Below are 139,597 nucleotides of genomic sequence, written 5' to 3'. Positions count from 1 at the left end.
ATAACCAGACTTAATTTTTGCCAATCTCATTGTGAGTTTGATTTATATTTCTGTGATTGCTAATGAAATTGAGCATCTTTTCATGCATTTATTGGCCATGTGGGTTTTCTCTCAGGTAAAATTGGCTTTTTTTGTCTCTTGTCCATTTTTATATTGATTGTTTTAACGTAAGATTTCCCCAAAGTAGGCCCCCTGGAACACTGACCTTGGCAGTTAACACATATAGACCGTTTACACATCCAATTAAATGAGAAAATGAAGCATTCTCTCTTATGGAGAATCACAAGGCGTGCTCACATATAGAGGCTTCAAGAAGTTTTGTAGTAAGGAAACTTGTTTAACTTTGTTTAACCCAGCATTTCCCAAATCTACTTGTCCAGAGAACCTTTTGTACTTCATACTGTTAAATTTGGGAAAGATAATTTGAGAAAGGCTATTCTATTTTATTATTACTATTTTTAAAATCCTTGTCAGATAATCTGAACATCTGATTCACCTCAGTGTTCACATCTGTTGACTGTATTTTCTAATTAAGCTCCAATTATCCTGGTTCTTGGTATGAAGGATTTTTTTAAAAAAATTTATTTACTTTTGAGAGAGAGAGAGAGAGTGGAAGCAGGGAGGGGCAGCAAGAGGGATACACAGAATCCGAAACAAGCTCCAGGCTCTGAGCTGTCAGCACAGAGCCTGACATGGGGCTTCAACCCACGAACCATGAGATCATGACCTGAGCTTAAGTTGGACACTTTAACCGACTGAGCCACCTAGGTGCTCCTGGGAAAGGCTATTTTAAATAAAACATATGGTATTATTCAAAGATGAAGGGCTCAGGGGCCAGAGAGAGGCAGAACTTGAACTCAGGTCTATCACTTGCTCTGTGACCCTGGGTAAGTCACTCTAAATTCTTGGGATCTCTGTTATCTCATTAACAGAATAATTCCCAGTTTATCGTGTTGCTGCGACAATTAAATGAGATAAAGTATGTAAAGATCTTAGTGCTACGTGGTGTCTCATAGGTATTCAGTAAATGTGAATTCTATTCTTTTCCTCCCTCTTTTGCTGCCTACTGTTTGGTCACTCTCCTGTTCAACAAATAAGATGGAACAGAGAAAATGGAGAAAGCAGAGAATCCTGAACAGAGCCTGGTCAATAGTTAAGGTTGGCCTGATTTTGGCTTTTACAGTTATCTGTTTTCAAATGCTCTGAAAATACATTCTAGGATCATTTACAGTTATTGTGGCTTCTTGACACTGTGGTCTTCTTTTTTTTAATGTTTTATTTACTTCTGAGAGAGAGAGAGGCAGCGTGAGCAGGGGAGGGTCAGAGAGAGAGGGAGATATAGAATACGAAGCAGGCTCCAGGCTCTGAGCTAGCAGTCAGCACAGAGCCTGACGCAGGGCTCGAACCCCACGAACCGTGAGATAATGACCTGAGCCGAAGTCGGATGCTTAACTGACTGAGCCACCCAGGTGCCCCGACACTGTGGTCTTCAGAATAATCCCAAGATACTGGTTACTGTATCCTGAGTGCCTCAGCCAGGTGAGAGATACACAACCATGGTACAAAACGTAGTAATTTGAGTAAAAAGTCCAAACCAGGAGCTCTGAAATGGTAACCCACCATTTGTTTAGAATTTACTAGCTGCAAGCTAAATTAGTCTTGAGACCCACCTTAACTTTACACCTCTCACCTCCTGTGCGTAATCTAGTTCTGCAGATCCTGTTTTCTCAAGTATCAATCTACTCCTCAATAAAATCAGTGTCATCAGTTAACACAAAACCCAGGGGGTGGCTTTCAGACCCAAAGTCCCTACTCGGATCTGTGAGTATCCACATGATTCAGCCCCTGCCTACTTCTAATGACTTCATCCCTTACCACATCCCCTTGATTTGCTACACTTGACCCATAGGAACAGGTACACTTCAGTCTCACACCAGCAGTCCCTTGGTTTGGTACATTCTTGCCCTACTCCTTCTCGCCCTTGCTATTTTCTCATAGCTACTTCTTCCTTATCATTGAGCTTTCAACTTAAATGTCATCTATGCATTGAGGACTCTGAGCAGAAAGTAAAGTAGGCTCTCAGTCACTTTATTATGTCATCTTGTTTTACTTTCCTCACAGTAGTTATGATTGTGTTCATTGATCTGTTGCTTGTCTCCTCTATTAGAATGTAAGCTCCATGAGGGTCCAGATCCTGTCTGTCTTGCCAATTTGGTATTCCCAATGCCTACAGTGATGCTGGCACATAAGATCATTTTAAGCAAGTTTGAACTGAGAAGGTTTCTTGTCCGTGACCTTGTTGACATTGCCATGAGCTCAAGAGGACAGTAAGGTACATGTACCAGCCAGTTCCACTGGAGACAGAATTCAACATAATGACCTATATTGGAAAAACCAGCCCTCAATGCAACACATTACTGGATCGCCTGCTCCTAGGGGCACTTTACAGATCAGAATCTGGGACCTGGATGTGAGAAAGTACTACACTTTTTAATAGGCAGAATCTAGAACCACTATATATTTGAAGGTCTTCCCTCCTCTGATCTCCAGGCAAACTCTGTAATGTTTCTCTAATTTGAAAAAGGGGCTATGAAGGACAGTTGGAGTTGTGAGTTAAAGTGCTTATTAAATGCATTTTAAATAACTCTCTTGGGAGAAACTACTGATACTTTTTTATTACCTACAACCCTCCTCCTTGCTAGGAGTGCATATAAGACATGTTGTCTAGTAGGCTACACACTAAAGACACATACTTGTTGAGCCTAGGTACGAAATGATGCGTTAAACTACTGATATGATTAGTATTACTCTAAAGTATTAGTTTTAGGAAGTAAAATTCCTTAGGTAATGGGGAATATGTGTTCTTAGCAATCTGGAATTGCAGGAGATGAACTTGTCTCTTGGTTACTGTCCCTATCTCACTGGGAACACTCCCAAAATGGGCGGTTTCTACATTGCGGATGTTCTAGAAGTCTGAACTCAGAGAGAAACCGATCTTTATTTAGGAAAACAAAGACAATGTTTGGAAAGAAGAGGTCTGGTGTGCTATCGCCACGAGACAGGCAGGTTAGTTCAATAGACTGTTTCAGAGTTAGAAAAGGCCAAAATTCAGATGAAAAGGATGAAATGTTTAGTCCAGTCTCTTTAAACACAGCAAGGCATAGCTTTATTAGTGTGATGTATAATCTCAAATTGTCCAGAGAAACTAATTCTAGTAAAGTTTCTTCTTAGTCTTCCCCCATCAAGAAAAGCATTGTTGTTCATTTGGAAGCATTTGAAAAATACACAAGCTATAGATATCCAGAAAACACCATAAAATAACTTTGTTTAAAGAATTTAAAACAAAATACAAGAGAGCACACAAAGACCATATTTGTGAAATGCTACAACCAACCCCCCACAGGTTTCACACAGGATAAGTCGTGGCATAACACTGGCAGCTGTGAAAATATAAAACTTAAGATAAAATGGGCATTCTCTTCTGGAAAAAATATTTAACTGATCGTATAGGGAATGTTTTTAGTCTCCTGACTGGAAACTATTTGGATGTGATAGAGAGGTACTCCTGACTACAGCGCAGCTAAAGCTTCACTCAAAGAGAAATTCCTAGTCAGCGTCACTACCCTTCTGCTGTTGGGGCTGTCTGCCAAAGGTGCAGATGTCTGTCATCTGAAAAGAAGAAGTTTATTTAGAAAAGGGTTCTTATCCTCTCTCTTTAGAAGACACTGATTCACATTATCAAAAATAGCTTAGTACACTGTGCACATCTGTGCATATGTGGTGTTATTTACTTTGGTAAAATAAATAAAAGAGTAGGAAGCAGCGCAAGAGTCTTCCAATTTTTGCCAATTAAAAAAAACCCACTTTCTGTTTTGTACTTTTTAATATGGGGTTTTGATTTTAAGGCAGGAGATGTGATGTACTGCCTATAGTCTAGGGAGAGTTCTGAATTATTATCTCTGTGGACTGAAATCGATCAGCAACAGACCAAGGATGAAAAATGTAGTACCGCTAGCCACTAAAAGACAACTACATCTTAGATTGTTGAAACTATCCTTTTTTTTTTTTTTTTTTTTGGATGGGGCGCTGGGCAGTTGGATTGGTAGGGCTGGGAAGGGGAGGAGATCTTAATCCCCAAGAGAGAGGTAAAAAGTGCCTGAGACTTTTTCAGCTTTTAAAGTACAGGTTGAAATCTTTCCAGGGTGAAACCTGAATTTCCACAAGTAAAAGAATTACACTACAAATAAAACTCAATGAGATAAGCAAAAACATTAAATTATAAGCCAACAAAAAACCCCCACAGATTTCCACAAGAAGTCATCCCCATGCAACAGCCATAGAGCTCAAGCCTAGAAAGTCACTTACTTTTCTCCGAGTGTCACCCGGAGGCTGCTCTGGAGTAGAGAAATTGATTGTTGGCATTTTGTATTTAGCAGAAGACACATCCACATTCAGAAAAGCAATTATTACACTTAGGACTACATTTATTAATAGAAACCACTTAAGAGTCATTTTAGTAAAAAGTGTCTGCAGTGCTATATATAAACACATACATGTAGCACACATACACACACACAAAGAGAGACACAGTAAAAACACAAGACAGAGAAGGGGTTTTCAACATGAATCTGTGGCTCCTGAAAACATGGCAAGACTACTATACTATGGGTATTCTTCCGAATATAACTCAACTGCTATAATCCCAGTCTTACATTTACTTTCCATCAGCACACAATGTTACTTTCAGCACACAATGTCACACAAGACTCTGACTGGTTTCAGAGTCTTAGACTGTGAACAAAAAATTCATTATAAAGTTATAGAGATGGGTGGCTATTTCCCAGAGAGTACAGAGGCTAGAAAACAAGCTTTAAAAAAAAGGCAAAAAAGGTTTTAGCATCAACTTGCACCTGTGAGACCATAACCCAATTAGATTCACCAGTCACATACATTCTATTCTGACTACAAATAAAACAAGGGCTTTCTGGGCCTCTGCTACTCTTTGAAGAAAATAAAGCAAATGGCAACTGAAATAACTTTATGCTCTTAAATCAGACAAATTCTGTATCTGTGCTTTTTATTTTCTTCACGTATAAAAGTGAGAAAAATTATCAAAGTAGATTTTTAACTGGAAAGTATTGGAATGATTGCACATCTCCAAATATCTTAAATTAGAAATCAGAGCATCCAACTGTATTGTTAAAGGAGATTGGCTGCATAGTAAATTAGCCTCGATTTTTTCCAAATAACAAATTTTTTTTGGTTTTCTGGTATATACGTGGCAGATACAGTTGTTTAAGACAGTTTGTTAAAGGTAAGAAGCCAAGTGAATAGATTAAAAGAAATCAAGCCCGATCTAGCAGAGCAGAAAGCAAATTCCAAGTTGTATGATAATATATATATACTTCATCAAGCTGTAAGCAATATATAGCATAATCTCTTCACTCTCCTCAGATCAGAGATGAGGCAACTGTCAAAAGACCACCAGAGATCCCACATTCAAGACACTGAAACCAAAATCCCTTCATTTAGTTCACATATCCTGGAATATTTTTAACTAATTAATTGTAAACTGGACTTGCAACTCAATTTTCATCAGTGCCAATGTTTACTTTTAAATACGGTATCCCTGTTAATGATGAGAAGAAAATGAGAACAGGACCAGAATGTCCTAGTTTTGTTCAATTAGCTTTTTTTTTCCTTTACTGTGCAGCTAATTTTTATTCTTCAGAACAAAAAGACAACTCATCTTTTTCTAAACTTTTTCTAAACTCTCATTTGTCTAAAACATAACGCTTTGATAGAGGTCGCAAATAATACTCCTCTGGAAGTTCTTTGAATGGCATTAGGGAAAATAAATGAACAGGTACCATCCAGTAACTACAAAGTTTGTGTTTTCAATGACTTGAGCCTACCTCAGGGTATTCTGTTTGGATCAGTCAACCAATACGCTCAATCTGATTACCTGTTTCTTTAACTACAGGAGCTGAAGAGCGTGTCTTTGGTATTCAGACACAAAGAATGGGGCTCTACTCTTATCTATACAGAAAAGAATTTTCTTTGCCTTAATTTAAGATTGCAGTTCTCAAAGAGGCTCAATTGGAAAATAGCCAAAGGCAAATGCCTGGTCCTGTTAAACCTCAAAGTTGCAAGGCTACTTCCGAAATCAACATGTGGATTTTACAACAGGAAGTTAATATTTTTGTCCTGACAGATTTTTTTCCTTAGTTCTCTTAAGTCTCATAATTTCTACCACAAAAAGATGAGTCAACTAGACTGATTAGTAAAACCAGAATTTTTATATCATTGCTACCATTGTCCTGACTATAGTTTTATTTTTAAGATTTTCAAGGTTAGAAGCTTTTAAGCACTTAATTTTTTTCCTTTAAGAATATGTATTTCAACTGAACAAATACTTAGAAGAAATATATATGTCTTTAAGTAAATACTGACTTTCTAACAATGAAGACAGGCCAAGGTCAACTGCCAGATTAGTCCTCAATCTTTGGGAAACCATGGATTCAAAATGGGGCCAAACAAATGTAACACTTGCCCTTAGAATTGCTAATTTCTATAAACTGATTTAGTCAACAAGAGTAGTGACATTTTTCCTGAAGTGATGGCTAAATGCCATACTGTACTTACCTCCAAATAGTTCCAAATCTCTTAAGCCCTCAACAATGAACTTTTCCGAGACCCACCGCTAAAGAGGAAAACCCCAAAGAGAATTAGTATTTCTTCCAAGCTACAAGAAATTAGCTATCAACCATTAGAGAAACAAATAAACTACAAAACCAGAATCATGCAATACAGTTAAGAGGCATTTCTATAGAAAAGTTGTAAAAAAAATCTTGGATTTAAATCGACTGAAAACAATAGGTTAATTCCTTTCTCTATTCTTCTTTGCCTAATTTGATAAATAGTCCTTAAATCTCACAGACAGATGAGAAACACGTAGGACTGGCCCTAAAAATGAAGAATGCTTTGTCCTTCCTATATATACAACCACCTTCTAGTTCCAGTTTACTCATTCGATGGCTATTACAGATGCTTTGGATCATGAATGCCAATGTAAAAAATACTACTGAAATTCATTAACAGAGAAAACAGAGATGAAGCAGTTTTTCACAAGCCTCTATTAGTTTGTAAAAGAATACAGTAAGCTGCATGTTCTTTCATCCACTAGGATTTCTGAAACATCATCACCACATTTACATTTTCTATCAAGTTTACAAGGACCAAACTAGGATCACCAATCTGTGGTTCACTTTACTATCCTATTTCCAATGAGTACTGGATTTCCTTAATACTGATCAGTGGTCTGGTTTCACATGAACCAGGCTAGGTTGAAATAGAAAAGAGGCTCACATGTAAAAGTAATGGACTCGAGATTGTATTTCACTTAAGGACTGGTTAAAGTTTGGCTTGGGGGTATTCTTTCCACCTGGCAGAGTTCAGGCGAAGGAGAGATTCTACTTTTTCCTCTTAATTAACACTGAAGTTTACTCTTTCCAGTACAAATTATTCTTATATACACAAACAAAAGAAAAAAGATTAACACTCAGAAATAAGTTTCATAATATAGTTCATGAATTGGAACTTCAACATCATTCTCTGTCCTTCTCTATATCAATTTTTTTCTAAATTAAAAAAAAAAGGAACCCCCCCAAAGTAAAAACTTGGTATAAAAAACTCATATGTACTATATCACAAAATATAATGTATACTTTAATATTTAGAGAAAGTGGTATATTCACGTGTCACAGCATTTATACCTTGTTACAAAATTTCAAAATAACGACTGCATTTAGAAATTAAATACTTGATAATAAATAAAATACAATACTCTTTTATGAAATCACGGAAGCTATTATAAAGAAGCTAACTCCAGTGTTTGTTGGGGTCATTTTAGCTGGTGAGGTTTTCATGTTCAAAGAGTCTCCAATTAAAACTTATGATTATACTTAGAAAACATGTTTCAATAATTACAATTTGATACTGATTTTTAAAACACACAAACTCATTGAAAATACAGAGGAAATGGGCAGCTTATTAGTGATTGCACAGCTCCAGTGAAAAGGGCCACAGATTCATTTAATTTTGTCTGACCGATATTCATAAAATAAGCCACCTGTTTCTTTATCAGACAAGCTGGTGGGTGTATCTGGTGTGTCTCTGGTCAGCCTCTGTGCCTGCAAGCTCTTTCCCCAGGAGTGGAGGCCACAATATCTGCTTTAGTTCCTATATCCCTCACTTCTGTAGGATTCTGAGCATCATATAAAAACACCATCTACAATATCTGCCAAAACACATTGCTTTACAGAAAATAAAAATAGTAAAGACAGAAGAATAGAAACACTCACCCTAATTCGCTCTGGTTTACTTACAAGAAAAGACATGAGTTCCTAATGTGTAGACCTACTTCAATTTCAAAAACTTAAACCTAAAAGGAAAATATAAACAGGTTGGATTAGTCAAGTCTCCTTTTATAGAAATGCTTTTTGATTAACAAAAACTTACTATGAGTCTACCATTCAAAGCGCTGTACTAGACCTACACATTTCTAGATTGCAACGATTTGTTTAGAGAAAGTTTTGGTGACAGTAAAACTTGATGTACTGGCCAAACACATTCTGAAATACTGCAATCTCTGTAAGAAAAGACAGGTTTGTTATTATATGATTTCTTCTTTAATTTTTAAATTTCTCTTGACCCAATTCTCCACTAATTCTTTCCTAGAAGCAATTACCTTCAGTTCTTTTGGCTGTTTCTGTTTATCCTGCTTTTATTATCATTCTTAAATAATGTTTTATGGCCATGATTTATCGACTTGAGACAGTTATCTATTAACTTCACTACTGTGGCAGATGATGACCAAGCTCTCTTATATCACCTTCCTGCCTTCATTCTCCCAATATAATTCTAGCATCATATTGATTAAATCAGTCCATATTTACATTGCTATGACTGTGGAAACATGGTTCAGAACTGAGGCAAACAGAGATGACCATGTCTTTCTTGTATGCCATTTGTTTTCCTAGAGTTAATAATGGTTTTATATATTTTTTTCACTTGCTTGGTTTCCCATATAGCTATGGTTAACTTTTTCTGAGTACTTCAACATCTCTGCTGTATGTTTTATCAATATATTTTATCATACATTCAAACTCATCCATTCCAGTTTTTCCCTGGAGACTGTCTTTCCAAGGTCCTCCATTCCCCTGCTGCTGTGGGGTTTAAACTCACAACCCCAAGATCAAGAGTCGAATGCTCTCCCGACGGAGCCTGCCAAGCACCCCTGCACTTAGCCTTTTTAGTGTGGAAATCTGGATCTTCCAATTCTGAGAAATATTTTTGTATTATTTCTTTGATAATTTTGTCTCCTTCACTTTCTCTGTTTTCATGTTACAGAATTCCTAATCGTTAAAGACATACTTCTAGAATTACCTAGAATTAATTTATGCTTGTTTCACTTCCATTTTACAACTCTACTTTCCAAGAGAATTCTTCAGCTTTATTTTCTAACCCTTCTACTAATTTTTAAATTTTGGCTACACATTTCCAAGAGTTTTTGCCATTTCTTGAATGTATCTTTTTCCATATCATCTTGATTTTAAGTTTGCTTAATTTATAGTTAAAAATTATATATAGAATGGCTAAAAGCATAATACATCATGATCATATGGGGTTTATCTCAGAAATGAAAGACTGTTTTAACATTAACAAATGAATCAATGTATACAAACTGTCCTTATCCAAAGTTGTTTGCAAATAAAAAACAACCAATTTAAAGGAATTTTTTAAAAATGAATCAATGAAGGGCACTTGGCTGGTTCAGTTGATAGAGCATGCGACTCTTGATTTCGTTGGCGGGGGGGGTGAGTTCAAGCTCCATGTTGGGCATAGAGCTTACTTAAAAAAATCAATGTAATTTTACTTGATTAAACAAAGCAAAAAAAATACAATCATCTCAATAAATGGAGAAAAAGCATCTGAAAAAATTCAACATCAATTCATGATTTAAAAGAAACTCTCAACTACAAATAGTCAAATAGGAACAAGATAGAAATAGAATTTACCAAGTCAACTTGGTAAAAAATAGTACAAAAAATGTATTGCTAACATCATACTTTTTAAAAAAGAATTAATGAGTTCCCTCTAAGAACAGAAGCAAAACAAGAATATCTGTTCTCATCATTTCTGTTTATTATTGTACTGGTGGTCTTGGCAAAAAGGAAAAAAGAAACAAAAGGCATACAAATTGGAAAAGAAGGTATAAAACCTTTTATTCATAGACAAGATGATTGTATACACAGAAAATTATAAATATTTTACCAAAAAACCCATTAGACCTAAAAACACGAATTTAGAAAGAAGGTCAGTTACAAAACACAATTATACTTCTATGTATTAGCAATGAATTATTAGAAAATGAATTTTAAAAAAGGAAACTTTATAGTACCAACAAAAACAAAATAATTAGGAATATTTGTTTAAATTATGAATAAGATCTATGTTTAAAATTATAAAACTTTGCTAAGAGGTATTAAAGATAAGCTAAATAAAAGATATGCTATGTTCATAGATTGGAAGGCTCAATATTGTGAAGATGTCAATTCCCTCTATAGATTCAGTGCAATCCCAATCAAAATCCCAGCAGACTTTTAAAAAGAAATTGATAAGCTGATTCAAAAATTTATATGGAAATACAAGGGATCTAAACTAACCAAAATAATTTTGAAAAAGAACAAAGTTAGAAGACTTATGTTACCTGATCAGATTTACTTTAATGCTATAGTAATCAAGACAGTGTACTTTGGTCTAAGAATAGATAAATGAATCAATGAAGCAGAGTAGAGAATCCAGAAATAGATCCATGAATGTATGGTCAATTAATTTTCCAGAGAGAGGACAAAGTAATTCCACAGAGAAAAATAATCTAATAGAACTTTCTTTTTTTTTTTTTTTAATGTTATTTATTTATTTATTTTTAGGAGAGAGAGAGACAGCGCGAGCAGGGGAGGGTCAGAGAGAGAGGGAGACAGACTCTGAAGCAGGCTCCAGGCTCTGAGCTGGCAGTCAGCACAGAGCCCGACGCGGGGCTCGAACCCACGAACCGCGAGATCATGACCTAAGCGAAAGTCGGACGCTTAACCGACTAAGCCACCCAGGCGCCCCTCTAATAGAACTTTCTATCTATTTAGGAAAAAATGAACTTTGATCCTTAACTTACACCATACACAAAAATTAACTTGACATGGATCATAGAAGTAGAGAAAAAGTTAAAACTAAATAAAACAGAAAAGAAAATCTTCATGATGTTGGGATAAGTAAAAATTTAAAAAAAAGATATCAAGAGCATGAAAGGAAAAAGAAAAATGACAAATTTATGAAAATTAAAAACCTCTGCCTTTGAAAGATACCACTAAGAAAATGAACAAGTTCACAGAAAACAGTGTATGTGTGTGTGGCTGGGTGGGTAGGTGTGTGTGTCTACAAAACATTTTATATACAGAATATGTAGAGAACTTCTACAACTCAATAAAACAACTCAATTTAAAAAATAGGCAAAAGATTTGTACAGAAGATATAGGAATGGTCACTAAGCATGTGAAATGATGCTCAACATCGCTTGTCATCAGGAAAATGCATATAAAGCCACACTGAGACACTACTATATACCTACCAATATGGCTAAAAATAAAGACTGACAATACCAAGTACTGACAAGGATAGTTACCAACAGGAACTCTCATACATTAATGGAGATGTATGGGGATAGGGATACAATGTAGTATAGCCACTTGGGAAAATAATTTAGTAGCTTCCTCTACCAAAAATTCCACTTCTAGGTAGTCTATTCAAAAGAAATGAAAACATATGTTCACATAGACATGTACATGAATGTTCATAACAGCATTATTCTCAATGGCCCCAAATTGGAAACAATGCAAATATCTATCAACTGGTAAATGAATAAACAAAATATATATAGCAGCGGAATACTACTCAGCAGCAAAAAGGTACAAACTACTGATACATAAAATAATATCACATTAAGTGAAAGTCAAATATAAGTCTACATATTGTTTCCATATACATGAAGTTTTAGAAAAAGTAAAAATATTATGTCAGAAAGCAGGTCATTGGTTGCCAAGGGTAAGATGAGGGATCAACTTCAAAGAGACCCATGAGAACTTTCTGGATGATGAAAATGTTCTATATTTTGATTACATGGCAGTTACCTAAGTATATCTGTCAAAACTCAACAATACCATTAACTTAATGCAGGTGTATTTTATTGTAGGTAAATTACATCTCAACAAAAATGATTTTTAAAATCAAATGACTAGGGGCACCTGGGTGGCTCAGTCAGTTAAGTGTCTGCCTTTGGCTCAGGTCGTGATCTGATGGTTTGTGGGTTCAAGCCCTGCGCTGGGCTATGTGCTGACCACAGAGCCTGGTGCCTGCTTTGGATTCTGTGTCTCCCTCTCTCTCTCTGCCCCTACCCCACTCACGCTCGGTCTCTCTTTTTCAAAAATAAATATTTAAAAAAATTTTAATTATAAAGTCAAATGACTAAAATAATCAGAAATGCTTTTGAATAATCTAGAAAAAAAAAACCTACCACATTCCTCCTTTTTTTTGAGGTGGGTTGGGGTTTTGAGGGATTGTGGTAGTGTATTGTGTAGCAATGGGAATGGCACTTAATCAGATACACAGAGTTCTAGGAATCCTTAGAAATGCTTCAGAGAAATCAAAGAAATAGTTTTCAATCCAGGGGAGAGGAGGCCTTTCAAAGTCATCTATAGTTTTTTTGTTTGCTTTTATTTTTTTTATTTTTTTAAATCAAATTGTATTTATCCTTACCCCTATCCTAACCTTCCTATAGAAGGTCATCACCATGTTGAGAATCATTTATCCTGGCATGAAATAGTAAACATATTGACTGAATTTAAAAAAGATTATTGGAATGCATATTATTTAATAACATTAAACATAAAGCATCATGCAAAAGAAATTTAAGAGGAAACAAGGTCCACATCCATATGTAGTCTACAACAGAAAGAAAACAGAATATTAATGTAGATGAAAAGGTGATTTTTATCTGAAGGAACTGTCTATGCTCTGGAAAAATATTAGAAATAAAGTCAATCCCAAAACACTGTATAAAGAACTGGTCCTAGAGCACCACACCAACAGCTTCATTAATTATCTGAACCACTGGTTCTCAAACTGGGATGTGTTTCAAATTAACTTGGTGGTTATAAAAACCTATGGATGCTCAAAGTCCCACCTTCTAAAACTTTAAACCAGGGATGCCTGGGTGGCTCAGTCGGTTAAGCGTCCAACTTCAGCTCAGGTCATGATCTCACGGTTCATGTGTTCAAGCCCCGCATCGGGCTCTGTGCTGACAGCTAGCTCAGAACCTGGAGCCTGTTTCAGATTCTGTGTCTCCCTCACTCTCTCACCCTCCCCTGCTCATTTTCTCTCTCTTAGAAATAAATAAAACAATAAAAAAATTTTTTTAATTAAAAAAAATTTTAATTCAGCAAGTTTGGGGAATGCGCAAGTAGAAATGGGCAATTCCTTATGGTGTTCAGCAAAGGGAAAAGACAGTTACTATAAGCTGGGATGGACATGGATAGTTTTATGGAAGGGGTGAGGCTTGAATGTCAAATACGACTTAAAGAAAACAGCAATTCCAAGCATGAAATAGTATTAGTCTAGTGCATACTTTGTTCTGTCCACACTGGTATCTCCCAGTCTCTAGAATACTGCCTATCACATGGTAGGCACTCAGTAATATTGAATGACCAACCAAATATACTGACAAGTGTGTTAGCACTTTGCATATTCTCTCCTCTTAATGTGAGGCCACTTACAGGAGCACAACTCCACGTCTATGACAATGAAGAGGCCTTATGTGCTTGCTAGAGTATGGATTTTCTTCACCAGGCAGCAGGAAGCCACTGTAGGTTTTGAAAAGAAAAGTGACAAACACAAAACAGCGGTCTAAAATAGTGTCTCTCAAACTTTATTGTGCATTCAAATGATTTGAGGATATTGCTAAAATTGCAGATTTTGATTTAGAGGTCTGGAGTGGGGCCTGGTAGTTCTAAAAATCTTCCAGATGATGGTAATGCTGCTGATGTGTGGACTATCGTACTGACTAATGTTTGAGAAGCCTTGTTGGAAGGAACATTCTAAGGAATGTTCTGCAAAGGGATGGGAGGAAGGGGAGGTGAAAAAAACCCTGAGAAAGGAATGCCAGTTAGAACACAATTACAGTGGACCATATTTGGAGTGATAAGAGCCTGTAGCAGCGGGAATAGTAAGAAACAGATGGATAGAGGAGAAGGAAAATAAAGAAATTATATTTAATTAGAAAGGACACCATAAGTCATCTAGCCCATCCTCCACTCTTCAAAGGAACAGTTTTTACAAACTGTAAGGTTATTTAGCCTCTGCTTGAAAACTTCCCCCGCTAGAGACTCACTATTTTATCAGGGAACCCATTCTACTTGTGGACAACTCAGATGACTCCTGATTTTTTTGTGCCCAAAGAACTGGGAAAGGGTAGTGTGTCGGTGACAAAACAGGAAACTCAGAGGTGGAAGTGGTTTTAGTGGAAAGATGAGTTCGAGTTTTTCAATCATAACAAGGTTGAGAAAGTAGTTATACATCCCAAATGGGAAGATGTAGTAGTCAGTTAGAAAAGTAAGACTGATACTTAAGAGAGACATTAGAGATGGCTATGTGGACTTGGGAGTTAGCAGCTAAAGCTCTACAAGTGACAAATTCACCGAAGGAGAAAATGGGGAGAGAAAAGCAGAAGGCTGGGAAGCAAGCCTTGGGATAGGTTCATACTTAGGACATGGTGCTTGAAGACAGGTAGGAAATGGAGCCCAAAGGAAAATATATAAAGATTCTGCTTCCCCTCCTGGACCAGTTTTGCTCCCCCAACCTGGTTAACTTTGACCTGTCACCCCTTAGTATTCATCGCAGGTTACAGAAGCTCTCCCTGACCGCCACTACCCCCCCCCCCACTATGTTAGGTGTTCAGCCTGTATTCAACTTCACACAATGTTAACTGCCAATGTGTCTTGTTCACTATTGCATTACTCTCCCCAACACGTAATATGGGCACTCCCGTATCTGTTAAATTATTAATAGTAAAAATAATAAAAGCAGCAAGCATTTATGGTGAACTTACTATGTGCAAGGATCTGTGCTAAATGCTTCAGAGAGATCAGCTCACAATAAGTACTATCATCCTCGTTTCACAGATCAGGAACTTAAAGCTCAAAGAGGTTAAATGCCCAAAATTCCACAGGCAAGTGGTAGAGGACTTGTTAGATCTGTTCCAGAACCTGTGCTCTAGAAACCAGAGTGATAACACAGAAGCCTAGGGAGAAGTGTCAAGACTGAGTGTGCAAAGATACAAAGATGACTGAGAAGACATGGCCTGATCTGACAATGCTGCTGACCAGATGCCAAACAGTATAGAAAGAATTCATTTACCTTGATTTATTTATTTTCCCCCTTTCTCTATTTTTGTCACTGTTTTTCTGAAATTCTTCTATGTCTGGGGTTACAACTATAAACACTGCATTTGAGTCACAATATTCTAAGAAACCTGAGCAAAGGGTTGGGGGAACAGACTTAACCATTTCAGCACTGTAACTAACGGCTGAATAGGATCCTGGCCTAAGGCAGTAACTGGGTGAGACTTGGTTTCTTTAATTCTCAAGGACCAGAAAGTCTTGGGTGTCTTTAGACAGTTTCAATCAGTCAGTGAAGAACTGTCTTAATGCCTCAAATTGGAACATATTGGAAGAAGGTCCTACTTCAACAGGTACTATACAGTAAGAAAAGGACCAATTCGAATCCCCTCTTTGGGGGAATCGAGTTAGAATATGCTAGTATATCTTAAAAGAAAGCTGGGCAGATAAAGTCTCCATTTTCTGGAAACTTGAACAATTTTATTTAACCACTCCCCTTCCCTCGCGCTCAATTCCCTACCCCCCACCCCCGCCCATCTCCACCCCAAATCTACTGTGGGCGCTGAAACATTCTTGGAAAACAATAAGACAATTAGCAGCTCTTTGTTTTTGCTGATTCAGGGAGTCGCCTAAATCTCTCTCCTTAAGGGGGTTTGCCGGTCCAGCCTGGGATAAATGGGAATTGGGGTTGTGGGATTCGGGGGGGGGGTTGAGGGAGGGAGGAAGAGGTCAACACAGGATCGGCTACCTCTTTGAGCAGGACAAACTGACACCTGGGCCCCAGGTTCCCCACCTGTTAGTCGGGGGCGGGGGGGCGGAGGGTAATATGCAGGCGCTCTCTTCCCTCTCCCGGCAATTCCGCTCCGGTGTCTCCCGGGCAGGCCCAAGCCTATTCTGCTCTCAGACTGCAGCCCCCCATTGCGCGAACCGAGGAAGACTGGGTGAAAAGGGGCCCGTGGAGGGTGAGTGGGGGGGGGGGGGTGCCGCGATGGCCGATCTGGCGAAGGCCCGCCCCTGAGGAGATGGAATCGGCGTCAGGGCGAGAAGGGACTGGTCCTGGAGCGCACCAGGCGGCCCCGCCAGCCCGGTACCTGGTCCTGAAGTTAGCAAGCAGTCCCGACCCCGTCTCAGCTCCGCCTCCTGAGTTTAGGGCTGCGCCGCCAGGCCGGTTGGTGGGGGGAGGTACGCAACGTGCCATGCGCAGTAGCGGGACCCGGCGAGGGTGGTGGAGCCCGCGCCCGCTCAGCCCGCGCGAGCCCTGAAGCTCCGCCCCCCCCCCGGTCCAGGCGGGTAAGGGAGCTCCGCCGCACCCCAGCGGCCCGGAGCGGGTGGGGCAGCTCCCCAGCCGTTCGTGCGTCGTCTCGGGGGCGCCCCGCCCTAGCGGAGGGCCTTCGGTGGTGCCCGCGCGGAACGCGCTTCTTCGCTTCAGAGTTAGCTCGGTCCGCGAAGCGCGTTCCTGACGGAGGGCGTACGGTCTCTAACACAAGGGATTTTTCGCCCCATGTGTGTGGAAGCCGAAGGCATTAGCTCGTCCTCGGTGGGGCCTGCAGGGTTCGAGAAAGGCTCCCGGGAGCCTCTGCGCCCCTGCAGCAGGAAGTAAGATAATTTCAATAATGAAGAATCAGGGGGACTAGAGTAAGGCAAATAGACCAACCCTAGCTGATGACTTGGCTACTTAAAATACGATTTTTTTTTTCATTTTGTGTAGTAGGACTTCAGTGGAAAAAGCTGTTTCGCACCCTTTGAAGACCTCTCAAACGCCCTGCCAGCACCAGATGAGCTGTAAAGGGGAAACCCACTCTCTGTGCCTCAGATTCCTTATTTTAAAAGGAGGAAAAATAGCTCAACTAACGCGAACTTTCTTCCCCCTTCTGGATTATTTTTGTCTCTGGATCCTTCCCCGTGCACATCTCTGAGAGACAACGTTTCGCAGAAACCCGTCCGGTTTGCCTTGAGCAGGAAGCAGGCCTAAATTGAGCGGTGAGGACGCAATCAAGCGAGGCGTCAGTGAGCCTGCGCATCTTACCCTCGGGGGTGGGGTGTGTGTCCAAAATTAGGTAGCCCATCAAGTGCTGAACACTGGCTCTTCGCAACTCTGACCCTTGACACAGATCTGTACTGGTCTAACTTCCAAGATGGGGGAGAAGTTGAGCTACATCCAAACTGATGGAAATATAATGCTGAAACTCAACGTGAACGTTGCCAGTGACTGATACACACCTCAGGGTCTTACTCAGTTTTACATACACGACTTTGATCTTACCTAGCGGTTTAACATTTCAAAGCACGGCCCTATTCTCTCTCTTTTTTATAGGCTTCATGCCCAGTGGAGGCCAACATGGGACATGAACTCACAACCCAGAGATCAAGACCTGATCTGAGATCAACAGATGCTTAACTGAGCCACCCAGGTGCCCCTATTTTCTCATTTTCAAAACAGGATGGTGCTCTCTGCAGCCAACGGTAAACTGGCAAAGCAAGATGGTAGAAAATGAAGTAACATTCTTGGTGATATTCTTTAGAAAAGACCTTCACATGTCGTCTTTGGAATTGAGGGTGCTAGAAGGGTCAGTGCCTGAAAAGATGCCATGGAGCCATCACAATGGGGAATTTAAATACGGAGGCTCTTCCCACCACATGTGGCCAAGCAGCTGTCATTTTCTAACAGGATATTAATCAGGTAAGGAGGCTCAAAGTTCTCACCATCTTATGATTGCCCACAAAAGCTAATTAGAGAAATTTTGGCCCAGACTTTGTGACTGTTGCAGGGAGCAAATTTCCATTCACTTTAGTTTTCCCTGCAAAAGCACCTCCTGAATCCAGATAGTGTAGAAAACCAATGTAATGGAAAGTCAACTTTCAGAGTTTACAGTCTTCCTGCTTTGCTTTTGACTTGTTATGAGCAAATTTTGCTTTGAACTCTAGGCATCCAGTTTAAAATAAGCGAACTGGTCTTTTCAAGATAAATGGTCAGAAAGGTAAGGTAAAACCAACTGCCTAGAATACTCAAGTGAGAGAAATGCTTATATTTGGTTTAGTAAATTGGGCAGGATTATTTAACTTGCAGAACACTTTATATATCAGAACACATTATACATGTTTGTTATGTCCTCTGAAGAGCCATTTCAGAAGAAGGAAGAGTGGATAATGCCCACTTATAGAGGAGGAAACAGACTTTTTCAAGCACTAAGATAACACACCAGGGTCCCTGCATACAAACACAGGGCTTTTTCCTGAAGCGGAAAACTGGCTTCCAGCTTCGCTACAAACTTTCTAAGTCATACAGTTACATGCAAAAAAAGATGCAGAAGAAAGCTATTTAAGCACTTAAGTTCAAAATGTGGTAAGAAAGCAGGTAAGAGTTCTCCTTCAAGCAAAACTGATACAATAACCAAGGCAGATGAAGTATCTGATTTCCAAATGTAACTCCCACAGAACTAATTACTTTAAAAGGCTTGGGTGTCTTTTAAATAAATAAAAGTTATACTATTTGGATAAGACCAAATATGAAATTAAAGAAGGCAGTTAATTTTATTTATTTTTTAAATGTTTTGTTTATTTCTAGGAGAGAGAGAGAGAGAGACAGTGTGAGCAGGGGAGGGTCAGAGAGAGAGGGAGTCACAGACTGAAACAGGCTCCAGTCTCTGAGCTGGCAGTCAGCACAGAGCCCGACGCGGGGCTCGAACCCACGAACCGCGAGATCATGACCTAAGCGAAAGTCGGATGCTTAACCGACTAAGCCACCCAGGCGCCCCAGAAGGCAGTTAATTTTAAAAGATGAAAATAAAAATACACTATCCATTAAAAATGGTAGATGCAAGTTTCTGCCTTTCAGGAAAAAAAGTCTGCTTTCTTCTAAAATCAGTATTACTTCTCAGTTAATAGAGCTGAGAAGATGGCATTTAGCTTGTTCAAAGATTAAAACATTACACTTTCTTCCAAATGCAAATAAATCTTTTGCTGGTCACCAAACTCCAGAAACTGAGAGAAGTAATACTTTTCACTATTGTTTTAGCAATCTGTAGTAGAAGCCACTCCTGTTGGGTAGAACTGCTTCCTCCCTTTGACATCCTTTCAAATCCTTCAAGATAAGTAGAAATAGGAACAGTAAGGAGAGAATCTGGGATAATAAAGTACAGTATTTTACTCATTCCACAAAAACCAATAAATCCATTGTACAACACTGCTCTAAATAATTTTCACGTGTCTATTCCCGTTGGGCGGGTGGAATGAAATACCAATCTGTCTTTCTTTGGTCTATGTCCCATTTAAAGAAATGAGTTTTTCACATCTAGTGCATGACAGGGAAAGGTTCTATTACTATGGAAACAGAGAGGTATACCCCCCCACCCTTCATTCCAAAATACCCTGTCAGATTTTGCAGCTACAGTTAGAGGACTCTGAGAGGATCTGCTTGGTTTCCATTGGGAGAAAGGAAAGCAAAAGAGGGTAAAACAAAGATTTACCACTTGGAGAACAGTCCTCGAGGATACCTTACATTTTTAAAGTGCTGTAGTTTAGAAGAGAATTTGACACGTTCTATCTTGGTGTTGACCTACCTTTGGGGGTAGGGAAGAAAATAATTACTGTCCTTACTCTGTAGGAAGAATAGAACAAGGACTCAAAGAGGTTAGTGACTTGCCCAAAGTCAAGGGCTTAGTATGGATTTTGCTGGCACTAAAGCCAGGTCTTTATATTCTAGGCCATGCCTGTTTTTCCAAGTGATCAGGCAATGAAGAAAAGGAGGATTTAGTGGTTTCCAATGTGTGACAGTCAACAATATTCTCTCATTTGTAGGAGAGGGAGATAATGGTGTCTTAACTAAAGAGGGGGACTTTGAGGAAGAGCCTATTAATAATATATATGGCTCTAAACATAGAAAACATTCTAAAAGTAACTGGTAACTAAGGGATTATTATCACGGCCAACTCTTTTGAAGGAAAAGCATTTTAGTGCTGACTTCTGTGGAACAGAAAGAACATTCCTGTGGGCTTATGCTCTTGTAGCGCAACCCCAGAAAAGTAAAGACAGCACTCTGAGATTTTTGTCAATTAGTTTAATGTATGTCCATAGGTAGTTCATATGAATGCTAAAATTACAAAATTAGCTGCCATGGTCCAAATGTGTGGGACTTTAAGAAAGCTTTTATTAATCAAAAGATAGCTAAGCATATCAACTTTGATTTCTAAAACCTATTTTAAACTTTGTAAAACAAGGCTAATTCTAGAATTATATAGCATTAAAGTAATTAAATCTTATGTTATTTGTTATTTTAATAACTTAATTTCATGAACTGTTAAAAAAAATATTACATTTGCATCTCCCAGTTTACACATTTCTGCATTAACTTAGAGAAAAACCCATGTGGAAAGTTTCCATGCAGTTAAGAAGGCAGCAGCACATACTGTTTTCACAGCAACTTGTTATTGCCTAAGAACACACCTGCACATAAAGCATCAACAAAAAAATATCCACCCACCCCTCTCCCACCAAAAAACCCAACCTTTTCCCATCCCCAGCAAAAATTACCTGGTACAAGCAGTGACTTAAAAAATGCTTTCTTAGTAGGAAGCATTTATAAAATGCAGAAATCTGAACAAGCTAAATGCTCGTGCAGATAGATGGGCCTCTCCTCCAAGAGTTCCTTCCTCAAGAGGCAGAAAGAACTCTCAATAGTTTAGGAAAGCTCATTTTTAAAAGTGTATTATGCATATTCATGGCTATTTCTTTGACAGAATATACCCAGCCTCAACTGTGGAAGAAATAAACGCAGGAGAAGCAAAGGGACACAGCCATAACACAGAGAATAGAGCTTCTCTATGAACATCCAATAGTTTGCAACAACCAAGAAGGAAAAACGTGTAACTTCACATAGACCACTGATCTGATCTAGGTGAGGCAGTTAATTTTCATGCATTTGTTACTCAAGGAAATCATACACCCACTTAAATACAGCATTCACATTGTCATTAGCTCGTGGTATCAGGTAAGGAAAAAACTGTGCTCCTGTACTACCATGTACATGTAAGTATCCTAAATCCTATAGATATAACACTGTCATCAGCACCTCCCACCTACAAAACATACATTGAGCTACATTATGTTTTGAGTCCCTGAAATTGCACTACCACATATAGTGTTCTAAATTTTACTTTTTTACAAGGTTAATGTACACACAGAAGAAAACACCAGGCAATGTTTATTGTGCAGTTCCAGTAGTTATTTGTGGAATCTTGGTTTAGAGTCAGTCTTCATAGCCTTTGCAACTACCCAGATTAAACAAAAAGCAACAATCTAATTATATGTCTATAAACTTCATGATATTTCTTCAAACATCAAAGCACTAAAAGCAGTGATGATTTGTGTTATAATTTTAAAAATATTTTAAAACTACATAGATCTCATATATTCCTTTTATAAAGTAATCAAAGTAATTTGGTTATCTGGAAGAGAATTACAGAAACAGAGTCCTTCCCTTGCATCTATATAACCTCTGTAAAACTCCAAAAACAGAACAGGTGATGAAATAAGGATTTCTTAGTTGCTTGGGAGTGTTTGGACTTTAAGATGAGAAAGGGACTGGTATTTTTTTATGTTTTCTGTGAATTCAGAGCTTACAGGTGGCATCAGCACTCAGATCTCTAGGATGACTTTACATGGCTTTCACTTTGATTTGTTTCATTTTCATTTGCTTCTTCTCTAATTTCTTTTGCTCACGCCTCAAGGCAGCTTCCTAGAAAATAAAAAAAAAGGGGGGAATCCAAAGTTCTAAGCACACACAAAAAATCAAAACTAAAATACTGACTATATTATTATTTAAAAACGTAGGCTTGTCCCATAAATAACATTTGAAAATATAGTTATAAAAATTCCTTATATCTATGTTGGTTAATGGAAATTAGCTTGAAATGAAGGTAACTCAAATCTCAAATTAGAAAGAAATTAAACACTACATTTAGGCAGCCTGTTATTCTGATTTTTCCCGTACTAGGGAAACACCAACCTAACTTTTATCATAACACTGTTGTGTATCTGCCAAGGATTTGTACTGCAGTTCAGAAAATCTTAAGATCTTGTTCGTTCAGGTTATTAATTGTGCATCTCTTATTAGCATAGATGTTAAACCAGAGCACAGTATTTCAGTGTGTAATGTTTATTTAGTGTGAATTTTTATTTTTAAAAATTCAGTGTGAATTTTTATCAAATTTTTATTCAGGAATTAGGAGGTTATGTAGAAGAGAAAAAGAAGCTCCAAACATTATTTTAGTGGTAAAAATCATTGGTTATTATTACCTGTATGGAGGGAAACCTTAGAGGCCAAATCAAGGCCTCTTCACTGTTGGTTACTAGGGGTCACATCTGATTAAAGATGATTTCAGATGTAATCTCAAACATTTTTTTTTAGAGGTTTGGGGTAGAAATGTCCTGAGAAATATACTCCCCTACTGGTAATGGATTGAGAAGATGTGGAATAGGGAAAACAGAAGCATGCAGTATGTACAGTTATTGATAGTAAAACAAATTATGTTTCAAAGGGTGATTTGTATGGGACGCCTGGGTGGCTCAGTCGGTTGGGCGTCCAACTTCGGCTCAGGTCATGATCTCACAGCTCATGGGTTCGAGCCCCGCGTCACGCTCTATGCTGACAGCTAGCTCAGAGCCTGGAACCTGCTTCAGATTCTGTGTCTCTCTCTCTCTCTCTGACCCTCCCCTGCTCACACTGCCTGTCTCTCAGAAATAAATAAAAACATAAAAAAAATTTAAAAAACAAAACAAAAAACAAAGGGTGATTTGTAAATTGGTGGTTTGGGAACTGTTGACTGTGTTAGGTTCCAACGCTAGATAAGAAAAAACTATTTACCAGTACAGCAGTGGAAGCTTGAATGTTAACCATCTACAGCTGTGCTATTATTGTATAAGTACCCCAAAAAACGGAACCATCATTGTTAACACTGCTTTCATTTTTAATGTTTATTTATTTTGAGAGAGAGTGAGTGAGAGAATCCCAAGCAGGCTCTGTGCTGTGAATGCAGAGCCCGATATGGGGTTCCATCTCATGACCACAAAAGCATGACTTGAGCTGGTATCAAGAATCGGACACTTAACAAACTGAACTACCCAGGTGTCCCATTAACACTGCTTTTATAGGAAAACAAAATCAAATGACAAAATGGTGGAAAGGATAAAATGGAAGGAGGCCTGTGGCATCCTGGACACTGTAGCATTGATGACGGCGCTGCAACCACAGCACCGCACGGCAGCTTCACTGTTTCTTGGCAGCAGGTCTCCTCCACTTCTAAGGGTTTTCTTCAGTTTTTGAGATTATTCTCATTGGAATTCACATCTCCCAGAACTTTATTCTCTTCTCTCTTTTTTTTTTTTTGTCCAGCGTTTACAAGGTTTAAAATTTAGAGCTGGACTACAGCATCTTATTTCACAAAAATGTGAGAATGTGCTGATGTTTAAAACATAACACACCATGAGATTCTGGTTATGTACAAAATAGAAAACAAAATACAAACAAAAATACTAAAATTTTCTAATTCTATAATCAAATTAAAAATTTTATAAAACAAGATGTATTTGTTGTGGGAGGGAGGAGGAGCTAAATGGATAAGAGGCATTAAGGAATCTACTCCTGAAATCATTGTTGCACTATATGCTAACTTGGATGTAAATTAAAAACAACAACAACAACAACAACAACAACAACAACAAAAAAGATGTATTTGGACCATAGGGCACTTGTGCTGGCTCCTGTTTTTTTTTTTCACATCCTCTTTAACACTACCTTTTTTCCTATGTTTCTATTTTTTTAAATTTACATCGAAGTTAGTTAGCATATAGTGCAACAATGACTTCAGGAGTAGATTCCTTAATGCCCCTTACTCATTTAGCCCATGCCCCCAATCCCTCTAGTAACCCTCTCTATGTTCTCCATATTTAAGAGTCTCTTATGTTTCGTTCCCCTCTGTTTTTATATTATTTTTGCTTCCCTTCACTTACGTTCATCTGTTTTGTACCTTAAGATCCTCCTATGAGTGAAGTCATGATATTTGTCTTTCTCTGACTAATTTCACTTAGCATAATATCCTCTAGTTCCATCCACATAGTTGCAAATGGAAAGATTTCATTCTTTTTGGTTGCCGAGTAATAGTCTGGTGTGTGTGTGTATGTACACCTGATCTTCTTTATCCATTCCTCCATCAATGGACATATGGGCTTTATCCATACTTTGGCTTTGTTGATAGTGCTGTTATAAACATTGGGGTGCATGTGCCCCTTTGAATGAGCACACCTGTATCCCTTGGATAAATACCTAGTAGTGCAATTGCTGGGTCATAGGGTAGTTCTATTTTTAATTTTTTTAGGAACCTCCATACTGTTTTCCAGAATGGCTGCACCAGTTTGCATTCCCACCAGCAGTGCAAAAGAGATCCTTTCTCCACACCCTCCCCAACATCTGCTGTTGCCTGAGTTGTTAATGTTAGCCATTCTGACAGGTGTGAGGTGTTACCTCATTGTGGTTTTGATTTGTATTTCCCTGACGATGGATGGTGTTGAGCATTTTTTCATGTGTCATTGGCCATCTGGACGTCGTCTTTGGAGAAGTGTCTATGTCTTTTGCCCATTTCTTCACTGGATTATTTATTTTTGGGGTGTTGGGTTTGATAAGTTCTTTACAGATTTTGGATACTATTCCTTTATCTAATATGTCATTGGCAAATATCTTCTCCCATTCCATTGGTTGCCTTTTAGTTTTGCTGATTTGTTTCCTTTGCAATGCAGCTTATTTTGATGAGGTCCCAATAGTTCATTTTTGCTTTTGTTTCCCTTACCTCTGGAGGCGTGTTGAATAAGAAGTTGCTGCGGCCAAGGTCAGAGGTTTTTGCCTGCTTTCTCCTTGAGGATTTTGATGGCTTCCTGTCTTACGTTTAGGTCTTTCATCCATTTTGAGTTTATTTTTGTGTATGGTGTAAGAAAGTGGTCCAAGTTCATTTTTCTGCATGTCACTGTCCAGTTTTCCCAGCACCACTTGCTGAAGAGACTGTCTTTATTTTATTGGGTATTATTGCCTGCTTTGTCAAAGATTAGTTGGTCATATGTTTGTGGGTCCATTTCTGGGTTCTCTATTCTGTTCCATTGATCTGAGTGTCTGTTTTTGTGCCAGTACCATACTGTCTTGATGATTACGGCTTTGTAATACATCTTGAAGTCCAGGACTGTGATGCCTCCAGCTTTGGTTTTCTTTTTCAAGATCGCTTTGGCTATTTGGGGTCTTTTCTGGTTCCATACAAATTTTAGGATTGTTTGTTTTAGCTCTCTGAAGGATGCTAGTGTTATTTTGATAGGTATTGCATTGAATACATAGATTGCTTTGGGTGTTGACATTTTAACAATATTTGTTCTTCCTATCCAGGAGCAGAATATTTTTCCCTTTTTTTGTGTCTTCGTCAATTTCTTTCATAAGCTTTCTATAGTTTTTGTTGTATACATTTTTCATCTCTGGTTAGATTTATTCCTAGGTATTTTATGGTTTTTGGTATAATTGTAAATGGGATCATTACTTGATTTCTCTTTTTGTTGCTTCATTATTGGTGTATAGGAATGCAGTTGATTTCTGTGTATTGATTTTATATCTTGCAACTTTGCTGAATTCATGGATCAGTTCTAGCAGTCTTTTGGTGGAATATTTTGGGTTTTCCATATAGAATATCAGGTCATCTGCAAAGAGTGAAAGTTTGACCTCCTCCTGGCTAACCTGATGCCTTTTATTTCTCTGTGTTGTCTGATTGCTGAGGATAAGACTTCCTATACTATGTTGAATAACAGTGGTGAGAGTGGACATCCCTTCTAGTTCCTGACCTTAGAGGGAAAGCTTTCAGTTTTTCCCCATTGAGGATATTAGTGTTGAGTCTTTTATATATAGCTTTTATGATCTTAAGATATGATCATTTTATCCCTACTTTCTTGAGGGTTTCTATCAAGAAAGGATGCTGTATTTTGCCAAATGCTTTCTCTGCATCTATCGAGACGATCATGTGGTTCTTGTCCTTTCTTTTATTGATGTGAAGAATCACATCGATTATTTTGCGTATACTGAAGCAGCCCTGCATCCCAGGTATAATTCCCATTTGGTCGTAGTGAGTAATTTTTTTAACATATTATTGGATCTGGTTGGCTAATATCTTGTTGAGGATTTTTACATCCATGTTCATCAGGGAAACTGGTCTATAGTTCTTGTTTTTAGTGGGGTTCTTTGTCTGGTTTTGGAATCAAGGTAATGCTGGCTTCATAGAAAGTTTGGAAGTTTTCCTTCCATTTTTATTTTTTGGAACAGCTTCAAGAAAATAGGTGTTAACTCTTTTTTAAATGCTTCGTAGAATGCCCCTGGAAAGCCATCTGGCGCTGGACTCTTGTTTTTTGGGAGATTTTGGATGACTAATTCGATTTCTTTACTGGTTATGGGTCTGTTCAAATTTTCTATTTCTTCCTATTTTAGTTTTGGTAGTTTATGTTTCTAGGGATTTGTCCATTTCTTCCAGATTGCCCATTTTATTGGCATATAATTGCTCATAATATTCTCTTATTATTGTTTGTATTTCTGCTCTGTTGTATGATTTCTTTTCTTTCATTCTTGATTTATTTGGGTCCTTTCCTTTTTCTTTTTGATCAAACTAGCTAGGGATTTACCAATTTTGTTAATTCTTTCAAAGAACCAGCTTCTGGTTTCATTGATCTATCTGTTCTGTTTTTTTTTTTTTTTTGGTTTCAATAGCATTGATTTCTGCTCTAATCTTTATTATTTCCTGTCTTCTTCTGGTTTTAGATTTCATTTGCTGTTCTTTTTCCATGTGCTGGCTTATACTAAAACTCCTAATTTCTTTCTACTTCAGTTAGGTGTTTGGCTTGAAAGATCACAGTGGAGCTTTCAAAATGGGATTGTGCTGGGGAAAGAACCATTTATATCATTCTCCAGGATCACAGATTCAATCTAACATGGTTTGAAAAAGAATAATTTATTCTCCTTTATAGTGCTATCTAGTAACTAATAACATGCCAAATACTGAGAAAATGCTAAACCTTTATGTCTCTCTACATTCCTACACCGAATTACCTTAACAGTTAATATGGCACAATAGGTGTCCTTATAAATCCTAGTTTTACCACTAAGCAGGGAGAAGAAGTCTGTCTTACCTCCAGCCTGCGCTGTTTCTCAGGATCTTCCTCATTCATGATTCGCTCCTTCTCTGCTCTTTTCTTTTCCTCACGTCGAGACTGTGCGGCTTCCTGTCTTTGCACATGTGTTAGCTTCAGGAAGTTTTCTTCTACTCGAGCTCTGTTTTTATCTGCTTTTTGTTTGCCCTTTTCCCCAAGAAACAAAGTGTTTCATAAGAAATCCATTTCAAACCAACAGTACCAAGTCCCCTTTAGTATTCTTTTACTTTTTTTTTAAGTTGATTTATTTTGAGAGAGAGAGTGAGAGAGGCAGAGAGATTTGGAGCTGTCAATGCAGAGCTCAACTCGGAGCACAATCCCACAAAGCACAAGATCATGGTCTGAGCTGAGATCAAGAGTCAGACACTCAACTCACTGAGCCACCTAGAAGCCCCTTAGTATTTTTTTTTAATAAAACTATTCCCATTTAGCATTTTGAAGTCAACTAGCAAACTAGCAAAGATATAATCACTGAAATCATTGCTCACTGACTCCCCTGGGGGAAAAACAATAAAAGGTGCCAACTTATAATAAAGGCTGTAGGTCTTACTTCTCTGTTGAGTCGGAACTTTTTGGCTTTATCAATAGAATAAATCACCATGTTCATCAGGGGTAGCAAAGCCTCCATATCCTTTGGGTAAGTGTTACCTGAGCCAGGCACTGGAAAACAAAGCCATTTTCCTATTGAGTTAATGGCAGAATTAATACTTCTAGGTCACCCAACTCTGTTTTTTGTTTTTGTTTTTTAATATTAACAGACTCCTTTCTCATAGTGTCTTAGGCAGCTAAAATGCAACAGATAAAAAACAAATTAAAATAAATAAAAGGATCTCTTATTGAAAACACCCAAAAACCAATAAGCAGGCATGGAGTTAGTTTTAAGATAAGTTTTAATGGCTATCATTTATGAGGGATCAATACTCTCCTTAAGATTGTCTCACAGAAAATGGAAGTACTCAGGCAAGACCACAGAACACTTACCGTTAAATGTAAACAATAGTGTCCTCTTAGTGTCAGGTAGCTTTAAAGGCTGACCTTCCCTGTCACAAAAGAAAGGCTATTTAGAAAGAACATAAGGAAGACATAAGTCACCCAATTCACTTAGATGATCAGATACCTACAAATAATCAGCACAGTATTTGGCTTAGCTCCCAAAGGTAAATATAATCTCAAAGCCTGCAGGAGCTTTACAGGTCCCCTGGTCCACTCATCTATCTAATGGATACATTCCCAAGTGATCTTTATTGTATACCTGGGAGTTCCAGTGATGCTCCCCAGGCAGGATATAGTCCTCTCACCTGGGGAGCCAGAAATGAGCCTGTATTTAAGTATGAGGCCTGCATTTTAAAGAATATTTTTACTTATTTTGATGGATTTTTGTTTTACTTCCAACTCCTATCTTCCTATAATGAAGCATCTTATTTTTGAGTCAGGGTTCAGAATAAATTTAGATATAAATTTAGAAATGATCTACTATAGCATATATAATTTAGTTCCTACTCACCAAAGATTTCTTTGTAATCTTTGACTATCAACCCTCCTCTCTTCCCCCTACACATAAAAGCCTCCATGAATGTCACAACATGATACTTTGCCCACAGTGTTGTTACTGAGTTGAGCAAGGCTAGGATGATGCAACACTATCCAGAGGCATAAGGAACTGAATAATTCTGACATGCAACTAAAATCCAGATTGGCTTTTAACCCAACTCCACAGCTTATGAGAGAGAACCTTAACCAAAAATTTAGGTCAGAACCAATTCTACACCAAGGGTAAACTTAAATTAAGTATGTGCTCCTGAGATAGGAAGTGAGTTTAAACACACTTGGGCCCTGAATATGAACATTCAAACAGTATTACTCTAAAGCCAGAAACTCTTACCACATTGACTGCATCTGACAATATAGCACAAAATTAGCAATTACATTTTCTTAGTGTTTGCCATTCTGTAAGATTCTCATACACCTCACTGAGTACCTGGAGCATACATTTAGTGGCACACTGCAAACTGGCAGGCTTATTTGTCTCCCATAGGTTTTCAGTTACCTTCATGACACATGCAGTCCAAGCAAAGGAAAACTTAGGATGTCATCAAATTCCCTCATTCATTTGGCAAGAAATACTGCAGAAGCACCTTGTGGGTGTTTCAACACAGAAAGCTAGCAGGGACAGTTAATCTCAATATTTTTATCTCATACGTACTCTTGCATAATTTTTGGACCAGAGAACTGGTCTGAAAAATGAACAGATTCAATCTTGTCAGCATAGTGAGTAAGAAAGTGAACCATCTGAAATAAAGAAAAAAATTTTTTATGTACGGTTTGATGCATTTCCCTTTTTTCCTTAAAGATATTCACTATTTAATCCTCTTTACTTTTCCAAAATGGCATTAAGGTTAAAGCTTTTAAAAAATGAAATTTAAATAAGATAAGAGATCTCTCTACGGTGAAAATAGTATTTCTTTGGTCATACCGATGATCAAATTTTTTTTTATTGAGCAGCTGAAAATATGTCTCAAAATAATGTTCTAAACAAGAATGAAAGCATGAAGATAAAATCTAAAATAATTTCAGGGGAGTCTTCATAAGCACATCAACTTGAACTTACATGAGAACCGTCTTTAAGCTATCCTGATACTAAGATGGTGCTACTACCATTCCACAATCAGTAGAAAAAAATGGACTAAATGCCATGGTAACAAGGATTAATGTTGTAGTCCTTTTACAAAAAAACCTGAAAGCCATTAGCAATCCTAGGAATAATTTGCTCTTGGTTTAAAGAGAAGATTTACTTGACTCATCAAGCTACCTTTTTTGACAAATTAATCTATTGCTTAAAGAACGTATTTTAATGTTTGTGGGGGAAATAGAGCATTGTCATAACATGAAGAACTTGTGCACTGTAAATGCTGAGGTCTGCAAATGTTATGTCTTCTACTGCATTTACCTTTGTATCCATCATTCCCTCTGTGACTTCTCCCATCTCTGACAGGATGGCCAAGGAGTCTGGCAGTCCGTACTTTGCTCCAGACTTAGGTTTGTCACTACAGAACTCACTCTAGAGGAAGAAGTTATTGAAGGTAAGACATGACATTTTATTATGCACAAACTTTTTTTTCTCAAGACAATGTGTTCTGACCAATTTCAAAGTGGTGCTTAACAATTCAAGTGATATGATTAAATACTCTATGCCCTAAAATTGATGTCTATGTAATAAAGAGGGACAATTTTACATGTATTTGAGTTGGAACAACATACCAGATCCTGCATCTCTTTCTGGAGTCGCACCAAGGCTTTCCGAGTGCCAACAGCAAATACATAGGTATCCATGTCTTCATCGTTCATGGTTACTTTTATTTGCTTTAAAAACAGTAACAAAACTCACCTGTTAGTTTTCTATGATAGCCCCCAAGATTCCCACCCCCTGGTGTGTACATCCTCCCCTGGAATGGGAGGAACCTGTGAAAATGATGGATATCATTCCCATGATTATGTTGTGTCATGTGGCAGAAGGCTGCTGATTAGATGACTGAGTTAGTCAAAAGGGACTTTATCCTAGAATGACCTAATCAATTGAGCTCTCAACTCAAAAGGGACTGGTCCCTAGTTGAAGAAAAGAGTTGAAGTGGGAAAAGGCGTATGGGGGGAACCATGTGCCAAAGACTGCAGAATGGTCTCTAGGAGCTGAATGGTTTCCAGTTGGCAACAGTAAGAAACTGGGGACTTACAACCATGGAGACCTGACTTCTGCCAACTACCTAATGACCTTGAGAAGAGGACCCCATGCTTTAGAACTTCAGGTTGATGAACATTTAGATTTGCTGGGAGGGCAGTGCAACCAAAGAACCTCTGGAAGCTCTGCACACCACCCTTAACCCCAAACCTTGCCTGATGCCTGCCTTCCATGTAGCTATTCCTAAACTGTATCTGTCATAATAAGCCAGTGAATGTAACTAAAATGTTTTCCTGAGTTCCATGAGCCATTCTAGCAAGTTACTGAACCTGAAAGGAGGGCCATGGGAACATTTTTTTTTTGAAAAAATTTTTTTAATGTTTAACGTTTTTTTTCTTTTCTTTTTTTTTTTTTTTTTTGAGAGAGAGAGAGAGAGAGAGAGATCGTGAACAGGGGAGGGGCAGAGAGAGAGGGAGACACAGAATTCAAAACAGGCTCCAGGCTCTGAGCTGTCAGCACAGAGCCTGACATGGGGCTCGAATTCACAGACTGCCAGATCATGACCTGAGCCCAAGTTGGTCACTTAACCGACTGAGCCACCCAGGCGCCCCTAAGATTTCATTTTTAAGTTATCTCCACACCCGTCCATGGGGCTAGAACTCACAACCCAAAGATCAAGAGTCCCATGCTCTACCAAGTGAGCCAAGAATTCTTGATTTATAGCCAGGTAGTCAGTACAGTGACCTGGGACTTGCAACTGACATCTGAAGTGTGAGTAGTCTTAAGGGACTGAGACTTTTAACTTGTGGAATCTAGCACTAACTCCAAGTATACAGTATCGGAAGTGAATAGAACTGAATTGCTGGACATACAGCTGGTATCTGGACAATTAGAGAATTGGTTGTTAATGTTGGAAAATACCACAGAGATACGTAAAAAGTGTTTAATAAACTGCATTGGACTAGGGAGATAAAGTAAAAAGCCTTAAGAGTCTGGTACGATAAAACATGACACTATTTGTCATATTAATCATATCTTAAAATGTCTGGGTCAAAAATTATTAGTATGTCAAAGAGAAGTGTTAAAGTAGGGAAATATAGCAAAGACCTGGCAAGATGGCACTTATAAAAGAAAAGACTTTCTGCTTTTCCATCGTTGAGCAAAAATTACACAAAACACTACCTTGAACAAAACCCAGGAAAAGGGCCAAAAAATAAAGAATCATGTTTGTTGAGGCTGTTTATCTTTGCAGAAAAAAATGAGATAAAATGATTGCTGGCTCAGGGAAAAGAGATTAAATCTACCTCAGGAAAGAACTGAAAAGGATTTAAACAACACTCTAAAGAAGAATTTCCACCAAGAGATAGCTGAAGATGCAGCAAGATTTCCTCCTTTCTACCTAATCAGATAGCAACTAGTAGGAGAGAGAATGATAGGACTCTTAACTGATGAGCCTCTAAAAATAAGTAGATTAAACCATCAGTGGCCATATTTGAAAAATTAAAATGAATAAAGGATAGATTTGCTACTAAAAATAAGACCTTTAAAATAACAGTGAGTTTCAATCCAATGACTCTCCCCTCCCCTCCCCCTCCCCCCCAGGGAGCTCTGTGCCTGCTGTGGGACTTGAACTCACAACCCCAATATCAAGAGTCATACACTCCACAGACTGAGCCAGCTAGGCACCCCAATCCAATGGCATTTCAAAGTACCTAATTATATTACTTATACAGCAATTGTTAACCAAATACTACTTTGTACTTTGACATATATGCAGACATCGCTTGTTCTACTAGTTTATGTGAAAGAGACTATGTTTTTTAAAATACTTTGGTTTCTTGTAGCAGTGGGAGGCAGCACTTATTTGTTGAATGAATGAAGGGAGAGGAGGGAATGTGGCATTTCTGACAAAGCACACAATTTACAGACAAACATGTTGATTTAAATTTTTTTTTAGTCTTTATTTTGAGCGACAGAGACAAATATTTTCTTATTTTCTCACTCTGAGCAGGGGAGGGGCAGAGAAGAGACAGGGAGACACAGAATCTGAAGCAGGCTCCAGGCTCTGAGCTGTCAGCAGAGCCCGACGCGGGGCTTGAACCCACAGACTGTGAGATCATGACCTGAGCCAAAGTCAGACACTTAACTGACTAAGCCACTCAGGTGCCCCCAACATGTTGATTTAAATAAAGGGGAAGAAGGTATACGAAATAAGGTCCCCAGATAATGACTTAAGCTCATTCAGCCAAAGACATATTATTTGAAGCAAAAAATATTTAAGAAACCTACCTTACTATCAAGTTAAAAGCATACAAAAGGCACAGAGTAAGACATGAAAGTAAACTATCTGTGACACCTGTTTTCCCCCATCATCCAGGCTGACTCAGCAAACCTACCTAGGGATACAGTATTATTTATCTCCTTCCCTACAAAAAGCACATGTTCCCCGCTCCCCATAGTTGGCACACTAAGCAGAAGATAATCTGTCAAAACAGAACGTCCATTTTTGGCAAGGGACACAAATGCCTGCAATTCAGACAGAATCCAGGCAAGGAATGGAATAGACTCTAAGAAGTTAAGAATTCGATCTGTACATAGAAAACCAGCAAGAATACATACCACTTGATCACTCACTGGTCTCATCATCCGGGCCAGGACATTCAGTAAGTCTTGTCTCTTGAGGAACTGAGAAAACAAGGGAATAGTTGCAACTTTTATTACTATAAAGAAAAGACCCTGAAAGAAAGGGGAGTCGCATATTTTATCGAATATATTCTACATTTACCAGTTAGTAGAAAGATGACTTTCGGATCTAATTTAGTCAAAAAAGAAAAGATGAGACACCGAATTTGGATTTGGAATCATACTGGAGAAAAACTAAAGGAAGATATACATTGTATCAGAAATTCTGTACTTACCCTCAGCTGGATAAGCATCCCTTCACAGCACACTCGACCAGAACACCATAGGTTGTAGATATGTTCATTCTCCTGGTTCAGCTTTCCTGTGCTTGTGGCTTCTTTGTTAGTTCCATCATCCCCTGGGGATAACCCATTTAATGTGATTCACTGAAAATGTTGGGGCCTAATCACCACATCTCCCTCCATTCTGACCCCCAAATGACCATACCTTTAGTGAAGTAATACTTTGCTATCTTATAGAACTCTCCTTTGGACATGCATTACAGTAGATGGGCATCATTCCTTTTAATACTCTTTACTGTCTCCAAGAAAAACTATAGACTCCAGGGGTGCCTGGCTGGCCCAGTCAGTTGAGCATGCAGCTCTTGATCTCGGGGTTGTGAGTTTGAGCCCCATGTTGGGTGCAGAGATTACTTAAAAATATAATCTTAAAGGGGCACCTGAGTGGCTCAGTCCATAAGCATCTAACTCTCAGTTTCGACTCAGGTCATGATCTCACAGACTCTGTGCTAAAAGCATGGAGTCTGCTTAGGATTCTCTCGCCTCCTCTCTCTATCCCTTTCCTGCTTGCTCTCTCTCCTTCAAAACAAATAAACTTAAAAAAAAAAATCTTTAAAAAAAAGTATGGACTCAAGTATTACTTGTTAATGATGATCTGCTTGGAATATAAATGCTTCAAAAGTAACACAAAATGGAGCAAAGTCAATTTAAATGCCTCTGTCAAAAGTTAAAAAAGAAATTCCTATCTGGTAAATAAAAAATACCATTAATACAAATGACTCACCACTCCTTCTTGGGTGTCCTATGGATTAACTTTAACCAAGTTTGCTCTTCCAACAGCAACATGGTGACATTGGTATTAAGAGTTATATTTTAGATCTAGAAAGAGCTCAAATTCGAATCATTTCCTCCCTTCATTTAATCCAAAAGAAATTGCTCAACCTCACAAGGTAAAGCAGACTGAGTCACCAAATGAATACACATGAGGTGAAGTGGAAGGCATTAAAGGCTGTTTATTTTTTTTCCTAATTTCCAAGTTAAAAAGTCTCTGAAATACTATGGTACAGTGGAGAGAACGCCAACTTTGAAGGTAGGTAGACTAGGTTATAGTATCATGGTTGCAACTTACTAGCTTAGATAAATTGTAACATTTCTGGACTTTAGTTCCTCTAGAAAATAGAAACTATTTCCAAATAAGTGTTGTCACAAAGATTAAATAAGAAACAGTGTATGCAGGGGCGCCTGGGTGGCTTAGTCGGTTAAGCGTCTGACTTTCGCTTAGGTCATGATCTCGCGGTTCGTGGGTTCGGGCCCCGCGTCTGGCTCTGTGCTGACTGCCAGCTCAGAGCCTGGAGCCTGTTTCAGTCTGTGACTCCCTCTCTCTCTGACCCTCCCCTGCTCACACTGTCTCTCTCTCTCCTAGAAATAAATAAAACATTAAAAAAATTAAAAAAAAAAAAAAAAAAGAAACAGTGTATGCAAAGGACCTAGCATAACAAGTAAGCACTCTGCTAAAGAGCTGAGCAGATGGATACTCACTTGCTTACTGAAAGGAAACAAAGCATAAAAGGTCAAACTGAGGTGAAGATGGGTTGAGTCCACTTTACTCGCTAGACCACACAAGTCCACAAGTCCGAGGGTTCCTATCCGGTACTTTAGTGTGTACCTTTTCAGCGATCCAAAACTAAAGTTCCCAGAACTTGAGGGAATTCTAAAGGATTTCAAATTTCTAAAAGATGAACTGAAAGCATTTATCAAGCTACCTAAAATGTCAAAATTCCTTGCTTTCAGACAGACTTCTATCAACTTGCTTTAATAAAACTGATTATCTCAGCTAATAAGAAATTGTTTAGCAATAACTGATTAATGAAAAATTAGAAAATTACTTCATAAATGTAATTAATTCAGTACATGCAACCTAATAAAAATGGGATCCTTGAGAGAGAGAGAGAAAAGCATCCTCTTCAGCAGTCCATGAAAGCACTTAGATGCTTATAATGAGGGGAATAAATAGTTCTTACCAGGTGGTGTTCAAGCATGCAGCTGGATTTCTATTGGCCTAACTTACCTACTAAGGTAAAGTTGCTCTCCAAAAGTTCTCTATGAGTATTAAACCAGGCTTGGGCAAGGCGGCTGTTTTTATTCTTCCCGATGATGTAATTCATGATGTAGGCGAGCAGACCAGTTACCATCAAAATTTCTAGATAATAACTCTCCCAACTGTTCTGGAGGTGTGCAGGAACCTAAAGATGAACAATCGTTCCATTTAATGTTAGCTAAGGCTAACTCCATCCGACTCATGGGATAAAGGAGAATAAGAAAACCCATAATAATAATCCACCCATAAGTGGATAATTCAAATAACTGTCATTGACTATGGTTGTACTTTGAAAAATATGCCCATTTTGGTTTTCTAGGTCACCCTCAAAAAGATTCTTTTAAGGAAATGTGAGGACAATCAAACAGAAAGAAAAGCTGAAAAGCCCTTTGTATTAAACTTTATTCTGAATCCCACCCCAAATAAATCCAGTTTCTAGTCTCATCATTCCTTGATAAATAAAACTAGAAGGACTAGAATAAAAACATAGGGTTGCTTCTCTAGGTGTGGCTTTATCAGAAGAACTGATGTCAAACTCTTTCATAGCTCCCACCCTTACATCAACACCGGCTACACGTCACTAATTATATTTCTGGGATTAATGACAACCAGATAATTCTGTTGGTTAGTTTGGAATTCAGAATCCTGTATACCTACATCAACAATTGTTATTGGGTCTTTATTTTTGCTAGAAGAAGTGTCTGGTTTGTCTTCATAACCTTCAAATTCTTCGTCATCATATGGCTCACTCTCTGTATCTCCCTCCTACAAAAATGAGGCACAATCTGTTACCCCCTACAGATATGGCTAGCAATTGCATCTCATTTTTATAGGCAGTATTTGTAGAGGAAAACAGAGCATGTAGGCAGCAGCACAGAACAAAGATATTCCATGTTTATAACAAATGACAACTCTCCATGCATTGAAACTCTGATACAATTCCCACCCCCACATAGTGTTCTTTACCACTTCCAGCCAGGCTCTCCATAGAGGAGAAAAATACCATCCATTCTTCCATCAATGTAAAAGGTGGGAACCTACCAAAAACATTTAGAAGAGCTCTACTTAACAAAAAACAAGATACCAGAGAATAACGGTCTCCCTAGATGTGGGTGTTACTTTTTTTAATTTTAATTTTTTAAACATTTATTTATTATTGAGAGAGAGAGAGAGAGACAGAGTGGGAGTGGGATGGGGAGAGAGAGAGGGAGATACGGAATCCAAAGCAGGCTCCAGGCTCTGAGCTGTCAGCACAGGGCTCAAACTCACAGACCGCAAGATCATGACCTGAGCTGAAGTTGGACACTTAATTGACTGAGCCATCCAGGCACCGCTGGGTGTTACTTTTAATGTCTAGAGAAAGTGCCAGTTACAAATTTTCCTTTCCTTCCACTTTCCTAAGAAATCAAGAAAAAGAACCCTACCTGGGTATCTGCATCTTCAAAATCTCCTTCTTGATTTTCATCCTGCCCTTCCAACTCCACAGTGGTCTCATCTTCATCATCTTCAGTAGTTATCACCCGTTGAGGAGATTCAGTAATAGAATCTTCTGTGACATCTTCAAATTCAGCAAAGTCATTATCATCATATTCCACTATGTCTTCCTCATCCTCAAAATCATCAAATTTGGCTTCAGAGACCCTCCCGAGCACCAAAAGGACAACACAGAAAGCAAGGAAGGCTTTCATTGCACCTTAAAATGGAGTTAAAAAAACAAAAAAAAACCTTAATGTACAGCCAATCTGCACATACCAACTTTCATAATAAAAAATACATCTATGACTCTTTCCTGCTTTTAAAAAATGTAATACTATTCATTTGAATAGTGTTATATAAAGAGTGATGGTGAGGAGGGTCAAGAGGTCTGGGTACTAGTCTGGACTGTGTCACTTGGACAAGTCATTTAACTTCTTTAGGTTGGTTTACATTAACACTGGGTATTCAGTAAGTTTTTTTCCTTTTCTTGAGGGCCTATAAAAAGCTTTATATAGGAACTGGGAAGTGGTATAATGAAATAAGAACAAGATGCAACTATTGATCCGTTAGCAGTAATGCATGGATAGAAAAGCTATTCATCCTTAGATTGACTTTGTATGTGGATATCTGAACATCAATCATCAAAGCAAATGCTGAAGATACACAAATACTAGGCCCTGTCCTAAAGGCTTTACAAAAAGCAACTAATTTAATCCTCATAACAACCCTTTGAGGAAAGTAGCATATTAACATTCCCATTTCACAGACAAGTAAAATGAGGCAGAGACACCAAGTAACACAACTACCAAGTGGAATATAGCTATGAGTTGATCCCAGGTATGTCTCCAGAATCCCCACCAGATGAACCGCTTCCTCAAGCGGCTTCTCAAATATAGGCCAGTGACTGTGACTTTTATATCATTTAAAGTAGTAATTAAACAGATAAAATTAAATTCATCAGTATTTCACAGCTTTCTGAAAAGAACATTAGATGTTCCACCACCTAAATGAGTTTCTGAACCAACAAATATAATGAAATCAGTTCTGTGACAAAAATGTGCCAAATGATATGAAAACATAGAGGACAATGAAATCATCAAACAGGTGAGGCTTTACCAAAAAAAGCGAGAACATCTGACCTAGAATTTGAAGAGTAGTTAGATTTAAACCATCAAATCTATTTAGGTTGTACTTCCAGTCCTCATCTCTCATCTAAAGTCTAGCCCTATAGCACCGATTTTCTAACAGACATGTCCATTTTCACGTCCTACAGACCTTTTCTATACAGGGTCAAATAATAAACATTTTAGGCTCTGTGGACAACATAGTCGTCTCCATTGCATATTCCTTTTGAAAACAACCCTTTAAAAATGTGAAAAAAGGGGCGCCTGGGTGGCTTAGTTGGTTAAGCGTCCGACTTTCGCTTAGGTCATGATCTCGCGGTTCATGGGTTCGAGCCCCGCATCAGGCTCTGTGCTGACTGCCAGCTCTGAGCCTGGAGCCTGTTTCAGTCTGTGACTCCCTCTCTCTCTGACCCTCCCCTGCTCACGCTGTCTCTCTCTCTCTCTCTCCTAGAAATAAATAAATAAACATAAAATGTGAAAAAAAATTCTTCATAGGCTATACAAAAACAGCATCTTTCAGGCTGCAGGCTACTGATTACTGACCGACAATCATCTCAAAATCAACAGGTACCTGAATTTCTCTATTAATATCAATCCCATTTTCCCAATCTTGTTGAAAAGAGCAAGATATCTAATTTCTCACTTTCTTTTCCTTTTGATATCTCATCAGACATAAAATCCTGGTGTTTCCTTCTTTGGTTCCCAAAGCTACCATGAGAATCCAAGTTATCATCACCTGCTGAACAATCACAGTATTATCCTAAATGGTCGCCCCATCTCAATTCACTCCCTACTTCTCTTACCAAAAAACTGTATCATCTTCCTAAAATACAACTTCTGTCACCTAAGAATTCAATAACCATCAAAGGCTAACAAATTCCTACAGGATATTATAAACTCTGGCTTTCACTGCTTTTCATAAGATGATCCTACCATATCTAATCAAATGTACCCTTACTGAACATATTACCACATCAGATAACTATGGCAAAAGAAGTAAAACATGATTCCTGAATAATCATAAATCTGCATGATGCTTTAGCTTCAAGGATATGTGTTGCAGTATTATTTATGACAGTAAAAAATTTGCAACTCTTGGGTTAAACTATGGATACAAAAAACAAATTTACTTTTCATTCATTAAAAATCACTACAAATGGAGCACCTGGGTGGCTCAGTCTGTTAAGCATCTGGCTCTTGATTTCTGCTCAGGTTATGAGCCTTGCATTGGGCTCCGTGCTGATGGTGCAGAGCCCGCTTAAGATTCCTCTGTCTTCCTCTCTCTCTGCCCCTCTCCTGCTCATATACTCTCTTTCAAAAAAAATAAATAAGTAAACAAAAAAAAATCATTATAAATGAATTAAGAACCCATGTTGTTTGAGAACCAAATACACAAAAACAAAAAGGTTTAGAAGGACATACATCTATATATAAGGAATTATTTTGTATGTAAGATAACGGGCATTTTGCCTTTACTTTTTCTTTTTTTCCTATGATGTGCTTTTGTAATAAAAAATTCTCTTAAAAAATAAAAGCATGGTTCCTGCACAAAAGAAGAGGTGCTGCAGACTATGAATAGCTATATCACAGAGTCCTGAAATAATGTATTTTAGAAGTCTGGTAAGATGGAGTACTGGGTTTGTAGACCCAAGTGAGAGAAATTAGGCTAGAAAGGCCAGCAGGAGCCAGATCATGATGATCCTTATTTAAATACCACAGTAAGAAGTCTGGATAAATAAAATCAACTAAAGGATATAGGTAGGAGAGTGGCACTATCAGATTTGCAAGTTAACCCTGACAGCTCATACACAGGGAGAAGTGGAACAGGGCACCTGAGGTAGGAAAGGTCGCTGAGGTAGGAAAAGTCAAAGTGGCTGAGATAGATAGATAAGAAATACAACAGGATTGAATGGGCATTGGGAATGAACAGGAAAACAGATTTGACAGATACAAGAATTATACGTGTCAGTATAAAGTGACAGCATAGAGGGAATGTGGGAAAGGAAGACTTGGGTGATTCCAAGTTTTGGCTTGATTCATAGCTGGACAAAGTCATCCTTGAGATAAAGAATAAAGAGGAAGGGGGAAGACAATAAATTAAATTTAGTACCTGTTAAAAAGTTTGGAGTGTTTTAGGTAGTATGTTAGATGATTAACATTTATCTCTCGATTTTCACAAAATCCCTACAAAAAATATGACTTATTTTATAGAGGGAGGAAAGGAAGTAGTTTGAAACAGAAGTCAGGAGTTCAGGATACAAGTCTAAGATGGAAACAGAGATGGTGCAGGAATGGAGGAGATCACCAGGGAGTATTAAGAATTAGGTTAAAAAAAAAAAGGCACCAGGGCTACTGGGTGGCTCAGTTAAGCATTCGACTTCAGCTCAGGTCATGATCTCATTGTTCATGGGTTTGAGCCCTGCTGACAGCTCAGAGCCTGAAGCCTGCTTCAGATTCTGTCTCCCCATCTCTCTCTGCCCCTCCCCGACTCTCTCTGCCCCTCCCCGACTTGTGCTTGCACATGCATGCTCTCTCTCACTCCCTCGCTCACTCTCTTCCAAAATAAATGAACATTAAAAAAAGGTTTTCTTAATGTTTTATTTATTTCTGAGAGAGAGAGAGACAGCATGAACAGGGGAGGGTCAGAGAGAGAGGGAGACACAGAATCCGAAACAGGCTTCAGGCTCTGACCTAGCTGTCAGCACAGAGCCCGATGCGGGGCTCGAACCCATGAACCGTGAGATCATGACCTGAGCCAAAGTTGGACGCTTAACCGACTGAGCCACCCAGGCGCCGCTAAAAAAAATTTTTTTAAAAGCACCAAAACTTTTGTAACATATCATTACAGCTAAGAACTGGAATTGGAAACCAAGAAAGAATGAGTAGAGAAAAAGAAGAAACTCTGGTCAAAGAGGTACCATAGAAGTCAAAAGGAGAAGCATATTTCTAAGAAGGAAACAGCTCAGTTTCAATTGCTGCAGAAAGTTCAAGTAAGATATGGACCAGAAATTTCTACATGCTAACAATGAAATCATTATTGGCAACTGCAGGGAAGTGGTTAGGATGAAAATTAGAATGCACGGAGTTTAGTACTAACAGGGTGAATGGTGGCAAAAGGGAGCATGCAAAACTCTTTTTTTTTTTTAATGTTTGTTTATTTTTGAAAAAGAGACAGAGTGTGAGCAGGGGAGGAGCAGACAGAGAGAGGGAGACACAGAATCCGAAGCAGGCTCCAGACTGCGAGATCATCACCTGAGCGGAAGTTAGATGCTTAACTGACTGAGCCACCCAGATGTCCCTATGCACTACTCTTTCAAGGTGCTTTGGGACAGTGAATATTCTATATCTCATATTTACAACACTGTAAACTTTTTTTTTTTTAAAGTAGGCTCCACGCCCGACATGGGGCTTGAATTCACAACCCTGAGATTGAGAGTCGTGTGCTCCTGCAACTGAGCCACCCAGGCGCCCCAACACTGTAAATTCTTAAAGGAATCAGTTCAGTATCAAAGGTTATTGCCTAATACCTTGCAATCCATGGCTGCTCAAGCAACATACTCAGAACTGAACAAAGTTCATAAAATTTGAAAGGCACAAATGATTTGAGAAATGCCATAAAGGACAGGCTAATAAGCATATCTTTCCAATATCTGATCTTCAGGGTTACCACCAAGGGTCATTTTATGGAAGAACATTGTTGCCGTCTCAACACCAACACCAACCTCAAAAAGGTTAAACCTTAACTTTTAGTGCTTCCCTTTTCAGTTCCCAGCTGTATACTTTTTCAAATGAAAGCAAATAAAGATTAATATTAGCACAGTCAACTTGCTTAACTGCCAAAAAGTCTGATCATTTCCAAATGAACTTCCACTTAGAATGTTCACACCACAGAAACATTTAAAGAAAACTCAGCACTGTAACAAGGCTCCTTCAAGGTTATTTAGGTTAAAATTATCCAAGCCACTTATACCTTGGCCTTCCCTCTGAGAAGTTTCTCGGCTGCACCTGTCATTTCATTTCTCAAAAGCACAACTCCCTGCCAAGCCACCCAGTCCTGAGAGTCTTGGGGGCAGGGAACACAAGCACTAACAAGTCTGGTGTATCTCCTGCTAACTCACCCGGTAGTCTCTCCGTAACTGGATCTGGACTCAAAAACCAAAGAGGAATAAGTGAGGAAACCATTCCTTGTTGTCATTTCAGATTAGGCCTTTCTGACAACTGCCAGACTATGAGACTTCTGGAAACATGTAGACATTCCCCTGTATTCTTACACCCGTTCGATAAAAACACTTTTATGTTAGAAATGGCCACAGAGGTTGTTGCTTCTGTTAAGCCACGGGGGTTTTTCCATGGAGAATCAATTCATCTCAACGGCCATACTTCATTCTTCCTGCTGCACACTTTAAGCTTCCTGTAACTTTGCCCTTCTAGTTGGCATCTGCCTACAGCTCTGCGGGGAAGTTCTCAAAAACCGTTAAAATCACCCAACCCCGAAGACCGGGAGAAAATGGGCTTTGCTGTGGACAAAGTTTGTGTTCTGTTTTTAAGGCCAGGAGAGGTGAGAAGGAGCGATCCATGTCACCCTGAGCCTGACAGGGGGGTTGGGTGGGAATTGGGACTGGGGTAGGCCACGCAACTTAAAGTCACCGCTCGGCCTGGCCCGGCCCCACCGACTAACGCGTCATGGCCCGTTTCCTACCTGTACCGGCGGCTAAAACCTGGCCCAGCCTGTTCCCTGCCGCCGTTTCTCGGCCCGGCCGCCACCTGTGCGGTCACCGCGATTTTACCGCCCTGGATCCCTCTAGGACACAGCCGTACCATGTAGCTCAGTCACGCTGAGCCACTCTTCACGTACCCTCCGCCATCCGTTACGTAGAATGCGTGCGGACTGTCCGCGCCTGCGCGCAGCGGGGAGCGGGACGCAGCCTCCGGAACCGCGCGAGACCTCCTCCTCCCCCGCCCATCTGGGGCAAGGTGGGGCTGCTGGGAAAATTACATAATCCCGGCCCCCTGGCCGGAACCGCCCACGCTGTTCCCAGCCCTCTTCGCTAGGGTTCAGTCAAATTGTCATCACTCTGAGCTGGTGCTCCGGAAGCTAAAGGTGGCCATGCTCCATGGGACCACGTGGCTAGAGGCATGCAGAGAAATGTTGTGTAGGTCGTATTTGCAAAGGACCAGAGTTTAAGGAGTCCACAATTTTATGCATAAGTGGTTTCTGCCCAAGGCCTTTTCTGGAAATTTCTAGGCAGCTCTCTGTGGCTGCTACGCTTTCTTCACCCCTAGGTCCACTTCTTGGTCTACAAGCACGGCCCCGCTCAAAGCAGCAGTGTCCGGAGAGTTAAGTCAGAGAGGTGTTCTGCACCTTTAAGGTCCGGAGCCCGTCGCACCTTCCGGGAACCATGGCCCGAGGCTCCGCCCTTGGGCCCGCGCTCTCTGCACTGCGCATGTCAGCTTTGCATTCCCCTCCCCCCGATCAGCAACGGGCCGAGAAGCGGCAGCGGCGGAGGCGGCGGCGGTGGTAAAGGGGGCGGAGAGGAAGGAGCGCGGCGGACGCGGCCTGGACCGCGCGTACTCTGGCCTTGGGATTCTCCGCGTCGGCGGTGGTATCAGCCGCCGCTGCAGCCACAGCAGCAGGTCTGCGAGGAGGCTCTGGACTCGGGGACGCTACCCCTCGGGGCCGGTGGAAGCAACTGCGGGGCCTAGCAAGGGCCGGGGAACCGCGGCCTCGCTTAACAAAGAGTCTGCGGAGCTTTGAGGCGCCGGAGGCTCAGGGAGACGGGAGGGGTAGGAGTGCGAGGCAGAGGCCTCTAGGGGTCCTTCCCAACCTCGTTGCCCTCCCGCGGCTCCCGCGTATCCCGTAACTCTCATTCTGGCCCAGTTGGCGGCTTTTCCGGAGGCGGCGCCCGCCCGTTCTGCTTTAAGAAAGGGATTTGCAGGGTGCCGGGCTCTGGGCAGGGATAGTCACAAGGGTTCTGACCCAGGTCGGCAGCAGATGGCATATGCAGGCCTCCAAATCGGGGAGACCCGATAGGCAAAAGTTGCCAAATCGGAACGCAGAAACAGTGATCTTGAGTACATCACTATCGTCGCACAAACTTTTTTGCGGCCTACTTAAGAGCCTATCTGATGCGAGTAAATAATTTATGTGGAGCTGCAAGCATGACTACTCTAAGGAGGAACTATCGTACTAGTCGAGAATTTGGGGGAATCGTAGCTCTCATCACTTTAATGTAGATTCCGCCTTTGCTCCTCCCTTCTTTAGGTGGTCATTTAATTTCCTCTAGTTGTATATTTTTTTGTAAATGATATCTTTTTTCTCTATATGCACGCCCTGGAGCTCCTAAAGGGCACACATTATGTCTTAATTCCCTTGAACTTTCCAGAGCCAGGCCCAGTTCTGGCACATAGGAGGTGAACAATACGTGTTTCATATAAAAATTTAATTTTAGATTTTCAGCGGTGGGGGGAAGAAAGTATGTTGTATGTTCCTTTATGTAGAAGGGGAATTATGTGGCCTGATCTGCAGTTTGTTCAAGGAATATTTTTTACTGACATCTGCTGCGTGCCTGTTTCCTAGCACTCTTCTTCATCTGTGACCCTTGGCATCCTGCAAAGTACTTTCTGGTGGGGGGAAAGAGAGATAATAAATAGATAAATTATACTGTATGTTAGAAGATGATTATCAACTTAGACTTTTTTAAAAGGCTGGAAAGAAGGATGGGGAGGTATTGCATTTTGAAATAGGGCGGTCAGGGCTGTGAGTACAGACAAGCTGATATTTAAGCAGACTAGAAGGAGGTGAAGGAGTGAGCCCAGTACATAACTGGGGAAAGGAGGGTTCCAGGCAGAAGAAACAGCAAGGGTAAAGACCTTGAAGAGGACAATGGTGGCCTGTTAGAGGGACAGTTAGAAGACCAGTGTGCTTTGGACCATTGTGAGCAAAGGAGTAAGAGAGAAGGTCAGGGAATATCTGGGGGAGGAGCCTTAGAACAACCAGGAACTTTTAGGCGGTTATGAGGATTTCACTTTGTCTCTGCCTGAGTTGAGAATCCTCAGGCTTTTGAGCAGAAGACTGGTACGATCTGACTTACCTTGTTATAATTTGGTGTAATTCATGGAGAAATGCATTTCTTTATATATTAATTTTATCAAATTCATATGATCATCTTAGTTTCGTTCAGCTAACAGAGGAAACAGGCTTACAGACTAAGTGTAACCAGAATTTACTTGTATTTGGCTTTAGAAGACTATGAAGAAATTCTTGGGTTTTATATAGATTCTCAGTAAAGAATGTGTAGTGTTTAGTGCCCAGTATATAGTGTGTGAGATGTTTCAAGGCAGATTATTAGATAGAGTAGATGCTAATCAATTGTCACTACAGCTTTCTCCAATTTCAGAAACAAGTGATAAAGTAACATGGTTTTATAATCAGTGGTTTTGTAGTCGACTATTGTTAAAGTCATTTAGATCAGATCTTATTTTTCACCATTGCCCAAAATATACTCCTTAGCCAAATTATCTTTCTTAGGTTCCACACTTATTCTGCCTTTGTTTATTCTTCCTAACCTTTGCTGTGTCTAGCTTTGCTCCTTAAAATGTCTTCTTCCTTCACACTTCTCTAATCAGCTTACATCTTTCTGTGCCTACCCTGAGGTTCTAGCTCTCTTATGAAGCCATCCCCACTTGCCAGCTCTTTGTGATCTCTGACATCTTCAGTGTCTTGTGGCAGTTGTGTGGGATCCCTGAGTTGAAAAAGATAAGAGAACTTGAGCTTGATAGTCTCCATTTACCAGTGGAGAAATTGATTTCTGGAGAAATAATAATAATGGTAAATATGATGGCTAATACATATTGTGTACCTACTATGTGCCAAACTTTTCTTCTAAGTGTATTTTTGTGGATAAACTCAATTTTTTACTCCAACCCTGTCAAGTAGGTGATATTCTCACTATCTTATAGGCCCAGAGAAGCCAAATCACTTTTTTGAAGTTCACATCAAGTTAGTGGCAAAGCTAGAGTTTGTGAACATATTTTGGTTGCATAGTCTTTGCTAGGTTACTGTCCCACTACGATTTTCTACTAAGTCATAGCATTTTAGTACCTAGAACCATACCAAGCAGGACTTTATGCTGTCTTTAATTTTTCTCCTTGGGACTCCTGCACGTTGAATAAACATGAATAATGAGTACATGCTGTGGAAAACAAGAGATAAAAAATGAGTAAGTCAGTTTCCTCACCAGTGAAACTTGTAACTTGGAGTTGGAGAGAGAAAATTCGAGCACAAATAGTTACGATTAAATGCTGGGTGTTTTAGGGGCACCTGGGTGGCTTAGTCGGTTAAGCATCCGACTTTCGCTTAGGTCATGATCTCGCGGTTCGTGGGTTCGAGCCCCGCGTCGGGCTCTGTGCTGACTGCCAGCTCAGAGCCTGGAGCCTGTTTCAGAGTCTGTATCTCNGCTCAGAGCCTGGAGCCTGTTTCAGAGTCTGTATCTCCCTCTCTCTCTGACCCTCCCCTGCTCACGCTGTCTCTCTCTCTCTCTCCTAGAAATAAATAAAACATTAAAAAAAAATTTAAAAAAATAAATAAATGCTGGGTGTTTTAAGACTAGAAAGGGAGTTTGAGGAATGAGTTACCACTTCTCTGGGGGAGTTGTATTCATGTCATAGGTTCTAGGAGTTGGTTTCAGTTGGGCTTTGAAGGATAGAACTTAGATAGGTATAGTGAGAGATTTGGGGGGGAAGGAATCCAGATTAAGGGACGGGCATTTACCAAAGTGCTTGGTTTTCTGAGAACACTGATGCATGTGGGGAAACCCTGGGAGGTATGAATGGTAAGTATGTAGTTGGTTGCCACAGTGGAGAGTCTCATTCCAGCTTCATTGACTGTGGAAAGCTACTGCATTGAAAGGAATGACAGAATGAGAAATAGGGCAGGATGGTTTAGGGTCAGGATCTGCAAAAACCTGGAAGAGTTTTTTCCTGAGCATTGGCTCACTGAAAGTCACATGACTTTCCCTAGTTTCACAGTATTGACAGACCCAAGAAGGTGGAAATTCATTTTCTCTTTTGCTATGTATCTTTCATTTTTTATACTTTATCACCTAGAGTCACTTTTCATAGGCTATGGAATATTTGCTGGTTGTAGATGCAGCCTCTAGATGTATATCACCAAGACTTTCCAATAAAATGCACATATATAACAGTGGAGTTGAGGAGGTGGAGAGTTACTTGTTAATTAATTGTCAAATATCAGTCATCTCAGAGAGGCCTTACCTGATTTCTTTCTCTTGTAATGGCTTACCTTTTCTTGCTTGCTTTTTTCATCGTTTGGTTTGGTAGCACTTTTAATACCTGAAATTATGATTTGGTTTTTCTTTCTCCTGGACCAGACTGAGCTCCCATCCCTGAGGGCTGGAATGGTGTCTGATTGTGTTACTATATCCAAAGCACCGAGAACAGGGTCTGGCAAAATAGGTACTCAGTACATTGTGAATTATTGATCACTTTGGTAGTGGTGTGGAGGCTGGATAACAGGGACTTGTTAGGAAATTATTGCTGTAATGGAGATGAAGTGGTAAGGAGAGGTATCCTTCATAGTATTGACACATAACAAAAGTAGTTAGTGGTCAGCATAAAACAAAGTAATTACTAAGAGCAGACTTAGGTTGTTCTCTTTAAAGCAGGTGCTCACTAAATTTTGTTTCTGCTTCTATTACAGAACTAATTATTTTCAAATTGGAAATTTTATTTTTAAATGTTTATTTAGGAGAGAAGGAGAGAACAAAGGGGCATGCGTGAGTGTGTGTCAGCAGGGGAGGGGCAGAAAGTGGGAGAGAGACAATCCCAAGAAGCCTCTGCCCTGTCAGCACAGATGGAGGTGGGGCTCCATCTCATGAACTGAGAGATCTGGACGGAAGCTGAAATCAAGAGATGGATGCTTAGGGGCGCCTGGGTGGCTTAGTCGGTTGAGCGTCCGACTTTCGCTTAGGTCATGATCTCACGGTTCGTGGGTTTGAGCCCCGCGTCGGGCTCTGTGCTGACTGCCGGCTCAGAGCCTGGAGCCTGTTTCAGTCTGTGACTCCCTCTCTCTCTGACCCTCCCCTGCTCACGCTGTCTCTCTCTCTCTCCTAGAAATAAATAAAACATTTAAAAAAAAAAAAAAAAGATGGACGCTTAACCTACTGAGCCACACCCAGGCACCCCTCAAATTAGAAATTTTGAAAAGCAGTCTTTTTTAAAGAAAAAATGTAGTCAAAATTTCACAAATATGTTTGCATTTCAGAGTAGAGAATGAGGTCTAGACAGCACCATTTCTCATAAAGTGATAAAATAGCAATCTAAAAACACCTGTACAAATGAAATTCTGATCCTGTAATTTTCATAATTTTTCTGTTTTTAAAATACATGTAGAAAAATCTGAACCCATTTTAAGTGTATAGGGCAAAGGCATTGATTACAGCCACATGGTTGTGCTGCCATCACCACCATAGGGTTCACAGAACTCTTTTTGTCTTGTAAAACTGAAACTGTACCCATTAAACAATAACCCCCCATTGCTCTGCACTCCTGGGCCTCGGCAACCAATTATACTTTATTTTTTTTAATGTTTGTTTATTTTGAGAGAGAGCACAAGTGTGGGAAGGACAGAGAGGTGGGAAAGAGAGAACCCCAAGCAGCTTCCACGCTATTGGCATAGAGCCTGATGCGGGACTCAGTCTCACAAATCATGAAATTGTGACCTGAGCTGAAATCAAGAGTCGGACGCTTAACCAACTGAGCACCCAGGCACCCCAAGCCGTTCTACTTTCTGTCTCTGAGTTTGGCGATTCTGCCTCATGTAAGTGGAATCATACACTATTTGTCCTTTTTGACTGGCTTATTTCCTTAATATGATGTCCTCAAGTTTCATTCATATTGTAGCATGTGTCAGAATTTCCTTCTTTTTTGAAAAAAAAATTTTTTTTAAATTTTTTAAAATTTATTTTTGAGAAAGAGAGACATAGCGTGAGCAGGGGAGGGTCAGAGAGAGGGAGATACAGAATCTGAAGCAGGCTCCAGGCTCTGAGCTAGCTGTCAGCACAGAGCCCTGTGCAGGGCTTGAACCCACAAACTGTGAGATCCTGACCTTAGCCGAAGTCGGGCGCTTAACCGACTGAGCCACCCAGGCGCCCCAGAATTTCCTTCCTTTTTAAGGTTCAATAATATTGTTGGGGTGTGTGTGTGTGTTTATGTGTCCCATTTAGTTTACTTAGCCATCAGCAGACACTTAGGTTCCTTCCATCTTTTGACTGTTGGGAATAGTACTGCTAAGATCGTGGCTCAGCAGGTTAAGCATCTGACTTGATTTCAGTTCAGGTCATGACCTCACAGTCATGAGATTGAGCCCCAGGTCAGGCTCTGTGCTGGGTGTGGAGCCTGTTTGAGATTCTCTCTCTCTCTCTCTCTCTCTCTCTCTCTCTCTCTCTCTCTCTCTCTCCCCCCCCCTCTCTCCCTCTCTCCCCCTCTCTCTCCCTCTCTCCCCCTCTCTCTCCCTCTCTCCCCCTCTCTCCGCCCCTACCCACCTTGCGCTCTTCCATGCTTGCTCTCTCAAAAAAAAAAAAAAAATCATAGGACAGATATCTGTTCCTGCTTTCAGTTCTTGTGGGGATAGACTCAGAAGTGGAATTGCTGGATCACATGGTAGTTCTAGGATTCATTTTTTGAAGAACCACCGTAATGTTTTCCACAGTGGCTGAACCATTTTACGTTCTCACCGGCACTATACAGGTTCCAGTTTCTCCACATCCTTGTCAGCACTTGTTATTTTCTGTTGTGGTGTTTGTTTTTGTTTTGTTTTTTAATAGTCATCCTAATGAGTATGTGGGGATGTGGTTTTCATTTACATTTCCCTAATGATTAGTGGTGAGCACCTTTTCACATGCATGTTGGCCATTTATAGATCTTTGGAGAAGTGTCTATTCAAGTACTTTGCCTATTTTTTTTTTAAGTTGAATTATTTGGGATTTTTAGTGGTTTTTAAGGAAGTCTGAACTTTACCTGGGTGTGGAAGCCATGTGGTGATTTTACATGCACTGAAGCTTGTGGGTATTTTCACCTTTTCTTGTCAGTATGAGAAGTGTTTAGGGAGACAGAGGTGAAGTTTCAGAGCTGTTTGATAGGAGTTTGCCAGCTTGGTAGGAAGTGTGTACCAGCCCTATTACTATTATTATCTGTGAGAAGGCTTAGAAGCATGCACATGTGTACGTGTGCATGTATGTTAAGACCAAATAAAGGGAGCTTTGAAAAGACCCACAAATAGTAGGACTGTAGTTAGTTTTTAAATCTCACTATGTTTATTTAGTAACTGTTTACCAGATGTCTCTTCTTCAAACAGTTTTTGCCTAGCAGAGATTAGGTTAGCTGTCTTTTGTTTGTTACATCAGTTATAATCCCTCAGACCTCTGATTGTCAAGGATCTGTAGCCATATAGCTTTGTAGTAAAGCCTACTTAGTCTAATAGGAAGAATTATTGTCAAGAGTAAGGAATTCATGGCGCATTGAGGATGTTTGGCTTAATTTAATAAGGCTGGAATGCAAGGTTTGTAATAATGGAAGGTGATGGTTTTCACAAATACTAGGGTGAATTTTGAAGAGCCTGAACACATGAAATTTATTCATCCATCGAAAAAGAATGTTTCTAATCTTTATTTTATTTTTGAGAGAGAGAGAGCATGAGCAGGGGAGGGGCAGAGAGAGGGGGAGACAGAATCCGAAATGTGTTGACAGCTCAGAGCCTGATGTGGGCTCAAACCCATGAAACACGAGATCATGATGTGAGCTAAAATCAGACACTTAACTGAATGAGCCACCCTGGTGCCCCTTCAAACATATTTCCACTGTAAATGGAACACTGGACATTTCTTTCTGCCTGTAAAATTTCTCTCATCTTCTATGCCACTATTCTCTGTTGTCCCCCCTTCCTCCTCTCCTTCTCAGGTGGCTACGTGAGCTTCTCTTCCCCGCCTGTTCCTAACTGTTGATCAACCCTAACATTTGCCTTGTCCCTTTTCTCACCCTCTGTGCCCTCTCTCTGCTAGCTTGTCTGTACCAGTAACCTCAAATGCATGTGTCTTGTATCACATCTGTACTCTGTCAACAGACCCTTCCCTGCAGCTACAGACCCAAGTTAACATCTTTCCTTAGCTCTCCCATCTCCTGTTCTGCCTGTTTCTCCAGGCGTGGCTTTTCTAGGCTTCCATCTCCATACCCCCAATTCATAAAAGCCAGATACTTCCAAACTTATTATAGACCTTACTTTGCTCTTTAGCTTCCACATCCAATTATTGTTCACTCACCCCTATTCAACTTTCTCATAGACACCTAAGTAAATAACTCAGATCCACCCCCTTTCTCCTAAGCTGCTTCCTTAGTTCAATACCTTGTCACTTCACATCTGTGTTTTTATACCCTCTTAGCCACTTTCCTTGCCTCCTACTTTTCATACTGTCTACCATTTAATCTTTTTAAAACACTGATCTGAAACATGTTCCCTATTTGCTTAAAGTAATGATTCCTTACAGCTGGCAAAATATAGTTTTGTATATTTTTAACATAGCATCATCTGGGCCCTGCCTGTCCTTCTGAATATGTGACCTACAACTTTCCTAGATGTCTTACTGAACTCTAGCTGCACGGCACTATTTCCAGTTCTCTCTGGTACTACTTACAGTTTCCTCAATGTAAAATGCCTTCATCTCTTAAGACACTGAGTGTCTCAGTTGGTTAAGCATGCAACTCTTGGTTTCAGCTCAGGTCATGAACTCAGGGTTCATGAGATTGAGCCCTGCATCGGGTTTGTCTCATGTCTGCTAACTCTCTCTCTCAAAATAAACTTAAAAAGAGAGAGAGAAACCAAAAATAGAACTACTCTACAGTCCAACAATTGCATTATTATAGGTATTTACCTAGCAGATACAAAAATACAGATTCAGAGGGGTACATGCACCCCAGTGCTTATAGCAGCATTATCAACAACAGCTATCTGATGAATGGATAAAGAAGATGTGGTATGCATATATACAATGGTATATATACTCAGCCATCAAAAAGAATAAAGTCTTGCCATTCGTAATGATGTGGATGGAGCTACAATGTACTATGCTAAGCAAAATAATTCTGAGGAAGATAAATGCCATATGATTTCACTCATGTGAATTTAAGAAACCAAAGAGGTGAATATTTGTTGGGAGGGGGGAGAAGAGAAGGAAACAAACCACAAGAGACTTAAAAAAAAATTTTTTTTTAATGTTTATTTTTGAGTGACAGAGAAGGAGACAGAGCACGAGCAGGGGAAGGGCGGGGGGGGGGGGAGGGGACACAGAATCTGAAGCAGACTCCAGGTTCTGAGCTGTCAGCACAGAGCCCGACGCAGTACTTGAACTCACAGACAGTGAGATCATGACCTGAGCCAAAGTCACACGCCCAACCGACTGAGCCCCCCAAGCGCCCCCCAAGAGACTCTTAATGATAAAGAACAAACTATGGGTTGACAGAGGGAGATGGGTCAGATGAGTGATTGGTACTAAAGAGGGCACATGTTGTGATAAGCACTAGGTGTTGTGTGTAACTGATGAATCACTGGATTCTACTCCTGAAGCCAATGTTGCACTGTATGTGTTCAACTAAAATTAAAAAACAAACAAAAACCCTCTCCTCTCATCTTCTACCCTGGTCTGATGCCTCTCTAGATTTTAAAACTGAACACTAGCGTATTTGTAAATGCCCAGAACTTGGGGGCATCTGGGTGGCTCGGATGGTTGAGTGTTAAACTCTTGATTTTGGCTCAGGTCATGATCTCACGGTTCATGAGATGGAGCCCCAGATCATGCCATGTGCTGACAGTGCCTGCTTGGGATTCTCTCTCACTCCCTCTCTCCCTCTCTCTCTGCCCCTCCCCCATGTGTACTCTCTCTCAAATAAATAGACTTAAAATAATAAATAAAATAAATCCCCAGCACCTGATACACTGCCTGACTTTCCACAGCAAGCTTTCAGTACATCATTGAAAGTTTTCCTGCTAGGAGATTGTTCATGTGATTCTTTTTTTTTCTTTAATTTTTTAATGTTTATTTTTGAGAGAGAGGAGACAGAGTGAAACTGGGGGAGGGTCAGAGAAAGAGGGAGACATGGAATCTGAATCTGAGCTGTCAGCAAAGAGCCAGACGCAGGGCTCAAACTTGTGAACCATGAGATCATTACCTGAGCCAAAGTCGGACACTTAACCGACTGAGCCACCCCAGCACTCCCATGTGATTCTGAAAATCTACCCAAACCTGTAGGATGTTTTTTCATCTTTCCTTTGCTTACATTCTGATTTCTGTGGTTTTTTAATCAGCCCCTTGCGGTATTTTATATACATTAGGAAAAATGAAGTTAAAATTCAGATCCATCATTTTTGTTGTTTAGGAACAGCTCTTGTAAAGCCAGGTTGCAGATTGGTTGAACAGTATTATCAGATGCTAAAATTTTCTTGCTTATAAATATTCTTACTAAATTTCATCTATCTCATTAGAATTATGTTGATTCTCCTTAAGGGATTTGTGAAAAAAAGCAGGAGATGGTCCTAATTAAATTCAAGCAGACAAGTCCTTAGTACTTATTTTAGCCATGTGTACCTGTAATAAAAGGTCCAAATTATTATTTAAAAAATTGGGGGGAGGGCTCCTGGGTGGTCAGTTGGTTAAGCATCCAACTTTGGCCCAGGTCATGATCTCATGGTTTGTGGGTTCGTGCCGCGCGTCGGGCTCTGTGCTGACAGCTCAGAGCCTGGAGCCTGTCTTCAGATTCTGTGACTCTCTCTCTCTTTGACCCTCCCCTGCTCATACTGTCTCTCTCTGTCTCTCAAAAAATAAATAAAAACATTAAAATTTAAAAAAAAAATTTTTTTAATGTTTATTTTTGAAGGAGAGACAGTATGAGCAGGGGAGGCAGAAGAGAGGGAGACACAGAATCTGAAGCAGGCAGGTTCTGAGCTGTCAGCGCAAAGCCCGATGCTGGGCTCGAACTCAGAACCGTGAGATCATGACCTGAGCCAAAGTCAGACACTTAACTGAGGCACCCAGGTGCCCCAAAAGATCCAAAAATTTTTTTTTTAATTTTTTTTAACGTTTTATTTATTTCTAGGAGAGAGAGAGAGAGACAGCGTGAACAGGGGAGGGTCAGAGAGAGAGGGAGTGACAGACTCTGAAACAGGCTCCAGGCTCTGAGCTGGCAGTCAGCACAGAGCCCGACGCGGGGCTCGAACCCACGAACCGCGAGATCATGAAAAGGTCCAAAATTATTAAAGACCGTCTCCCTTGCCCACCCAAAAAGGACGTTTCCCTACTTGAAACTAAGGATGGAGACTGATACAGCATAAGTCAGATTTAATACTCAGTAGACTGGACTAAGTGCTCTAAAATAACCTACAAGGTATGTATGGGGAGGGGCATAGAACCAGAAAAGTAGAGCATGTTGTTATTCGTGGTCTTTTTTCAACAACGTCATTGTAAAAAGTAGCTTTGGGAACTTCTTTCCACATTGGCTTCAGAGCTCATTATAAACATTTTAATTTTTCCTATTAATAGTAAACCTTAATACAAAGAAGAAAGTAAAAATGGAATAACTGCTGTTAACATTTTGAGAAACAGCCCTTCAGCTATCTGTATATGTAACACATGCTTTTATATTGAATTATGTTGAATCATATTACCCACCTTGTTTTATGCTCTTATTTTACTCAATGTGTATCAGATGCTTTTCCATAAATGTAAGTAGTGATTAAAATTTTTAAAACTGAGAGCACATATTCCCTTTGGCTCAGCAATTGCGTTTTGAAAATTGATCCTAAAGAAATAATTATAGGTATGTACAAAGATACGGCTATATGATAGTTTTCACAACAACATAAAACAGTAGTGGAGAGATGTACTGACATTTAAAGGTGTTCATAGTATTTCATTAGTGAAGAAATTGGTTAACTAAAACAATATAGTATGGTTTGTTTTTAAATTCTGTATATGAGTGTATACACATAATGCAGAAAATATAGCAAAGATATCAAAATTATATATTTGGGAGAGGAAATTTCAAGTAGTTTAAAATTTTGTTCCCTTTTGCTTTCTGGGTTTTCTGGCTTTCTATAAAACTTAGGTAGCTTCTGTTGTTAAAAAAAAGTTTTTTGGTTTTTTTTGGAGCAAAGACTAATAAGATAATACAGCATTTTTAAAATACAGTGTTATTTTTAAACTGACTCGATTGATGCTCAGAAAATTTCATTGTAATCCTTAACCATAGGCTAACTGAGTATTTCAAGCAACGTATCAGTGAATTATGGTTTTTTCCTGGCTAGTGTTCTAGTGGGTATTGCTCAGTAAGTGCATGGTTCATAAGTACCTGTCAGAGACAATTACATAGATACTTTCTACAAATAACTGATCTTTTAAGTTTTGATTCTTTCATTCTTCTAGATGTCATTGTCAGAGAACAATCTTTGATTTTGTTACAGTAAGCATTATATTGTAATTGTAGGTTGTTTTTGTCTTGGGGGGGTGGTTGAGGATCATCACTTTTCCTGGTAGGCTATAATATAAACTCCTTGAGAATAAATATTAAGAGATTAAAGTCTTTTCATGTTGATACTTCTAGTTGCCTAACAAAAACCTAGCACATATCAGATCCCCGAACTATTTGCTGCCTTGTGAGTATTTTTGGCAGCTTAAGGATTTAACTTAAATTAGTGGTCATATAATCTTGAAGGGGATGATATCGAATCTTGCATTCCTGCTTAGATTGTGTTCCCAAAAAATGAGTAACATGGGGCGCCTGGGTGGCTCAGTCGATTAAGCATCCGACTTTAGCTCAGGTCATGATCTCACGGTTTGTGGGTTCGAGCCCCGCGTTGGGCTCTGTGCTGACAGCCTGCTCAGAGCCTGGAGCCAATTTCATATTCTGTATCTCCCTCTCTCTGACCCTCCCCTGCTCACGCTGTCTCTATCTCTCTCTCAAAAATAAATAAAACATTAAAAATAAATTTTTTTTAAATGAGTAACGGTGTTTTCAGTGTTTTACAAAATATGACAGTTCTTTTGAGGTTAGCATATTGCATACTTGAAGTACAGAGTTAAAGAGTTTTCATTCAGAGGCAGAAGTTTAAAATAAAGATGTAGATAGAAGTTGGAAGAGACATAAAACTCCATGGACTATTGATAAAAGTTAAATTTATAATTATTGTGGGGCGCCTGGGTGGCTTAGTCGGTTAAGCGTCCGACTTTCGCTTAGGTCATGATCTCGCGTTCGTGGGTTCGAGCCCCGCGTTGGGCTCTGTGCTGACTGCCAGCTCTGAGCCTGGAGCCTGTTTCAGTCTGTGACTCCCTCTCTCTCTGACCCTCCCCTGCTCATGCTGTCTCTCTCTCTCTCTCTCTCTCTCTCTCTCTCCTAGAAATAATAAATTTAAAAAAAAAAACTTTTTTTTAAATTTATAATTATTGTATCTTGTTCCTCACAGATCAGTCATTGACACCATGAATTGGAATAAAGGTGGCCCGGGCACCAAGAGGGGATTTGGCTTCGGAGGTTTTGCCATCAGTGCTGGAAAGAAGGAAGAACCCAAACTCCCACAACAGTCCCACAGTGCCTTTGGGGCAACCAGCTCTTCTTCTGGATTTGGAAAGTCAGCTCCACCACAGCTCCCTTCTTTCTACAAAATTGGATCTAAACGGGCCAACTTTGATGAAGAAAATGCGTAAGTGGTAATCCTGGTAATTTGGCAAAGGTTGGGATTTGAGATACTCATTCCAGCAACAGAAACAGAGATGAAGAAACCATTTGTTTCCCAAATAATAATAAGACTTCTTCAGTTGCTATCCCCACGGAGTTGTGTTGTTCCTGATAAGTTAAATTGTCGAGTTTATTCATTTGTAGGGAACATAATGCTTGTGTGCTTACTTTTATCTTTCCTTGTTCCAAAAAAGATTTGAGGCCCTTGAAACCTAAATATGACTGAAGAGTTTTAAATAATTCGTGTGGTTTTCGATGGCCTTTACTGAAGTCTTTTATTGGCCCCATATAAGTTGTTTTATGACACAGGCAGTTGTCACAGCTGGTAGAGAGACACATTTGGTCTCAACTCCCAAGTCTGAAAACTGTTATGTGGGAGAAAAGTCTATTCAGATTGTTGCCAGCAGTTTACAGGAAATATATTTAACAATTATCTTTTAACTTGGTAAAGTGATTGTTAATAAAAGCTGGGGTTTGAAGGTTTGAACTCTAATTCCTATAGATTAAAATCTCTTACTGCTCTTGTTTCCAACCTGGTTGTCACCTGCTTGAGATTTTTCCTTTTTTAATTAAGAATTCGAGGTGGGAGTTTTTCAAGTACACAGCGTTGTTTTTAAAAACTGGTATGTTGCAGGAATACAGAAGTAGATGTTTAAGACTTAGCAAAGTCAAGGATCATTCTAAAGAGCAATTTACCAATTCAAGGATACTTTTTCATTAGTTAAATGAACCTATATAAATGAATATGTGTGTGTGTGTATAGCACATAACAGTTGTTAGAGCTTTTAAAATAATTCCTGTGAAGACCTGAAATGCTTTAAAATTTTAAGCAGCAATTGTTATTTATTTAATATTTTGTTGTATTATTATTTCATTTTGAGGTTAAGTCTAAACAGTGTTTTTGTTGTGTTTTAGTTTATAAAGAGCTATAGAGAAGGATACTTTTACAGACTTTGAAGTTGTTTTTTCTGAATATTTAAGAAGTATGGGGAATAATTTTAGATTAAGCATTTATTTTATTTTAAAGTTTATTTATTAATTTTGAGGGAGAGAGCATGTGTGCATGCACATGAGTAGGAGAAGGACAGAAAAAGGGAGAACCTCAAGCAAGCTCTGTGCTCAACTCATGGAACTGTAAGGTCATGACCTGAGCCAAAATCAAGAGTCCAGCACTCAACCGACTGAGCCACCCAGTGCCTCTGAACATTTAGTTTTAATTCTATAAGTTTTCGGTCAGTCCTCAGAAAGTAGCCCAGAACTTCTGAAGTCCCTACCTGGCCTTGTGAATATATTGCTAAAATGTTTTTAAAGGATTACAAAGAAAAAACTTGGGTTTTAATATTTCATACAAAAGTAATTTTTTCCATAGCATCTACTCTAATATTTGCTGCATCTAGTCAACAACGATATACTAAATTTGTACTGAAAACTCATCCTACAGAGCTGGAAATGTGATTTGAATAGACACTAGAAATGGGAGAATTTGTGTGACTGGTTTTTTTTTTTTTTAACTTTTTGGGGGGGTAGTATTAGAATTTCGCATATATTAATAATAATTAATGTTGTTTGCCAAAGCCTGGAGATTCTAACTTAACATGTGGAGTTCAGATCTCTTAATAGTAGCACACACATATATATACACCATAATAAAAATTTCTGTTGAGCAAAGCCTCCACCAATCTTAAATTAAACACTTAATTTATTAATCTTGCATTTTAATTTTCAGATATTTTGAAGATGAGGAAGAAGACTCTAGCAATGTTGATTTGCCTTATATTCCTGCTGAAAACTCACCTACCCGCCAGCAGTTCCATTCCAAACCCCCAGATTCTGACAGTGATGATGATCCCTTGGAGGCATTCATGGCTGAAGTGGAGGCAAGTATCGAGGCTGTTTGTCCAAAGTTTCAGCAGTTAGAAATAAATCAAATTAACCTAGTGATTCAGTCATTTCAGAATTTGTTTTCTGGCCCTTTTTTGTACGAATTTTGCTCTCCTACTCTAGTTTCTTTTTTTTTTTTTATGTTTTTAAAATTTATTTCTGAGAGACAGCATGAGCAAGGGAGGGTCAGAGAGAGAGAGGGAGATACAGAATCTGAAACAGGCTCCAAGCTCTGAGCTGGCTGTTGGCACAGAGCCCAACGCGGGGCTTGAACCCATGAACTGTGAGAACCTAAGCTGAAGTCGGATGCTTAACCGACTGAGCTACCCCGACGCCCCTGTAGTTTCTTTTTTTTTTTTTTTTTTATTTTTTATTTATTTTTATTTATTTTTTATTTTTTTTACAAATAGTTTATTGTCAAATTAGTTTCCACATAACACTCAGTGCTCATCCCCAAAGTGCCCTCCTTCATGCCCATCCCCCCCTCCCCCCCACATCCATCAGTCCTCAGTTTTTGTCAGCATTCAAGAGTCTCTCATGGTTTGCCTCTCTCCCTTTCCCCCACCATTTCCGCCCTTCCTCTCCCCCTTGGTCCCCCGTCAAGTTCCTCCTAATCCTCCTATACGTGCAAACATATGGTATTTGTCCTTCTCTGCCTGACTTATTTCGCTCAGCATAACACCCTCAAGGTCCATCCATGTTGCTACACATGGCCAGATTTCATTGTTTCTCATTGCCATGTAGTATTCCATGGTATAGATAAACCACATCTTCTTGATCCATTCGTCTGTTGATGGACACTTAGGCTCTTTCCATGTTTTAGCTATTGTGGAGAGTGCTGCTATGAACATTGGGGTACATGTGCTCCTATGCCTCAGCATTTCTGTATCCCTTGGGTAAATTCCTAGCAGTGCTATTGCTGGGTCATAAGGGAGTTCTATTGTTAGTTTCCTGAGGAACCTCCACACTGTTTTCCAGAGGGGCTGTACCAATTTACATTCCCACCAACAGTGCAGGAGGGTGCCCGTTTCTCCACATCCTCGCCAGCATCTCGAGTTCTCCGATTTGCTCATTTTAGCCCCTGTAGTTTCTTAAACATACATCCTCATGCCCTGTAGCATCTTCAGAGATGATCGGTGCCTAAAAATTAGGGTAGCTCAAGATTTGTGTGTGTGTTTTGTTTTAATATTTCTTTGTATATTCTTTTTTTCTTTTTTTTTTTAATGTTTTATTTATTTCTAGGAGAGAGAGAGAGAGAGAGACAGCGTGAGCAGGGGAGGGTCAGAGAGAGAGGGAGTCACAGACTGAAACAGGCTCCAGGCTCTGAGCTGGCAGTTAGCACAGAGCCCGACGCGGGGCTCGAACCCACGAACCGCGAGATCATGACCTAAGCGAAAGTCGGACGCTTAACCGACTAAGCCACCCAGGCGCCCCAAGGCAGTTAAACTTCTAAGGAACTTGCTAAAATTATGAATTCTGTATCCTGTACTTTTTAAAAATTTATTTCTAAGAGAGAGAGAGAGACAGCGTGAGCAGGGGAGGGTCAGAGAGAGAGGGAGATACAGACTCTGAAATTGGCTCCAGGCTCTGAGCTGGCAGTCAGCACAGAGCCCCACGCGGGGCTCGAACCCACGAACCGCGAGATCATGACCTAAGCGAAAGTCGGACGCTTAACCGACTAAGCCACCCAGGCGCCCCTCTGTACTTTTAATGTTTACTTCTTATTATCAGTATCAGCATCTATGACCTCCCTGTAGAAACTGAAACTTGTAACTACTTCCTTCTTAAAACTCTTCTCACTAGGCTTCTGTGATTTTGTATTTTGTCCTTTTTCTCCCACCTCTCTGACTTTTGTATTTGTTTACTTTTTATTATGAAAAATTTCAAACACATATAAAAGAATAACATGCCTTTCACCCTGCTTTATCAGTGAACAACTTTTCGCCAATCTTGTGTTATCTAATCCCCTCTTTTAGATTATTTTAAAGTAAATCTCAGATGTACCATTTCATCCATTTGTACTTCTGCATCTCTGTAACACTTAAAAAACATAACTACCATATCATTGTACCAAAAAATATATCATCACCTATCTGATTGTTACTGTTATGATCCTCTTCCAGTTTCTCAAATATTATTCCTATAGTTCTCTATATAGATTTGATATTTTCACTCTTTATACATTCCTGATGACCTCATCTAGTTCTAAAACTTAACGTCTGTGTGAAGAATTCATGTCTTTAGTTCCAGTTTCTCTTTGGTTTCAGCTCTGCTTTTCTAAAACATATTGGCCATTTTTACATGGATGGTGTCCCCCTGGCATCTTTTCTTCCTCAACCAGATCTTTGTCTTATATATTCCTGTTAATGCCAGACAATCAAACCTGTAGATGACTTACTTCATTTAATCCTCAAAATAACAATGGGGATTGGCAGAAAAAATACATGGAAATGTTTTTTAACTAATAAGATTATAAACTGAACCCTTGGGACAAGATCTCTTGCCCCAAATCCCATTGGTGCTGCATGGTAGAGCTGGGACCCTATTTTTTCTTGCTCAGTAGTCCTGAGAGCCCAGCTCTTTCCAGTAAACCATGCTACCTTTCCCCTCATTTGGCAAGTTCTGTTAATCTTTGTAGTATGTTTTGCATCTAATGCTTTCTGCTTCTACTCTAATGAGCCTGCTTTACACTTTGATTACCTCTTGCCTAGTCTACATTTTCTCCCTATCTTAGGCTCTCTGTTTTCCTGTTTATGTGGTACACAGAAACAGAGTAATTAGACTAAAGCATGTTGTTGACGGTGTTATTCCTCTTAAAAACTGTCACTTTGCTGCTTATGAAATAAAGTCCTTCCAGGTTTCTCAGTTACTCGTAACCTAAGTCGTCGGCCAGATCTTGTTTCTAAGAAAGGAGGGAGGAGGGCATCCAATATAGATATTTTTGTTTGGCCCACATACTGCTTTTTAAACATGTGGGCCAGAATTTTTAAGATCAAGAGATTTCATCTAAAAGTTCAGACTCTTGGGACACCTGGGTGGCTCAGTCAGTTAAGCGTCTGACTTCGGCTCGGGTCATGATCTCACGGTTCATGGGTTCAAGCCCTGCGTCGGGCTCTGTGCTGACAGCTAGCCCAGGGCCTGGAGCCTGCTTCGGATTCTGTACCTCCCTCTTTCTCTGACCCTGCCCTCCCTGCTCACGATCTCTCTCTCTCTCTCTCTCTCTCTCAGAAATACATAAAAACATTTTAAAAAATTAATAAAAGTTCAGACTCTTGAGAAGTGGACACTGTGGCAGTACTAAGCCTGCATTCTTGCATGGCAAAAATAGGCTGGTGCTGAGCAAATCATTGCCTGCTCTAGATAGGGCTTTTTCTAGTTCACCTTAGTCTATCAGTCTGTTTTATCTTCTTGACTTTGAGGCTGTCACTTAAAACCATTTATCATCACACTTGTGTTGTAGTTTTCTTATAGTGGAGAAATATTTTTCTGGGCTTAGGCCTCTTATCAAATACCAGAAAATAAAAGACTCAGGGCCGTGTGATACATGAAAAATTACAGCTTGCTGCTTTAGAGTATTCCTGATTGTTAAAGTGAAAGCAAAACATGTCTGTATCTAGAGAAACAACTTTTCGTATCCTGGTTTACTTCCTACCAGTTGTCAGATTGGTACCCATCACTCAGTTTCCCATCTTTGATTTAGAATAACCCCCAGTTACTTGCCTCTTAAAGAGTATGCACTTTTTGGAATCAGTTCCAAATCACACATTCTTTCTGCTGTGTCATTCTGTATCCGAGTTCTTGTAGCACTGTATTTCCACCATAACACCAAAACTATTCAGAACTTTCATGTGCTTTGTAACATGATTCTCTCTGCAAGTGAAGGCAATAAATGTTTTGTCATTTTGGGGTGTCTTACATGTTTTTCTCCCCCACCTTCTTGAGATAATGGACATTTCCCAAAGGGCTCTTTCTTGTTATATCTTGCAATCGCTAGTATTGAATGAGAAAAATCAAGAAATGATTTCTTGATTTTTCTCAGTTTAAATTCAGATTTAATTTTTAGTAGTGCAAGTTGGTGTAACTCTTTTTGAGTGGAAGTATCCAAGAATGGCCCAGTTTCTCCAAGAATGGCCCAGTTTCTCCTGCTTGGCATTCATTTCAAGTAGTTGAAGCTGTAGGAGGATAAATCTTTTTGATATGGTATCATTCTTTTGGGGGTTTTTTGGTATAGTATCAGAAGGGGTTTTGGTGATTTTAGGACAGAGAGATTGGATATTGTCATCTTGCAGAGAGTGTTGTTGCTACAGTATTGCGTTAATCTTTTCTGGAAAGTGTAAGCTTTTCTAGTATTTGATCTCAAGATGATTTATTTTTTGCCAGTGTTTCACAAAAAAGATTTATGTGGGCTTAAAAAAAATATGTGCTTTGTTTGTGGCCCTTTCCCTCTGTTACATTGAGTATTTTGTATGTCTGTCTCAGTTCCTTGAAAAGTAGATTTGTTTGTATGTAGTATTTTATTTTCGAACAACTCCTCTTTATTAGGAACATTTGATTAGATAGAACACCTGACCATGCTAGGTTATAGTTAATGACAGTTTTTTAAATCAAGAAACAACAGTGCAGGATGTGTGTAACCTTAGGAAAAATTACTTAATTCTTCTGACCTTGATTTTCATATGTACAATACAGAGAGTTAGAGCAGTGATTATCAATTTGCTGTATATAGGAATTACCTATGAAATATGTAAAGTACATGCATTTAACTTCATCTCCAAGGATTCTGGTTTGGTAGGTTCAGAGCAGTGTTTTCCCAACTGCAGGACTTGGCATTTGGGGTGTGATAATTTGTTGTGGGTGTTGTGGGGGCTGTCCTGTATATTGTAGGATGTTTATCAGCATCTGTGGCCTCTGTCCACGAGATCTGGTAACACCCCCTCCTGCTCCCCACTTCCCCCCACAGAAGCAACCAGAAATGTCTCCAGACATTGCAAAATGTCCACCAAGGGCAGTATCACCCCAGGTTGGTTGAGAACAGTCTTTCCAAAGTCACATCCAGAAATTTGCAGGTTTTTTTTTTTTTTTACTAGCCCCATTGTTAGTTTGATGTAAAAGGTCTTAAGCTATACTTTTAGAAAAGCTAATTTGCCTGAATTTAAGGCCTTTTAACAGCCACAATTCATTTTTTATTTTTTTATCTTTTTAATGTTTTTTATTTCTGAGAGAGAGACAGCGTGAGCTGGGGAGGGTCAGAGAGAGAGGGAGATACAGAATCCGAAACAGTCTCCAGGTTCTGAGCTAGCTGTCAGCACAGAGCCCGACGTGGGGCTCAAATCCAGGAACCGCGAGATCATGACCTGAGCCGAAGTTGGACGCTTAACTGACTGAGGTACTCAGGTGCCCCCATTTTTGTAAACCGTAACCAATCAAGTATTTTTTTCTAATTTTCCCATGTATGTAATCCAATCCACGTATAGCCAAGGTTTTAGAAAATTTAGGTATTTCTCTTTGAAAAAATACTTATTGGGGCACCTGGATGGCTTAGTTGGTTAAGTGTCTGACTCTTGATTTCGGCTCAGGTCAAGCTCTCACAGTTTGTGAGTTCAAGCTCCATGTCAGGCTCTGCACTAACAGCACGGAGCCTGGTTGGGATTTTGTCTCTCTCTCTCTGCCCCTGCCCTGCTTTCTCCCTCTCTTTCAAAATAAATAAACATTTTAAAAAATGTCAAAAGTGCCATTTGATTGCATCAAGATATAATTGTCAAAACAGCCCAAAACTGTGATGGCATTTGTTCAGATCTAAAAATTCTTTATAAAATAATCTCCCTTGTAATGTTTTCAGTGGATATGATTCCATACAACTTTTTGTTTCATTAGGATCAGGCAGCTAGAGACATGAAGAGGCTTGAAGAAAAAGACAAGGAAAGAAAAAACGTAAAGTAAGTTGTTTTCTTCTCCCTCACAAAGGTTACGTGAAAAATGCTAATGTATTGCAAAGCTTATTCCTCCAGAGTTTATAGAGAAAAATTAAAACACACAATTGTCTTGACTTGAAGTTACTCCTGTATCTTGAATATTATTTCCGTAGGTAATAGAGATCACAAAAATCTTGCATTTGCAATAATAAGCATTCTTTTTGTAGAATAGTATCTGGTGTTTAATTTTAAATAGTTTTTTAGTAGATACAAGAGTGAATTACAGTAGGAGTTAAGAGAGTATAATTACTAAAGTTTGGGCCCATTGTTCTGAGTTTTGTCCCATAATTAATATAAAATAGGTTAATGCATGTATGATTGACTATGAGGTGTGATAGTGATTATTGTGATAAAAAGGTATGTTAATAAATGACATAACTTGGTTTACTTAAAGAGTGATATCCTGCTTTAGCAACTAATCAGAACTTGAAATACCTGATTTTCTGGGAAGGAGAATTCTCCTCTTTCCCTTGCTGAATACACTCCTCCTAAGGCTTTTGCTACCAGGCACAGGTAGGCGTGGTTGGATTTCCCTGACTGCCTCAAGCCCTCCCCAAGGTTCCTGTGCCATATGGAGGTTCAGCCCTCTCTTTGGTGCTTACTGTGTGTTGGACCCTCTTCCGGCTGCCCTGCACTAGTGATGTTGCTTGCCTTGAGAACAGCAAGTGCTCTAGATTAGGCAGAAGGTCTGATTAGAAAGACATGGTTGTGGGAACTTAGCAACCGTACTTTCTGTAGCTCCTGACAGGCGCTGCAAGTGGTGATGGCCCCCTTCTCCATGGGAACTGTTAAGGAGTTTTAGTACCAAAGTTACAAAAGAATTGAGATAGTTTTTCTCTGTCCCCAAGGATTTTGGCTAAATCCAGCACTCCAGAGCTAGAAACTCTGGGGAACATTAAAACTGTGACATTTTTTTTAGTGTCTACCAAATAGAGAAGGTTTTGTTTTTGTTTTTGTTTTGTTTTTTTAATAAAATGCAGTTTGCTTTTTAAAATGCATTTCACAACTGCATTGTGTTTGTCGTATAGGGTTGACAAGGCCAGGATCCTTGGGTATCTATCTTCAAAAGTTTTACTCCTTATCTTCATTAGAAATTGATGTTTCTAGGGGTACCGTATCATCCCATGCAAACTGCAGCTTCTAGAGTGAAGCCACACATGTATGATGGATGGATAGTTTACAGTGTGCTTATTGCTGCTTTGTTATTGTTAGTGTTGAGTGTTCCTGTGCTACTGTATGGAATTCAACACTGATCTGCTATAAGTGTGGAGCTGGGTATGTGGAACATTTGCAGGGAAGTTTGTTTCTCCGCTTGTTTTTCCAGGGGTATTCGAGATGACATTGAAGAGGAAGATGACCAAGTGAGTTCCTATGCAGTATTTCTATCTTTTATTTTTACCCCACAAAGTCTATCCTGGGGACAAGCTAGAGCTTGCCTTCACTAAAATGGCCATTCGTTGCTTCTTTTCTACATGTATGACTAGTTGGTAATAGAAAAATTCACATGGCTTTCCCCCATGTTGAAGATGGAATTTTTGATCAACTAGGACATCAAAAACAAATCATGAGCTTTATTCAGCTTGATTTTTTTTCAAAATTAATGTTTATACTGCTAAATCAAGAAGTAATATGGGATCTACTGATGGCCTCTAGCAACATCTAACCACTACCTCTTTCTAAGGGTCTGTTTGTGATTCTTGTATTTCAAGATGGAACATTTACTGTCCTTTAGTATTTTTTTCCCCAATGTTCAGTTGTGGGATGGTGAGAAGGGAACCAGAGTGAGCACTAGCCCTTTCCAGGTTTGCGACCCTTCTAATCAGTGTCAGCTTCCAAACTTGGAGTGGCAAATCCACAGCATGTGTTCCACAGCTCTGGGCAGGTTAGGTAGACACCCCAACCCTGGAAGCCTGTGGGACAGACAGATTTGTAAAGCTTCTTGTTAAATGAGTTAAATCATTGTGTAGTACTAACTGTCGCATTCATTTTTTCTGATTGTCCCTGTGAATACTGCTATTGTTAAAGGAATCATTGCTAGTAAAAAAGTCTTGCCTTATTTGGTAGGTATTTAAACTGTGCAGTCATCTGGTACACTGTGTGCACCAATTACAGGAGCAGAAATGTTCTTTGTTGTATTTGGATATGATTATGTTGTTGTGCTTTCCTGCAGGAAGCTTATTTTCGGTACATGGCAGAGAATCCAACTGCTGGTGTGGTTCAGGAGGAAGAAGAAGATAATCTGGAATATGATAGTGATGGAAATCCAATTGCACCTTCCAAAAAAATCATTGATCCTCTTCCTCCCATTGATCATTCAGAGGTATGGTGTTTCTTGCTGAATTTGATTCTCGTTTCAAAAGCTGATAGTTCTCTTTAGCTTTAATGTTAGGTTTTTGCAATATCTTAGTAATCCTGATTCATACTCCTTATGTCATGAAAATATGTGTTCTTCGGGATCTTCTCATGTCTGCTCTGTGGTTGAGTCCAAAAGTGACTGAATGGTTGAGGCTTTGTAGTCTCTGCTGTTTTTAAAAGTACAGCTGAATCATTTGCTCCCATTCGATTTTAGGCTAAGAATTTTTTTCAGGCAATTATACCTGTTTTCCAGACCATCGTCTACCTTTCAAAATGGGCCCTTGAATCCACTTATGTTTTTTAATTACTGTAAGTCTTGTTTCTCTCAGATCTGGGGCAGGTGAAAAGCTGTTTCTTCAAAGTGGAACTAGGAATTCTAGCATCCTTAGGTCAGGAAAAAAGAATGAGGATTCTGGTATATCCACTTGAAAAAAATTGGTATTTCATTCAGGTTAAATATCAGACTAGACCTTGCATGCCTTAGGGTCTAGGTCTAGGACACTGGTTCTCACAGTGTGGTCCAGGGACTCCTAGAAGGGTCTGTTCAGGGAGTCCACAAAGTCCAAAGAATTTTCAGGAGTGCCTGAGTGGCTCACTTAAGCTCAACTCTTGATATCAGCTCAGGTCGTGAGATCAACCCCCACATGGGACTCCTCAAGCCGATCATGGAGCCTGCTTGGGATTCTCTCTCTGTGCTTCTGCCCTGCTCTTTCTCTCTCAAAATAAATAAACATTATTTTAAAAAAAAGTGAACACTTATCAACTCTTAGTATACTATCAAAGAGTAAAAATCCACAATAATTTGAAAAGATTATTACTCTCTTCCCTTTCCAATTACATGTTTGTGAGGCCAGATTTTCCTCATAGGCTTCAATCAAAGCAATATGCTGCAATGATCTCAATAGAGTAAGAACCAATTTCTTTTAAGTAGGTAGAGCATCTGACTCTTGATCTCAGGGTTGTGAGTTTGAGCCCCATATTGGGTGTAGAGATTAAGATCACTTAAATAAAACCTTAAAAAAGAGAGATTTGTAACAATGCAAAACAAGGCTATGACTTTTTAAAAATTAAAGCTTTTATGTTAAAATATAATGAGTGTATTCTCAAATGAATACATCTTAAAAGACATTTCTCAGTATTAGTTTTAATATGGTAAATATCAGTGCATGAAACCCACACAAGCAAAAGCTCTTTGTGTTTTTGAGGCCGCCTGAGACGAAAAAGTTTTGAGAACGACTGGTCTAGGCTAGAGTATGGATTCAATTTTTGAAATATTTCCTTTTGCACAGATGCTACCAAATAATGCCTTGGTATTTTACATGTGGCAGATGAAACTAAGTATGTGAGACTGATATGGGAGGAAGCATCTATGACAAAGGATGACAGTCCACTAAGGAAGACTAGATAAGCACTTGAAATAATCATCTCATAAGATGTTTGAGATCCTTGATGAAGCTCTCAAACCTCACCGTCATGCTGGGGTGGCCCACTGTTGTTCTCATGTAGTGTGAGCAGCCTGCTCGGAGAGACAGGCAGTACGGAAAGGATAACCTTTCTGCCTATAAGTAGCTTTCTTCACATTCATGTCATGTATTTGTTTGTACATTTATTACTCTATTCATTTCATACCCGTATACAAAAAATTACATATTTGGTTTTTTATTTATTTTTATATTTTTAAATGTTTTATTTATTTCTGAGAGAGAGAGAGGCAGCGTGAACATGGGAGGGTCAGAGAGAGAGGGAGATAACAGAATCTGAAGCAAGCTCCAGGCTCTGAGCTAGCTATTAGCACAGAGCCTGATGCGGGGCTCGAACCCATAAACCGTGAGATCATGACCTGAGCCAAAGCTGGATGCTTAACTGACTAAGCCACCCATGCCCCCCAAAAAATTACATATTTGTATGTAAAATTTGTGAACAAGAGTTCTTGCCCTCATGAAGCTTCCATTCTGATAAAGAGAAATGAAGAACATCCTGTTATAGCTCAGTACAGCATTGTGAGGAGCATTCCAAAAGATTCTATTAATTTGTTGGTAATACCATGCAAAGACAAACTTTAGGCTGCATCCAGAATTAATATTTTATTGTAGGTCTATTATGTGATTAAAGAGAATCAGGTAGCCAAATTCGTAAGTGGTGATAATGCCTTTTTTTTTTAATTATTTTTTTAATTATTTTTGAGAGAAACAGTGTCAGTGGAGCAGGGGCAGAGAGAGAGAGAGAGAGACAGAGGGAGACACAGAATCCGAAGCAGGCTCTAAGCTTTGAGCAGCTGTTAGCACGGAGCCCAGTGTGGGGCTTGAACCCACCAACCATGAGACATTGACCTGAGCCGAAGTCAGTCGCTTAACCAAGCCACCCAGGCACCCCTGATATGCCTATTTTTATAGTCCCAGTACAACAAGTTAATGAAAAGAGTGTCAGGAATGACTTCTTCTCTCTTTGGAATAGGAAATGCTTAGCCATACAGTTTTTAAAAGTTATATAGAGTTTCATGTTTTTAAAAGAGTAAGCTCTCCTCTGAAGGCAGAGCTCTCCTCAAAGGACATATTAGTAATGTTTTTAAATGCTAGAGCTATGAGAACAGCTTATTCCAAAACATATATTTAAATGTAATAGGGTGTAATGTCTTTAAAACATTTGTCTTCTGAGGCCTTTGGCATTGTAGATTCCTTAGTCTGCATCAGGGTTGTTCCGATCTGAGGTATCCTTTAAGAGTGTCTTTAGGAAGTACATTGGTGTTTATATTGAAAATGAATATAGGAAAAGATACTATACATTTGGGATGTGTGTCATGAATAAGAATTCTTTTGTCCTCACTAGTTGGTTAAGGTTTTACTTGTGTAATATGTGTAAAAGGTTATTTTTGCATTAAAATAAAACTTACAGGATTGACTCTTGAATTCTAGACTAACTTTGAATAATTGGACCTGCAGATTGACTATCCACCATTTGAAAAAAATTTTTACAACGAGCATGAAGAGATAACCAACCTTACCCCTCAGCAGCTAATAGATCTCCGTCATAAGCTCAATCTTCGGGTAAGTCAACCATGAAGGCAGATATTCTTATATTAATTAGTTTGGAGTTAGTATTATTGCTTACTCAAACTAAAATAACCTTTTCTAATGGTCCTTGGACTATCTTTGAGAGAGGCTCCTGTGTCTTGATTTTACTGTTTTAATCTTCCACCTATTTTAGGATAGAATTGTTATATCTTAAATGCAACACACACGAGTATGTATTCAGTTTTGTATGTTGTGTTGGAATAGTATGTCATTGTGACCTTAAAATCAGTAAGTAATTCTGCAGTGAGTACAGTGTGCTAGGAACTATGTTGGGTGGACTGGAAATGAAGGCTAAGAGTCTTATCTTCAGGAAGAGGCGACAAGATTAATAGATGCAAACAATATGTGGGGTCCTAGGATTTTTAAAATTAAGGTCTACTCAAATTATATGTAGCATATGTTTAAATAAATTAGAAGAAATTAACACCTTAAAATATGCACTGATTTAAGAGTGATAGTTTTAAGATGTCTGCCAAAGAGCTTTGGCTTGCATGTTGACCACATTATTTAGGCACTGCTACATGTTAGTTCAGTGAAATACTGAGATAATACAGTAATGTCTACTCTGGTGCCGACAGCTTTCTGGCCTGTATCTGCCTTAGCAGTTTCTATGCGATGTTTGAACTTCTGTTTTCCCAGAGAGGATGTATGCATATGCACGCATTAATCTATTTTCCAAGGCTAACCACCCCTGCCCCTGCAAAAAAAAAAACAAAAAAAACAAAAAAACACCTTTTAAGTGAAATCCTGATTAGATATAGCAGTATTAGAAGCATTGCAAGGCAAAAAGGAGATTATAAACCCCATTCTTCACCTGGGTAGTTTGAACAGTGTGCCTCAGTGGCTGTGGACCATCATTTACTAGGACACTAACTCTTCAGGCGGAACTAAAACTGGAGACAGTAGATTGTATCCAGTGTGTACAGACAAGTCCTCCGTGGAGCTCATAGGCACTTTTCGTTTTTTAATTTTTTTCTACCATCTGGTTAGTAGCTAATGCAGAATGACAATAAAAAGTATTCATGTCTTTTCCCCGTTCGTTGAGCAATATTTTTTATTTCTTATAATTAAGCTTGATTTAAGAGCTTTCTAGGGTCTTAATGATTTTTTAAATTTTTTTGAAATATCTTTTCTAGTTTATCTGTTGTTTGTTTTTTTTCCTTCCAAGATTTTATTTAAATTCAAGTTAGTTAACCTATAGTGTCAAATTGGTTTCGGGAGTAGAATTTAGTGATTCATCACTTATATATAACACCCATTGCTCATCCCAACAAGTGCCCTCCGTAATGCACACCACCCATTTAGTCCATCCTCCACACCCCCCACCTTCTCTCCAGCAACCCTCAGTTTGTTCTCTATAGAGAAGAATCTCTTATGGTTTGTCTCCCTTCTCTGTTTATCTTTTCCTTCCTCCCCCTATTTTCATCTGTTTTATTTCTTAAATTCCACCTATGAGTGTTTATCTTTCTCTGACTTATTTCGCTTAGCATAATACACTTTAGCTCCATCCATGTCATTGCAAATAGGCACTTAATCATTTTAAATCATATGAAAATTATTTCGGGAATATTTAACATGGAGTTTTTATGTGAGGTTTTAGATCCATTATTATTTGAGTTCTACCTTTTCAGTGTATGTGTTTGACCACAGACTTGTATTTTCCCTTTATACTCAAGCTAAGTACAAGACAAGACACAGGTAAACACTGTTGAGCTTCCAATGCTGCTTATTTTGAAGTATGAGTCATTCCTGGGAGTTGTCTCTATCTCTAGGTCTCTGGTGCTGCACCTCCTAGACCAGGAAGTAGTTTTGCTCATTTTGGGTTTGATGAACAACTTATGCACCAGATTCGTAAATCTGAGTACACACAACCGACTCCAATACAGTGCCAGGTAAGTAAAACATAATGAAAGAAAAACAAAGTAGAATGATATCCAGTGACCATACTTATTTTACAAACAAGACAAAGCAGTAAACCAGCATTTGGTCCAGAATTAGATTGACGTGGAAAGGTGTCTAAATATTTCTTCTTTGGCTCAGTCTTTTGCTTTAATTAAGGGGGGAAAAAGGAACGTACATGAAATCCAAGAGTATTTTTGAAATCTTTAAAAATTAAAGAGCAGAAGTGAATTATTTACCATCCTATGATCTTGCTAAAAGGTCTGGGAAATACTCTTTTGTATCTGATAATCATCTTGAAAATAACGACCTGAAGAAAACCATTCATTGGGCCTAAATGATAAAGATTTGTGTGTAGACAAATATAGCACTGTCAGTGACTAGGATTCCTTTGTCTTTGACTTGAAAATTCTCACTTCTGTAACTAGAAGTAATAATTTGTTTTCCATTCATATATGGAATTTATTCATTCCTATACTGAATATGAGAATTTTCTGTATGTGGATGAGTAAGTTAGTACTTTCTCATGGGGAAATTTTAATTTTAGCAACCCACTCCACTTACAGTGTAAGTTGCAAGTTTTCATTTCTGTATCTCAGACAAAATATAGTCATTCATATTTTGTAAGTGGTGGCTGATCCACATGAGAAGAATGATAATATTATTTCCTTTAAATCAGGAGGTTTATGGAAATGCTGGTATTCCTTGTTAATTTATAGACAGTGTGCATAACCTTTGTTCCCTTGGAAAGGAATGTCCTTGATTTCCCCAGGATTTCCTTCAGTACATCTTTAAAATTTTTGAGTTTAGAGTGACTATACTTTATTTTTTCTCTAGGGTGTGCCTGTGGCATTAAGTGGTAGAGACATGATTGGTATTGCCAAAACAGGCAGCGGAAAAACTGCGGCCTTTATCTGGCCCATGTTGATTCATATAATGGACCAGAAGGAACTGGAACCAGGTGATGGACCAATTGCAGTGATTGTGTGTCCTACTAGGGAGCTTTGCCAGCAGGTATGTACTTGGTGTAGAATGCCCCCTTGTATATGTGAACTCATGTGAGACTAGCCGGTCAATTGGGTAGAATTAACTGGGAAACTTTTCGTTATTTTATTTTTTATTTATTCATTTTAAAAATATGTTTATTTAGAGTAAGGGAGAGGCAGAGACAGAAGGGGCAGAGGCTCCAGAGCAGCCTGTATTATCTGTACTATCAGCCTGACAGCTGACGTGGGGGTTGCCTGACACGGGTTTGAACTCACGAACTGTGAGATCATGACGTGAGCCAAAGTCAGACACCTAACCGACTGAGCCACCCAGGTGCCCCAGGGAACTTTCTTCAAAAATGTGGTGAAATGAACATAAAATTTTATAATTTTAATCATTTTTTAAGTGTGTAGTTCAGTGCCAGTAAGTACATTCATGTTGTGCTACCAGGAAATTTTTGGAAAGTATTGTTATGTATCTTCTATGTAATGAAATACATTTCCCTAAAAATCACTGTTTTAAGAGAAAAAAACACATGGAAATTGTTCTTGTTTTCTTCCTGGGTTTTCATTTTGTTTGGGTAGAATGGTAATGACAAGGTCAGGAACAAAAGTAAAAGAGAAATGGATAATCCAGATTATAGATAACCTGTTTGGATGTATGTGTTAATGGTTCATTTATCAGAACTCACTTTTGAGGAGTAACAGGTATTTGTCAGTCTCATGGTTTGTTTATGTCGTTACGTCAACAACTTTGCAGATCCATGCAGAATGTAAGCGGTTTGGGAAAGCGTATAATCTTCGATCAGTGGCCGTGTATGGAGGAGGGAGCATGTGGGAGCAGGCCAAGGCCCTTCAGGAAGGGGCAGAGATTGTTGTGTGTACCCCAGTAAGTATGTCTTGGATTTAAGTGGCTCCTCAGCCACTCCTGGTATGGAAAAGGGTTAGTTATTGAATGGCATGCCCCCTAAAATGTGGTATAGCAGGGTCGAGAATACTCTGATAGATCACAGCTTGTGGCTTTGGTATAATTTTGATTGGCTAACTAGATTAACAATCCATTAAGATTAATAGGTATAAATTCTCCTCTGTTTTAAATCGTTTTTGTTTTGTTTTTAATGCTCTCTTAGAAAATGGATCCGTGGTTCCTGAGAGCATCAAGAAGCAGAAAGATACCTGGAATACAGTCAGAATTGCCTAGAAGAGTATAGTCTAAGCAATAAAACCCACCAATAAGGTTTTAAACTAGGTCATTTTAAAATACCTAAGAAAATAGTTCTGGCCATTTTACCACAATTAGGTTTTTAGTTTTTCTGTTCTTTTATGCTTTGTAGTGCATGAAGTCCAAGGCTCTCAGACCCTGTGTCTTACAGTCTACAACTGGATTATTAGCACTTTTGCCAGGAACACAATTATAGAAAGTTCTTGTAAATGCCTTTAATTATACTTACTATTTATTTTCTGGATATTATAGGGTCGACTGATTGATCATGTGAAGAAGAAAGCTACCAATCTTCAAAGGGTGTCTTACCTTGTGTTTGATGAAGCAGATCGCATGTTTGACATGGGATTTGGTATGGCTTTAATACCAGTTTCTTCTTGATACTCGCTTTTTCCTGGTCTTTCTAGGCTTAACATTTTTTTTTTCTATGAAAGAAGCTAAAAATATTCCTAAGCCTCATGATACTCGCTTTTTCCTGGTCTTTCTAGGCTTGACATCTTTTTTTTTGTTCAACAGATGAAAGCTAAAAATATTCCTAAGCCATTAAATATTTTTAGGAGTTCTCTCAGGAGGTATACATTAGGCTTGACTGGGTTACAGACATTTGGACGTGCCTTTGTATACAGGGGGAATATTTTCTCTATACTTTATTCATTCATATGCATTTAGTTGTAGAGGTTGAGGTGGGTGTTCTTAGCTAGGTGGATGTTACATCATTGAAGGCCCTTTGCTTTCCTGTCCTCCCTGACTTAGCCAGCTATGTGAAATTCTAAATAACCCACCTTTGCTGATTGGAACACTGCTGGGTCCAGCCCAGCTGGGTGGAGGGAGAGTGTTTCTGGGTTTCATACTGAATGATAGCTCTAGGAGTTTCACATTTTCCTTAATAGTTTTAACTTCTCATATGAAGATTTTTACTAAAATGACTTTTTCCTAGGCATCCCAAACTGCAGTACAGACTTCTAATGTTGTTTTATTGTTCTACTTCCAGAGTACCAGGTGCGATCCATAGCAAGTCATGTCCGTCCGGACAGACAGAGTATGTATGAAGCAGTTTTTTTTTTATTTGTATTCAGAATAAACACCTGTGTATTTTATAAGCACTCACAATATGGTAGCAAAAATGATCTCGTGTGTCCTGGTGAGAACCATAGAGGAGGAGATAAAAATAGTCTTTCTGAACATGACAGAACTTCAGAGATCATCAGATGTAACTCACTTGTTTGTGCAGATAATAACCCAAGGCTGAGGATTAAGTGACTTGTCCCAGGTTACACAGTGTTACCAGCATGTAGAGACAAAGCACAGTGCAGGTCTGCTGATTTGAAGTCCAGAGCCTTTTGAACCATGCTGACAGTCTGTCGTCACTGAAAACGTATAAAAATGGAAAAAGGAAAGTGTTTTTTCCGTAGTGAATCAGTTTTGAAACTAAAGTTCAGGTGGTTTATTTTATAAGCTGAATAATTCTGAATGTTAATTCTGAATGTTAATGGTTATTCAAAAAAGAAGTCCTACTGCTTCTGTAACAGAATTTACTTTTTATAGCTCTCTTATTCAGTGCAACTTTTCGGAAAAAGATTGAAAAACTGGCCAGAGACATCCTAATCGACCCTATTCGTGTGGTGCAGGGAGACATTGGAGAGGTAATCCTAATAAGCAGGACCAGATGGGACCCCAGTGGGTTATTTCTCCAATTATGGAGCAAATAGAATTAAGTTCTCACTATAAAGAGGAGAAACATGTTACTATGCAGTTACAGATTAGGCAGCACAATTCAGGTTTGCTTTTAAAAACAGAAGGTAGTAGGAGGATAGAGGAGACAACTAAATTGTCAGAATAGGGATAATTAAGCTGGGTGATGGGTACATGGGAGGTGATTATGTTCATTTCTTTTTTTTTTTTTTTTAATGTTTAAAATTTTCCATAATAAAAAGTAAAAAACAAAAAAGCAAAAAATTTCTGGCAGGGAGGGAAGACGACTTTGCTGACATTTTTGAATAACTGTAGGAGGAGCAGGCTAACTGCACAGCTTGGGCCGGGGGGGGAGGGGCTTGAAAGGCCTGGTGAAAACAAGCTCATGGTATTTTTCTTAACCTGTGCATATGTCCTGTGTGGAAAATCTCTCTGAATTGTGATTTGGAACTAAAGCTCCCTTGAGAATTCCTTAAGTGGTTTGAATTCCCTAAGTTCTATACAGTTAGTGTTTTGACATTGTCTGCTTTTCATTTGTGAGTGCCTTCTATGTGCATATATGAGTTGTACTAGGAGCAGTGAGTGGGAAGGACAGAAAAGGAGCTTAATTGATTAGGGAGAATCTGAATAGGCCTTTAAAGATGTCTTGCAAAGTACTTGGCCTTTTGAGTTAGGTATATGTACCGAAAAGGGGAGATGGAGAAAACAGTGATTTGAGAAGGAATGTAAGTTTTGAGCTGCACTTGACTTGCTGAAGGAAGGCCGGAGGAGAAGAGGGGACTGTTCAGGGTTCTTCTGGATGCAGGTGGAAAGTGTGTCATTTGGTCCTTGTTCGGGTGCCCCTCAGCACAAACGTCACAGTCATCTGTTTCCTCTTTTTCAGGCAAATGAAGATGTGACACAGATTGTGGAGATTCTCCACTCTGGGCCTAGTAAATGGAACTGGCTTACCCGGCGCCTGGTGGAATTTACCTCTTCAGGAAGTGTCCTCCTGTTTGTTACTAAAAAAGCCAATGCTGAAGAGCTAGCCAATAACCTTAAGCAGGAGGGTCATAATCTTGGGCTGCTTCATGGGGACATGGATCAGAGTGAAAGAAACAAAGTCATTTCAGACTTTAAGAAAAAGGACATCCCCGTCCTGGTGGCCACAGATGTTGCAGGTAGAGTATGACTTCCTCCAGTGACCTTACGTTTCTATGCTGTAAGGGTGCTCTGTCTTGCTGTGTAAGACCTACAGTACCGAACAGGCTAAGGGAAGGCATTCTGCTGGCCTGGCTGGCCACACCAGATGGAGCAAGCGGTTCAGAGCATAGGGATTGCCATCTGGAGCTCTGGGTACCACTTTTCACTTAGTGTTTCTCTGAAAAAAAAGAATCCCTGTAGTTGGAAGAAACTCGGGGGAAAAATTGTTGAGCCAGTTATATCATAGGCTGTGCCTCTGTTGTATGTCTGAATGTAGTAGCTGTCTTACGTTAACTGGGCATACTTCAGTCAATATTGAAACATTTTTGAAGTATGGTTCTTAGCTTGCATTGTGTTCTCAGTTTTTTGTGTTTGTTTTTCAATTTTTAATACTTATTTTAAATAGAGAGGGAGACAATCTGAAGCAGGCTCCAAGCTGTCAGCACAGAGCCCGATGCGGGGCTCAAACTCAAAAACCGTGAGATCATGACCTGAACTGAAGTCAGACACTCAACCGAGCCACCACAGGCGCCCCATGTTCTCGGTTTTAATAGCTGCCCTTAAAAAACTCATGTTTTCTCCCCAAAAGGAGATAATTTCTCAGCTTCAAGGCAATTTGATGCTGGCTTTATTTTATATACTCTTTGTGTAAGAGAGGCCATGGCAGAAGGCATCTCTCCCTTAGGCTAGACTAGCTTAGCATCATAGAATTAACAATACCAGGATTTGCTTTTGAAGGGTATCTTTAATTAAATGCTTGATTATTAGCTCACCAAAGCATGCACCTTGCCCAGATTAGAGGAATGTGGGTTCATAAAGAGCTAGCATTTTGGATTACTTTGTTTTGACTCATGCTGAAGAATAAAAGAATTTGGTTTTTATTTCAGCCCGTGGTCTGGACATTCCTTCAATTAAGACTGTCATTAACTATGACGTGGCACGAGACATTGATACTCACACTCACAGGATTGGCCGCACAGGACGAGCGGGTGAGAAAGGCGTGGCCTATACCTTGCTGACCCCCAAGGACAGCAATTTTGCTGGTGACCTTGTCCGGAACTTGGAAGGAGCCAATCAACATGTTTCCAAGGAACTCCTGGATCTAGCAATGCAGGTAAGGGGCTAGGTACGCTTCAGATTGCCCCAGGTTGTAAAAAAGGGGAATAAAAACTCAACAAGCTTGAGAAAATAACCGAAAACAGGACAGGACAGGAAAGTTGGGGCCATGGGTGGGGACAGTGCTTATGAGGTACAGATCAGCATCTAAAATTCGTCTGATCTGTCTGCTATCGTCTTACAGCAAGCAGCCTCTGTTTGTAAAGCTATCCCTTTGTGCTAAAATCTGTCCCTCTGAAACTTCTGCCTGCTTGCCTCATAGCATACTTGTACATTTAATCTCAAAGATGACTGCTATTCTCCTTTCCACCCTTCCCTCAGTCTTCTCCTTGGGGCGGAGGGAGGGGCGGCTAAAAATACGTGACATCTTACGAAAATGATGCATTTAACTATTTTTCACAGACTTAAGTCTCAGACCTTTCACCACCTCGATTACCGATCCAAACCTGGGCATTCTGTTGAATTAAATCTTAAATCATCTTAATATGTCATCCCCATATTACAGATGGGTTCAGTATAAACATTCAGGTAATAAAGACTGTGTTTTTCAGATTCATAAGGCAACTTACAGTGTGGTACTGCTGCCCGTGCTCGGGGTTCTGGGAGTAAGGACCTGCATTGCAGGAAGGAGAATAGTGTTTCCTTCTCTTTCCTGGCTACAGAGAGCCAATTGTAAACTACATTTTCAAACAGGATAGATTTTGTCTTTTTCCTGCATCCTCTTTTCTGCCTCATGTTTCCTGTGCTCTCAGACTGTGTGATTAGCTTCCCTGGTTAGTGCCTTTCTGAAGCCAGCCCTAACTCTTAAGTACTTCGCTTAGATTATAACATGTAATTGTCAGATAAAGGGCTAACCTCTCCCATTCATGTTTGCAGTCTGAAGACGATGGGAATAAATCTGATTAGTAGTGTTCTACTAGTGATAAGTTAAAGGAACACTCTGGGTTATGGATAAATATAACTTTCAGTTATGTGGCTTACCAGTCCTGGACGTCTGCCCCTGGAGCCAGTTCTGATGAACCTCACTTTACTTAACCTTTTTCCTTCACTTCTGAACCCACCAGTTCTTAAAAGCTCCAAATTTGTGTAGTCCAGTGGTATGTATAAAGATTGAGAAATAGAAAATCAGTTCGTTTTTCTCTAGGAAATTAGAAGAGGCCAGAGTAAGTGTTCTGCACCTGAGGCTTATCTAATCACTTCCCTTCCTGGAAGCCCTGAAAAACAGCAGTAACGGAAGTCTTAGATAAGGTGCTAAGACTCCTGACAAATTTGGTGGACTAAGCTAAACTGTTCCTAAAACATTGGCTAAAGATGAAGCAGTAAGTTCCCCCCTCCCCCTAATTTCCTGTTTGATGTTGTCTTCTTTCTCTGGCCACCTCTTCCTCCCTTGGCTTAACCCTGAATTGTGTTCAACACAGAATGCCTGGTTTCGGAAATCCCGCTTTAAAGGAGGCAAAGGCAAAAAGCTGAACATTGGTGGAGGTGGCCTAGGCTACAGGGAGCGGCCTGGCCTAGGCTCAGAGAACACGGTGAGTCCAGACTATAGTAGTGCCCTTAGGGCTAGTCCTGAGTCCTGGAAGAGGTTACAACTACCCTCATCTACCTGAGACCCCCTCCATGAGTTCAGAATCCTGTCTAGAAGAGAATGTTGTGACTTTCTATTGAAGAAGCACCATGTGTAGGTGGGGATTAGACATGCTCAGGAAATCGTCTAGATTAGCATTGGTTTGCAAATTGTGGTCCCTGGCAGCAGTAACTGCAAATTCGTGCACTATGCCCAGCCTGCTGAGTTAGAAACTCCTCTGGGAGGTGGGGCCCAGCAGTCTGTTTTTACAAGCCCTCCAGCACTGGCCTAGAGCCTACTGCTACAGATGTAGAGTCACTCTGTAAACTCTAGCCCTATCTTGTAACTAAACTCAGGAATGCTTTCTACATTTGGTGGGAAATAGCATCAGAGTGAGGTGAGAGCTAGCTTTCCTCACAAACAGGTAACAAAAGTGTCCCCTTACTGGCTTTCTTAACTTTGATTCCTAAACTGAAGTAGAAAGCTGCCAGTCTGTTTCTGGAGCATTATAGTTAACTTGGTGTCTTTGATAAAGAGTCCCCTCCTATGTCTCAGTAACCATGACGCACAGGACACATGCTGCAATAGCTAACACTGAGCACTTAACATACGTGACTGCCTGCAGCGGCTGGCCCTGGCATGTATTAAGTCAATCTTCACAGCCACCCAGTGATAGCAAGTATGGACAATAAAACTGAGGCACCTGAAGTTATACTCCACTAAGTGCTGAAGCTGAGACTCAGGCTTATTTTAAGAATGGATTCAGAGCCTGAGCTTGGCATATGCCATATAGACTGCCTTGTGGCCTCTTTATCTTTAGCATAAAGCTCTACAGAACTACATAAATATCAGGTTTGTGTGTAAATACCACATGATCAGCTTTCAGCATTATCTGACTTCATTTCTAATATATTAAGGCTAATTCCCCCAAAACAATCAATGGGTTAAAAGGCATAAATAAAACACTTTAAAACGATTATTACTGTACCTTCCCTCATAAGATAGAAATAAAAATATCCTGTTCCCATTGCAGCACCCACTTCCGTTTCCAGTATATTGAGGCCCATTCTGTCCTCACGGGTGTGCTTATTTTTTAGGACCGAGGAAACAACAACAACGTGATGAGCAATTATGAGGCCTACAAGCCCTCCACAGGAGCCATGGGAGATCGGCTGACAGCCATGAAAGCAGCTTTCCAGGTCTGGATTTAAGCATATGAACTAGCTTTCACCAGTTAACTCTTGGGCTGTGATGATGGGCCTAGTCTTTCTGAGATGGTAACCTGGGCTTATACGCTTGATGCTGGATTTAGGGCCTTCTCATGGTTTTCAGTTTTGAGTATAAACTTAGCCGTAGCTTACCTGCAGATGGAGGTGTAGAAGGTAGGAAATCTCCTCCTGCTGGCCATTGACTTCGGTCATCCCAGAGCCCAGGATTGTTGTGCTGCAGCAGGGCTGGCACTCCCTCCCTGCCTCCACTGCCTAGAGTGTGCCCACCTCTAAGGCTTTTGTAATCTGAATTCTGAACCCGTCTTCGGTACTTACTCCTCCAGTTAGCTGGCTAACCAGCTGAGCCTTACTTTGTACATTTTATCTGCCCTCAGAGTGATGGAGTGATGTTTCAGTTCAGTCCCTAGGTTTACTCTTTCTCATTAGTAAGAGGAACAGAGATACCACAGTTGTGGGGCCATCAGGATGCTCAGAGTGCCGGGGTAGCACAGAATTTGTGTACGTTCTCATTGCCAAGCTTACCTGCCCAATTTTCTGGAACCCAGTGTCTTACCTACTCCTGTTGTCTCTTTTAGTCACAGTACAAGAGTCACTTTGTTGCTGCCAGCTTAAGCAACCAGAAGGCGGGAAGCTCTGCTGCTGGCGCAAGTGGATGGACTAGTGCAGGGAGCTTGAATTCTGTTCCAACTAATTCAGCCCAGCAGGGCCATAACAGTCCAGACAGCCCCATTGCCAGCGCCACCAAGGGCATCCCAGGCTTTGGCAACACCGGAAGCCTCAGCGGCGCTCCAGTGACCTACCCTTCTGCTGGAACCCAGGGAGTCAACAACACAGCTTCAGGGAGTAACAGCCGAGAAGGGCCTGCTGGAGGCAACGGGAAGAGAGAGCGATATACTGAAAACCGTGGCGGCAGCCGCCACAGTCACGGAGAGAGTAATCGGCATGGTGATAGCCCACGTCACGGAGAGGGTGGTCGCCATGGAGACGGATACCGCTACCCAGAGAGTGGCAGCCGTCATGCTGATGGTCACCGCCACGGAGAGAACAGGCACGGAGGAGGTGGAGGCCGACATGGAGAGAGCCGAGGTGCAAACGATGGTCGGAATGGTGAAAGCAGGAAGGAAGGTTGTAATCGTGAGAGCAAGGTGGACCCCAAAGTGGACATCAAGGTGGACAAGATGGACAGCAAGACAGACAAGACAGCTGACGGTTTCGCTGTCCCTGAGCCACCCAAGCGCAAGAAAAGTCGATGGGACAGTTAGAGGGTATGTGCTCAAGCGTGAAATCAATTGTCTTTAATTTTATTTTTAGAAAGATTTTTGGTAACTAGGTGTCTCAGGGCTGGGTTGGGGCCCACAGTGTAAGGGCCCCCTGCCCTTAGTGGATAGCTGGAGCTTGGAGACATTACTCCTTCACCTGGATCAGTTTTCAGATGTCTTCGTAGGAAGCTGCTTTTGGTCCGTGGAAGCAGTGAGAGCTGGGAACTTCCTTATGGGCTCTGGGTGAGTTATCAAGGTCAGTTGGGGATACCTTCGAGGAACGGGCCTTGTAGGGCACAAAACTCACTCTAGGTTTATATTATATGTAGCTTATATTTTTTACTAAACTGTCACCTTATCAACATCTACAGATAAAATTCCTTTTCTTAGTTGTTTGGCCAGGCAGTCCCTTTTAGGAGTTGGCTTTCTGTACACCAACCCACTGAAGTATTTGTGAGAGATTTGAGGAAGCATTTCGGTGCTTCTAGACTTTGCAGGGAAGGGAGATGCCTAATTCAAAGTGGGAGTCCATGGTCAGGTTCCCCAGCCAGGGTTGTATCCAGTCCTGAGACAGGAAGCAGCGGCGGTGACACCCAGAACCTCTGCCCTTGAGGAGGAAAAGATGCTCCTGGAAACCAGATTGCTCCAGGTCTGAAGTATTGCTAAATTTAAACAAACAAAAACTCTGACAGCTTTTAAAGTGTCTTCTATTTCATTGTTTTTTTTTTTTAACTTGCCACAATGGTAGAAAAATCTTTTGCTGAAATGATTTTGATGATTTTTGTTCTATCTTGTTTATAAAAGGAAAAGAAATATACATCCTTCGAATTTTGTGACTTTGTGAAGGTTTCTTTAAGATGTGCATTCCTCTCTGCTTGCTCTAGTAAATGTTTTACTACTGGGACCTGTGGATTGTTTGTCATTTGTACTTCACAGTGAGTACATACGAAGTAGGATTTGTAACCGTGCAGCACATGGTGTGAACACCCAGGTGCTTCTGAGTTAATGCTTCATGGGAACTAAAATGTCAGGAAAAAATAGTGCCCTGGCTTTATTTGGATGAATGGAAGAAGAGGGGGGAAGACCCAAGAGGCCCCACTTGCCTAGAGAGAGTGAATATGCTACCCCAACATGGACCTTAAAGGTAGGAGTGTTCATTCAGTACCCCACGTTCCTATCAGAAGATCCGTGGGGGGTGTTACCCTCACCATGAGGACCACCTTGAGAGTTCTGGGCACCCCACCTGTCTGTCCAGCTGAGTGGGATGCAAGCAAAGCCAGAATCACACTTCCATGTCCTCACACTGGAGGCCCTGGTGGCTCTGCTCATTTCCGTCGGTGTTTTTTCTTCTGCTCTTTCCTTTGCTGAGCTCTTTGGTCTTTCTTCATCCTGGAGTCCACCACCTTGAAGTGACCTCTGACTCCAGCTGGCCGGCGCACCTTGCGGCCCACACCCTTTTTGGCTATGACGTAGGTGACTTGGCGTTTCTCCCTGCCGAGGCCAGCCTTCTTGTAGAGACTATAAAACAGAAGAAACAGGTTCGAGGCTTCCTGCTGCCCTTTTCAACCCCATGCACCTTTGGAGGTGATCCCTCTCCCTCACCTCCTAAGCTGAGCCACTTTCTCTCGTTCGGAGATGTCCACGGTGTTCACCACAGCCTCGGCCTTCTTCTTGGTTTGCTCAAGCTTCTTCAGCATCTGGGGGCGGGTGCTCAATCAGACAGGCCTCCTCCCCCCAACTCCCGCCCCTGCATTCAAGCAGCCCCACTATTTACCCTCCGTTTCTTTCTGGCTTTGGCCTCTGCTACTTTCTTGATGGGACGTGCATTGATTTCCCGCCAGCGTCTGCGGTAGTATTCCACCTCCTTCTTGTCGATGGGCAGCTGCCGCATCCTGTGCGGCTTTTCCTCCTGCACAAACCACTCCGGAAGCTCCCCCTCCTCCTCGTTAAACGTATACCTAAGCAGAGAGAGAGCAGCAGCCCTGAGGACTCCAGGCTTCCTGAAGCAGCATCACCCCCTTACCCACCCCCAGCCAAGACCACTTCTCATGATGTTCCAGCCCCCTTACCTGCTGAAGGAATTATCTATGAGGTCCCGCTTTGCCTTTTTGGAAGAAGCAATGATCGCACCAAGGGCAAGGCCTTCAGGGTCTAGTATCCGATATTTCACTAGAGACAGAAAGGGACAACCTCAAAGCTCCATTCCCAACACTGAAACTTCCACCGTCGCCTCCCATTCCGTAAGGTGTGGCGCTCACTTGGGTCCTCGATGGGCACGATCTCAAACCCGTCGTCATCTGACTTAGGCCCACGGCTTCGCTTCTTTCCACGCTTTGTTTCCCAACTGCAGGACGACAAGCACGTGACTGTGCCGCCACCCCCCAGACCCACACCTGCCTCTCGCCTCAGCTGTGCTTCCTGTTTAAAACTTGAACTTCCAGAAACACCCTCCCAGGCTGTGCTGCAGACCACTTAAATCAGAATCACCGGTATGTCTTAAAATTTCCCCCAAAGCAGAGAACCCAAACATGGAGAAACAGAACCGCTGCTGCTTCGCCCCTTCTCCCGTCACCCGCAGCCACTCACCTCTCTCCATCCTCGCTGCTGCTGTCGCTGTCACTGTCTGAGCTGCCCTCTCTCTCTTCCCCGCCCGGCCTGCTGGTGGCCTCTGCCTCCGACGGAGCCTCTGCCCCTGCTGGCTGCTCCTCCTGGCACTGGGGAGCTCTCTCCTCCGTCTTCAAACAGGAAGGTGGTGGCAGCACTTGCTGCCGCCCCTTCCGACGGCCCTCGTTCAACAGCTGGGCTTGACTGATCTCCAGGGCCTCATCCGCATCATCCTCCATCCCACTGAAGCCATCCTGTGACGGAGAAGGGGAACATTCAGCCGCCCTTCTCCCCGGGAATGCTAAGACCCTGTCCGTCTGAGCTGCCAGCCTCTCCTTACCTTAGAGAACCACAGACTGGCTTGTTCTTCCTGCAGCACCCTCTTTTCCTCCAGTGGTACCAGCAGCGGATTCTCTGCTTCCTCTTTTCCACCTTCTACTTCAGCAAACTGCACGCTGTAGACCCGAGAACGGGCGGAGGGTCAGTGCCCTAGAGGGCCTGCTCCCTGACTCCCTCTGGCGACCCCTATGACCAGCTCTGCTTCAGAACGCACACTGCGGGGGTCAGTCCGCCCTCCCGTGCGCAGAGACGCACGCACGCACACACCGCCGCCTCACCGCTTTTGGTCCTTTAGACGTGCAGTTCCAACTCCGGCCAGCTCCTCTGGATCCAAATCACTATCCAGGGATGTGTCGTCATCCTCACCATCTGATACATAAATGTCATCCCTTGGCACATCGGACAGAAAGGTGTCTGCAGCACTCATATCTCCTTCTGTTACCTCCTCTAACAGCTAGAATTTGACAGAAACCAACAGATCAAGGGGACGTAGCAGGAACATACAGGGAAGAAAACTATGTTATTAGCAAAGCTTGAAAATACACTGTGGCAAATTCATTGAAGTGACAGGACTAAATGGTTAGCACGTCCCGTTCTGGGCCAGGCCACTCCCACGTGTCGGTCTGGTCTTCAACGGTATCAGAAATAAGTTTTTAAAAAATACCCCAAAACCTATATATAACATCAAACGTTAAAACAGTCTGAAACGCTGGTTTCTCTTAGAAAAATCACTCTCAGAAAGCACATCACCTTCGGAGAATCTACACATTTTGTTTCCACTAAATGAAAGAGCCCAGGCAACACATCCAACAAGAACAATTTCACTTACCATCAACCTCGAAATCTACTAATGACAAAGCCAGCTGTTCCTAAGAGTTTACCACGTTACCAGTGATTATTATATCTAAACCCTTTACATTCCTCCCCAAAACCCTAGTCAGTAGGTGCTATTATTCTTTCACAGATGAGGAAACTAAGGCAAAGAATGAGTCCGTGGCAGTCTGCTCCATGACACCACGCTCACTCCCTTCTGCACTCGTAACAAAGATGACCTGGTTGCCCTTAGCACACAAGAGCCACAAAAGTTCATTTCGCTGGTTGATGCTTTTATGATGGAAAAGCAGGTTCTCCAGTGTGTGTTTGGCAGAAAGCACCACGTAGCAGCCTCAGGCAACAAGGTGCCAACCTGGTCTCAGTGAACTGAAGAACGCTGCCCTCCCCTGAAGGAAACCCTCATGCATGCCGGCGTCCCCGGTCCCTGGCTGCATCTACCAGAACCGAAGCTTGCCGCTAAAAGGGCCTCTTGGTTCTCAAATTCCAGTTCTACAGAATAAATACATATCCCACTCGTAAACGTTCCTGATCTTATTTTAAATATTTTTAAACGTTACTTACTTTGATTGCGCAAGCAGGGGAGGGGCAGAGGGGGGATATGAAGTGGGCTCTGAGCTGTCAGCACAGAGACTCCTGCAGGGCTCAAACTCCTAGGCCACAAGATCATGACCTGAGCTAGTGAGGGACGCTCAACTGAGCCACCCACGTGCCCCTTAATCTCATCATTTTAGCTGTAGGTTTTTTCCTGGCCTTTCAAGCACAAAGCTCTGGGTTTTTCCCCCAGTCTCCTCTCCCCAAAAATGAATCCCCTCTCATTTCATGGGTGAACACAGCAACTGTGAGCCGTAAACATTCAACACACTTGAAGAAGCCATTCAATGCCCCTCGTGTCCAAATACCTAATTAGGTTGTTCTGTCCCCTCAATCTGCCCTGACCCCTCTCTCACCCGGTGACCCCGGATGGTGCGCAGGGAGAACATGCCAGTCTCCCCGTCGTCTGCAATAGAAACCCCAGGAAGATCCATCTTCAGCTCCACTCGCTCCCGTTGTTTTCTCTGCTCACGCAGCAGCTTCTTTTTCTTCCTGAGAAGACAATTGAGGAATTCCACCTGCCCAGCTCTACAGATTCCCCACCTGTGCCTCCCCCTCTTCCCCCACCTGCACCCTGAGGACCTCCGCAATGGGGTTCCCCACGCCCCTCCCCACTCCCCTCACCTCTTTAATTCCGCCACCTCCTGGGCCTTCATCTCTGCCAGGGTCCGGTCGAGTTGTTCCTCCTCCTCTTCCTCCTCCGAGGGCTGCCTCACCGTTCCAGCTGCGGACTCCTCGTCGGCCTCCTCCTCTTCCTCTCCGGAGCTGAGACTGACCACGGGCCGAGCAGCGTGCTTACGTTCTCGGACACTTCCCCACCAACACCCAGTCAACACCTACCCTGGTTTAATTCCCTCCTCACCTGATGTCCAGTGCCTTCGCCTGCGCTTTTAGCTTCTTGGCCACGTGGCGCCGGAGCTTCGTTCTCCAGTTCAGTAGGGACCTGCCCCAGAAATCCCCTTACTGACCCCGCCGTTCCCCTCTGCAGGCCCCCGCCCCAGTCCCTAGCGCAGCAGCAGCCCGTTCCAGGAGATGCGATGCTGGCTGAACTCAAATGATGCCTCGAGGAGGAAAAAGCTGCTGCAGGGCCCCTGGCAGCTAGGCCCGCCCCCGCCACACACCTAAGCTCCTTGCGCCCTAGCACTTTGATATCCTGACAGCAGGCCCGCACGTCCTCAGTGGTGGCGGGATGCTGTGCCAACTCCTCGTCATCTAGCGAGATCTGTGTGGGAGTAAGGAAAGGAGTTGGGAGATTTTGGGGTCACGTTTCTGGGGCTTCCTTCCACCCCTCAAATCTGAGGACTCACTTCGCTGGCTTTGGAGAGGAAGTCCACAGGGTTGGCAGCTCGGAGGAAGTCGGTGACTGAAGTACGGTGATAAAGGGTGAGGTCGCCCTCAGCATAGCCTTCAGCCTTAGGGAGGGAAAAAAGGAAGGCTAAGAAGTCCCTCCGAAGCTGTCTAACAGAACCAGCAAGCCCAACCTCCCGAGTGCCAGGACCCGAGAGTGGCCCCATCCCCCAAACACACCTTCGGCCTCTTCTTAGTCACCAACTCAGTAACAGTCTGGGCCTGAACTTCAATCTCCTTGAAGGCAAACTTGGGGTCAAAGAATTTACTGTCGACCTTGTCAGGAGCCAGGAACCCTAAGATGATAGGGTATGTAAGCAATTATGCTTTGATCTAAGAAACCAAGTAATGGGAACGACAAAGTGATGCCCACCCTGGCAGACTACAAAGATCTCTGCAGATTCATGGCGGGACGCTTGGGGCTTAGTGGCCTGGACACGGCGAAAGAGCTGCTGGAAGATCCACAGCAGAGGCTGATAGTCACGAGAGCGGAAAACCTTTGTAATGAAGCAGCCACCACGGGCCAGAAAATCACAAGCCAAACGCAGCGCCATCAGTGTCAAATGGGCTGTGGGAGAGAGACAATTAGCTGAGGACTTCTGCAGCCTGAGATCACATGCCCACCTCCACCTCCCTCTACCCCCCTCTCCAAGGCCCCACTCTTGGCACCTTGTGAGTAAGCATCATGGACCCAGCTAGCCCCAACGTTGGGGGCCCCATCATTGAGCACAACATCAACTTTCCAGGTCTTCAGCTCCTTCCTCAGGGCCTAGAAAGAGGGAGAGAGACTAGAGCAACAAAAACACAGAAATGGCTAGGAATGGAGTCCCTGGTCCAGTCATCTGTCTACCCACTCACTTGCTGAATCCCCACAATGGGCCAAATTCTGCGCCAGAGGTACGATGACAAAAATATATAATAACGACAATGCACCTTCATGAGAGTCACATTCTACTAGTGAGCCCCGTGGAAAAGATTTCAATGAGATCTCTGCACTTTCATTCTGAACACCTCACTCCTGATTAAATAAAGCTTGGAGTGGAGACTAAGCAAGTCAAGAGCCTGCTTACGTGTACATGCAAGCACTGCTCAAAGCATGTTAAACAGAAAAAAGCTTGCCTTCAGGGGGCTTGGATAATGAGAGATCAGATGTGGGTGTCTGCATGTAAACCAGAGAGAGATTCCTGTTACCTGCCTACAGCGTTCTGTTGTGATGTCCTCCTGGATTGTCACCACATTGGGAAGAGGCTTGATTGGAACCAGGTCCACTCCTAGAAGAAACCAGGTCAGAGAATTCCAAAAGGTTGCCTCAAGAAGGGAGGAAAAGAACATAGGACACGATTTGCACCTCACACTCCCACCCCTTTAAACACTCAGGAGAGCCACCTGTTACTCACCAACGATAAGGCTGGATACAGGCATAAACTTGGCAGCCACCTGCAACCTATAAAAAAATACTAATGACGAAAAGAACCCAGGACTCTTCCTTTCCCTCTCTTGACAAGGAGAGCTCTCACTTCGTGTTATCAGAAACCACTACCAGGTGTACTGGTGCACTGGCCAGATCAAGTAAAGTACACGTTTCAAACCTTTTCTCTGAGACCGACGTCTAGGGAAGTTTGAGGCTGACATTATTGTTACCGTATCCCTCCCTCCCCCACAGCAACTCTCAGTCGTCCAAGGCCGGAACCCAACAGCCGTGAAGAGCTACAGGTACCGGGGGTTACGCACCATCCCCCGGGCGCAGCACACAGGTCCAGCAAGGCTCGGGCTTTCTGCAGAAACTGAAAGCGGCGATTTAACTGGATGAGTTTGAAAGCGGAGCGGGAGCGGTAACCTGGCGACCGACAAAATGTTAAGCTCAGCGGGGCGCTTTCCCAGAAGAATGTCTGCGGCCTCACAACCCACCACCCCGAATGCAAAATTGAAACAATAATTCGGAAAGGGGCGAATTGAAAAGGTCATTCGTTCGCTCACTCCCTTCGTACCAAACAGCGCGGGACCCTGACTCACCGGTCTCCTTCGCCAGGTGATAGAACTTGTCCCTCCGGCTCTTTCCGACTTTGCTTTTCTTGCCCATGGTGGGACGGGGTGGGTAGGAGGTAGTGTCACTAAAACCGGAGACAAGGTAGAAAGTGAAAACCCTCTTCCCGAAGCACTAGATTCCACTCTCCCTTTCCCACTGGCCGCAACAAACACGAGCCCCCAGCACCTTTTTGACTACTCCGGGAGAGGCACGTGTGGGCAGACACGTACTTCCGCTTCCGTCGCTTGCGTCCCCGGCTGCAAATGTCCGCCATTTTGAGAGAGGCCCCAGGTACTGTAACTTGCAAGTTGGGGCTAGGGGAGGAGATTACCTTAACTAAAACTGAGTTCCTGGAGGGAAACACTTAGGATTTCTGTGGCCTCATCCCTTTCCAAAGCGCCTGACCTCGCGTAGCCACCTTCCCATCATGGCCTCTGTTTTTGTAATCTTCTCGCCGCACACCCCGCCCATTGACCCGGAACTCTTCTCTGCCAGGGTCGTCGGGTCCCAAACCCTTGCTTCTGCGCCTGCGCGTTAAGGCGGCTCAGATGCCGGCGGTCTCTGCGGGAGAGGGAAGATGGCGCTTGACGGACCCGAGCAGGTATGGCGGCTGCGGCGGACGGGCGGGGACTGGGCCTCGAGGCGAGGAAGGCGTCATCCGAGGTGGGCAGCCGGATGGGGGCAAGAGGGTCGGGTGGGTCGGGGGAGGGGGCGACCAATCCAGATGGGGCCCTGCCTGGGACCGGATCTGCTGTGTCAGTGCCGCCCCCGGCGGATAAGAGTAGGGCCGGGAGAGGAAGACAAGACCCCGTGGAAGCCGAGCGAGTGAGGGGAAGGGAGGAAGCGGGAACCGGCCCGTCCGCGAGTCGCAGGAGGCAGGGCCCCCGTTCCTACCGGTGGCTCCGCCTGTAGTAATGACACTTCGGGTTTCTATGCGCTTGACTCTGTACAAAGCACTCCCGTGTATGTTCTCTTGAACCTCCTGAAAGTCTTGTGAGGTAGGCAGCATACTTCTTCTGCCTTTAGTTTAGTCATGGGGAAGTGGAGGGTTCTAAAGAGATGGACTGAGAAATTCGAAGCCAGATCATTCCTCCAAAGTCCAGGCTGGAAGTGGGGTTTTCCTTTGGATTTTTACCCTCTTTAATAATTACACTGTGTCTTCAGATGGAGCTGGAAGAGGGAAAGGCAGGCAGTGGACTCCGCCAATATTACCTGTCCAAGATTGAAGAACTGCAGGTGAGGACGGACTCCAGAGGGCCAGAGGTATCCCCTTCTAAGTAGAAAGGGGAGGAAGAATTGATGGAGTGTGTTTCTACAGGTTTTATATATATATATACACACACACACACACGTGTGTGTGTGCGTGTATAGATGTGTGTGTGTGTGTATGTATGACATGTAATTCCACTGGCAGCGCAGTGGAAGAAGTAACTGGTCAATGATGATAAGTATACGAAGTCTCATTTCTCTTTACTCCCATTCCTTTGAAAGTAATCAGTATTCAGTTTATTACTCATTGTGAAGAGTCAGATTTTAACCTGACCTGATTCTTAGCCAAAGGTCATTCCTTTTAGAAGGAGCCTGAATGAGCGGGTTTCTTAGAGAAGACCAGCTCAGGAGAAGAGATTGAGCACACTGGGTGGGGGCAGGGGGAGGGGAGGAGGGCAGACAGTTGCCCAGTCTGTATAATGCTGATTTCATGGGACTGACTGGAAGGGCATTGGGCAGCCCAGTGCTCTAGCCTACAGACGGAGCAAGGACTGTAGCAACAGAGAAAATATATATTGGATGAAGGACAGCCACAAAGACGATTTCTGAACTCTTGGTACTTTGCAGCTATCGTATTAAGTTTATCGGTTTTGAAGTGCTTTTGCAGGTGATTTCATTTGTTCTCCACAAGAGTCCTGAAAAGAGGCAGGGTAGGTGATGTCATCTACATTTACTTACAGTTCGGTAACAGATCTCTTAAAGGCTTCCCTTAGCTTTACCTACCTGTTAATTGGCAGCAGTGGGGTTAGAAGTTAGCCTTCTGACCCAGTGATCTTCCCACTCTACCATGTTATTGTCTCACAAAAAGTTAACTGTGTCAGCCACTGCAACATTTTTCCATTAGGGCTTATTATTCCAGGACCAGTATTAGGACAACTAGCCTTTTTTGATGGCTGCCCTCGGCCCCAAGGGGAATCTTGGAAGAAAGGACGGTGTTATTAGGATAGTAGATAATCTGGAACATGCAGGTGCCCTGTGTTCTTCTGTCACTCAGCTCATACCAGCCTTGAGGATTTTGGCCAAGAGTTTAACCTTCTAGTATTTTCTATGTTTCTTGTCCTCCGTAGCTGATTGTGAATGATAAGAGCCAGAATCTCCGGAGGCTACAGGCACAGAGGAATGAGCTTAACGCAAAAGGTGAGGTGGAAAAGATGGGAAGACTATATGTGGGCAGTTTGTCTGAGGTCCGATGTTCAGGTCTCCCTAAATTGAGACTTCACGTTTGGTGCTTATTGTTTTCTCCTAGAGTCAAAGGTCATGTTTTGCACTGTTACATAGTTGTTCACGTGCTTGCCTTGCCTGAGCTATATTGCAATTCCCTTAAAGACCTAAATTTTGACTTCTTTTTGTGGCCTTTCTCCCAAAACTTTAAAATGGTGCTTAATTCATGCATATTGAATTGAGTCACAGGAGAGGGGACACCAAAGCAGCTAAGTGACCACTGACTGTTTCCCATCCAGTTCGTCTGCTTCGGGAAGAGCTACAGCTGCTGCAGGAGCAGGGCTCCTATGTGGGAGAAGTAGTCCGGGCCATGGATAAGAAGAAAGTGTTGGTTAAGGTAAAGGCAGCATGGCCCCCAGGGGGCAGCCCAGCGCCCAGGGCATTCCCATACCTTTGTGTGTACCCTTGCCAGCACGGACACCTGTTCTATTCTAATTTTAGGACTTCTGGGTCTTCCTGGGCAAGGTGGGTGGTTTACTGGCCATCAGGAAAGGTCACAAGCCCTCATTTCTCTAGGTGCATCCCGAAGGCAAATTTGTCGTAGATGTAGACAAGAACATCGACATCAATGATGTGAGTGCAGCATGTGGGGGGTTGGGCTCAGTTCTCCCCACACCACTTGCTGAAGTCTCTCCTCCTGCCCAGGTGACCCCCAATTGCCGAGTGGCTCTAAGAAACGACAGCTACACTTTGCACAAGATCTTGCCCAACAAGGTAGACCCCCTGGTGTCACTGATGATGGTGGAGAAGGTGCCAGATTCCACCTACGAGATGATCGGTGGACTGGACAAGCAGATTAAGGAGATCAAAGAAGTGATCGAGCTGCCTGTCAAGCATCCTGAGCTCTTTGAGGCGCTGGGCATTGCACAGCCCAAGGTGAGCAAGGTTTCTGCGGGAGGGCCCTGCGTTCCTGTCGAGTCCTGTCCCGGCCAGAGGGAGTACAGGACTCGGGAGGGATCAGGATAGACTGGACCCCACTTGAGCTGGCCCTCGCCATGGAAGAGGGGTGGGAGGGAGTGCTGCCACAGCACTGAGGTGGTTCAGAGAGCAGCTCTATGAGGGACCTTGACGTTTGTTACTTCTGCTCCTAGCATGTAGCGTGTGACTTAGCCCAGAGCGAGCGCTCAGGAAGTGTTCACGGAGTGTGACGTGGGGGCCGGCTTCTGCCCTGAATTCTCCTGTTTCTCTCTAGGGGGTGCTGCTATATGGGCCCCCAGGCACTGGGAAGACACTGTTGGCCCGGGCTGTGGCTCATCACACAGACTGTACCTTTATTCGTGTCTCCGGCTCTGAATTGGTACAGAAATTCATCGGGGAAGGTAACTGTGACTAAAAACATGAAAACGAAGCAGAGGTGAGTGGGGGGAGGTGCGGGTAGGGAACTCATTGCCTCCTTAATGCTCCTTTCTCCTGTCTGGCCTCTGCTCAGGGGCAAGGATGGTGAGGGAGCTGTTTGTCATGGCACGAGAACATGCTCCTTCTATCATCTTCATGGACGAAATCGACTCCATTGGCTCCTCGCGGCTGGAGGGGGGTTCTGGAGGGGACAGTGAGGTGCAGCGCACAATGCTGGAGCTCCTCAACCAGTTGGATGGCTTTGAGGCCACCAAGAATATCAAGGTGAGTTGGTGTCCAAGGAAAGGCCCTGGGTGAGATACAGCCTGAGGAAGGGCTTGGCTGATGCCACCACCCCACTTTCTCCACTCAGGTTATCATGGCTACTAACAGGATTGACATCCTGGACTCGGCACTGCTCCGCCCTGGGCGCATCGACAGAAAAATTGAATTCCCACCCCCCAATGAGGAGGTTGGTGATGGGCAGGGTGGGAGTGGCTCTGGCTTTGTGGGGAGGCCACAGGGCTCAGGCTTTTCCTCTTCTCCCCTCTAGGCCCGGCTGGACATTTTAAAGATTCATTCTCGGAAAATGAACCTGACCCGGGGGATCAACCTGCGGAAAATTGCTGAGCTCATGCCTGGAGCGTCAGGGGCTGAAGTAAAGGTAATCGGAGAGGCCAAGTTTAAAGGGGCAGAGGCAGGAAGGTCTGAGTTCAAGGGCACACAGCAACAGTGCCTGGCTTCCTTTCTCTGCTCAGGGTGTGTGCACTGAAGCCGGCATGTATGCCCTGCGGGAGCGGCGAGTCCATGTCACACAGGAGGACTTTGAGATGGCCGTAGCCAAGGTACAGGCCTCCTCTTCAGCCTTTGTAGGCCGGGTCTCTGGATCGGTGGGGAAAGCGTGTACTTGCTCAGTGTATAACTTAACGCTTTCTCTCTGCAGGTCATGCAGAAGGACAGCGAGAAGAATATGTCTATCAAGAAGCTATGGAAGTGAAGTTTTTTGTGTGGGTCCCTCAAATAAAGCTCTGCCGGACAAGCTCTTAAGGACTTCAGTCTGTTCATGAGTGGCCGTACTGTTTAGTGACCAAGTCTAGGTATCACCAATAAACAAGGATTTATTTGGAAATTTCCAAACCTGCCAGAAGTGGCACTTGCCAAGCCCTGGGGTCCACCCTCCTTACTGAGCTCCAGAGGGCAGCAGTCCTCCCCGCCTCCCCCTGCACGTCCTCCTGCCCGCCACCCGCGCGCACACCCGCAGCTCCGGCCGCGCCAGAGAGCCGGGCTCCCCTCCAAGGAGGCTCTACCGCCCTGGGCCCAAGAGCTGGGGTGGCCGCCCTCTGGCATCCCAGGAGATGATGGCGGCCAGGGCCGCTTGCATAGATTGAGGAAAGAAAGTAAGGAAGGAGGCACCAAACAGGGCTCCCTGAAAACCCCAACTTACCCCTGTACAAAACAAGTGGCTCCCGCATAGAAAAACCTGCTTCCCAAATAGTGCAAATACCCAAAGGAAAGGAAAAAACCAGCAGCAAAACTGTGCTGGCAGGAATGGCAAAGAACTTTGGTTTAGAAAGGCCAGGAAGAGTGAGCTGCGGCCCCTCTTCCTCACCCGGCTCCTCGGAGCCAGCTCTGACGCTGGCTCCGAGGGGGGGGTCTGTAAACAAGCAAAGCCAGCGGGCCTGGTTCTGAAGTCTCCATTGCAATGTCAAAGTACAGCCTCCAGCGGACCTACTTGGGCCGGCCTGCCTGCCTGTAGGGAGCAGAGGCGGCATCTGTTGTGAACCCACTTAAAGCCAAAGTGTAAAGTAAGTATAAGGCTTTGGGGACCAAGCAACAAGGAATCCTATCACTACATTTATGAAACTACAGCCAGGGAACACAGGGTGACAGGAGACACCCTTCACCCCATCCTTAGCCTATGTGTCTGTGGTCCCAGAGGGTGGTCCCCTTCCAGGCGGAGGAGGGGGCGGTCCCTGAGCAGTTAGGTCAGGCGGATTCCCAGCACCTGTTCCAGTTCTTGCCTTCGCTGCTGCACCTGAGAAAGGAGAGACCGATGGCTCAGGCCTCTGCCACTCGCAGCCTCAAGAGGGCGCACAGGGCAGAGTCTCACCTTGGCAAAGATGTGCCTCCCCACTGCTTCCTGGGCCCAGGGCTGGTGGTAGAAAGCAGCTCGTCTCTCTTCCTCGGGATTTCCAATCACATCAGTGATGATCTGCAGAGAGCCAGGAGGAGAGCTAGCTGTACGGAGTGCCATTCTCACCCCTGCAAGCGGAAGCAGTGACAGGGGTAAAAGCCCCCCCGCCGCAGGCCTTAGCAAGGGATCAACCTCAGGAGGAGGACCACACCTTCAGGTCTCGGCGCTGGGATCGGAGCCATTCCTGGATGAAGTCCTGAGGGTCAGTGCTAAAGCTGAGCATGAAATCCCTCTGGGTCTTCAGCTGGTTGATGGACTCAATGGTCTCATGGATCTGGAGAAAGGACTGCGTGTGTCAGACTGGCACCCACTCTTAGGGAGTCCTGTCTCCAGGCCTAACCCCAAAGGACTGATCAAGATCCCATCCCAACTCAGCCCACCCACCCCCACCTTGGGTCCCTGAGTAGGCTGGGGAGGCTGGGGTCCCAAGAGGGCATACCTTGACATCAAGGGAAGCAATCTCCTGTTGATTGGTGGTAGAGGCCAGAAAATTGCTCATCTGGGCCTTGAGTGGGTCGTCTACCTCGACGTCAATGTCATAACACGCCGTTTTCTTCTGGTCATTAGGATCTACACTGTAGGCAGGACACAGGAGGGGCAGGGTCAGCACAGCTGTGTTCATCCCGCCCACCAGGGCCAAACCTGCACGTGCTCAGGGAGCAAGAAGCCAAACCTGCTGCTTCTCTTTGGTTTCACATCAAGCCAAAAGTAAACAGTTTTTTTTTTAATGTTTTATTTTTTTGAGAGAGAGGGAGACAAAGGATCCAAAGCAGGTTCTGTGTTGTCTGTAAACTCGTTAGATCATGACCTGAGCTGAAGGTGGATGCTTACCCGACTGAGCCACCTAGGCTCCCTAAGGTAAGTGGCTCCTAAAAGAGCCTTCCCGGGGGCACCTGGGTGGCTCAGTCGGGTAAGTGTCCGACTTCAGCTCAGGTCGTGATCTCACAGTTCGTGGGTTCAAACCCCACATCAGGCTCTGTGCTGACAACTAGCTCACAGCCTGACGCCTGTCTTCAGAGTCTGTGTCTCCCTCTCTCTCTGACCCTCCCCTGCTCATGCTGTCTCTACCTCTCTCAAAAATAAAGAAAACATTTAAAAAAAAAAAAAAAAAAGAGCCTTCCCATTCCCCCCCTTCCATTTACCTAATGACATGGTTGATGACAATGGGATCTGGATGCTGCAGCAACCCAGCCAGCTTCATGGGAATCTCAGAGAAACGAAGTCGGCCACAACTGAAGATCTAGAGAGTACCAAAGGCCTGGTGATGCCTTTGAGGGCACAGAGGGCGATGGGCTACCCCAGGCTCAGTGTGGAGGATGTGGCCAAGAACTGGCGCCGCAGGGAGGTGGAGCAGTGGGCAGGGCAAGGACCAGGAGACTAGGGGAGGACGGCCACCAGCTCACCTGGCGGAAGTAACGGTTGCAATTGATGTACTCCCGCTCGTGCCCGTCCTGCAGCTGGTTGTGTTTGATATAAAGCCACAGGGCCTGCATGATGGCCGCCCTGGTCTGTGTGTGCACCCCCAGCAGCCTTGCCAGTCGGGGGTCCAACTTGTACTGGGGAGGCTGAAGATGGACAGAGGGAGTCAGGGGAGCACGGTCTTGTGAGAAACCAAAGTGAAAGGATCAGGCAAGACAGGAAGAGTTTACTGCAGAACTGGCCCTCCTCCCGCAGATGACTCCCTGGGGCCCCAGACGTTTGTCACCTGATGATCCAGCATGAGCAGGAGGGTGCACTTGACGTTGAGGTCTCCAGGCCGTTTCACCTGGAAGCCATCAGTCTCCTGGGTGGTGGGCATCCGGTGCCACTGGCAGGGACAAGGGGAGCACACCTCGTCACCAAGGGAGCGGAGCCGGAGCACACACGCCTCGCCCTCCACGGGACCAGCGCCACTTCCCGGCCCACCCAGCATGTCAGCCCGTGCTCCCCAGGCCCCAGGGCCACTCTCACCTCCACCAGGTGGTTGTCGGGCCCGTACAGTTCCTTATCCAGCTCAATGACGAGGCTCTTAAAGAATGAAGAAAACTTCCTCTTCTGTTTGCTAGGCTGGGGAATGGTAATGGGTGAGAGTTGGGAGTGTTGCTGACCTCTCAAACCTAACCTAGGCTAAGCCCCCAGAAGAGTACTATTTCAACCCTGCATCTCAGGGTGGTGGGATTCTCGGGTCCTGAAGCAAGCAAGGCGACTGGGCAAAATGAGACACTGGACACAGGGAAAGGGCTCTGGTTGCAGCTTCGCTGGCAGCCAACGAGGACTGAATTAGAAAGGGGTACCCTTCTTCAAGACACTTCACTGCCAACTGCAGGATAGTTGTAACAAGCATACAAATCTTCAAGCTCTGGCTTGGAGCTGTGACCCAGCAGTGCCCTCTCCCTCAAGCAGGACTTCTCCGGAAGTGCCCAGTGTCTGGCCCCAGTTTTAAGCCCACGCAGGCCACCTCCCCTCCAGACACTAAGTCTCCCAACTCACATCATCCAGCAGTTTTCCCTCCACTCGGAGTTCCCAGGAGGCCACCTTGTCCCCTGCTGGGGTTCCCCCGGGCGTCCCTGCATTTCCTGCATTATCACCTTCTGCCTTGCTGGGACTGAAGGTATTGGAAATATAGATCCGCAGCTTTCGTTTTTGCTAAAGAGAGAAAGACACCAGCTAGAGGTGGGCCAACACGCTGGAAAACAATGCTACCCAATCTTTCTGTCTGGACCCATCCAACATCAATACTGAATGCTGCCTAGGGGCCAGGCACCTTGTTAGGGATCAGACATCAGGAGGAGGAAATCCTAGTCCCAGACTTCAAGGAACTCACAATTATGGAGGAGCCAGAGGCACTACTGACAACTCCAATACCGTGCAACTGCTGGTGTGACAGGGACACACAGCATGCTCTTGGGCAAATTGGCAGCTTCCAGCACACGTTTTACACAAAACTCAAACACCCATCATGGCCCCATGGCCCTGGCCTCTGGAAAGCTTTTACCACTCGGGATCCTAGATTTTTTTTTTTTTTTTTAAATTTATTTCTGAGAGAGGGACATCATGATCAGGGGAGGGTCAGAGAGAGAGGGAGATACAGAATCTGAAACTGGCTCCAGGCTCTGAGCTGTCAGCACAGAGCCCAACGCAAGGCTTGAACCCACAAACTGTGAGGTCATGACCTGAGCCAAAGTCGGACGCTTAACCGACTGAGCCACCCAGGTGCCCCTAGATTATTACTTTTAAACCAGGGAAGTGTGTGCGTGGAGATAGGAACTTATCTATTCTCTAGTCTTGCCCTGCAAACTTGTAACCGTGATCCATAAGGTTTACATCTTAAATGACTCAGGACGCATGTACATATATAAATATCTGAAACAAAATATCATTAAACAATATTTTTACTACTATGGTAAGTACTACACTATTGTGAAGTATTATAATTTCTACTATTTCAGGCTGGTCCCAGGGCACCTGGATGGCTCAGCTGGTTAAGGTGTCTGACTTCAGCTCGGGTCATGATCTCACAGTTCACAAGTTTGAGCCCGGTGTCAGGCTCTGTGCTGGTAGCTGGGAGCCTGGAGCCTGCTTCGGATTCTGTGTCTGTCTGTCTGTCTGTCTGTCTGTCTCTCTCTCTCTCTCCCCCCCCTCCCCCACTCACTTTCTGTCCCTTGCTTCTCTCAAAAATAAATAAAAACATTAAAAAAGTAAAAAAAAAAAAAAAAAAAACATGCTGGCCCCACCACATTAAATTGAGTTCATGCTCCACTAATGGGCTGCATCCTGCAGTGTGAGAAATCGCAGACCCACACTTGGCAGACCCATGCCTGAAACACAATGTCATGGGGAGGCAGAGAAGTCTGGAAAAAGACTGGCCAAGGCTGCACACACCGTCAGAGGCTTTTTGATGGCCTCTTGGATCTCCATCCGCTTTCGGGCAATGGTCTGGTCCAGCTTCCGCTCAAAAGCCAAAAGATCCATGTACGCCTGAGACTCTGGGACAAGCTCCCGAATCTATGGGAAGGGTAGAATTCATTAGTTTGTTTCAGCTGTAGTTCTAGCTCCTTGCTCTACCATCCCAGAGTTGGGGGAAACTGACTGTACCCACAGCCCGCCATCCACTGGGTAAGGCCTCCTAGGCCCCCACCCAACATACTCACTCGCTGAGGTAGAACCTTATCTGCCATCTTCCTCCTCTTTAACCTAGGGAGGACAGAAACCCATTTAAGGGGTCAATGGTCCAAACACACCCCACCTCCACTCCCCCTCCAGTCCCTAGGACCCTCCCCCAGACGGAGTCTCCCTCCGTCATTAGAGCAACTTAGGACAGAAGGAACTGCTCCGTTACTGGGCAGAGTGGGAGAAACAAGATGGTCTTACCCCCGGCGCTGGGCTGGCATTTGGGGCTGGGCCTGGGGCACCAGCATGCGTTTTCGGAATGGGTCCATCATGGTGGGTGGCATGCCAGGTCGAAGTGGAGCAGATGTGCCAAATGGGGAGCCGGCAGGGGGTCCCACCTGTAAGCCAGCCATGGGCATCCGACTCCCTGGTGACATACCAGGCCGCTGGAAGAACCAAGCCAATGGGGGTGCATAGGTCAGTGGTAGAGCCCCATAGGACCCATAGCCCATTCCCTCCATCCCTCTCCTGGGCGGGGTCTGGCCCTGAGCCCTGCTTGGAGGACAGGGAACAAAGGGGAGCAGATGCCCAAGAGCAGAAATGTAAACCACACCTGCCCCGCCCCCTTCAGCCACCCTGGCGTCAGCGCCAGCAAATGAGGCCTGCCAGAGTCTGGGGTGGGCAGAAGAGTCCTGCCCGAAAGGGAATGGCCTGTGGGAGTGTTTCGCAGCCCATTGCCACCTTCCAGCCCCAGCGCACAATGCCCAGCTGGCTCTCCTCTTCTGTGAGGCACTCCAGACACCCTCACGTGATCCCACCAAGCACTCCTATCTACTTCCTTCCCCAGCTGGAGACAGAAGCATGGCCTGGGGACAGTGTCACAGCCAGGTGGAAGGGTGCGGTGTGATATGAGCAGGCAAGGCCCCAACATCCACCTCCTGGCAGCGGACTAGTGATGTGACTGAAGGGAAGAAGACAAGCCCATCAGGCAGGGGCACCCTAGGTGAGCAAGCCACAACAGGATGGGCTGGAGCACGTCCCAACCAGTACGGGTGGCCTCGAGTACAGTACAGAGACCATCTGGTCACCATATGGCCACTCTTCACAACCCAGAACCAGCCCCTTCTCTCCACCTCCCTACTGCCCTGCTCCCTAGCCCCAGGCCAGGAGACCCTAAGAGCAAAGCTGTGGCTCCTGTGTGGCCTATCAGAGAGCAGCTGGCACCCAGGCTCTGTTTGTGGTCCATGCACCACCCGGCGGCTGGGGCTGGCGGGTACCTAACTCAGCCCTCACAATCCCAAACTGGAGCACGGAGGGAAGATTATCCTGGGATGCAAGATCAGTCACAGGGTCACCAGGAAGCCAGGTGACAGAAACGGCTTCGAAGAAGTCTGCAGAAGGATTCCCCACCAAGGTCCAGCTCCCCAACAATTCTGGGAGTAACCCCAGCCCCCTGCCCCCACTCCATAGCTGCTGCCTGCAAGGCCTGTTTGGCAGCTCTGCCTTGCACACACTGTCCCTGGCAGCTTCACAGGGCTGGCCCCAGGGCCCAGATTATGCAACCAGCACAACTACCCCACCAAGCCAGGCTGGGTGGGGACTTGCACCAAACCAGAGAACCTCCCACCCCCAGCCCAGTATCATGGAGATGAGATTCCCGCCCCGGCCCTCACACACACTTTTTCATCTAGTGCCAAACTCATGTTCTCAACACAGAGGGTCAGACTCTTGACCAGAGGCAGAGATGGAGAAAAATGACCCAGAGATGTAGGGAAGGACAAAGGATGAGTAGGTGGGAAAAGCCATCTGGGGGAATGAAATTGAACGTGGGGGACTCTGGGGCTTCAGGAGGCCTACCACGAAGAGATTCTTCCGAGCTGCTGAAAGGCAAAGGACAGCCTGTTTCTCGCCCTTAATGAGCCATGGCCAGAGATTACAGAAAACAAACTCAGCATGGCCACAGCTGTAAACCCAGTCTCCGGCCACGCTACACAGATTTTCCCCACCCCGAGCCTAAGCTGGAGGGCGGAACAACTGGAGGAGTGGGACCTGCAGAGAGTGAGCCAGGGCCCTGAGGTCCCCATGAAGCCACTCACTAGGACTTTCACAAAACCTCCTCGGCACCGCCCATCCCTCCTAGGCAGGTGCTCTTGTAGCAGGAAGTCCCCAGTCCAGGCTGCAGCAGCAGGGCCTGGAACAGGCCCCTCCCAGACATCTGCTCCAGACTTCCAGGAGCAGGGCCCCAGGCTTCTCCCAAGAGGGAGAAGAGGCCCAGGGGAAGGTAGCTTACAGCTCAAGTCCCAGCTTGGTCTTGCCAAGCTCCACACCTGCTCTTTGAAGGTAGCTCCTCTTCAAAATAAAAAACCCAAGCGTTAAAAAAAAAATTCCCAGGTCAGGCCTCTCAGGTTCTGTTAGTGCCCCACCTGCAGTTGAGCAAGGTAGGCCTGGCTCAGTGCCCTGAACCTCGGAAGTGTGCGACAACAGCCTCTCCCTAGCCCAGCACCAGCTCACATCTTAAGTGTGACTCTACTTCCACCACCCAGGAAAGGAGCAGCGCATGGCTGGGCCTGATGCTGCCATCTCCAGAGAGTACACACCGCCCTGCCTCAAAGCCTGTGGCCCTGGGGCTCCTGGTGGCTGGGCCTAAGAGAAGAACATACCCCCTCTCTAAGTAGAAAATATTTTGAACTCAGGAGTAAATCCAACAATCTGTTTCTTTGGGTTTTGTTTTTCCTTAAGCTTCTCCATTGAGTATGATCCACAGCTAGAACTCCTTCCACTGTGTGGAGGGAGGTGGGTCATCACTTTCCTTCTTTCAATAGGCTCCCCTACTTGCCCAACTTGGGCCCTGAAACCCTTGCTCTTCTAGTTCACCCCATGTGCTCCAATAAGGAACCCTCTTGCGCCTCAGATCTCAAGTCCCATCTCCTGGAGTCACACAACTGGACTTGGAAAGAGGCCAAGCAAGAGCTTCCTTAAACTCAGCCAGAGTAAGCTGGGTCCTCCCTCTCCCTTTCTGCCTCCAATGCCCCTCTCTGGAAGAGGAGGAGGTGATAAAAAGCTGGTGGACTAGAAAGCCTGGGGAAAGCAGAGGCTCAGTGCCTTCCCCTCGGCCCCCAACCTTAGCAGCCTGGGACTACCCAGCCAGCCAGCCAGAACTTGCCACTGGCCCCAGTCCACTCCCTACGTATGGTTGTGGAATTCATCCTCAGGGACTTTCCCCAGGCCACAGTGCCCATGGGTTTCCAGCAGAGGAAACTGGAGAAGCTCCTATCTGTTCCTCAGACCCTTCTCAGGCCAAAGGCCCACAAGGAGGCTCCAAGCCCAGCCCTCAGCTAGCTGGCCCGAGGGCAGCAACACCTTGGAGCCATGAATCCCCATGTGGGAAAGCAAAATGAGAGTGCTTGGGACCAGATCTATCTCTGTCAATACGCAGACCCTTTTTCTTTACAGGGAGGAGTGAGAATGAGGAGTTAAAGGGAAAAGTCACTATCCTCGGTTAAGCATCTCTTTAGAAAGTGAGGACCCAAGACTCATGGGTAGGGACGAATGCACATCCTACTCTATGAAGATCCATTTTTTGAGCCTCTACCTAGAGATATGAGAAAGGAACAGAGTTAAGCCCCAGCTTCCTAGGGAGATTAGCAAAGAAGCCAGTGCCAAATGCTAGGGTACACAGGTTGGGTAGAATATGGCATTGTTAGAACATAAAGGCTAAATTAAAGTGGAGAGGGAGTAGGGAAAGGATAGGCACAACTCCTAAGCATTCTGGGGTAACAAGAAACAATGGACTGGGGCGGGGGGGGGGGGGGGCTGATGTGCCGCACCAGCAGGGTCCTCATACTGTATGAGTTCCTCATACACTGACCCTAAGGATGGAGTCTCTGCCTCTCAATGGCCTTTGAAGCTGCAAACTGAGAAGCTCTCTCTTTGAAGCCAAACTCCAAAGGAGTCAGGACAAAACTCTGAACAACTCTCACAGGCTCCTCCAGCCCCAGACCAGTAGGGCTCAGTGGAGCCTCTCTGCTCCTGCAGACTAATCAACTCCTGGACACTATGACACCAGGCAGATAGCCAAAAAGAGAGTCTGCCCAGAATAGGCAGGGCTTTTCGCCTTCCTCAGGCCTGGCCACCACCGTCTCTGGTCGAACCCAGAACTATCCCGTGCAAGGGTTGCTGGGCCTGACCGGGAGTAGACCCTGCCTGGCACAGACTGGAATCCCCTTGCTCTATCTTCTACTTCCCATGTCTGGGAAGCCAGGCCCTTCTTCCTCCTCATCAGCAGCTGGGAACCATCACAGACACGCTAGAACTCTGCCAGTTCCCAACTAGAAAAAACAAAACAAAACAGGACAGACTTAGGAGTGGGACCAGGGCCAATGCAGGGTAACCCTGGTTTCTCAGTGAGGGCCCTTTTGAAAAACTTTCTCAGCACTTCCCAGAATCCCCTACCCTACGATCTACACTAGAATTCTCAACCCAGTCGCCCACAACTCACTAGCTCCAACTCCTCCATCTCTGTTACTCAGAATCCCAGTTCCAAAAAAGCCTCCAGGCCCTTTCAACCGCTCCAAACCCTCCACCCCAGAGTCGTTTTTACCCTCTCCCCCAACTGCCCCACCACCCGGCCTTGCCTTCCACCCCGTCCCGTGCACTCCGCGCGCCGGGCCCCAGTGCCCTCTGTCCAGTCGGCTGCCCCGAGGCCCTCAATCCAAGCCCCGTCGTTCCATGCCCCGGGCGCGCTCTCGGCGGCGCCCGCGCATCAGCGCTCCTCACCTGGTACTGCGCCGCGGGGCCCGCGGGGCCCATGGGGCGGAAGGCGGCGGCCCCAGGGCCCCCCACGCCTCCAGCCGGCCCTGGCCCTCTGAGCGCCGGTCCCGGCAGCATGCCGGATCCCGCTGGCGGAGGCGGCGCTCCCAGAGCCGCGGCAACGGCGCCGCCGCCAGGACTCAGCGGAGGCAGCGGGAACCCGCCCGCGACACGGCCCGACATCTCTCCGTCCCGTCCGGCGGTGTCGCGATCCGGGCTCCGGGCTCCGTGTCGAGTCCGCTCCGCGATCCGTGCTCCGGGACTTTCGACCTAAATTCCGGGTTCTGGGGTTTGTTGATCCGGGTTCCGGGATTTCCTAGTCCAAGTTCTCGAGTTCCCCACAGACCCAGTTTGGGGCAGGGCCGATCCCGATTCCGGTCCTGCCCGGGGAATTCCGGATCCGGGATCTGCTGCAGGCCCGCCTGCAGCCCGCGGCCTCCGGAGGTTTGGCCGGCAGAGTCCAGTTACCCAGAGGCGGCAACTAACTCCCTTCCCCGCCCAAACCAACCCAGCGCTAGGCCCCGCCTATACACCGCAGTCCAATGCCAGGATGCCTCCTCAAATCCCGCCCCTCGCGAGACCCGCCCCTGACGGGCACCGCCCCTAACCGTCAGCCCCAGAGCCACGCCCACACCCCGAAGACCGCCGGAGAGGCGGGGGCGGAAAGCTGCGCAGGAAGCAGTGTGCAAGGCGCGGGGTCAGAGGTCGAGGGTCACTTAGGGTTTCAACCGCGAATAGGTAGTTGCTGGGCACTGCCAGGTGTAGCTGACTCCCCGAGGTACCTAGCTACACTCTCTGAAAATAGTTTTCTCGAGTCTTTCTACATTTTCAGCATTAAAGACAACATAGAGCTGTTCTCTGTGGCAGAAGAGCCTCCAACTTGACTTTGTTTAAAAGCCCATCTTGGGGGCTTCTGGGTGGCTCAGTTCGTTAAGCATCCGACTTCGGCTCAGGGCGTGATCTCACGGTTTGTGGGTTCGAGGCCCCGGGTCGGTCTCTGTGCTGACAGCTAGCTCAGAGCCTGGAGGCTGCTTAAGTTTCTATATCTCCCTCTCTCTCTGGCTTTCTCTGCTCATGCTGGCTCGCTGGCTCTCTGTCTCTCTCTCAGAAATAAAGCATTTTTAAAAATTGAAAAAAAAAAAAAAGCCCATCCTGCTGGCTCAGAGCTGCCAAGGGATATCAGCTGCCCCAGACCCGATCCAGCTGTGTGAAGGGTTGGCTTGGCCAAGCGCCCGAGTTCTTTTTGCATATTTTTAACGTGGCTCTGCCTCACTTTAAGGAAGCTTAGTACTTTACTCCATAGGAAATGTTTCTAGGGGGAGGAATTTTGCATTATGAGAAACCCCCTTCTCCTTGTAGTTAAATAAGGTTTTTCTCCGGGATTAATAGTACTTAATTGAAAAATAACTCAATGCCTTTTCAGAAGCCACTGTCCTATACCATAAAGTGTTAAAGTGCTTCAGCCGTGTCAGAGAGCCTACCTTCTGGTCATCTGGGATTTTCTCCTCATGATACAGACTAGTGCTTCTTAAGCTTTAATGAGCAAAAGAAACATCTGGGGCTCTTGTTAAAAATGCAGATTATGATTCAGTAGGCTTGGGGTCTGGGACAGGACTTAGGCTTCTGCATTTCTCACAAGCTCCAAAAGCAATGTTGTTGCTACTCAGACAACAATTTTGAGTAGCCAAGATAGATTTTCACTATTTAAATTCTCTGCTTTGTTTTCATCCCCAACCAAGTCTTGCACCAGAGCACCCCAGATCCTGTTTATAGTACAGTCCTCCACTCTTTTTAGAAATCAGTTCTGCTCACCTGGACTTGCTCGTATCTTTGCTCCAGTGACAAACGCTGCTCTGCTGTTGCTTTCCTGCCTCTTGGTCTTCTCAGAGATCACACTCCTCTTTCTGCCTAACGTGGGTTAACTGCCATCCTCAGAACAGACCACTGGAATTGTTACAGTCATTGAGTCGGGCCCCTCCCCACCCCTGTAAAGTGGGTACAAAATTCATGATAATGTAATTAGTACCCATTTCAAGGCTTTTAAGCTTGTTCATGGAGTTTGAGGGAGTAGTAGGGGCAAATCCCCTGGGGAGCTTTTCCAAACTATCTCTTCTAGCTCCTCCCCCTAAACAACACACGGACACAATTCAATGGCTTCCAGTATTATATTTTAAGAATAAGCCTCCCAGAGATGACTGGGTGGCTCAGTCGGTTAAGCAACAGACTTCGGCTCAGGTCATTATATCTTGGGTCATGAGTTCGAGCCGTGCATTGGGCTCTGCACTAAGGGCATGGAGCCTGCTTGGGATTCTCTCTCTCTCCCTCTCTCTCTGCCCCTTTCCCTTGCGCACTTGCATGCTCTCTCTCTCTCAAAATAAATAAATTAAAAAAAAATAAGCCTCCCAGTATTATACACCTGAAACTAATAGAACACTGTATGTTAATTATACTGGAATGTAAATTTACAGAAACATAATAGGATAAGCCTCCCAGATGATTCTGATACAAGCTGCCTTGTAGAGAACCTTTACACTAGAAAAGAGACAAGCTAACGGAGCGCCTGGTTGGCTCAGTCGGTTGAGCGTCCAACTTCGGGTCAGGTCATGATCTCACGGTTCAGCGGGTTCGAGCCCCGCGTTGGGCTCTGTGCTGACAGCTAGCTCAGAGCCTGGAGCCTGCTTCAGATTCTGTATCTCCCTCTCTCTCTGACCTTCCCCTGCTCATACTGTCTCTCTCTCTCTCTCTCTCTCTCAGAAATCAATAAAAAACATTAAAAATTTTTATGAAAAAAAGAAAACAGACAAGCTAATAAGTGCATTTAAAAAAGAAATAAGGGGGGCGCCTGGGTGGCTTAGTCGGTTAAGCGTCCGACTTTCGCTTAGGTCATGATCTTGCGGTTCGTGGGTTCGAGCCCCGCGTCGGGGTCTGTGCTGACTGCCAGCTCAGAGCCTGGAGCCTATTTCNCGTGGGTTCGAGCCCCGCGTCGGGGTCTGTGCTGACTGCCAGCTCAGAGCCTGGAGCCTATTTCGGAGTCTGTATCTCCCTCTCTCTCTGACCCTCCCCTGCTCATGCTGTCTCTCTCTCTCTCCTAGAAATAAAAAATATTAAAAAAAAAAGAGAGAGATAAGGGCCAGCTGGCTGGCTTAGTCGGTAGAACATGCGACTTGATCTTGGGTAGTGATTTCGAGCCTTGTCTTGGGTGTAAAGATAACTTAAAAAATAAAATCGGGAGGTGGGGCATCTGGGTAGCTCAGTGGGCCAAGCACCCAACTCCTGATTTTGGCTCGGGTCATGATCCCAGGGTCATGGCATCCTCTGTGAGCATAGAGCCAGCTTGGGATTCATTTTCTCTCTCTCTCCACCCCCTCCCTCCTCCCCCACACTCTCCCTAAAAATTGTTTTTAATGGTTTTATTTATTTTTGAGAGTGAGGAGAGCATGAGTCGGGTAGGGGCAAGAGAGAGGAGGGGTCAGAGGATCAGAAACCGGCTCTGCGCTGACAGCAGAGATCCCAATGCAGGTCTCAAACTCACCAACTGTGAGATCATGACCTGAGCTGAAGTCGGACACTTGACTAACCCACCTAGGTGCCCCTCTCTCCCTAAAAATTCTTTAAGTAAAAAAATCAAATAAAATTTTGGGGCACCTGGGTGGCTCAGTTGGTTAAGCGTCCAACTCTTGATTTCGGCTCGGGTCATCATCTCACGTTTCGTGGGATGGAGCCCTGTGTCAGGCTCTGCACTGACAGCAGAGCCTGTTTGGGATTCTCTCTCTTCCCCCCTCTCTCTGCCCCTCCTTGCTGTCTCTCTCTCTCTCTCTCAAATAAATAACTAAAATAAAGTCTTAAACAATAAAAATTTTGTAATTTAAAAAAAGACGAAACAGTTCAGTGTAATTCAGGTCCTCTTGAATTCAGGTCCTCTTGAACCCTCCCTAGCTCCCCATTGCTCTTAGGTTAAATATCATACTCCCTTCTCATGACATGTAAGGTTCTGCAAGCCTTGCTCCTGCTTACCTCCTTGGGCTCGTTTTAAATTACTGCCTTTGGCTTTCTAAGAGTCAGTCCAGAAGTTCTCCGGGCAATTTTTCAAACTGCTAAGCCCCTTCCAACCCCAGAGCCTCTCTACTTCCAGTCCTTTGTTACCTTTTCCACTCTCTCCCCTTACTTTATTTCCTACCAAGCAATTATCACAATATGTAATTGCTTGCTTATGTGTGAACTAGTTTACTGTCTGAACTGGCTCCTTCACCAAAATACAAATTCTTTGAAGGTGGAAACTCTTTCTCTTTTCTCATTTTCTTTTTTTTTTGTTTGTTTTTGTTTTGTTTTGCTATTGAGGTGAGATTCACATAATGTAAAATTAACCCTTTGAAAGCAAACAGTTCATTGGCATTTAGTATGTTCACAGTGGTGTACAACCAACACCTCTACCTAGTTCTAAAACATTTTGATCACTCCAAAAAAAAAAAAATTCCATACCCATTAAGCAGTTGCTTATTCTCCTCTTCTCCTATCCCCTAGTACCCACCAATCTGCATTGTTTCTATGGATTTACCTATTCTGATTATTCATATAAATGGAATAATATAACATGTGACTTTTGTGCCTGGCTTTTTTCATTTAGCATAATGTTTTCAAGGTTTGTGCATGCTGTGGTATGTACCAGTACTTCATTTCTATTTCTGGCTGAATAATATTCCATTGTATGTATATGCCATAATTTGCTTACCCATTTGTCTATTGATAGACATTTAGGTTGTCTTCATCTCTTAGTTATTGTAAGTAATGCTGCTGTGAATGTGCATGTACATGTATTTGAGTACCTGTTTTCAATAATTTGGGGTATATATTGTGTTACTCTTAATCATTGTCATAACCTAATTAATATATGTGCTTAAACAAGTGAATGATCTTTAAGTGTAGTGAGAGAGAATGATAAACAATATCAATAATGAGTTAATTGCTATGATAAAATATCCTCAAGGTGTTGGGGGGGAAATAGGATATGTAAGTCATGGTAAGGATAAAGATTTCCAATTCATTAAGCAGAGATTAGCTGACACTTGTTAAGTACTTACCACATGTATTACTTCTTTTAACCTTTATAATGCATATGAGGTAAATATTCATTTTACCTCTATTTTAGAAATCAAGGCAGAGAGATTCAGTTACTTCCCCTACTTTCACTGTGATCATGCTAGGATTCAAACCTGGTTTTGATCTGGCTCTGGAATCCAAAATCCAGGCACTTAACTACTATCTATGACTTCTTGTTTGTAGCTGTTATTTCTCTATTATTACCTCTGGTCTGTTATTACTCGCATAGAAAGTTTTCAAACTGAAGAGCAAGTGCTATGGGGACTCAGAAAAAAGGCTAATTGGTAGGACCTGATTAATTAGTTTTCCTGAAGAATTTGGTTTAAAGGAGATACTACTGATGGTCACCCAATAAGGCAAATGGGATTTGATACATCACTAGGGGCAATTCAAGACCTTGTGAAAGAGAGTACCAAGTTAATGCTCAAGAATCAAGAGTGGCGGGAGACCATTCCTCCTGCCACCCTCATAGGACCTACCTAACAGTGTAGCCAATTATAGGACTTGCAGTCACGGAGACAGCGTGCCCACGCCTTTATTCCACTTGGAATGCCTTTTTTCTCTTCCTCTCTTCTTCCCTTGATACTTATTCTGCTCACTGACCACTTTTCAGAACTTCATTCTGACACATTTTATGGTTTCAGAAGAGGGACTTTCCTATAACCTCTGACCTTGTTGCATCTACAGACACTCAGAGACTTAATGGAACTAAACTATTTAACTTTTTTAAGTATTTTAAAAGTATTTAATAAACCCGAACCAGAGGGACAATTCCCAGCTTCCTGACCCAGCTGTTTGGTGGACAAAATAGCTGCCAAAGAGTTCATGGGAGAAAGGCCCTTGGAGCAAGGTGGCCCAGTCCTTCTGCGACAGCAGGGTAGCAAAAGATCACTCCTTGGTATGACGGCCCACAGCAGGTTGGAATTTCAGAAGGAGTGCGGATAGTCAGGTCATGGTGGAAAATACTTACCACAATGGCAGCACTCCTGGGAACGTACCAGGAGCCTGTCTGAGATGGAACCCCAAGCAGCTGACGCATCCATTTTCCATTTGTGGTGGTGACGCAGGCCTGGGGCACCGCGCAGTCAGAGCAGCAGAAGTACTGGATGGCAAAGCAGCAGATGCTGTGTTCACCATCTAAGAAACACTCATTGAGCAGCTTCTCTGTGCCAGTCACTGACATCTTCTAGTAAAGAAGGTAAATGCATAAACAGATTGTTTCTCCACATGACAACTGCAAAGATAAAGGTATTCATAAGGTACCATGGGGAAATCTTTAATGAAGGAAAGGGATTAAGTGAGGACTTCTTGGAGGATGTTATGTAAAAAAGCCTATGAATGAGTCAGGCAAAAATAACAGAATAAGGCTCAGAGGCGTGAAACAGTACAGGGTGAAGAGAATCAGAATCGATTTTGTCAGATCATCAAGTGTACAAAAGTTCCTCCTCCACACACACAATGAAGTCACAGATGCATATTTTCATAGTCCACACAGTTTGGCAGGTAAAACTCAAAAGTAGTGTCTTCCAATAGTGGGAGTAGATACCAGGATTCAAGAAGTGATTTCAGGTCTCCAACCCAGGTGACACTCTGGGAATCTCTGGACCCAAGGCCTGGGGCATGATTCTACCATTTGTTCTGTCCCCATGCAAGGTAGACGTTTATGGTGTATTGAGAGACCTGGGTGGTGCTGTGGTCTGAGTCCCACAGTCTCCCAGTCACTTCCCAGACCCTCTCAGAGGTGACCTTATGGCTCTTGAATTTGGACCCATAGCTCCTGGTATGACTGGAAAACAGACCAGTAAGACAGAGGAAAGATAAGGCAAAGATCTTCACTGGGATCTCTGACTTCTCCTCCCTCCCCTCTGGTCCTCTGCAGTTCTATCCTTAGCTCTTTTCTCTATACATGACCTACCCAGACATACTCATCTATTCCCATCCCATCAGTTACTGCCTACTTTCTGATGAGCCTAAATATCTAACTCCAATCACCACCTCTCTCCTGAGATTCAGATCAGTATTTCCAATTCATTGCTAAATGCTCCATAGGTCATGTAAACCCGTCTGTCCCAATCAAGGTCTCATTGTCCTCCTTCCCAGTCTCCTCTCCTGTATCTATCTTTTTTTTTTTAATGTTTTATTTATTTTTGAGAGATGGAGAGAGACAGAGTGTGAGAGGGGGAGGGGCAGAGAGAGAGGAAGACACAGAATCTGAAGCAGGCTCCAGGCTCTGAGCTACCAGCACAGAGCCCGATGCGGGGCTCGAACCCACAGACTGTGAGATCATGACCTGAGCCAAAGTCGGATGCCCAACCGACTGAGCCACCCAGGCGCCCCCTGTATCTATCCTGAAACAGGGCATGAGGACATGGCAAAGGGCTAGTCCTACCTTGCTAAGACATTCAAACTGGTCTTGTAGGCAGATGGAAGCCAAAGATGGGGTGACCCAACCAGATGTCCAGGACACCTGCCATCAAAAGCAAAGAGGTGAATAGAGAAAGCCTTAAGGACCTTCGTTGTGCTCTCTTGAAATCACTTTTCACTCCTCCCTTTCTTGCTCCCCTTCAGTCATCAAGTTCTGTTGGTTTTACCTCCTAAATCTTTTTTGGATATATCCTACCCACCTAGGTCAGGTCCTCAGCATCTCTTCCATAACCCACCCAACTAGTTTCTCTGCTAACAGACCATCCCACCCTATCCCTCCTGGCAATTTTACCCCAAGGCAGCAAATCTGATCACATCCCTCCATTTTCCCATTATCTGTGTGCCCTCCATTACAATCAGCTTTAGGCTTTAAGCCCACTGGAGTGGGCTTCTTAGAGCTGTTGTGGCGACCGGAGAGTGAGAAGGGAAGGCAGCACTGGGAGATCCTCTCTTGTGTCACCCCTACCTCTCCTCGCTTCAACAAGTTCAGCTTTGTTTTATATATTGAGTGACCTTGCAAGATTCTTTGGCAGAAAGGTTTGCACAGCTCTAAAAAGTTTAAAAGGCAAGGGCTTGCAGGAGAATCTAAACTTTTCAGCATGGCATAACTGGCTTTTATCTGTCCTCCTCTTACCTCCAGAGCTTTATTTTCCACCAACATCCCAACTGAACTTGCCCTTCCCTGAACACACCAAGATCTTTCACGCTGTAATTCTTGTGCCTATGACGTCACTAGGAATGTAAGCTCCTCCAAGGCTGGGGCTTTGTTTGCTGCTGTCCCCACTACCTAGAACAATACCTGGCACAAAGTTAAGTACTCAATTCGCATTGATTAAATCAATAAGTGTTTCTCCCCAGTTCTCTGCTATGCAAGTGTCTCTTTATTCTTCAAGGCCAACTCAAATGTCACTGCCTCTGGAAGTTTCCGTGACTTTCTATCCCTACCTTCTAACTGCCATCATCAATTTGTTGTTTTGTTTTCCATAACACTCGCCGAAATTTCTGTTAAGAGTACTCATCATATTGTGCTGTGGCTTTTGTTTAGGGCTCTGCCTCCATCCACACCCCACTCCAGTGTGAACTCTAAGAGGGCAAGGACAGTGCAGAAACAATGCCTGCTCAGGAAGTAGCTCTGATAAAAGTTACCTCCACTTCCCCACCCCAGAACTCTCTGTTCCAAGTCAGTCCTGATCAGGAGTTAACCCATCAGGGCAGAAGGTTAAAACCAGCTTAGCTCTTAACAGTTCACTTTGGCTCCCAAAATTTCTCAAGCTTTTTGCTCTTATTTTCTTAGACTTTACTGATTAGTGACCTTCCACCTGGATTCTTGGAATTTTCTTTATTTACTCTTAGCTCAGATCTTATCCTCACCTTGACTCTGATGGGCTGGTCAAGGCTGATTCACTTAGTACTAACTACTCCTGATTTTAACCCTTAACTTATCTGTTCTTCTAATTCTGGTTAAGACTATACTGATCCTACTTAACCATTTAGCTTCTATAAACAAGATGCCTCTGAGCTGGGAATTGACAGCCCCAGGAATAAAAAAAAAAAAAAAAAAAAAAACAAGCAAGGGAGAAAAAGTCTTGAAGGATCAGGGAAGTAGAAAATTTGGGGAGCCCAGAAACCAAGTAAAGCAGTCAAAAGGAAGGTGCCACTTCAGAAGAGGATGTCCCTCTAGCTGCAGTTTCTCCTCTTTTGTCAGGTGCAAACACACTACTACTATAACCCACTGCCACAGTCATGACCAACTACCTGGGCCAAAGCAATTATCCATCTGAAGGACCAGCTTCTCTACTTCCCTAGGAAAGCACCATCCACATAAAGAAATGGGTCAACTGGAGCAAGCCCATTTGCCAAAATTCAATTCACTGACCAATTTATAAAATAGCCATAGTTTTTTACAAACCTTTTTTTATATGATACAGCTATTTTTATTAGATGGGATTATATTCACAGCCTTTAAAATGTTAAAACTGGGGCGCCTGGGTGGCTTAGTCGATTAAGCGTCCGACTTTCGCTTAGGTCATGATCTCGCGGTTCGTGGGTTCGAGCCCCGCGTCGGGCTCTGTGCTGACTGCCAGCTCAGAGCCTGGAGCCTGTTTCAGAGTCTGTGACTCCCTCTCTCTGGCCCTCCCCTGCTCACGCTGTCTCTCTCTCTCTCTCTCCTAGAAATAAATAAAACATTAAAAAAAAATAAAATGTTAAAATTTAAGATTTCAACTGAAGAAATCAACGTTAAGGTTGATACACCATTCAGGAATTGGGAAAAGGACAATAAAAATGTAAGCATATGACAAAATAGAAAACGACGTTCAAATGCCTCTCTCCTAAAAACAAGCAGCTGAAAAACTCCCGCTCAGCATACTACGAACAGGGATTTTGGTTTCTAGAAAGGGGTGATTATGATGATTTGGTATCACTATGCAGGAATATGTTAACATAAGTGAGCAAAACCATTCGAAGCCATAAAAGAGAAATGAGGGTAGCCTGAAGGGGTTACTCTGATAGGTCTTACCAACTAGCTGCAAATAAAGCCTGGTAGTTTTAGGGGGAGTCGTCAGGGAAGGCCTTTCTGCGATCACAAAAGGAAAACGGACTACCATTTATGGAAAACCGATATAATGTCAAAAACAATGGCAGGCACTTTCAAATACATAAACTAAATATCATTCCTTTTAACGGAAGAGGAACTAGGAGTTATGTAACTTTCCCATAGTCCCAAAGTTAGTAAGACATCGCAGAGGAATTCATAGACGGGTTTGTTCGGCCCCAAAGCTCCTATTCCACGTGACATTCTCCCTCAAACTGTCAGGATGGAAGACGACAAAGCATTGCTACAACTGGGGTTCAAGAAAGGCAGCTGCTCTTCTTGGGACAAGAGTCGTTCACTCATAATCTAAAAGAAATAAACCCTCTTCCATAAAATACAGGTAATAATAGCACCTCCCTCAAAGGAGTTACAGTCTAAAATCTAACACACAATCTAAAATCCTATTTAACTTGTAACAGGGAACGCACGTGATAATTGGTCCCCTGAAAACTCCCAAATCCTCAAATTTCACTGCACCAAGGAGCTCAGGCCACGGCCACGGTCAGACAAGGACACAACAGGATGCCCATGAGAAAGGCCCGATCTGGGGGCCGGAAAAGTGTTCTGAGAAACGACCCTCCGAAGACTTTTGACATGAAAGTGGAGGAAAGGGGACCGGGGTGGAGGCACACAACGGAGGACTCACCCCTTTTTTATGGCTACTGATAGCTGCTGGGCGGGGGAGCAAGAGCCCAGGCACGTTTGGTAGGAAGTGAGGAAAGGAATGCTCGCTTACTCAAGCGTGTTACTTGTATGTGGAGAAACGAGGGTGCACAAAAAGGTCTTTTCGGGTATTGGCAAAAAGTCCCGTGGAACCCATCTCCCAGGCCACTCAGGAAGAGTCGAGAGCGATGCCAAATAGATTTTTGAGCAACCGAGGAACCGACACCAGCGCCACACGGTGCGGCCCAAGGAGGGAACGCGGCTGCGCACGCAGCCGGCTCCCGCGCGCGACTTCTCACGTGTTCAGGCCGCACCACATAACGAATAGGCACAGGGGTGGACCACCCTTTGTTTTTCTTACAGAGGCATCATTTGCTACAACAACCCTTTCTGTGTTCACTCCGTTTTGCTTGGTAGCTATCATCTTGGATCAAACATGCGCTCTCTACCAAGCGAGACACCGGCTTCTCTACCTTCATTTTCCCCGCAAACCCTTCCTGTGATTTTAGCTTCCTGGCCCGCCCCACTGGCCTCGGCCAACCCTCGCTAAGCTTCCGGGTGGACGTCACGAGTATCTAGGCAGATCAGGAAATCCTCCGGCCAGGCGCTCTCGCGCGCGCCCCCGCCTGGCTCTGCCTACCAAACGGTCTGAGCGCGTGGTAGGTTTCTGAGAACCGCGCGGGCGAGGCCGCGGAGCAGGCGAGGCTACCCGAGGAGTGACAGGAGCGGCGAGGAGCGACCCTCAGTGAGGATTTAGGTCTTACTTTGTGTGCTTAGGTTCATGCCGGGGCCTCCTCCCGGCTTTTCCGTCAAACCTGCGGAAGTCCGACCTCGTGTGATGGGCTTTGCCTTGTCACGTGGCAGTGGGCCGGAAACCCTGAGGGACACTCTCTGGAGTGGTTTTTTCACATACCTTTAGCGTTTTCAATACCGTCTGCCCCTAAAAGCCCTCCGGGTCTGTTGGGCCGAGAGCGTGAGAGCCACGCTGTGTGCACGCAAGACGGGAGACACCTTCCGAGCGGGAACGGGCGACGCGCTCCGCGTCCGAGCGCCGGACTCAGGCCCGCCCAAGAGTATCTGCAGCTGCGGTGTCTGGTCGAGGTGTGGAGGCCCTGCCCGGCTGGGGACGGACAGTCCGGGGGGCGGGGGGTGGGGGGTGTGGACCCACCGGCCTGAGAAGCGAGGTGTCAGGAGGTGCGGCGTCCCGAAAGCAGTAGTGTGAGGGGTCGCCGGCTGAGGCCTGGGCACTGAGCGCGGGGAACACGGGGGTGCTCGTGCTGGGCCCCGGATCGCGAACGTCCGCACGCCTGGGGGGAGTGTACCGAGAGCAGGAAGCGAATTCCAGGGAATTCGAGGAAGACCATGCAGAGGGTGGGGTGTGACCCCCGGATGTATGAGAAACTGCAGGACCCCTTGGGAGAGCCCCAGACTTGGACGGGAAGCCCAGGTGGGCTTACAGCCAAAGCCATCCCAAGGGCTTGTCCGGGTGTGCGGCCCTCCCCTCACCTGCCTGCGCTCTCCCTGCAACCCCTTAGTGGCTGGATTAGAGGCCTAGGATTTCAGACACTTGAAACCTTTCATTTGGGATATAATACTACAGAGCAAGTAAGCCAAAGGAATTAAAAAAGATTTAAAATTTCATTTACCCCTTAGAGATGCTGCTTGCGTTCTTCCTAAAATAGTGAATAAAAAACGTCATGTTTCAGTACCTGATCATAACATGCCATGTGAATCCAAGGATGAACTCTTTTTTTTTTTTAATGTTTATCTGTTTTTGAGAAAGAGAGAATGCAAGCAGGGGAGGCGCAGAGAGAGAGAGAGGGAGGGAGAGAGGGAGACACAGAACCCAAGGCAGGCTCCAGGCTCTGAGCTGTCAGCACAGAGACTGACCTGGGGCTCAAACTGACCAGCCCCGAGATCATGACCCGAACGGAAGTCCCACACTTAACCGACTGAGCAATCCAGGCACCCCCAAGGATGAACTCTTAGAGCTTTGGGGATAGTTGGGCGGGGAGAGGGCACTTGAAACAACATAGAACAAAGTATTGTCAGTATCTGAGAATGAAAACAAAAAGAATCAGCACGCACACACCCCCTCCTTTTCTTATCTCTATGTGACATGTACTAGTGGCAACCACAAGGGAAAACCACCTGGCTTGGCATAGAGATCAAAGATGGGAAACCTTTTTTAGCTAAGGCTCTAGGAGAATATAATATGTACGATTAATTCACAGCAAGATTAGAGAAAGGTACCATCAGCAAGCTAAAGAGAGATGAATAATATAGGAGCTCTTGGATTAACCTCTATACAGGATTGTTTGTGGACTGGTGGCCCCATCAAAGCACAGATAATCTAGAGTCACTGAATATAAAGAAAGCAGTGAAGTAGTAAGTAAGTGCCCAGCAGTAAAGATGCCTGGGTTTGAATGCTGGCTGCACCCCTTAATTAGTTGTGTGATTTGGGTTAGGTTACTTTACCTCTTTTAGTCTCCATCCCCTCATCTGTAAAACTGGCAATTATCATAAGATTGCTATGAGATAACTAAAGTAAACCAGTCAGTGTTGTGCCTGGAACACAGTACTGTATATAGTTACTAAATGTTAGAAGTTATTAGATAAAATGTGATTGAGAGAGTCAATGAAGTAAGATACAGATCAGTAGTAAGTGCCTAGCTTGGAGTGGATGTTAGGAAGAGAACACTTTTACCTCAAGGAATTCAACAGTAAATTGGGAGTCTACAATGTCCAATGTGATATTTTTAAAAAGTTATATAGCTAAATGAATGTCATGCATGCCCTTCCAACAGTGGGGATGCCATTTTCCTCTACCCTTTCCTTGACATTTTCAAAAATAATAGCAGATATGAATAATTGATATTTTCTAAATATTATGTAAGATGTGAAAAAAATAGAACATGCTATTTTATTAATCTGTAACATACACTTTTAAGTAAAACAAGTATGTTTAGTATGCAAACACAACCTGTAGCCCCCATTTCCAACCAGTCAGAGACCCTCTGAATATCCTCTGTATAGAAATTCTGCAGTCACCAGTGCCTTCAAGCCCTCTTGTATCTCCCTTAGATTACTGCAGTCACCTTCTGGACCTTCAGATTATGACACTGACACTCTGCCCGCTGTGCTAAGAAGGCACCTGACTGCAGTCACCTTCTAACAGATCTCGTGGCCATCAGTCTTTTCTTCATCTTTCTTTTTCCACACACTGCCATTGTCATCTTGAAAAATAAAGCTGATTATCTCACCCCTGTGCACCCCCTGCCCCCTGCTTTAAAAGCCCTTTAAATTCCTGCTTGCTGACCCAATTGTATACCTACTTTATCCCACAATTCTTTCCCCTGTAAGCTACCCTCTATCCATATTGAACTTGAATTTTCTAAAATAGGTCTGACCTGACCTCCTCTCCATATCACCTCACCTCTTAATAAACTTTCAGTCATAATAGAAAACCCAGTTCAAAGGACACCTGAGAAACCTCAGCTCCTGTAGACAGAAGTAATGATTCCCTCCTCAATGCTCCTTGATCAGTTTATTATTATCAGCAGCATCAGCACCAGTGGCACAATCACCATCATCACTAACTTACTGAAGTCTTATGTGCCAGGAGTTGGGCTAAACAGTTGGCTTGAAATTAGTCATTTAATTCTCACTTTACTCTCCTGCAGTTTTTATAGTAGCATTTGTCAATAATGTTATTTTTTTTTACAGTTTTCTTTCCCACTAACTTCCAGGAATTCCTGTTGTCATGATGCAAATCTTGGTAAACTTCAGGACCTTACTAAGATCCTGGAATATTGTAGGTGCTCAATAATTGTTTGCTGAAATAATGTATGCATATAAGCAATTCCCCTTAGGGCTTTTGTACTTTTTCAAAAAGCTGTCATTACTTAAAACTCTTATTTTGAAATTCCTTCAAAGTCTGGGGTACTATGGGAATATCTTCAATGATAGGAGATCTTCCTTGGAAAGAGATGTTAAGGCATTCAGAGTTAAGTCTGGTCAATAAGGTGTCTGAGTCATATTCTTTTCTAAAAGAATAATAAAATAGTATAATAGGCTGATTTTTTTGGTGTCGGTTGAAAACCAGTTCTAAATCATTTCCAAAAAAAGTTTTGAATAATGGTGTCATTACTGGAATGAATTTATCGCCTCCCAAAGAATTTGAAGAGCAACATTCACTTGGAATATAAATTCTGATATGTCTGTTATCTTATGCATGTATAAAAAAGACCAAAAAACCTTATATGCTCTTTCAGAGCAGCATATAAGTAAAAGTACACCTGTATAAAACCCAATGTTTGAAAATTCAAATACTACAGAATTAGAGGGTTGTCATTTACTTAATGGAATATCCATAACATGCCAGGCACTGTGCTAGGTGGTGTAGATGCAAGATAAACATAGTCTCTTGTTCTCAGGGAATTTCTAGCATAGTAATGATTTCATCATTAAAAATAACTCATTAAAGTGAATTGCATTTTAACATATGTAGCTTCAGAAATAACATTTGGCATAAAGGGAGGTACAATCTGTTGTAAGTGAGGGATTGTGAAGTGGGACAGGGTTAGTCAAGAAACCTTTCTTTGAATAAAGCAGTTTGAATGGGGCTTTAAAAGAAAAAGAACTTGGTATGGATTGGTGGAGAAAAGAGAAGTGGACCAAGACTTAACTCAGCCCAATATAATAATCCAAAGGTTGCTTGGTGAACATGGAGGCAGATCAGAAAGAGATGGATTATCTTGAGGGATATTTCATAGAGATCATGTACAAAGCCCTGATGAAACATTTCTCCCTTACATCAGAGAATGGGACTCTAGTGACCATGTTTTCTAGATTCATGGTCACTTTCTGCTGGACAGTGCTAGATAAACATTTATTTCATCTCTCTAAACTTCGTTTTTCACGTTTCCATGTTAATAGCCTTCTACTGACTCAAGTACATGAGGCAAATATGTAAACAGATAACTGCAATACAACCTTATACAGGAATCTCAATCTAATATCCCCTATTATTTTCCTGTGTCCTCTTATTTTTTGTATACATTTTAAAGTTTTTACTTATTTATTTTGAGAGAGACAGAGACAGCACAGTGGGGAGGGGCAGAGAGAGGGGGAGAGAATCACAAGCAGGCTCTGCATCACTAGCACAGAGCCCAACATTGGACTCGAACCCATAAACTGTGAGATCATGACCTGAGCTGAAACTAGAAGTTGGATGCTCAACTGACCGAACCACCCAAGCACCCCTTCCTATGTCCTTTTAGTACATCCACACCATACCATTATTACTCTTGCTATAATTTCTCCAGACTATGCAAGGTGTTAGGAAGGGGATTGATCTTTAACAGTATCAAAGAAATAATTTTCTATATTATTTTTCTTTTCTTTGGTCACTTTTCTCCAGCATTGTTTTTTCCTTTCTCTCCAGCTTTCAGGCCTTCTCACAAGGATGGAAATGCTACTGTTTCGTGTCTGGGCCCTGCTGGCCTTGAACCCTGGCCCAGGTGAGGCTATTTGGGGCAGTTTCTTTAGCCAGTATGTGCCAAGGTGCAGGTGCTAGTCAGTAAGAGCATAAGAAGTACTGAATGGGGCAAAAATTTACTAGTCACTTGTCTGGATCCTTGGGAGAGATTCCTATTTTTGGATCATTACGACACAGAATCTGTAGGTGTCTCTAGCTTATAATTGGGGAACCCAAATTGAGGAACAGGATAACAGACCATCAGAGAAAACTCTGCCATAAGAAATATGCCTTCTCTCTTGGGCCCCCTGCTAGCCCAGACTGCCCTAGTTTTCTGTTCTAAAGAATATTTTTACTTCTTTGTTGCCACCTTTTGTGTCATGAAGTTGCACTTGATAGGAGAGAGCCCATAGCTTAATTGTGAGGAACGAGTTCTCTGGACGGCAAGAAAGGAACTGGAGCCCTAGTGGGTAACACCGCTACATGAGCTGTGTATTCCTAGAAGGGACTGGTGTTTGGTGGATGAAGCAGATGGTGGGCATGGAGTAGCTAAAGGGGACCTGTGGGAAAGCTTCCAGGAGACTTTGCCTCTCACCTGTGTAAGGCATCTAAAATTTACCTGATGTCTCTTTCATTGCACCTGAGATTTCCCTAACAGACTAAACTCTTAAGCATCCAAAAACATCTGCTGCCTTAGTACCAAAGCAAAAAGGAGCAGTCACATTTTGAGAAGAGGTGAGAAGTTCCATGGGAAATGAATGACCCTAGGAGTTACCTTTAGGCTAGTGGGTGTCATAATTTGGTGTGCATACGGGTCATCAGGAGTGCTTGTTTTGTTCACTTGCATATTTCCACATCCCACCTTCACAAGTTCTTAATCACTCAGTCTGAGGTGGAGCTAGAATCTAGTTTTACAACCACTCCAGATGATTCTGGTGAAGGCAGTCCTTAGACCATAATTTCAGAGAAACACTGATTTGAGGCATAAGCAACAAAGCTCTTTTCTCTAGGGCTTACTAACCCCTTGAGAACCCTCATCAGCCAGTCCTGGAAGTTTCCAAGACATCTGGAAGCTTAGGAAGAGAATGGTTTCCTGGGCATGAATTTTAACAACTCTGTAGTTTCCAAGGTGACACTAATGGAGAAACCAAGATCCTTAGAACGATGATGAGTGAAGAGAATGGTGGTGGAATCAGCGTTCTAACTTGTTCATTAAGGGTCTTTTTCTTGTCTAGTTCCTTGTAACTTTTTCTTCAGGGTAGGTTTCCTATTTCTAACCTACAAATAGATAGACTAGGCCTTTTATTTTATTTGGGTATTGTGGTCCTCACCAAAGTCTGTGGCATATGTGGTTGATCATTTCAGGAATGACCGAAGAGATATTTGAGGTTTCTATTTGGCCAGATCAGGCCCTTGTAAAGCTTGGACAGTCACTAATGGTCAACTGCAGCACTACCTGTCCAGACCCAGGACCCAGTGGAATTGAGACTTTCTTAAAGAAAACCCAGGTGGACAAAGGACCTCAGTGGAAGGAGTTTCTTCTGGAGGACGTCACAGAGAATTCTGTTCTGCAGTGCTTCTTCTCTTGTGCAGGGATCCAAAAGGACACAAGCCTTGGCATCACTGTGTATCGTGAGTAGGGCTGAGGAGGAAGGGAAGAGTGGGGGGAGTATGACTATGTCTTATTTAGGAAAAAATTAGAAGTTTCTTTTAGGGGAGAGAATTTGGGCCCTTAATAGAGATTTCTGTTATCCTAAAGGAATTCTAGAGCCAATTACTTCTATTTACCTTTGGTGTAGGATTTTAAATTAGGAGCAGACCATAGAGGGCATCCAGACATTGTGAGTGAGAATATGTTCAAGTACAAGATGCATATACTAATAATGCTAGCTTATGAATGATCAAAAAAGTATACAATTAGTGCTAAATTATTTGGCACAAATTCTGAGAATAAATAGAGATTGTTGAAAGGAGGGTCTTTGTCACCTGGGGTAGTTGGAGAAGTCTCCATGGAAAAGGAGGCTCTTGAGTTTCACTCCTGCAGAATGGTAAGGATTTGAAGTGATGGGCATGGGTGAGGAAGGTCTTTCAGGTGGGCAAATAGCACTGGCAAGGATATGGCCATAGGAATAGATGGGATCTCTTTGGGGTAAAAGCTTGGTAAGCTAGGGTGTAGTTTTTGTGTGATGCTAAGGAGCTTCTCAGAAGCTGCTCATGCCTCTGAAGCACCTCTGGTAAGAGGTAAAAGTTCTCCAGAATGGCAGCAACAGTCAACGCAAGGGACTTGCCCCTCAACAGTTACATTTCTTGCCATGACTTTAGCCACCTTTGATGGGCAGAAGAGCCAGAAGACTGACTCATCTTATGTAGGGCAGGGTTGGCAGAAAGCTGACACGGCTGATTGAATGGTTTAAGGGTGACGGTAACCTTGTATCACCAGCCTTCTGTCCTATACCATTTCTTTCTGGAGAGGTAAGTAGCCTTCTCTCATCAAGACCACTTTTTTCTCTCAAAGAGCCACCAGAGCAGGTGATCCTGGAGCTGCAGCCTGCATGGGTGGCCATGGATGAAGCCTTTACAGTGAAGTGCCATGTGCCCAGTGTAGCACCCCTGGAGAACCTCACCCTTACCCTTCTCCAGGGTAACCAGGAACTACACAGAAAGAACTTTATGAACTTGGCTGTGGCCTCCCAAAGAGCGGAGGTCACCATCAATGTCAAGGCCCAAAGGGAGAATGATAGGTGCAATTTCTCATGCCATGCAGAACTGGATTTGAGTTCACATGGCGGAGGGCTCTTTCACAGTAGCTCAGCCATCAAGGTACTCCGGATCTTTGGTGAGTCAGAGCCCAGATAAGAAGAATCCTGAGACTTAGTTTCCTTATCTCACCTTGGCCTTTGGGGACTAAGTTCCCAAGAGTTTAGGATGAGGGTGTGAGAGTAATTGGGCCCCATCTTTACTTGGGCTGTAATCTTACCCTAGGGGACAGAGAGCTTTAAGCCACACTCCCTTCCTAAATTGTGGGGTCCTATATCGCACATGATTTATCATGTTTCTCCTTTCTTTCCTCTTCTTCATTTTTTGGCAGAATTCTCTCAGAGCCCCCAAATCTGGGTCTCCCCACTTTTGGAGATTGGAATGGCAGAAGCTGTGAGCTGTGAGTTGGCTAAGGTGTTCCCTGCCAGAGAGGTAATGTTTCACATGTTCCTGGGAGACCAGGAGCTGAGCCCCTTTGTCTCCTGGAAGGGAGACACAGCATGGGCCAATGCCACAGCTCGGGCCATGGAGACTGGTGATCAGGAGCTGTCTTGCCTTGTATCTCTGGGTCCAATGGAACAGAAAACAAGAGAGCCAGTGCATGTTTATAGTAAGTGAGCTGCCTCTTCCCTTCCTCACAAGGGTTCTCCGCCACTGAAACTTCCACAGTGAATCCTTGGTGGTTCTACTACAACTATCTCTACTAAACTTGCCTAGGTACACTCTCATGTGATCTTTCTCTGATGAGTAGAGGCAGGTTGAAGACATGCACGGAGACAATAGTTCTGTTCGGGTTTCACCCTGTTTCCTTTGGCTATCTTACTTACAGAGTGATTGTAGCTCCTTGAACTTGTTTCGGGGAACAACTTTTTGAGGTGGGGAGGAAATCTATAAGATGAAAAGCCATCTTGATGTCCTTGCCACAGAGGCATAGCCAAATGGTGTGTGGAGGCTGCATTTGTCGTAAGAGGAGCTCTCAAATTCCCAAATCATTGCTCATGCCATTCAGCACAGAAGCAACAGGGTATCCAAAGTTTTCCCTGTTTTGACTGTCTAGATACCATACCATCAGCAGCAAGAATACAGAAGTGGCTAAGAACTTTGAGAAATATGTTTGATCCTCTCTTTCCTTTTCTTACAGGCTTCCCTCCACCAATCCTGGAGATAGAAGAATTATACCCATTGGCAGGGACAGACATTAATGTGACCTGCTCAGGGCATGTGTTAACATCACCCAGCCCTACTCTTCGGCTTCAGGGAGCCCCGGATCTCCCTGCCCCTGGGGAACCTGCCTGGCTTTTACTTACCACCAGGGAGGAAGATAATGGCCGAAATTTCTCTTGTGAGGCCTCTTTGGAGGTTCAGGGTCAGCGGTTGAGCAAAACCACTGCAGTCCAGCTCCATGTCTTATGTGAGTAGAGGCCTGATCTTTCTTGTCAAAACAAGGATTATTATTAGTCTCTCATTTCCAGAGATCTTGGCCAGCAACTTCATTATTAGACTTGCTACATTTTTCTCATTAAAATAAAACATCAAAGGAGAAATAAAATTAAAGTTTCCCAAGCTTACCTTATCCCCAGGAAAGTGAGCTGAAAGAAACATGAGGTGGCCCTGGGAACAAAAAAGAGAATGCAGGGTGATTAGCTGGTATCAGCTGAGGGTTGATGGCTGAGAACACAGAACTGATAGTTGGAGTTTATGCTGAGGAGGGAAATTTCCACATAAAAATCTGTATTTTTGAAGAGTAGAGAATCCCTCATCTCTGGATTTGCCCCTACGCGTCTCCTGACTCACGGAGAAGACAAGACGGGAAGCAGGGAAGCCACCATTGATAGGACCATCCAGCTCTTCTAGTCTGAATCCACTAAGCTGCCTTTGCTGCATCTCCGACTCCTTGCGCCTAGAGAATGGCGGACAGGAGAGTGGCCCAAAGCACGGAACAGTGGTCCTTCCCTTGGGAAGTAAAGCTGTCAGGTGGGAGGGACACAGCATTTGGTTTAGGGGAGGAGAGGAAGCTAAGTATCTTGGTGAGGAAGGAATGTGGCACACTGAGCTCAGCTCCTTGGGGGATTCTCTTTTCCAGACAAGCCTCGGTTAGAGGAATCCGATTGCCCTGGCAACCAGACTTGGGTGAGAGGGACAGAGGAGCTGCTTGCCTGCATCCCCAAGGGAAACCCAACTCCAGCCTTGGTCTGTACCTGGAATGGAGTGATAGTCAACCTTGAAGTGCCACAGAAGGCAACCCAGAACCACACAGGAACCTACTGCTGCACAGCCACTAATCAGCTGGGCTCTGTCAGCAAAGACATTGCTGTCATCGTTCAAGGTGACTTTGGCTCTCTTGTTGCCAGTCCCTGGATGTAAATGCCCAAGGGGTTTGGGATTCTTACCCCAATAGGGAGAGAAAAAAAATGTCAGTGGGCGGGGAAGGGTGAGACTAAGAAGTGGGCGAGGTAAGCTGGGCAAGGTGGGATTCTCTTGCCCTCTTGACCCTCCCAGTTTTCTGTCTTCTGTGCTTGGGCAGGACTGGATGAAGGAATCAGCTCCACCATCTTTGTCATCATTATTGTCGCTCTTGGAGTCGGTGTAATCACCATAGCACTGTATTTGAACTACCGGCCTTGCAAAATAGAGAGGCGGAAATTGCCCTATAAGCAGAAAGAGAAGAATGAAGAGGAGGAAAGCCAGTTTGCTGTTCAGCAAGAAGAAAAATGCAATGCACATAATTGTTAAATGGAAATAGCTATTTGTTTGAAAGCAATCTCTACTCCTGGGGTTTCCTAAGGGAGGAAAGGAGGGGAGGAAAAAGGAAGAGACATTACCCTTTGCGTTCTGTCCCATAAAACAGGTGTTTCAGACCCCCATGTCCCTTGTATCCCGTCCATCCACAAACTCAGCTCCTCTGAGTTCACTCTAGTCACTAGGAATTTTAGTCTCGGTGTCCAGCTAATGAGAGGGCCTCTTGCTTCTTACTGTGTGCTTAATCAGTCCACTGACTCCAAAAAGATCCTGCCCTTTGCTCCCAAACATTAGACTGAAGAGATAGGAATATCTCAGAAATGCAACTCACTTCTCACGGATTCCTCATGACTAAGTGGGAACCAGTTTTTTAGTCCATAGAGGACTTCAAAGGGAGTACCAAACAGAGATAGGAATCAGAACCTTATTCCTACCTACACATTCCCCTGAGCCCCTAACCGGAGGTTCTGGAGTGCTGGCTCCCAGGGCTGAGTTTGATGACACCGTTAAGGGTCAGTAGCTGGTTTGGCTTCAACTCACTAGAGGAGTGCAAAAGTCATAAATTCCACATTGAGTCACACAAGCAGCTTACCTAGCCCCAGAAGTGGAAGTTAGAGTTCTTTCATTAACTTGCCCTCGTAGGTTAAGGGCTCCAAACATCTCTGAATTCGTTTTCATAATCCATTACAAAGTAATCATCTATGAGTTCACATTTGACATATTAACTTTTTTCTCTATATAGGCTCTAAGGATAGAATTCCAATGTTTATTCTCCCTTTCCGTAAAAAAATATATATTTTCATATGTCTGCAAACTATTTCCTTTAAGCTTTAGGGCAACTCCTCCTGTGACAATGTTCACCATATAATTTTATGATTCAGCTTCCTTCTCTGTTCTTTGGAAAAAATATATTCACCCCTACAGAAGACATGAAGAATGATAAAACCAGATCTTTTCTCCCAAATCAGTCATGTATGGGTCACTGAAATGTTGAATATGGTAAAAAAATAAATAAAAGTGATTTTACAATATCTGAAAGTATTTCTCTTCTGTGTCATTTTTGAAAACTTTTATTAAACCACATGGTTGCATTTTGAGTACAGTTTCTAAGAAAAGAATGTCAAGTCAGTAGCACAAACAACTAGCTCAGGGCAGGTGGTGCGTTGATTCAGGGCAGCAGCCCATTTGACTTGCCCTTAAAACTGAAGTTCAGACCTCAAGATAGAAGTTCTACAGCCTTCCAAATAGTAGACACTAGCTAGGAGGAACACAGCATCAGGCATCAAAGTAAAAAGATTCATTCTTTCCAGACCTTCCCAGAGTCTGGGTTAGGGCTTAGTTATAAAAAGAATGCTTTGATTTCAACACATACAAGCCAGTGGGAATACAACAGTGGATGAAACAGTGTCCCTGCCTTCTACAAGCTTACAGTCACTGAGGGAAGCCAGAGCAACAGGAAATCACAATTGCACCTTAACTCATAACTGGGAAAACACAGGTCTTTATAAGAATGCCTAACTCAGAATCAAGGAAGGCCTCCTGGGAGGAGACTGGAAATATTTTGTTTGATTTGGGGCACCTGGGTGGCTCAGTCGGTTAAGCGTCCAACTTCAGCTCAGGTCATGATCTCACAGTTTGTGGGTTCGAGCCCCACGTCAGGCTCTGTGCTCACAGCTAGCTCAGAGCCTGGAGCCTGTTTCAGATTGTGTGTCTCCCGTTCTTTCTGATCCTCCCCTGCTCACGCTGTCTCTCTCTCTCTCTCTCAGAAATAAATAAAACATTAAAAAAAGATTGTTTGATTTTGCAAAAAAGCATCCCATCCCCCATCCCCTCCAAATGACCTCAGCCTCAAATTTTCCACTCAGTACAGTAGCCATTGCTCTCTCATCATGTAGTATAATTTTTAAAATTTTTTATCGTTTATATTTATTTTTGAGACAGAGAGAGACAACATGAGCGGGGGAGGGGCAGAGAGAGAGGAGGACACAGAATCTGAAACAGGCTCCAGGCTCTGAGCTGCCAGCACAGAACCCGATGTGGGGCTCGGACCCACAAACCACGAAATCATGACCTGAGCCAAAGCTGGACGCTTAACCGACTGAGCCACCCAGGCGCCCCACCATCATGTAATATAATTTACTCACTTTTCTGAATTGAGCACTTAAGGAAATAAGGAAGTATCATAGAGCAGCCTAATCCAGCAATCTCCAGCCTTTTCAGTGTCTTGAGATCAGCTGCATCAGGTCTGCAGTTCTCTCAGTGCAAACCCCACTTCGAGGCCCCCATGCCTTGAGGCAGTGGAGGCACCACGCAGAGCCTAGAGGCTCCTGCCTTTGCTTCTCACTACCACATGGTGTCACTGTTGACAGACAGTCCTACACAGTCCAAACCAGCTGCTTCTGCAGATCCAGGTTCCAGCGTCCTCTACCATGGATCTTTCCATGAGGATGATTCGCTTCCTCAGGACCTGGGGTGATTACATGCACGAACAGGGTTCAGAGCTCACTACTTTGGACTAGCCATCCAGGATGGCTCTTCAGATTTCAGTAGACCCTTTTCTTTTGAAGACTTAAAACCTCTGATCTCTCGCTTTTCTTCCCCAAGGATCCACACAACCAGAGGTCAGGGAGACTCTCCAAGCCAACTCTTCTAAGGGTAGCTGCCTTGTCTTCAGGGGGACCCACCCCCTAAAAGGTTTGGATGTAGTCTTTTCCTGAACAACAGAGCAATCAGCTCACACTTAACTGAAGCTACCCTGATTACCTTCAGGGGAAGAGAACTACCTTTATTACTCCAAAAATTTATCCTCTTAGGAAAGTCAAGATGACTTTCTAGTGTCTTTCTTTATAGACCCAAGAGAAGACAAGTTAAATCTTCAGTCAGGTTTCTTACTATAGGGAAAATAATACTGTTTACCTATCATAGGATTATAGTTGGAAAGAAATGACACAGTACTTGTAAAAAAACACTAGCATGGTATTGTACACATGTTCACAATATCAGTTCTTATTATACTAACAGTGCTGGTGGTAATCATACCCATAATCATAGTAAAACTCAAAGTAAGAGTCAGAAAACCAGGTCAGCCATGGAGGGCCATCGCAAGTCACATACACCACTGACACCTCCTTTCTCTTTTCCATTGTGGTCTTTCTTCCTCTTCTATTCATTTTCCTCTTCCTTTCTCTACTTTCCTCCTTTTTTGTTCCCTCGGATGCAGGACTACGAGCAGGATGACCAATTGTACCAGTTTGCATTGAGCTGAGGTGTTCTGAGACACTAACATTAGGAAAGTCTCATGCTGATAGGGACAGGTTGATGACCCTAATACTGATACCTCTTAATGTATTTCTCACATTTGCTAGGGCCTCCTGAATCAAAGAAGGTGCGAGACACAGGGTCATGTTTGTTTGGCCCAGAAGGCCAGATCCTGTAATTCTGAGGCAGACTTGTGAAGGGGAAAGTGTCAGTTCTGTTCTCAAAGGTGTATAAAGAATCAAAACTCAACATATGTGTTTTGGCAATGCTGATGGAAATGTTAACCTTTAAAATTTTTTCTTTTAATGTTTTATTTATTTCTAGGAGAGAGAGAGAGAGAGACAGCATGAGCAGGGGAGGGTCAGAGAGAGAGGGAGTCACAGACTGAAACAGGCTCCAGGCTCTGAGCTGGCAGTCAGCACAGAGCCCGACGCGGGGCTTGAACCCACGAACCGCGAGATCATGACCTAAGCGAAAGTCGGACGCTTAACCGACTAAGCCACCCAGGCGCCCCGAAATGTTAAAAAAGAAAACTGCTGGTTATTTTTACCAGCAAACAATGGGTTTATTTGAGAACAGCAGAGAATTGCAATCTAGGACGAGTGATCTGTAGCAAAACTTGGACGCAAGTCTGCAGAACAAAGGAAAGGACCTACTTCTTTACAGAGGAAAAGGGGGAAGTCGGGAAGGCTGTTATAAACAAAAAACCCATTAAAGTGGGAGTTGCAAGTATAGTGGCTTCTCACTGGCTGAGCTGTGACTGTTTCATTGGCTGGGCTGTTGCTGGGGCAGGAGGAAAGCCTTCTTCCTCCTGCTGGGCTGGGAAAGCAGTATTCAGGTGCAAGGTCTGTCTCCTGTTGGGTCTGCAATTGCTAAGTGGTAGTGTGTGAGAGCCCCCCTGCCAGCCTCCCAATTCCTTTTTTTTTTTTTTTAAATGTTGATTTGTTTAGAGAGAGACAGAGAGAGTGTGCCCGTGTGTGCAGTTTCCAACCACTCAAACCACATTTGAGCACCAAGGAAGATTAGGAGGCAGAGAACTGTCAGGTACGTCCCATCCGTAGTCCCTATTTATCAAGACTGTAATTAGGTATTGGAGATCATCTCCAAGCACTGAGCCAGCCTCACCTTACTGGGTATGTCATTTTTAAAAGCCTGATAGACAACAAAATACAAAACTCAAAATAATTATACAAAGTAGAAAAAGTAACGTAACAATTCCACATTGTATGATGGATCTAAGCCAGGACTCTAGGTCTGAAAGTAGCTAACCGAAATATTTATTTGTACTTACTCAAACTTAGGGGAGAAAGTTTCTCCCTATGAAGGCAAACCAGGAACCATGTGTGCCTCCTGGAAGTCTCCGCTTAAAGCAACAATGAAGGCAGAGCAGTGGATACCACAGGCCCACACAGAGAGAATTAACCAAGTACACTTGGGTAGATACAGTGCAGCTATATATATAAAGCAACAGCTGATGAACTTTCTGCAAAACAACACAATTTCAAAGATGTTTAAAAACAGTTTTGTTGTATCAAAACAACTGTTTGAACCAAATGTGTTATTGACAAATAACCTCCTAAGTCTGCAAAGACCATAAAGTTCAGAGACCATGAATTTGGATATGAATCTAAAGTCAGCTATGGTCCAGATAAAAGAAGTCTTTTGTGAATTCTGAGCCTTCTAATCCTTCAGAAAAAGCGAGTGTAAGATTAATTTGTCCTGGGATCATGATGAGGCTGTTTCCAAAAGGCCATAATCAAAAGAGGTTTCCCCCTTTTGCAAGGGCTTAGGAATGCAGACAAGGGTATTGTCTTTCCATTAAAAAAAGAAGCAATGGTGAGGAAAAGGTAGACAGGCCTGCCCAGACATCTTGGGAAAGTGGTCTCATCGGGTATCATCTGCTTCAATTCCGGGAAATCTCTACTTTCAGGACACCAGATGGCATGAAGGTCTAGCCAGGGTTTGGCGCTTTCTTTAGCTATGTCATGTGAATCCAAGAGTCTATTCTCCAGAGTTTGGTGACATAAGGGTTGGTTAGAAGTTCCCGATAAAGGCCTTTCCAGCAAGGCTGAAGAGAGCCTTTCTGGAGGTATCTTTTCCAATCGATGAAATCTCTAGGTTGCAAGGTATAAAGCTTAAGGTTGTCATCTCCTGGGAGTGTTCCATGAAAAAACTGTTATTTTAACAGAAGCAGTTAGGCCTTTACAATATTGAAGTATATCTCTTTTTGTCCACCGTGGGTCAGAGGAGGCAGGGGCGGAGTATATTGGATGTGCTGTGACTACTTCAAAGGGTGAGAGTCTATGAGTTCCAAAGAGGGTAGATCTGAGATTTAAGACTAATGACAGTGCTTTCAGCCAGAGTATTTGAAGGAGTTCTTCAAATTTGGCCAATTGGGTCTTGATAGTACCATGATTCTGTTCAACTAACCCTGAGGACTGAGGATGAATGTGCAATGGAGTGTTGGGAAATTAGCCAACAGCACAGATCTGTTGAAGCACTTGACTGGCAAAGTGGGTGTTCTGATCACTATGAGATTTGAGAGGGTTTTCCCAGGTAGGGAAAATTTTTTCTAACGGAATGTTAGCCACAGAAGCAGCACTGGCCTGTCTACAAGAGAACGCTTTGCACCAGTGAGAAACATACAAACCATGACTAAAACATTTATATCCATGAGAAAAGGAAGCTGCATGACATCCATCTGTACAGTTTTCCCTGGATTATACTTTAGACAGGTGGGACAAGAAGGTAGGTACTTTTTGCGCCCTTATTAATTTTTCCCCACCAATACTGGTTCATGAATGCTATTATTTTGTCAGTAGACCAATGGTTTAATGCATGTGCAGTGCTAAGTAGTGGGAAATTTAGAATTTCTGACAGGGCTGGATTGTTATTTGGTCCAAACGGGAGGTCTCTCTTTTTATCAAGCCAACAATTATTACATTTCCAATATTGTTTTTCCATCTCTGAGACCAACTGTCGGGTATCTCTGGTTAATTTTTCCAAGTTACCATTTGGGAGAACATCGCTTTGGAACATGACACAGGTTTAGCTTTTTGTTTCCTTGGGAGCAGTGTATTTAGGAGAAATATAAGCAAGGTGGTTTACTCTGGTCTCCAGGGAGTTGAGTCTCAAATGCCTAGGACCCTTAATAATAGCCAGAGCAGCCAGCAAAAGAATGGCATCTAATAAATTTTGGACATAGAAGCCATTTTTAATTTTATTCCCATTGGAGGTAAAGACACCTTGCTGTTTTCACAATATTCCAAAATCATGAGCTACACTCAAAGCATACCGACTATCAGTATAAATGCTAACAGTTTTATCATCAGCAAAGTTACATGCTTAAGTAAGGGCGTATAATTCAGCCTGTTGGGCTGAATTAGTCAAAGGTAAAGCTGCTGTTTCAATGATTCCAAACCCAGCACATTAGTTACCATTTTCATCTTTTAAATAAGAACCATCAGTAAACCATGAAAAACCTGCAATGGTTAGAGACTCCTGGAACTTTCCATGGGGGGAGGGGGGAGGGGTGTCAAAAGGTAATCTGTCAGGGTTAAGCAATTGTGAGGGGTTTTGTCCAGGTCTCGTTTCAGGATTAGATGCCCTAAAGTACTCAACTGAGTTTAAGCTAATCGCTTTTTTTTTTTTTTTTTTTTGAGACCTTATGTCCCTTTAAAGCCAAAAGTTCTAACAGATGGATGCTGTCTCCTGTGAAGAAGCTTGACAAAGAGAGCAGAGGCATAAATCATATACAAATTGTAACAAAGTAGAGCTGGCAGAAAACTTTCTATCGTCCAAATCAGCCTTTAAAGATTCACGAAAAGTAAGAAGGACTTGGTGTTGTAGCCCTGTGGCTTACTGTCCGGTTGCATTTCCATTCTTCCCAAATAATAGCAAAAGGGTATTGGCTATCCTTATGAAAGGAATGGTAAAAATGAACTGCATAGATCAATTACAGTGAAAAATTAGCTTTCAGTGAGACTAGACCTCAGTAGCATATGGGGCTTGGGAACAACAGGTGCCAAGAGATAACAATGTTATTTACTGCTCAGAGGTCCGGGATAAACCTGCATCTCAGGTTTTCTCACTGGTAAAATGTTGGTATTACAGAGACTAGTACAGGGGATAATGAGGCTCCAAGCCTTATAATCTATTACGGCCTTGACGCCCTAAAGGGTTTCTTTATACAGTATTGATTAATTCTGGGAAGGATTTTTGAGGGATCTATTTGAATCTTGACCAGAGGTGCGCTGTGGATTCTGCCAATATCAGCTGAGGATGGTAGCTGATCCAGTTGGAACAAATGACATGGCCCCCAGATTCTGCTGTATGAAGTCTGTTTCTGTCAAGCCCAAAGCCAATACACTTCTAACAGCTACAACTGCACCAGGAACAGTCTGGTTCCAAACAGGAGTCAAGCTGAAGGCCAAGCAAACACTAAGGCCTTAAAACATATCCTGAATAAAGTCTGGAAAACTCAAACACAAAGACAGCAGAGCTCAAAATTCAGGAGAAAACTTACCCTCAAACTCCATGGTCCTCCAGAAACCAGCCAAGCCCAAATGGCTCTGTGGGTGCCACCATCTGTTTGCTCTGCAGCCTCAGAGCTGTTGGGGGCTCTTCTCTGGACTAACGTTAATCTTAAAAATAAAATCCCTTTTATTTTACTGGCAAAAATGGGTTTAGGGGCACCTGGGTGGCTCAGTCGGTTAAGCGTCCCACTTTGGCTCAGGTCATGATCTCACGGTTTGTGGGTTGGAGCCCCGTGTCGGACTCTCCTGACATCCAGCTCAGAGCCTGGAGCCTGTTTCAGATCCTGCGTGTCTCTCTCTCTCTCTCTCTGACCCTCCCCTGCTCACGCTCTCTCTCTCTCTCAGAAATAAATAAAACATTAAAAAGAAAAAATGTTTAAGGGTCTATATGGCAACATCAGAGAACCACAACTCAGAACAAGCACACTGCAGTAAAGCCTTAGGTAAGTCTGAAGACTAAAGGAGAGATCTCACTCGCCATAAAAGGAGGAAGCTGGGGAGGCTTCTATAAACAAAAAATTTATTGGAGTAAAGTGGGAATTGGAAGTATGGTGGCTTCTCATTGGCTGAGCTGTGACTGTTTCTCATTGGCTGGGCTGTTGCCGGGGCAGGAGGAAAGACCTTCCTACTGCTTGGTTAGTAAAGTACAAGGACCCTTACAAGGTCTCTTCCAGTTGGGTCTGCAATTGCCAAGTGGTAGGACCTAGAGCTCCCCCTGCTGGCCGTCCAACCCCATTTTAAACTAGGTTTCCTTTTTTAAATTTTCACAGAAGAAATTCAGGTGAGAGTAAATTTAGGTCATTTTAGATTAGGGTAAATTTAAAAGATTACATGGAATCAGAAAAACATTATTCCTGGACGTTTCTTCTGCAAATCTCATTAATCTTACCTTTGGGAAGAGTTTTCATTAGAAATTTAAAAAAATTTTTTAATTGGGGTAAATTATACATAACATAAAAATTGCCATATTAACCACTTTTAAAAAAGCATTTTATATTTAAGTAATCTCTACATTCAATGTGGGGCTCAAACTCAATCCTGAGACTAAGAGTTGCATGCTTTACCGACTGAGCCAGCCAGGTACCCTCTCTCCCCACCATCTTAACCATTTTAAGGGTACAGTTCGACTATATCCCCATAGTGTTTCTAGGACTCTTCATTTTGCAAAACTGACATTCCACCCATTAAACAACAACTCGCCATTCCCTCTTCCCCCTACCCTGGTAACCAACATTCCACTTTCTGATCTTTATGAATTTAAGTACTTCACAGAGAGAAATCATACAGTACTTGCCTTTTTGTTACTTGCTTATCAGAAAATTTTTACATGACTAGTTAGAATTAGAGACAGAGAGTGCCTCAACTGACCCAGGTCTTTATCTCCGGTGGACACGGATATCTCATGTTTGTGGTTCCTAACTCAGTTGTTCTCAACTTCGTTTGCACATCAGACTCACCTGGGGACCTTTAAAAACCATTCCTTCCTGGATCCCTTCCAGACAAATTAAATCAGAATTGCAGGGAGTAGGGGCGCCTGGGTGGCTCAGTCACTTAAGCGTAGGACTTGGCTCAGGTCATGATCTCACGGTTCATTAGTTCTAGCACTGCATCCGGGCTCTCTGCTCTCAGTACAGAGACCCTTTAGGATCCTCTGTCCCCCTCTATTTCTGCCCTGCGACGTGCACGCACACACTCTCTCAAAAATAAATAGATAGATAGATAGATTAAAAAAATTTTTTAAAAGGATTATAGGAAGTGGAGGCTACTACAAGAGTTGTTTAGAAAACACTTCAGGCATTTTTAATGTGCAGTGGAGGGTGGCATCCACTGCTTAATTAAAAAGCTGAAACGCAGAATAACATTAATAAAATCAAAAAATTTAGGGGAGATGGTCTTTAAGGCCTTTTCAAATTCTAAAATTTTGCACAATCAACTAGCATCTTTGAGTTTCTCAACAAGCGAGCGGTGGTCAAGTTGATTCAGCTAAACCTGGAAGGAGCTGAGCAGAGTGTGAGTCCCTCTGCAGTCTAATGCTGTTATGACAACTCCACTCCCGACCCTCTGTAGCTGTAACACTTCTCTGCAGGCTAATTTCCACTCAGGTCATGTTCTCACAGTTTGTGAGTTTGAACCCCGCATCAGGCTCTGTGCTCACAGCATGGAGCCTGCTTGGGATTCTCTCTTTCCCTCTCTCTCTACCCCTCCCTGGCTTGTGTCCTCTCTCTCTCTTTCTCTCAAAATAAATAAATAAACAAACTTTTTTTTTTAAGAAGAAAAAGTCTGGATGTCCTGTCTGCCTCGAAGAATCAGAAGGTCTGGTAGCCCTTCCCGCAGTCCTGAAATGGCAACAAGATTCGATATGTCCCACCTTAGCTGGGGCCTGAGTTCCCTTGGCTTCCCCGGTACCCAAACTCTGGGATGTATCCCTGATAAGGAAGTGGAGTGTTGGTTATGATTTATCCCTTCACATCCAGCCTTCGTTACTTTCCTAACTGTCTACCTGGCACCTGCTGGCATTGGATTTGCAACCCCAACTTAGAGTCTTTCTTCCACTTCCCTTGCCACCATCCACATCCCAAACAGTCTGGTTCTGTCTGTCCCAAAGCCATTTTGCACTGTTCCTATTTCCCAAGAGTAGGTGGGTCTAATGTGTATTCGCCTTCAACCTTCCGCACAAAAGTGATTCTATGATTCCTCTCAATGTTTTCTCCCACGTTGGGGTGTTTTGCCTCTGTGCTTAATAGCCTGTCTTGTTTTCCATCCCTCCCCCCTGCTCTTGGGGGCTAGATGTGGTGTTGTGGTGCCTGTGGGGGAGAGAGGAACGCCTCTGGGTACTCTTTGGGGATGCTCCTGACCTATGACTGCCCAGAGAGCTGGGACCTTGGACCTGGGCAGGGGCCCGATGTGATGGAGAGGAATGAATGTGTTGGTTTCTTTCTAGCCCGGGAGGAATCAGATCAGGTATTGTTCCCAGTAGAGGCTCCCACAGGATGCAGCTGTCTTCCCAGCCTGGCCCTTGTCCCCACATAATAGAATGACACCTACTCAGATGATACGATGCAACTTGATTTTATTAGGACAGCATGGTGGTTGCTGGAGTGGCACTTTCCAGGGTCAGGAGAGGGGGCACGGGGAAGGGGGCAACTGAGATGCCCAGCGACTAGAAGGCACAGCTGCTTTCCACGAAGCGGCGACACTTCATGACCCGCAGGTACGTCTCAGCCTTGTGCAGGTCCTTCTTGAAGCAGGACAGGAGCCCATAGTTCTTGAGCAGCGCGTCGTCACTGCGCAAGTTAGTGTCAAACTTGTCGTAGGTTTGCTTCAGGATCTGCCCGGCCCGGGGGCTGCCATCTTCCAGCTCCTGCAAAAAGGGGAGGGGAGGAGGGACAGAGAGGCCCAGTCCTTGCCAGCTGCTCCTTCCCGATCCCTCTGTGTGTGGCCCTCCCCTCCAGGCCTCAGAGAAGGACACGGAAGATTCTCCACGGGGAAATGAGTAAGCTTTCTCAGGGGTCAGGGCTGGACTGCTTACTACAAAGAAAGGAGCGGCCTCTCCTAGCCCAGGATAGCCTCTACCCCTCAGGGAAGTCAGTGCGGCTGCCACCAGGCCCCGGGGAGGGGACCCACAGTGCCACGGTGCCCACCCGCATCAGGGCTTGGATGCCTTCCTCCAGGTCCTTGAGCTTCTCGTAGACTCGGTCCGAGGTGCCGAACACCAGGCTGTTGGTGAAGACCCTGCTGAGGAATTGCACGGGCCCGAGCCACGACTGGATGAGCAGCAGGGAGAAGCGGAGCAGCTCTACGTCCTGCAGATGGAGAGGCCGGTGGGCACTCCAGCCTCTGCCTGGGGGCCGCCCGCCTGCCTCCCTGCACACCCCTGGTCCCAGGAAGAAGGCTGCCCAGGGCCTGACTCTTGCAGAGAGAAGGGGCCACCTTCTCAGAAGGAGGGAGGCCCCTGATCCTTGGCCGGGCGCCCCTGACCACTCACGGATCTCTGCTGGGCCTCATCCTTGCCCGTGGGGGCCGGGATGGTCTCTGAGAAGCAGAAGGCAGCCTGCGCGTTCTGGATGGAATACCTCTGTCCCTCCGGGATATACGCGCGCTCCTGCAGAAAGAACACCCACCCAGGTGTCAGCTGCACGGTCCTCATCCCTGCT

At 43.3% G+C, this 139,597-nt stretch overlaps 8 protein-coding genes and 2 long non-coding RNA genes across 25 annotated transcripts in view; 3 read left to right on the top strand and 7 right to left on the bottom strand.

Annotated features, from left to right (window-relative positions):
* STRADA (STE20 related adaptor alpha) overlaps nt 1-16,699 on the bottom strand; it is a 26,946-nt gene extending 10,247 nt beyond the window's left edge. For 3 of the 10 annotated variants that reach the window (XM_039235953.1, XM_039235954.1, XM_039235949.1), the window contains exons 1-4: nt 16,598-16,696; nt 8,364-8,443; nt 6,646-6,703; nt 4,366-4,394 (exon numbers count right to left, since the gene is read on the bottom strand). In XM_039235953.1, coding sequence (XP_039091884.1) covers nt 4,366-4,394; nt 6,646-6,703; nt 8,364-8,399 — 123 coding nt within the window. In that variant the 5' untranslated portion in view covers nt 8,400-8,443; nt 16,598-16,696. Of the gene's footprint in view, nt 1-4,365; nt 4,395-6,645; nt 6,704-8,363; nt 8,444-13,886; nt 13,974-16,299; nt 16,521-16,597 lie in introns of those variants that run through there. The other 7 variants (XM_039235950.1, XM_039235951.1, XM_039235955.1 and 4 more) reach the window with 7 other exon arrangements.
* Nucleotides 16,700-20,547: 3,848 nt separating this feature from the next.
* Nucleotides 20,548-43,909, bottom strand: CCDC47 (coiled-coil domain containing 47). 3 transcript variants are annotated; one of them, XM_039235972.1, is made up of 14 exons: nt 43,717-43,907; nt 42,988-43,159; nt 37,842-38,110; nt 37,075-37,182; nt 36,388-36,562; nt 34,317-34,438; nt 34,018-34,083; nt 30,984-31,085; nt 30,673-30,783; nt 29,929-30,014; nt 28,707-28,765; nt 28,276-28,385; nt 27,705-27,872; nt 20,548-22,239 (listed from the first exon to the last, which is right to left on the bottom strand). In XM_039235972.1, exons 3-14 carry the CDS (start codon nt 38,103-38,105, stop codon nt 22,159-22,161), a joined length of 1,452 nt encoding a protein of 483 aa, XP_039091903.1. In that variant the 5' UTR covers nt 38,106-38,110; nt 42,988-43,159; nt 43,717-43,907; the 3' UTR covers nt 20,548-22,158. The 3 variants fall into 3 exon arrangements, with proteins under 3 accessions (XP_039091903.1, XP_039091904.1, XP_039091901.1); XM_039235973.1 differs by lacking the exon at nt 42,988-43,159 and having other exon boundaries at nt 43,836-43,909; XM_039235970.1 differs by lacking the exon at nt 42,988-43,159.
* A 588-nt stretch (nt 43,910-44,497) lies between these two features.
* On the top strand, nt 44,498-84,144 carry DDX42 (DEAD-box helicase 42). The gene is made up of 18 exons (XM_039235910.1): nt 44,498-44,651; nt 57,541-57,777; nt 59,539-59,689; nt 65,568-65,629; nt 66,990-67,026; nt 67,836-67,985; nt 70,960-71,064; nt 72,864-72,983; nt 73,828-74,004; nt 74,737-74,865; nt 75,451-75,550; nt 76,190-76,237; nt 76,744-76,841; nt 77,774-78,050; nt 78,960-79,186; nt 80,607-80,717; nt 81,850-81,951; nt 82,557-84,144. The coding sequence occupies exons 2-18, from the start codon at nt 57,557-57,559 to the stop codon at nt 83,241-83,243; spliced, it is 2,802 nt and encodes a 933-aa protein (XP_039091841.1). The 5' UTR covers nt 44,498-44,651; nt 57,541-57,556; the 3' UTR covers nt 83,244-84,144.
* FTSJ3 (FtsJ RNA 2'-O-methyltransferase 3) lies at nt 83,267-91,347 on the bottom strand. 3 transcript variants are annotated; one of them, XM_039235913.1, is made up of 21 exons: nt 91,313-91,347; nt 90,969-91,066; nt 90,687-90,792; nt 90,353-90,399; nt 90,147-90,226; nt 89,625-89,724; nt 89,329-89,523; nt 89,136-89,251; nt 88,916-89,020; nt 88,730-88,830; nt 88,471-88,551; nt 88,233-88,379; nt 87,965-88,100; nt 86,462-86,637; nt 86,185-86,299; nt 85,827-86,098; nt 85,499-85,584; nt 85,310-85,409; nt 85,015-85,198; nt 84,843-84,937; nt 83,267-84,758 (listed from the first exon to the last, which is right to left on the bottom strand). In XM_039235913.1, the coding sequence occupies exons 2-21, from the start codon at nt 91,033-91,035 to the stop codon at nt 84,566-84,568; spliced, it is 2,502 nt and encodes an 833-aa protein (XP_039091844.1). In that variant the 5' UTR covers nt 91,036-91,066; nt 91,313-91,347; the 3' UTR covers nt 83,267-84,565. The 3 variants fall into 3 exon arrangements, with proteins under 3 accessions (XP_039091844.1, XP_039091845.1, XP_039091842.1); XM_039235914.1 differs by lacking the exon at nt 91,313-91,347 and adding an exon at nt 91,168-91,187; XM_039235911.1 differs by lacking the exon at nt 91,313-91,347 and having other exon boundaries at nt 90,969-91,161.
* Nucleotides 91,348-91,475: 128 nt separating this feature from the next.
* On the top strand, nt 91,476-95,853 carry PSMC5 (proteasome 26S subunit, ATPase 5). 2 transcript variants are annotated; one of them, XM_039235917.1, is made up of 12 exons: nt 91,476-91,582; nt 92,146-92,217; nt 93,318-93,387; nt 93,711-93,808; nt 93,988-94,044; nt 94,117-94,347; nt 94,664-94,790; nt 94,901-95,091; nt 95,180-95,278; nt 95,360-95,470; nt 95,565-95,651; nt 95,750-95,853. In XM_039235917.1, the coding sequence occupies exons 1-12, from the start codon at nt 91,559-91,561 to the stop codon at nt 95,801-95,803; spliced, it is 1,221 nt and encodes a 406-aa protein (XP_039091848.1). In that variant the 5' UTR covers nt 91,476-91,558; the 3' UTR covers nt 95,804-95,853. The 2 variants fall into 2 exon arrangements, with proteins under 2 accessions (XP_039091848.1, XP_039091847.1); XM_039235916.1 differs by having other exon boundaries at nt 91,560-91,644.
* A 53-nt stretch (nt 95,854-95,906) lies between these two features.
* Nucleotides 95,907-106,386, bottom strand: SMARCD2 (SWI/SNF related, matrix associated, actin dependent regulator of chromatin, subfamily d, member 2). The gene is made up of 13 exons (XM_039235915.1): nt 105,866-106,386; nt 101,351-101,535; nt 101,131-101,173; nt 100,862-100,984; nt 99,470-99,625; nt 98,951-99,046; nt 98,706-98,807; nt 98,404-98,565; nt 98,143-98,240; nt 97,440-97,575; nt 97,152-97,274; nt 96,917-97,018; nt 95,907-96,841 (listed from the first exon to the last, which is right to left on the bottom strand). The coding sequence occupies exons 1-13, from the start codon at nt 106,079-106,081 to the stop codon at nt 96,788-96,790; spliced, it is 1,596 nt and encodes a 531-aa protein (XP_039091846.1). The 5' UTR covers nt 106,082-106,386; the 3' UTR covers nt 95,907-96,787.
* Nucleotides 106,387-111,711: 5,325 nt separating this feature from the next.
* On the bottom strand, nt 111,712-116,910 carry LOC120234227. The gene is made up of 2 exons (XR_005529027.1): nt 116,749-116,910; nt 111,712-112,229 (listed from the first exon to the last, which is right to left on the bottom strand). It is a non-coding gene; the product is annotated as an uncharacterized LOC120234227 (long non-coding RNA).
* A 413-nt stretch (nt 116,911-117,323) lies between these two features.
* Nucleotides 117,324-128,688, top strand: LOC120234224 (intercellular adhesion molecule 5). Of its 2 annotated transcripts, none has more exons than XM_039236015.1 (8): nt 117,324-117,334; nt 122,122-122,197; nt 123,520-123,786; nt 124,670-124,990; nt 125,243-125,521; nt 126,053-126,322; nt 126,995-127,237; nt 127,436-128,688. In XM_039236015.1, exons 2-8 carry the CDS (start codon nt 122,143-122,145, stop codon nt 127,642-127,644), a joined length of 1,644 nt encoding a protein of 547 aa, XP_039091946.1. In that variant the 5' UTR covers nt 117,324-117,334; nt 122,122-122,142; the 3' UTR covers nt 127,645-128,688. The 2 variants fall into 2 exon arrangements, with proteins under 2 accessions (XP_039091946.1, XP_039091945.1); XM_039236014.1 differs by lacking the exon at nt 117,324-117,334 and adding an exon at nt 117,358-117,420.
* LOC120234225 lies at nt 123,709-135,650 on the bottom strand. The gene is made up of 4 exons (XR_005529026.1): nt 135,434-135,650; nt 126,481-126,522; nt 126,219-126,339; nt 123,709-123,796 (listed from the first exon to the last, which is right to left on the bottom strand). It is a non-coding gene; the product is annotated as an uncharacterized LOC120234225 (long non-coding RNA).
* A 2,849-nt stretch (nt 135,651-138,499) lies between these two features.
* LOC120234210 (somatotropin) overlaps nt 138,500-139,597 on the bottom strand; it is a 1,714-nt gene continuing 616 nt past the window's right edge. Inside the window, exons 3-5 of the mRNA XM_039235974.1 lie at nt 139,429-139,545; nt 139,085-139,246; nt 138,500-138,804 (exon numbers count right to left, since the gene is read on the bottom strand). Of these exons, the coding sequence (XP_039091905.1) occupies nt 138,604-138,804; nt 139,085-139,246; nt 139,429-139,545 (480 nt within the window). The 3' untranslated portion in view covers nt 138,500-138,603. The remainder of the gene's footprint in view (nt 138,805-139,084; nt 139,247-139,428; nt 139,546-139,597) is intronic.

The sequence above is a fragment of the Hyaena hyaena genome, unplaced genomic scaffold (assembly GCF_003009895.1).
Source record: "Hyaena hyaena isolate Hyena2069 unplaced genomic scaffold, ASM300989v1 scaffold_104, whole genome shotgun sequence".
Classification (NCBI taxonomy): Eukaryota; Metazoa; Chordata; class Mammalia; order Carnivora; family Hyaenidae; genus Hyaena; species Hyaena hyaena.
Note: the sequence above shows the minus strand (reverse complement) of the source record. Positions and strands in the feature narration are given on the sequence as shown.

Bases quoted from the DNA above. Each gene is read 5' to 3' on its own strand.
- LOC120234224 (XM_039236015.1), top strand. From the start codon at position 122,143: ATGGAAATGCTACTGTTTCGTGTCTGGGCCCTGCTGGCCTTGAACCCT. The intron at 122,198-123,519 runs GTGAGGCTATTT...TGATCATTTCAG, and splicing joins GGCCTTGAACCCTGGCCCAG to GAATGACCGAAGAGATATTT. The intron at 125,522-126,052 runs GTAAGTGAGCTG...CTTTTCTTACAG, and splicing joins AGAGCCAGTGCATGTTTATA to GCTTCCCTCCACCAATCCTG.
- CCDC47 (XM_039235973.1), bottom strand. From the start codon at position 38,105: ATGAAAGCCTTCCTTGCTTTCTGTGTTGTCCTTTTGGTGCTCGGGAGG. The intron at 37,183-37,841 runs GTAGGGTTCTTT...TCATTTTTGTAG, and splicing joins TTGAAGATGCAGATACCCAG to GAGGGAGATACAGAGAGTGA. The intron at 36,563-37,074 runs GTAGGTATACAG...GTTCATCTTTAG, and splicing joins ACCCAATAACAATTGTTGAT to GTTCCTGCACACCTCCAGAA.
- DDX42 (XM_039235910.1), top strand. From the start codon at position 57,557: ATGAATTGGAATAAAGGTGGCCCGGGCACCAAGAGGGGATTTGGCTTC. The intron at 67,986-70,959 runs GTATGGTGTTTC...TTGGACCTGCAG, and splicing joins CTCCCATTGATCATTCAGAG to ATTGACTATCCACCATTTGA. The intron at 71,065-72,863 runs GTAAGTCAACCA...CTCTATCTCTAG, and splicing joins GTCATAAGCTCAATCTTCGG to GTCTCTGGTGCTGCACCTCC.
- SMARCD2 (XM_039235915.1), bottom strand. From the start codon at position 106,081: ATGTCGGGCCGTGTCGCGGGCGGGTTCCCGCTGCCTCCGCTGAGTCCT. The intron at 97,576-98,142 runs GTAAATGGAAGG...TCCTGCCTACAG, and splicing joins GTCATCAACCATGTCATTAG to TGTAGATCCTAATGACCAGA. The intron at 97,019-97,151 runs GTGTGGTCCTCC...GGCTCTCTGCAG, and splicing joins CCCAGCGCCGAGACCTGAAG to ATCATCACTGATGTGATTGG.
- PSMC5 (XM_039235916.1), top strand. From the start codon at position 91,585: ATGGCGGCTGCGGCGGACGGGCGGGGACTGGGCCTCGAGGCGAGGAAG. The intron at 92,218-93,317 runs GTGAGGACGGAC...TGTCCTCCGTAG, and splicing joins CCAAGATTGAAGAACTGCAG to CTGATTGTGAATGATAAGAG. The intron at 94,348-94,663 runs GTGAGCAAGGTT...GTTTCTCTCTAG, and splicing joins TGGGCATTGCACAGCCCAAG to GGGGTGCTGCTATATGGGCC.
- FTSJ3 (XM_039235913.1), bottom strand. From the start codon at position 91,035: ATGGGCAAGAAAAGCAAAGTCGGAAAGAGCCGGAGGGACAAGTTCTAT. The intron at 90,227-90,352 runs GTGAGTAACAGG...GGTTTCTTCTAG, and splicing joins TGTATCCAGCCTTATCGTTG to GAGTGGACCTGGTTCCAATC. The intron at 88,552-88,729 runs GTGTGTGGCGGG...TTTCTGGGGCAG, and splicing joins CTAGGGCGCAAGGAGCTTAG to GTCCCTACTGAACTGGAGAA.